The sequence below is a fragment of the Mercenaria mercenaria genome, chromosome 1 (genome assembly GCF_021730395.1).
Source record: "Mercenaria mercenaria strain notata chromosome 1, MADL_Memer_1, whole genome shotgun sequence".
Taxonomy (NCBI): Eukaryota; Metazoa; Mollusca; class Bivalvia; order Venerida; family Veneridae; genus Mercenaria; species Mercenaria mercenaria.
The window spans coordinates 102,937,973-103,082,151 of NC_069361.1; the positions used below are offsets into that span (position 1 = coordinate 102,937,973).

A 144,179-nucleotide genomic window follows, 5' to 3' on the forward strand; every position below is an offset into this window, starting at 1 on the left:
GTAAAATAAGGCACGAGAGGATCCCTGTAAGCTGTCGTTCCAATTTTGTTTAAATATATCATAAAGACGAACCTTCAAGGTTTGTAAAAATATATTGATGTCCCCAACTCCTTGGTTTAACCACACCTCATAAAAACCTAACCTTGACAATAAATTTCTAACACTATGTACCCAATTTATATGATTAGGGTGTAATGCAATATCATTTTTTAATAGAACATACATCTGTCGTGCATATTTTACCTCTTCGCACTGACACAATTTTAACCAGTATTTTAAAATGTGTAAATATCTGTGCGTAATATATGTCACTCTTCCAGTTTCACCATATACAAAAGCATTTTGACAACAAACTTTAACTCCTAACAACTTTTTACAGAAACAAAGATGGGCTCTTTCAATATGTGTACCCTTGTTAAAACCCCATATCTCTGAGGCATAATTCATAACCGGTGTAACTAATTTATCATAGAGATTCAATATATGTTTTGGCGAGATATATGTGAACTTATACAAATACTTATTAAGTTGAAAGGTGGCTTTCAGTGCTTGGCCTGCTAACATTTTGTCCATCTCGTTAAAAGCACCACCTGTCGTAAAAAGAACACCTAGGTATTTAAATTTGCTAACAATTTCTATTTGTTCATTATTATAAGTAAATGCTAAATTATCTGGCAACCGACCACCTTTTCTAAAAATCATAATTTTTGTTTTCTTCGTATTAACAGTGAGCTTCCATTTAGAACAATAATCATACAAAACATTTAAAGAGTTCTGAAGACCGTCTGCAGACTGAGAAAATAATATAATATCATCAGCATATAATAAAAGACAGAGTTTCATAGTACCAATATCAATACCTTCTATACCTTTGTTTATGAACGTGTCTTCTATGTCGTTTAAAAACATGCTAAAAAGGAAAGGAGAAAGACATTCACCTTGTCTGACCCCTAAATGACATTCAAAAATATCACTGACATTATTAGAGAGTTTAACTTTTGATTTTACATTATCATACATAGACTTAATAACATTTAAAATTTTCCCTCTTACTCCTGTTCTAATAAGTTTGTACCATAAAATGTCTCTCACAACGAAATCAAAAGCCTTCTGAAAATCAACAAATGCACAGAAAAGTTTTTCATTACTATTACACATATGAGAAATAAGGCTGTTTAACACAAAAATATTATCTATTGTTCCCATATGTTTACGAAAGCCAGCTTGCGCTTCAATATAAACATGATAGTTTTCTGCCCACTCCGTAAGTCGATTGTTTAAGATTCTGGTGAACAATTTACCTAAAACACTTAAAAGTGTTATACCTCTATAATTGCTTGGCTCTCTAATATCACCACTTTTAAAAATGGGAACAATAAAACCGTCGCTCCAAGAGTCTGGAAAATAACCTATATTTAGACATTTGTTAAATAACTGAGACAAGTATGGTAATAAAACATCTATTCCGTGTTTGAAAAATTCATTTAATAATAAATCTAGCCCTCCACTTGTGATTAGTTTTCAACTGATTAATTGCTTTCAGTATTTCTGTGTGACTAATATGTTCATCTAATTCGGTGAACATTATTTGAAGTTCCCCGTTTAAATACCTTTCGTTAAAAAATAAAACATCTTCATCTGCCTGATAAAACATATCCTCAGGGTTATTTATGGCTTTAAAATATCTAGCGAAATTATCCGGGGTGAGAGAGTTAGGATAACTACCGCTAGTTAATCCCTTCAACATTTTCCAATACTGCTTAGCATTATCTGTCCTCGCTTTAATCAGCTTATTAGTTTCTTTCTGTCTATGTTTAAAACGCTTATTTCTCAGTACATGCTTATACTGAGACCGTGCCCTGCACATATTTAGTCTGTTAATATCACTTTTACAGTTTCTAAATGAATTTAAACAGTTATAGAATAAGTCACGCTTTGAAGAACATTCATCATCGAACCATTCCTCTTTCCGCCTTTTATTAAAACTGTCAGTACTTCTTGGTACCTGCTTAAACAGAGGTGAACATACTTCATCCATGATTTTCAAAAAATCAGAAATATTTTCATCAACCTCGTTGCTGTGTGAAATATTATTGAAATTATTTGTCAAATTAATTAATTCATTTACAACAACGTCACCTGTCAATTTCTGTGTATAATCATGCATTTTATCAGAATTCCATTTATATGTATATTCAATTCTATCACAGTTATTTTCTTCCGGAATATTTAGATCCGACGTATATGCCTGTAAGCTAAAAGAAACTACACAATGATCAGATAATATATTCGGATCTAATACTTCAAAAGAATTAAACAATGCCATAATATTTTCACTTGCTAGCACATAGTCTACTAGGCTACTACCTAATGGTCCAATGTAAGTGTATTTACCAATACTGGCATCTTTTCCTATCCGTCCGTTAAGAATTCTAAGCCCCGACTGTTTGCAAAAGTCTAATTACTACTAATTAGTGCATCATCCATAGACATTGACTTTATTTTATCAAAACACTTATCAATTATCGACATGGGATAATTTCTTTTGATAAAAAAAGTTTTTAATTTCTCCAGTTCCTGTACAAAAGAATTATCATCTGAGGTAAGACGTCTGTAACGCTTTGCCTGACTTAGAGGAATACTTCTTTTACAAGACATAGGATGAGAAGAAGAAAATTCTACATACTGGTGGCTATTAGTTTGTTTTTCGTGAACTTTTGTACAAATAATACCGCCATCATTCTTATATATCTCAACATCCAAAAAGGTTACTGTTTCCCTAGAGATGCTACTGGTAAACTTTATGCTCGGATGATAACTATTTAAATTTTCTATGAACGACTGAAGCTTATCAAAACTGTGCTCCCAGATAAAGAAAATATCATCCAAAAATCTAAACCATATGAGAGGTTTATATTGACAAGTTTGTAAAAAATCTGATTCAAGCTTGCCCATAAAAACTGATGCATAACTTGGAGCCATTTTCGTACCCATAGCAGTACCATGAATTTGCAGAAAGTTTTCTCCATCAAACTGAAAATGATTTTTTGTTAAAACCAAATTTATCAAGTCACAAATAGATTCAATAGAAAGCTTGCTTTTGGTATTACCATTCTGTTGCAAGAAAAAATTACAAGCGTCAATACCATCTGCATGAGAAATATTGCTGTAAAGTGAACTTACATCAAGAGTTACTAAAAAAGCATTGTCCTTTAACTTCGGGACTGCTTTGAGTTTAGTAATAAAGTCTGCAGAGTCCCTAATGTAAGAAGGTAAATTTTCCATGTGAGGTTTTAAAATTCCATCAAGATATGCAGAAATATTTTCAGTTATTGAGTAACAACCTGATACAATAGGTCTGCCCGGAAAACCTAATGGCAATTCATTATTATGTTCTTTGTGAATTTTGGGAAGAACATAAAGTTGTGGAGTTTTTACATTGTACGGCACTCTTGATAGTTCTTCATCATTACAATCTATTGAATTCAAAGTATTAAGAATTTCTTGTTGCAAGTTTTGCTCTGGATTATAATCTAGCTTTTTATAGTACAATTCATTATTTAATTGTCTGTGGACCTCGGCACTATAGTCACTTCGGTTCATTATAACAACAGTAGAGCTTTTATCTGCTTTTTTTGATAACAATGTTATCATCCTGTGCTAATGACTTCAGTGCAGTTTGTTCATCTTGCGAAATATTTGAATGAAAATAATACCTTTTATTAGTTTTTAACAGTTCATGTATAATCGCACCAATGTAAAAATCTAATGATGTATCACGTCCTGCTGGCGGGGTAAATGTTGATTCTTTATATGTCCTCTTTTTGGGGGTAATTCTTTTCAGAAGATGTGGAATCAACACTATCTTCACAATCATCAGGTGTAGGAGCAAAAAATTCTTTAAGTCTGAGTCTTCTACTAAATTCAAAAATATTTTTTTTAAGTTCAGTTTCAACATGTGGTTTCGGTTTTAAACAAAATTTCAAACCTTTTCCTAGAAGTTGGTATTCTGTATTTGTTAAGGTCCGGCTAGACAGATTTAAAACCATCTCTTTTCCATGTTGAATTTCCTTCCGAATCTTCTTTTGCTTTCTCCATTGCCTTCTGTTCTGGATTCTTTCGAATCTTCTGTTTATAGACAGATCAAAGTTTGTTTTGAATTACGGCAGACAACTCTATATCTTCTTTTTGTTTTGTTTTAATTCATAATCTTAGTATCCAATATTTCAAACAGAAAAAATATTTTCTATTTAACGGTCCATTTTATGTGATCTTGCCTGCAAATAGACACCATTGAAACAAAACGAGATACAGATATGGTTTAATTCATGTTTTGGAAAAACTACTTCTGTTGCCAGTATCTGTCGGGGTAACTTTGAGTGATGTTTTAAGGAAATAAGTCCTTATAATTCTTCAGCTAGCATCAATAAATCCGTGAGGATTAAGTTTCTCGCTTTAATGTTTTGAATGTTTAAAACAGACAAGATCCTCCTAATTAAGTTACACTAATGTTCTGGAAACAGACAGTTTTGTCAAGTGCAGTATATGTTCATTTTATATGAGAATACCCCACACCTCCCCAAATTTAGTAAAAAGGTAGTTATTAATTACTTAAAAGCATTATTTGTAAATATGATTTGCCATGGTTTTTGACTACAATGTAATTAATACATTTTTCATTGCTTAGATGTAAAATTACTTTATGACGTGACAAAAAATACTAAAGTAGCTAAAGGAGAAATGTAACTGGATTATTTTTGAGCTCGTGGAACAATTACCCAGTATGCACTTGGATGGTGGGGCGGAATTCGTATATACATTCAAAATACGTTCCGTTTGTGAACTGATCAAATACGACTTTTCTGTACATCCGAAGTCTACAGCAGCATTTTAATGATAACATATGACGGTTTTGCTATGTCATAATACGATCATCTTGTCTCTATAATTGGCAACAGATACAGAAGACAGAAATAAAACTGTCAAATTTTGCGAAACATAGTATTGCCACTGATAACAGTAATATGGTCAGTGATACAACAATACTATAATGGTACCGTTTATCATGTACTTGACGTCTGGAAGTACATAATTTTGGTAAACCTTTAGAGTAATGAAGCTTTGATTTTGTAAGTGTAGGAGCCGTTGTTCGAATTAACTTGGTCTATAACAGGAAAGAAAGAAGACGTTTTGATGTTTCATCAAACAAGTTTACATGTGATAAAAAAATATTACATGTGTGTTTTTCCACTCGTTGAATAGAACTGACAAAATGCTGGACATAGCCTCGCATTTTATCATTTTTTTCAGTTCGTTGAAAAAATTTAATATAAAAGGACACTCGTGTTATATCCTCTGTTTAATTTATCATAGACTTTAACAAATGTAAGATCTCTTATCCTTGAGCTCTGAAAACAGCATAATTTATATATCTCAGACTATTACATGTAAAAAATAATACATATTATGGACTAAGGGTAATGAAATAGCCAAATGCGCTCACTTCCCACTCCCGCTTTAGCAGCGACGAGAGAAAAAATGCTATTAGAAAGGCAGTAAAGTAATATGTAGCAGACACGTTCTTTTATTGTAAATGAAAAAACACTCAAATATTCCCTAGCAACGGCTTTAGAAAAATCGCTATTACAAACAAGAAATTTACAGAGAAAATGTAAAATACAATTTCAACGAATCGCAATGAAAACATGTTAATATGTTCTAGTAAAGGAATTGCAATCGTAAAGCATTTTATTTATGTCTCGTTTATCTTCTTTATAGGCACTGAATAATCACTATGTTAAACATTCCGTGTTATCAAAGGATATTAATCACCTTGTCCTATCTCGTTAGATTCAGTTTCAGATTTATTATTCTATAATTGGAAACAATATGTTACATTAACTCTATACTGTTGCCTAAAAATGTCAAGGAAGGAAATTGGATAGGAAATAAATGGGCGAACGTGTCATATATAAGCCGAAGCTTTTCTCAGGAATTCCGCGTCATTTAACATTCACAGAACACGTGGACGCCAATGCCATTGTATAAAAAGATAATGAGAACCTGAAGAATGATCTTCATCAGTCAAATATATTGCCATGTATTAGATCTTACTTTTATTTCGATTGGCTTCCTTTCCAAACACGTATTGAAGTATGGTGTGGGAAATGTTTAAATTGTATATATATGGGGACACACATCATTCAAAGACCGGTATCTAATTTAATATTCAATAACATCTCCGATGTAAACAGCTTAGAAACGTAGACTATTTTGCTTTCCATTAAGGTTTTTGTCTGCCTATCTTCTGAACAAATGATTATCACGCTAGTGTTGTACATAGTAATTGATTAATATGGACTGGAGTCGATAAGTAAAAGAAAGTGACACGCGTCTTGGAAGATCTATGAATTTAGGGTAATATCGAGATAGTGTAATAGAAATTTGGTAGGCAACTTTAAATATTGGAGGCACTTGTTGAAGCTTGAAAGGGAATTACGAATATTCTAAGATATGTTGTGCTCGAAATATCAGGAAATCGAAATTCAATGTTATGTATTTCGATGTCTCATTACCAGATGTTTCATTCTTACCACATATCGTAATGTTGACTTTTTTGGGTGTGGGTGTGGGGGTGGGAGAGGGAGAGGCTTAACGTCACACCGACACAATTATAGACCATATTGTGACTTTCCAGCTTTCCACGGTGAAGGAAGACCCCAGATGCCCTTCCGTGAATGGGCCTGCGTAGAACTACCTGAGTAAGTCAGCTGTATGGCTTCCTCACATGAAGAATTCTACGTTTAAATTGAGGCTCGAAACCACATCGGCGAGGTGAAAATGATTTGAAGTCAGTCTCATGAATAAGCAAGCAAATGCAGAAATGGTAGATGAGACACTTCAGATCCTGGAGAAACATTAAACACATATAGCAACAATAACAACAGCAACAACAAAAATAAATTCTTTATCAGAAAGTTAAAAGCATTGGTTACAACATAACTTTAAAAAAAGCGAGGTTTTAACAATTTGTGGTTAGAATACGTTTGGTTTCTTTTTGTTGGATTTAACGTCACACCGACACAATTATATGTCATATGGCGATTTTCCAGGTTTTTACGGTGGTGAAAGACTTTTTGTAACAGTTGGAGAATATACATGTATATTCAAATACAGAAAAACGAAAAAATTCAATTTTATTTGTAGTCCTTAGTACGTCCATTTTGACATATAGAAGCAAAGAAAGATGTTTCTTTAATCAGACAAAAAGAACTTTGCTGCAAGATTATTGTGGTGCTAGTAGACACACTTTAAGACATAACTCATTTAGCAAGAAGGTATTTTCCAGTCTTTACAACCTTTGTCCATCTTTTCAATAGAAAGAAAACAATATTAATGAAGATGGACCGAGAGGCATACATAAGCAATTTATCTGACTGTCTATGACTCAAGATTATTCTTTCTCTAATAAAAGGGAAACTATTGGGAGTCAGAAAGTAAAAAGAAGCTCAAGAAATATTGATACATCTGTCAAAATTGACAAATTTGTCAAATGAATGTTGCGTAAAGTGAATTCATGATAACTCAAAGACAATTTTAATGCAGCATATTTGTCACTTATCAAAATACATTTATGTATACGTGACAATACATATGAGCCGTGCCATGGGAAAACCAACATAGTGGGTGTGCGACCAGCATGGATCCAGACCAGCTGCGCATCCGCGCAGTCTGGTCAGGATCCATGCTGTTCGCTTTTAAAGCCTATTGGAATTGGAGAAACTGTTAGCGAACAGCATGGAGCCTGACCAGACTGCGCGGATGCGCAGGCTGGTCTGGATCCATGCTGGTCGCAAAGCCACTATGTTGATTTTTCCCATGGCACGGCTCATATTTGTATAGCATAATAATTGTTAATGGGCAGTGGATCATTTTTATATAAAAAAGTCTTGCAAAACAGTTACATGCCAGATATTATCATAATCCCTTTCCACAATATTTGCTTTAGTCGATAATTGTATTTTATGTAAACTAAACATTTACAAACAAAATCTCAATGCCAGTATTTATGTTATTATTTTATCCGATTCAACCGTAGAAGGCAAGTGGTTTCTACCCGCAACTAAATAACAATTTTGATTCGCGGCGAAATCGATATATGTATCGGTAAAGCTTTGTTACAATGCTGATTTCTGTGCCTGTAAAACAGTTGGTCCAGGCATTAGAATTTTAACAAACCTCAGAAATGTTCATATAAGGTTGCTGCAGGCAGTTTGTCAAGATTCATTTTTATGAGAAGAAATCGTAAGGTGTATCTATTTCTAGCTCTGGTAGCCTTTTAACATAATCGGTAAATCATTTGACTAGAATTTAGAAAATTATATTACATGATGCTATAAATCAAGTTATGTGGCTTTTCCTGTTGAGTATTCAGCCTTTTTTTTTCTCTTAATTCTTCAGCATCCTCCTTTATATACATTATTTATTTTAGGTCGATTGTGAAGCAAGTTCTACAACTTATATTAATCACCCTCGGCACTTCATTCCTGATAGAATCCATCGCCACGAGGGTATGAGAGAAAAGGCCAGTTTCCCTTATAATGCTGAGCGCAAAGCAAGGGAGCTACTGGTACCATTTTTCACGTCTTTGGTATGACGCGGCCGGGAATCGAACCCACGACCTCCCGCACCCGAAGTGGATGCTCTACCACTAGGCTACCGAGCCACCTGCTTTATTTACACCATCCCAATTTTTATATCTTATAAGCAATGAAAATATACTTGCCGACGGATATTTCAAACAACTCGTCTGCTACATACTACTACCGTTTCTTGGTCTGCTTGGCGACATATGGCTCTGGGCGTATTTGCTGTGTTCTATACCTCAGGAAACCAAACCTTACCCTTTTTTGTGCAGCTTGGCCGGAAGTTTCAAAGAAGTCAATTTATTTAGTATAATTTGTGATAAAGTACAATGCATGACGGATGCCGTGTCATCAACCTGTACAGACACATCACCCTCGCCCTTGGTTTGGGTGAGCGAAAACAATGAGGCCAACATATAGTATAATTTTAGTAATTTGAAAACTGTGGCGTTTTGATGGTTTTATGCAACCTTGCAAAATATCCAAGAAATGTTTTCTTATTTTCATTTTAAAGGAAGCTGTTTAAAACATAAAATCGACAGCAAAAGCATTTGCATGGCAAATTATTCTGTTAAAACACATATCGATAAAAAGAATCAAGACTCTCTCATATGCTTTAAAATAACTCATAAATACAGTCTAGGAAACTTTCAGTTTGAAAGAAATAAAAGTGAGCATCATTTGTAAAATGGTTCCAGGTCGTTAATTTGTGTAACGTTGGAACCTATTGATCATGTATTTAGGTGATTGACTGGGAAGTGGTTTTCTTTATTTGTTTTATACTAGTACCACTATATTTTTGTTGGGTATATAAACTGGAACTGAGAACGATTTTTATAGACATATAGAACATTATATTACCCTGTCTTTGTTTAACGGACACAATAGATAGCAAAAACAAGTAATGTAGGTAGCCAATCAACAAAGAAAATAATGTAAATACTAGACAGGAAATCACGAATCTTCAACAGGAACCTACTGCATGCATGTAAAGAAAAACACAAAAAGTTATCACAAGTATTGACTGTCCCGTGTGAAAACCACGTCGTATTTTAAATGGACAAAAGAAAAGAGATAAAGAGATGAAGACAATGAGCGTTTCGTTTAAATGGTAATGTAGCATAATCAATGCATTAAACCCTATTAAAAGATATCAATCTTTTTGCCTCATCTCTGTGGATTTCATTACCTAGCAATCTGCTACATCATCTCAAAATCCTCTTCCATGAAATGTCTAGGAAAGAACTAGCACAACTAATAAACGGGCAAACATGTCAAATATTCCAAGCAAATTAGGCATAGCACTGTGTGTCATCTACTATTCTCAGGAAAAGAAGAGCTCATAAACAAATAATCACGTTAAGTGTTCATATGGCTGTTAAGATATCAACACAAATATTTCTTTTGATATTGTTATACTGCTTTATGGATGGTTTTTGTTAGAATCTTAAATAAGATTAATCCTATCTAACATGTGATCCATTCCATGACACTAAATTTCATTCTTACAATGTATAAGCATTTGATTTACAATAAATGGCCTTACACAAGAATGGCCGTATCAATTGATAGGTAGCATTGTGTACAAGATAATAATTATACACAGGATCATCTATGTCGATGTTAACAACACAGTGTAATTTGTTATTTGTTAAAGGTATGCTTACTTTGTCCAGAGGTATCTTAGTTTTCAGTAAAACCTGCACATTGACAAAAGTCGAACCCTTTATTTCAAGCAAAAGTTATAAAAAGTGTTAAACGTATTAGTGTCTGAACGTTTAGAAGTCATGAAAAATGTGACACAGTTAGACAAGTTTAACGATCAGTCGTTTTTCAAATTTTGACGCCGCTCTTTCCTCATTAATTGAGTCAGATGGAACTGGTGGAATGCTTAGTGATATAGAGGATATTTGTTTGTTTCAGTGTGTGAACACCAGATGCAAAATGTAAGACATGGTGTTCATGAGTAAAAGATATTTTGATCTTACATGTGAAACAAACAATTTTTTTTATTTCATATTTTGACTAAATTTAACCGTATAGTTGTTACGTACCAGAGAAAATTATATTTGGTATCTTTCACTGTGAAAATACCAGATAATTTCACTCTAAAATTTCGATAATTCACTGACAAACATGTGATAAAGACAGTTACTAAGTCATATGAAAGGAAGCTATTTTGATATTTGTCTTTTGTTCCGTAATGGTATTTTCTCTTGCCTTGTCACTGTGTTCATGCATTTATTTTATCATTCTGAAAACCGGACGAGAACCACATGACAAATGGACAACAGACACCGGCAAGATTTGATGTTAAATGGACGTTGCCGCCACGGCGACAGCATAACCTGTGACGCTCTAATTATTTCTGGACTGACGTCCATCCCCTTAAATATTGACGACAGATCTTTATATGAGCGAGCGGACTGACGGACAGAAGCTGATAAAGTGATACCTTTGTGTCAGAACTTGACACAACACAAAACCAAAATTCTGTAAGTTTAATAATTTATTACAGCCTTTACTAGCCAAGATAAGCTAACATTACACATTGTATAGTCATATTTATGAATACTAGTAGTAAGCTGCCATAATTATTAATAGAAGTATGGAAGAAATTGGCCACTTAACAGATGACAGGGAATGCCGAAGCAACTGTCAACTGAAGAGAAATCCTATCAGCCGAGAGAAGAACAAGCCTACAACGAATTACCGGCAATTAACTAAGCTAAAAGCGAATACTGTTGCGGATTCATTTAGCAAATGGCAATACTGTTACGAATAAGGCGACGCCTAAGTACAAAACCAAGACACGTCATTTGGCAAGCGTAACAGTACAAGCAAGCTAGGATTGCCAGCACCTTATGGGCAAAACCTAGAAACGCAACATGGAAACTGTGCAAACGCAACAGTTTACTAGATTAAATCAACCCGATTACATACAGCTACAATAAAGGAAACCAGCCGCCTTTGCTCCATGACCGACGGGAATGAAGCCGGAGCCCCAACGACGATCACTGAGCAAACACGACCGTTATGATTACTGCAAAAATACTGAATTTGAACATTAATAACGGCGTGTTTTGTAAGACTGGCTAGCTCGACCCTCGACTGACAGAATTTTCCGCCACAATAAATTTTTTAACAAATTTATCCCCCAAAATTCTGCGTAGAAACCCAAATGCAGTAAATGATTACTAAATGAACATAAGGTACTGCAACATATGGAATGATTAAACATCAGTTTTGTCGAAAAAGATGATTAGCCTATATATGTTCTTGAATGTTTACTGTAACTACATTTTTTTTTTTTAACTTAAGTTTTTTAGCAGTATATCCCTTAAGCCATCCAGATAGAACTCTAATCCTACGTCATTGAGGTGGACCCCGTCACGTAGCCAAAATTCAGTCTCTACATCAATGTCGTGTGACAGAGAGTCGTAACGACCTTTACAACTAACCAGGTATCGACCCCAGCGATTAATTCTCCTTCTCTTGAATTCAATAGTTTTCCAAGACTTAAGGGCTCCTTGCCACTTGCGCCTGGGTAATATATCAACCCAAATGATAACTGTGTCAGGGAAAGCTGCTCTAAAGTATTTTATTTCTCTCTCAATAACGTTTCTGATCTGTAAAATAGATCGAGAAGTCAAATCGTTTCCTCCAAGGTTGATTACGAGGATCTTTGGTGGAGAAGCTAATAATACTGAAGCCTCAATATAATTGCGGAGCGTTTGCCAGCGCAGGCCTCTAACCGCCCGCCAAGCAATGGTCTTACCTGGCAAGCGGAGGTTTGGCTTTCCAGTAGTTCTGGCTCTAACTCCTGCCCAGTATGGGATCGAATCCCCCAATATCCACACGTCTATAAAAAAAAAAAATTATCAAAGTACGTTGCAAAATGCTAAGGCTATTTAAACCTTGATCAAGTGTGCGGCAGGTCAGTTAGTAAGTTTATAAAAAAGAAATGTACTAAGATCTGATATAAACTTTATATGAATCAGAGGACCAGCGGCCCATTCTCCTAATTGTTTCAGCAGGAAGTCCTGAAGCCGCGAGATCAGTTGCCCTCCCCATTCTGAAACTATGAGACCTGTAGTGGCCGTACCGAAATCTAGTTCTGGCAATGCATTTAGCAAGAACCCCCGAAAACTGAGATCTTGTGACGGGTACACCATTTGCGTGAATAAATAGGGGCCCTTGGAATTTTTGCCTTATAGACAAAAAGCTGTTAAAGGCTTTTACGGGACAAAGCTGGTGATCTACCCGTGGTAACTTAATGCTAATTGGTTTTCCACGCTGATTAGTTTTGAAACAGCGAAGTTTTATTATAAGGTGTGTATTATTGTTTGTACAAAATACGTCACTCAGCTGTATTTGACTGTTTGTGCCTAGCCTTGGTGCAACTAGTTCACTAACTCTGAATAAGCCGTAATATGCAAATACGAATACAGTGGAAAATAGTATGTATTCGTAATGATTAATCGTGACGAGCGGTAATGCGGAGCATACGTCAGTTAAAACGCTCCATGTTATAGGTGCCCTATTGTCTTTAGAAGTGCGATTTCTGTGACAGCCTTCTAATACTTTCTTCACTATAAAATTGTTAGTAATGTCATAAAACCCATATAATTTGTGGTAATAGTTTAACCCAGAAATGTATGTTGAAATGCTCCTTGGTGACAAGCCCTTCTCGAAACAATGGGCCATGAAAATAATTATGTGTTTAATTGGAGCTGGCCATAACGCATTTAAGTCGTAAGACTGTCTGAATTGTTGGAAAGTTCTAAATGCGACTTGGTAAGTTGAGAGAGAATTAGAGGCTATTCCAGACCGTAATAGCTGCCCGGCTCTAAATTGAAGATATCCCAGAGGAAAGCTGGTACCCGGCGCGGAGCTGAGTCTGCCTCTGGAGCTAACTGTCTGAATTTTTCCAGCTGAAATCGAGATAATGCGTCACAAACGCTATTTAAACGACCTTCAACGTGGTTAGCCTTTATAAGAATATTGAGCTGTAAACATTTTAATGCGAGAAATCTAACCAAACACATGACAAGGTTTGACTTCGACGTTAATTTATTTAGAATGTGAACCACTGCGATATTATCACAGTTGAACTTTAATTTCTTGTTTATTAGTTCTGTACCCCAAATAAACAATGAAACAACAATAGGGAATAATTCCAAGACTGTAATGTCTGAAGTTAACCCAGCTGTGTACCATGATTCAGGCCATTTAGCGTTACACCATTGACCTCCAAAGTAAATACCGAAACCTGTGCCGCCCGCGGAATCTGTAAACAGTTGAACGTCCTCGTTTGTGACCCAGTAACGGTCATGGAAGACAGATATCCCATTAAAATGTTCAAGGAATGTTACCCACATTTCTAAATCGAGGCGGATTTCTTTCTTAATACGAATATGATGATGTGGCTTAGAAAGGCCACAAGTACTGTTTATCAGGCGGCGAACGAAAGGTCTACCAACTGCAATGGCGCGACAACAAAAGTTCAAAGAGCCAATAAGGGACTGCATCACTTTCAAGGTTGTTTTAGGATTACGTAATAAGTCTTTTATCTTACTTATAACTTCGTGCACTTTTGAGATCGGTATTCTGACCAACATTTCAGCTGAATCAAGTTCAAGGCCTAAATATACGAGGACCTCCGCCGGGCCGACAGTTTTGTCTTCAGCCAATGGAACCTGTAATTCTAACATAGTCTGTTTGAATGACTGTAAGGCCAAAGCAGAAAGTTCAGTGTTTCTTGCCCCGCCGAGGAAATCATCTAAGTAGTGTATCAAATCTGTTGATTTCATTTTTGATTTGGCCAAAAATTCCAAAAACCTAGCAAAACGTTCGAAAGTGATGCAACTTACTGAAGCTCCGAATGGCAAAGATTTATCGAAATAGAGGAAATTTTTAAAACGGAAGCCTAGCAGTTCAAAGTCAGCAGGAGAAACCGGTATTAGACGAAAAGCACTCTTTATGTCTACCTTAAATAACTTACAATGCCTACCTAGACGTTGGACTAACTTGACAGCTTCGTCGAAATTTGTATATTGAACTGAGCACAACTTAGGATCGATGAAATCATTGACACTTTGATTTTTTGGGTACGAAAGATGGTGAATCATTCTGAACTCGCCTGGGGTTTTCTTAGGCACAAGGCCGATCGGTGAAACAATAAAATTTTGAAAAGGTGGCACCTTGAAAGGACCTGCAACCCTGCCAGCTTCGATTTCGGTATTTATCTGTTTTTGTATAATATCGGATTTAGGTTTGTAGACTTAAGATTAGGCGAATCTCTAGCTTGACGAGACCGCTATATTGCAGTGAAAATCCGTTTTTGAAACCATTAATTAAAAATGCTGCCTCAGTTCGATCGTAAGTTTTTAGACCTTTCTCTAAAGCTGAAATATTAATTGGCGAAAACGCTAAACTGTACAGGTCTAAATTGTATGGCACCTGGGTAATTCTATTTTGAAGGCTGACCTCGGCCTTGACCCCTGAAAGGGCGGTCATATGGACGGGTACGAAACGGTTGGTTAAAAGTTGTTTGGCTATTCCCTTGAGGTATATTTTGTGACTGCTTCTTAGGACACGTCATCGCAGGGTGAGGCTCATTACACAGCTTACATGTATGTGCAAACCTGCAATTTGGCCACCTGCAAGAACCTTGATTGAAATCGTTGCATTTGAAACTGAAAGAGGTCGAGGGCCTAGAGCTGTTACGCACTTGTACACAACGCCACCAGAGGTCATTGTTAATAACTGACCAAGGGGAAGGCGTGAGAGCTTGGCGGAGGCGAAACTGCTCGTCATAGGTCCTCCAAGCATAACCCCCCTGACGCGTAGCACACTCACGAATCGTGAACATGTAATGAAGGAGCTCATAGATTTTGTTCGAGTGAGATGACAAATAAATGGACGCATAGATAATAAAGGCATCAGTCCATCTTTCGATTGAGTTAATTTTCTCCTTACATTCCTTTTTTGAAGATTCGATATGACCATCGGGACCGACCAATCTTAGAACATTGCCACTACAAAATTCTGATAGTTCAACGGCACCTTTCAAAAGAAGAGCCAGATTTATGTACTCTCCCCTACAAATTTGTTGTTTAATTGAGGAAGGGACGTGAACAGCCAAATCGTCCCCAGCTAAACGCATATCCGGTAAATTTGAAAAGTTATGAGAGTTACTTTGGAATAAAGGGAAGTTTGTGGAGTTACAACCTGCGTCGGCCGGAGATAAGAGCTGATTTTGCCTACGTGCAACAGAGCTCCCGCCGCCCACCTCAGGTGGCAACACCCCAGAATCCCTTATAAGAGTATCAAAATCAATTAAACGAGACCTACCCGAGTCAGGCTGCAGCAGGTCGTTACTATCCTCATCAAGGTCATCTGCAGTCCTTTTCTGGCCACGAGGGTCCTCCGGTGGTGGGTCAGTCTGGATTTCAGCGTTTTGGACAACAACTTCAGCCTCTCCATCGTTCTCCAGGGCCTCTACACGTACATTTGCAGCGGCATTTACGACGGCAGCTTGCCGGTCTCGACGACGCAGTCTGTCGTTTTCAGCGTTGTTTTGGCGTGCATTACAACCCAAATTTGCAGCATTTATGTCGGCAGCTGGCCTGTCCCGACGACGCAACCTCATATGTGCTTCTTGGTGTGCGTTTTGCCTGTTTCCTCTCCTGCGAAATCTCCCTCGACCACGTGGCATTGTGAGTAAACTTTGAAAACGAACTCCGAGTTCGTAAGCTAAATTAGTTGAGTCCAGCTAAACGGTATTGAACCAAGTGGCAGTTGCACGGATTTCGTGATATTTATATGACTTTAGGTTGGTTCCCGGCTAAGCGGTGTTAGACGATAAAGTATAGTATGCTTGATTGGAACCAGACGTTCGCCTAACGATACGTCCCGAGGATAACCAAATGCATAGCAACGCATCAGAAACGGGTTTTCCAAGAAAAATAAAAGAAATTATTTATAAATAAAATAATTTGTATTATATGGTCCTTTTTGCTTGATTAAGTTTTATGCACTTCTTAAGAGTAAAGGAGAAACTATTATAGAACAAAAGTATAACCACCATCTGGAGTTATTATGAGAAACTGATGTATGATATACTTTGCATATGCTCTTATTTCTCTTTGTTACCATAGTTACTGTTACTTTGAAATTTAATGTCATAATATGAAGCTGCATAAATATTTAAGTTTTACTTGTAACTAAATCTGTAAAAAATTCACTCTGTAATCCGTAATCAGTGATACTTTACCATCGAATCATTAATGAATGTCTGGTGCAGTGATGTAAATGTGAGTCATACTCAAAGGGATATATCCTAATTGCCTTTGTTATGAAAAAAATGATTCTGTTTAAAGTCGTTTCCTTCATTTTATCTCCATTGTGTCAGAGAAAGAAAGGTCAATTAATAATGATATATTTGTAAGTGCCTGATAGATATCTACCGGGGCCATGAGTTGTCATTCATCGTAATCACATGTAAGCACTTACTTTTCAAAACTTCATTTATTGATACATTTATTGATATTAACAAAACTTTCATGAAATAAATATTTAAGAAAAAATTTATAGCGAAATTGTGTTTTAACACTATTTATGCACGATGGGCGGTTATACGTCGGGCTCAATAATTTCACGAGGGCGCAGCCCGAGTGAAATATTATTTGTACGACGTATTACCGCCTGAGTGTATAAATAGTGTTAAAACACGGTTTTGTTATGAATTATTTCGATTCTAATATGCCCTTAATGTAAAATAGTAGATAAAAAACAGTAGCGCTCTGACGTCACCACACGTTAACGTGACGTCATTCTAGCGTAAGAGTGTTTTAACAGAGAAAAGCATATTAGAATTGAAAATAATGTTTGGTTATTAAAATGGATTTAGACACCAATTTCTAGGCTTTATTTCATGTTTTATCTGATGGGTGTGTCTCCACATTATATACTATTTATGACTTTTTGTTCATGTGTAGGCTAAATTTAATTACCCTTATTTCAACGAAGTTAAAAAATGTGCGTTGATATTTGTATGGTACAGTTTCTAATCACAGGATGTACACCACTGTATAAAACAAGAGTCGTCCATGAGACTCTGCTATTCGAAAATTTTTAAGTCGAAAAAGGGCGTTAATTTTCCTTGTAGTCAGGCAAGACTTACATAACCAAGTTATTGTATTACAAGTAAAATTTTTATTATGGCAATGATAACAACTAAACAGAAAGAATATTTGATGGATAAATTGTAATACCACTAACATTTTGAATGAATCTGAAATGTTAAGTTATGGCGTAACTCTTACTGATTCTCCCGTATTCGGTAATAGTTCCAGTTCAATAAAATACACCGAGAAATACAGATCTTTGGATCATGTTTCTTCCTATACATCGTCTGATATTACCATATTAGATAAATAAAACAGTCACTGTGGTCCAAAGCTAGTTAACGAAATGAGAAAAGTGACCAACCAGTTGATGTCCATATCGGATATTTTATCTGGCTGCGAAGCTCGTGAACTGCATATCTATTTTTCAAAATATGCATGAGCTATTACATTTATTGTACGGATTAAAGATATAATTATATCGCATTTATAGAATAAATAACATGTCCAAAAACGATATCAGGACGGTGTCGTGGGATATACTTGCCCGTATAAATCATGTTCCTCGTCACCAAGGACGTTATCTAGCCATTTCCAGCGATATTACCTCGCTGCACCCTGACGATTATTACACACAATGGGACATACGTGACGTTTATGGAACATTTGCTTATATCAAAAGTGATTTTAAATCGTCCACTTCTTATAAACGGAGAGTATGGAATTAAAAACGCGCAGACTTCCAAACATTAAATAATTTGGTATTGTCGATAGACTGGTCTTTTCTATATACTGGATCAATTGATAATGCATATAATCCTTTTCGCCAAAAATATTTAGAATTAGTCGAATCCTGTGTCCCTTCAAGTATAGTAACTATACGGACAAACGATAAACCATGGTACAATGCTGAAATTCGCCGTACCTCGAGACAACGCGGCCATCAATAACGAACCGCATTAAGATCTGGTAAAAATTCTGACTAAACAATAAGAAATAAAGTTAATAATATGATAAAACACTCAAAGGAATTATTTTTTAACAATTTAAAATTCTGGATGAAAGAAATCAGTTCTTCAAATCCTCGGCAATACTGGAAATTGGCAAGAATGTTGTTTAAAGAAAACTCGAGCAATATTGACTATATTCCGACACTATTAATTGATAATAATGACTCGGCTCGGATGAAGACAAAGCAAAACATCTAAATAACTATTTCGTCTCTATTTCAACGCTGGATGACTCACAAACTGGTCTTCTAGAATTCAGTCTTAAAACCGATAGCATTCTTAACAACATTGTAATAACAGAACAAGATATAACGGACATTTCATTAAATTTAGCTATTAATACGGCTAGCGTCCCGGATGAAATAAGCCACCAAATGCTAAGACAGACGTCAAAGTCAGTATGTTTCCTAATAAAATCTAATTCAATCGATCACTTTCTGAACAAATTTATCCGAATCCATGGAAATTAGCCAGTGTTATGCCAGTCTTTAAAAAGGGCGAAAAATCTTCGCCATCCAACTATAGACCTTTATAAGCTGCTTGGGCAAAGTAATGGAAAGAATCATGTTCAAGAATATATATAATCATCTCCATTCAAACAATCTTATATACAAACAACAGTCTGACTTCCTACCTGGTCATTCCACATTCTACCAATTTATTGATATCTATAATCAAATATGTAAATCCATTGACGAAAAACAACCGACATGTATGGTATTTTGTGACATATCTTAGGCATTTGATAGAGCTTGGCATAAGGGATTATTATTCAAACTTAGACAGTATGGTATCTCTCGCGGGCGACAAAGCGAAATAGCAAGATGTTTGATTTTGGCGCGTTGTCGCCTTTACGCTTTGTCGCGGGCGCCAGTGCGAAAAGGCGAGATTGAGAACACGATAAGCGAAAAACCACAACGCAAAAAGGCGAAATAGCGCCGGCGACAAAGCGAAAAGACGACAACGCGTCAATACCAGAACTCTTGCCTTTTCGCCCTGGTACCCGCGAGAAAGCGAAAAGACGATAACGTGCCAAAACAAAAATCTCGCCTTTTCGCTTTGCGGCGGGCGACAAAGCGTAACGGCGAAGCTGGCAGAAATCAGCCAACATAAATTCTACAGACCTACGTTTGAGGACAAATGAAATATTGGGGAACTTCTATATATACAAATTTACAAGGGTGCAAAGTAATGTCTGATAAATACCGGGTATTACATTGTAAATAGTGCCAAAGGGAAGTATAGCCAGTAAGGCCATATTAAAGTTGTAGCTCTTCTTGTATTGTTTCACTATTGTTGTTGGATACAAACCCTGTGCAAGTAAATAAAGTCTGCCGGCGTGAAAGGGCAGACGGTTTTAACGCTTGAACGTTTCTTCATTGAAAATTATTGTCCAGACTTGTGTTCCAATGTAATACGTATAATCGTAATTACACTGTCTAGCTTTTTTTCTGAAGGCATCCAGTTGCTAATAAATGAGTCTGGTTTTTAGTTATTACACTTACTTATCAAGATTTAAGACTCTTTGGGCGCATACTACTAATGCATCCGCGTTAACTAGGAAAATGTATGTATGTATATCAAAGGAATGAAATTTTTAAGAAGCTTGTCGTGAATAATTTATAACCGTTTGGTAATGTGTAGGCCTTCTTCTGTGACAAGGTTGTTTCAATATATTTACTTTCTTACATGCGAAATCCACAGGTGGACAAATATATTGGAATGCATGATATCTCAACTAGTATCCAGCAAACAAAAAACAGAATCTTCTATAGCCTGCAATAGTAAAAGTAAAACATAACATTCTAGACAACATTCTAGCATACAATGAAACAACAAAATAATTATATGGTTATGCTGTGTCTAACCGTATGCTGTTTTGTTATGTGCAACAGCCCTCACACCCCATATTAATCGCCCGTTAATTTAAAAGCGGAACAGTATCGTCCAAAATAAGAGTCTTACTAATTTACTTATTTACGTAAATATTACTACAAAATACTGACGCCCTTAACACTAGTACAATATCAGCAAATATTTTCATGTAATATACAAACTGATTTTATACTTGAGATCGAACAATTCGATATAAGCTTCATTGGACGTACTGGGCCCCTCATTTCTTTGAGTGCAAGCCTCAGAATACGGCCAATGTCACAGTGACCCTCAGAAAACTAATTATATGCTGTAAATTTATGTATTACTATCCTTGCAGCTGTGCCTTGTACTATCGAAATAAAAAGGAAACAGAAAAAAAAAAAAAAAACAAATTGAAAGGTGCTTAACAATTCAAAGGAGAAAATTATGCGTTATAACAACTAGATTTTGTACATTTCGCAGACAGCAGTTTGAAATTTCATATCGAACGTTCTCGTAAATGGATGCAATAATGAAATGCAAATACAATTATCCGTGTCTGAATTGTCTCGTGTAAATACAAAGCTAGACATATCCCACCATGCACACTTCATAAAAAATGCACAACCTAGATTCAATGGGACTTTACTGATATTTCTATTTGTAAAGGTCATAGAAATAATTGACTGCGGCTATGAACTTTTCACCGCAATTGTCTTGTGCACATAGGCATGATGCACACAGAAAGTAAGTACGTGTGTTTCCTCTTTCTTATTTCTAAACCAACATAATTATAATTTTTATCGCAGATTGTCAGTTCCATTGTGCCAATCCAACACGCCTTTACAGGAAGATAAGTTTAACTTAGCGCGATTTCGTTGCGCATTATATGGGCACTTGGGGGACAGTGATAGAAATCGGTGATTTTTTAAGCAGAACACAGATCTTGCTTTGTGTTTCATTTGCTACAATGCTCAGAAGAGAGAGTCCGTGGCCGAGTGGTTAAGGTCGCGGACTTCAAAGCACTTGTCCCTCACCGAAGAGGGATCGAGCCTCGAATTTTCCATGTAAGGAAGCCATCCAGCTGGTTTACAGAAAGTCGGTGGTTCTACCCAAGTACCACCATCACAAGCTCGAAAGTCCCCAAATAGCTATTGTACAAGCAAACAAACAAGATATAGATCTATAAGAACTAGCAAAAGATCTTCATAAATCAATCCAATTTCTATTAATGTTGCTTTGCTTTCAATGTCTTAAAATTGTTTCCTATTGAGATTTCAATATATTTGTATAATTATGTCGTGATTACGGCCTTTCTAACATAAGGAGTCGTTGATGTCGCTTATCTTTCAAATCAGAAAGTATTTTGCATTGCCGTTCCAATATACTAATATAACATTAGTCTGACATAGTAATATTTCATTAGACATGTGATGCATAATAACAATCCTAACAGATGAACCAATTAGTATGTTCAAACCCAGCCACCCCCAAAATGATACTGTGACGTTAATAGGCGGAGCAGACTTATTTTTCAAATGCCAAATTACTTTATCTGATATTTCTTAGAACTTGGCATTTAGCCGGTCTTACTGCTTTTTTTCTGAAATGGACGAAATGTAATTTTCACGAAACAAATGAGAATCACTCCAGTGCCGTAGACAGTGACTGATCAACATTGGGATAACGAGTCGAATAGACTATAATAACGTAAAGCGTCTAGGAAATCCATGAATCTAGGAAAATATTAAGATCTTGTATCCTGATACGTCTTTGCAAGATAAATGGCAAGATCGATGGATAGGTAATTTTTATTTCTGTGCAATGTTTATATATGATATTTCTTAGAACTTGGCATTTAGCCGGTCTTACTGCTTTTTTTCTGAAATGGACGAAAAGTAATTTTCACGAAACAAATGAGAGTAGACAGTGACTGATCAACATTGGGATAACGAGTCGAATAGACTATAATAACGTAAAGCGTCTAGGAAATCCATGAATCTAGGAAAATATTAAGATCTTGTATCCTAATACGTCTTTGCAAGATAAATGGCAAGATCGATGGATAGGTAATTTTTATTTCTGTGCAATGTTTATATATGACAACATAAACCATAAAAAATAGAGATACTTTGTCGCAGAGATGTAGAACAAATTTCAAACATCCAAGTATATTTGGACTTATCACTTCTTCGTTTCATTCCTCTTTACGGAAAAAGAATCTGAAAATTTCCTTGAATTAACATCGAAACCCTGCTGAGAAAAATTAAAACCTATATGACATACTACATCCGCGATTGGATAAACTCAAATAATTCTAATGTAACGGAGGGAAATATTTAGAAACCTGCAATTAAATCCTTCTTCAAACAGCACGACAGATAAAAAGTAATACTGGATTTTCGACTGTTTCAGACCGAGCATAAATTATCCTTAATTAATAGATAGTACTGACTGTGATATGAGCGGTGTGCAGGCAGTTCTAGTCCGAGAATAATTACAAATTACTTTATTACACCGTTTATCTGTGGTTTATAAAAACAAATCTTTAGCGTCTTGTTACAACATTTTTAGTCGTTTACTAGTAGTAAGGAATGTAATGCTTAACTTTGCAGGGATGCCTCAGTGAAATATCACGCCATAGACACATGATAATTATGATACCCCATCCAGTCACATTATATTGACGCCTGTATGACCAGCCTTTATACTATTCTCTGAATGCTGAGCTTTAAGCGAGCAAATATACCAGAACTATTTTTCACGTCTTTGGTATAACGCGGCCAGAGAGCGAACTCTCGACCATCCGCACCCAAAGTTGGCAAAAGGGTAAATAAAATAAGAATGACATTTACGACATGAATAAAGTAACAAAAATAAGAATGACATTTAAAAGAGGAACACAGTAACAAAGTAAGAATGATATTTACAAGAAGAGCAAAGTGGTAAGTACGAATTTATTTTGTATGTGTATTATGCAACATTATGCTATCGTTATTAGAGGATAACCCCTTGGGAGTCTGACAAGAAAAGATATATTGCAGATTAAATCAGATATAGTGTCACATCTGTCAAATGAATGTGACAGACTAACGCAAATTTATAATAACTCAAAGCCGACTTATTAAACCAGTCCTTAAATCATTCGGAAAGACACCAATATCAAAAGAGAAAATATACTGAGTAAACATGTCAATACATCTTTTACTATATCAAATATCTGTCTGTGGTCACTTAACAAATACCGCTATGAAATTACTTTGAAAATGGGCCAAAGAAACACTTTTGGGAAATTAATTCTTAATTGGGCAGGCAGTTTCTGAGAAGATTGTTTTAGTGTTTCTTCTTCGTTGCCATGTCTACCAGTATTCTGCATTGATGACCGATAGAAAACCACCCAAGGAACATTTCTGTGAAGATTGACAGGAATTCGCTGTGTGGTTTAGGAGAAGATATAAGATATTCTTTAAAGAAAGTGTTGGCGACGGACGACAGACTAATGACGGACGGACATTCAACGATCAGAAAAGCTCGCCATGAGCACTTTTTGCTCAGGAGAGCTCAAAAAGTATATATATGAACCTTTACTTTGGACCTTAACCTTTAGCCTGCTGTCGGCAAGAGGTTTTGCCTTTGCGACAAGTGCAGACCAAGATCAACCTGAACATCCGTGCAGGCTGATCATGGTTTGCACTGTTCGCTATTCAGTCAGTAAATTTTCAGTGAAACCCCCGTTGAATAAAAAGTGGTACTGCCCAAATTGAATGATGGACCAGTCCATTTTAGAAATTTAGCTGGGTAAAGGTTAAAAGGATTGCAATATCCAAAAAAGAAAAAAAAAACAGCATGAAAAATATTCTTTTTGAAATAAATTCCAAACAATAAAATCTAAAACAAACCTCATCCAGTGTAGATATTGCGTATCTAAAGGGATACAATTTACAAGGTCCAAAAACAAAACAAAACCATAATGAAGCCAGACTGATACAGTTAAGATTATTCAAATTTGTCGACTCATGGAGTTTTAATGCAAACTTGCAAAATATCTAAAACAACATTTCTCAATTTGAATTCTCCAGAGCAGAGACGCAAATGTTTTTTCCTGCTGTTTAAGACAGAACATCGATGGCAATTGCAAATTGGTCCATTAACTTTTCGATTATTTAAAAGAATTTGAAAAGTAAACAAATAAGCAAGTCATATTAGTAAAACGGAGAGCCAACAGACTTTTATTCCCACCCGCATTGATGCCTATGAGTACCACCTTGACTGTTTTGCTCTGTGATCAGTTAGCAACTGGAAAACTGAGAACAAGCCATAGCCTAAAGGAAACTATTTCTAAATAAAATTTGTTTGCTATAAATGATTAAAGACCCACCACAACCTAGTGACCTATTTTGCCCTCCCACTTTGTAAAAATCATTCTGATAATACTGGTATGATACAGCTATATTGCAAGATGACAGTGGACAATTTAGGCCCTCCCTGTATTAATGCGTTTTGACAAATTCATCCGCAAATGTATTTAGTAAATCTCTTTTCAGTATAGTTTTAAAATTATACATAAGTAACTATCTTACCCTGTAGAAATAAAGTGTGGTCTAAACCTGACTTTATATATCGAATACTGTGCATACTGTTACATACATTCAGTAAAATGTTTAGACATTAAACACAATGTCTTGGCCTAAAATATAACACTGTCAATTTGTAACTAGACACTTTTAACTATCTTTATTTGATGCAAATCATGTATAATTACCATCATGGAAATACAAAAGAATACAGTTATTCTGTGATGTTACATGTATCATATTACGTGTTTCTCCGTGGATTAAAGTAATCAGTCATTGAAAGATAAATTAAAATCTAAACTGGGCTAGATCTTTGAAAAATATCGGTAAGACGCTTGTCTTGATTTCTGTCACCAGTGTGTATAACTGTTCATGCATTTATGCATTTATTAATGTGGCCTATGAGTTTATTTATTTTATGACTGTCTATATGTGTCATTTTCCTTGTCTTTGAAGCGAATGCGGATATTTTTCAAACTTAGGCCAGAGGCACGTTTAGGCCAATCTCTGACATGCGTCAGAAAGTCAACTCTTTGGCTAAGTAGTATTTCTTCAATTTTTGTTTGTAAAAAATTTATTCTAATTTAGCCGTGTGACAAAACGTAAGGAGGTTTGCGTTATACCAATCCTTTTGGAAAATTTGAATCTTAAGACAACAAAAATACTCGAGATACTTTTACTTAACTTTTTTGGAGTTAAAAGGTAATGAGAAGAACAGAAATTCATTTTATTTCGTTTATTAGACAAACAATTATTTGCTTTGCACAGGGACAAGGCAAAAATGCACAAAAAGGCTCATGCAATGATGGGACAATACTTGATATATTTTCATGAAACCAGGTGTATTACGAAGAGGGAAATGAAGATTTTATTCTGTTATACTTCAGCTTAATTAATACTGAAGTAACACTGAGGTTACTAACCGTGCAACGGCAGCCCACTCCTCCCCAAGCCCGCCCACCAACAATAAAATGATCGCGCAAATATTACTTCCTGGATTAACGACTTCGTCATAACCGTACTATTCACAACACTTTTCAGAGGTATGCGACAGAGCATGGGTAGCTTCACAAATATTTCAGCGCTGGATGTTGTTGCAACAATGATACACAAATAAATTCCTCTATATAAAGTGCGGTCGGTGCTAACTGGTGAGACGAAAAGACATAACAAAGCAGTGATGCGAGCTTATGTTGACCTGAACGATGGACAGCTATATCCAAATTCAAAGCACCCTATTTGAGACTTAAGTTTGATTAAAATTATTCATCCTTATTTTATATTTTATCAATCTATTGAATTGTATGCACTAAATGTATATGATAATCTTTTTTTATCAATTCTAAGAAGGTTAAGCACCTTTTTTATCAACAATATTTCAGAAAATCAATGTACAGGTATCAAACTGTATGGTATTATTATTATGTAGAGATGGTAGCTACCGAAAAGGATTTAAGAGGAACAAGTCTGAACTGACCAAAGAACTTTAGCCAACATTAAAGCGGCGATCAAAAGTGAAGAAAACTAAATAGGCTCTTTTCCCAACAACTGATCAAGCAGACAAAATAATCCTATTAATGACCTACATTTGTGTAGAACTATTTGTCATTAAAATAGAACATGCACACTTCTCTCATGGCTTACACTTTATAGTTATTTTATAAGTCATCCTGAAGCCCTGACAATAATCTTAGTTGTATCAAAGTTAACAATGCATCACTTTTACGGCTTAAAATAATTGTTACTGCAAACATTTAAATTCTGTTTTTTAGCTAGATAAAACTTCATTTAAACAAAGTTTCAACTGGGGCTCAGAGGGCATGGACGGTAGCTTGCATTTCCACTACCGTCCGTGGACCGAGCTTGCACATTCTCGGGCGACCTGTGGTTTTCCATTTTGATATAAAATGTAAATATTCGGAAAGACAATCAGAAATATCAAAAAAAAAATGGATAAAACTAGTATCACATATTTGTAATGACCTATGTATAATGTTATTATATGCATAAAATTGTTTCGTTTCAGATGGTTTACTCAACTGAAGCATCTCTCTGAATCTTAAGGGGTACTTCCCTGCAAATAGGGTAACACAAAGGGCCGCTGTCATAAAATGTAGTTCTAGTAAGTTAAACAAATCTAAGATCCCGCTGTTGTTGCCATAGTATTAATAATTCAGTGTTTTAAGTAAATAGATTTTAAGGCAGCTTTTAAACTAAGATTAACAATGGTATTTTGAATTTTATCTGTTTGATATGTATATATCAAGTAGTTTCATATTGCAGCTGAAACTCTATAACTCGAAGTCGGTTGGACCAATGTAAACACTTTGACTTTAAATAGTCGTGGTTCGATTTAAACATTTTCAATTTAAACAAAGTCAGATTGGAATAAATTTAGATTGAGACTGAAAGATATGTTCGGCTTAAGCGGGAGTTCAACTTAAGCGAGTTCGGGTTATCGAGTTTGGACTGTATTTGTGTGCTATTCATTGTATTATGTAAAATGTTTTAATAATTGTCTGTTACAAATCTTTAATAGATTGGCTATGCATGTATGTTCCATGTATAATGATTGTTTTATGTATGTAAACATGTATAGAACGGACAATAAACTTTGAAAACCCCAACAATATACGCGATTAACTTTAGAAATCCACCGCAATTTACAACCTGCATAATTTTCATAACCGTTTACATTACTTTTAAAAAATATTTTCTGTGGGGGCCTCTCACTTTTAATTATGTCCAGACAATCATATGTAATGCATCTCCACTACCGTCCATGAACAGGCTCAATCAACCCGAGCTTGTAATGTTTTCATTTATGTCGTTTTGGGCGACCTCTGGTTTCCCACTTTTTCTATTTCATTTCCTTGAATTGATATAAAAAGATATAAAATATATAAAACTAACCAGAGTCTTTCTATTTAGTTTTATTAATATATTTTGTCATTTCGTGGTTTTATTTAAATGATGAAAGTTTGTTCCCAATTGTTTAGATGATTACATTTTAACTATATTAAATAAGATATCCAGGCATCAATTATTGCAAAGGATTAAAATGTTTGTGGTGGAAATCTTACTGTAAATGTTCATGGTTTGCATGCTTCTTAATTTCATAAATGTTTCAAGAAACTTTGACGTTCTTTCTCTTTAAGGACATTTTACGCATTTTAGTAACTGGGGACTAACAACGATTTGGAAAATGACGTTATAGTTTTTGTCTTAAAGATTCACTGAACATCTGTTTGCAACGCTGCTTTTTGTCAATGTCATAAAACATACAGTATAAACAGATATATATTTTGTTATGACATGTTATTTACTTTACTTTATTTTGATGACTCATTGTTTACTAATAAAACCTGTCATAGTGTTGAGACATTATGTATGTGAAGTTATTTATAGACTACAGTTTTCTAGAAGGTTCCATAAACAGGATGTTTACACTATTTTAAAGTCTGGGTTATTTTGGATTTTTCCAGACTCTTTTTTTTTTTATACATGAAAGTGCTGGAACATTCCATGTTTTAAATAGGAAGCTGTCTGGTGACAGTGGAAAACCTAAAGTAAGATCTTATTGAAAAACTTGCCTGTATTTCTTAAAAGCAAAATATTACCAGTTTGGACATTAAACATTTCATGGATAGACATTAATATTGTGGATTAAAAAAAGAGTATTTATACTCTTTGAATATAAAATATTCAGTTTGGACTGTGTGTGAAATATTTGGAATGAATACTTATTGGATTTGAATATGAAGAAGAAGAAGAAGAAGAAGAAGAAGAAGAATCTTTATTATGCAATAAATCAAACAAGATCCATCAGCATATCTTCAATATACAAACAAAGTAATAAATATAACATGTATGGCAAGATAGCAGATATGTAAATACAAGTTTAACAATTGTATCAGTAATTCATAGGCATCAGTAATAACACAGCTTTGGGAGAGACAATTTTGATAACCCCAGCATGTGTATTAGCTATTTAAACATTAGAATTTATCTATTTAGATACCTCCTTTTTTCAAAAGCTTTAAAGATATACGTTGCGAGATTACGAGTATCTTTACTATTTTCATTATTAAATAATTGCAAAAATTAAGATAACTTGGATGATGCCAGAAATACTTCCTGATATACTGTTTTCTTAAATCTACAAACTCCTGACATTCAATGACAAAATGATACTCGTCTTCTAATATGTGACAGTTAGTACAAATTCTATTTTTCATAAGGTATATTATTTGGACGGCTCCATCTACCAGTCTCAAACAGCCAATCTATGCGATGACAACCTCAGTCTTGTTAATGCTATTCGGAACTTCCTTATATTTATTACTGTTAAGTAATTACTGAAACTGAAATTAAATATATTCTTGTAAAATAGTGCTCGGCTGGAACTCATTTATAGATGTGTTCAAATCCTGTATGTAAATGTCCCTTAGACGTTGTTTTAAAATATTAAGAAAAAACCTTTGTGTCTCCTACACTCTGAGCAAGCCAAACATGATAGAATCCTAATTTTGATAACAAAAATTTCACCTTGAGACCCAGTTTATTTTGCGAGGATTTAGATCTATACAATTTTTCAAAGAAATATATACTTGTTTAGTATATTTAACCTGGTCACAATTACTAATTTTCAACCAATACTTTATAATATTATAATGTCTGTCTGTTTCTATGTTGTATCTACCTGTTTCCGCATAAATAAAACTGTTCTGTGTGGTAATTTTTACCCCTAGTAACCTTTTACAGAAGCTTAGATGTGTTCGTTCTACTTGTAAACCTTTATTGAAACCCCAAACTTCACTTGAATAATTCAAAATTGGAATGATGAGTTTGTCAAAAAGATTAATGTATGTTTTGGCCCTATATCTGTAAACTTGTAAAGATATTTATTCATTTTAAAAATTGCCTTAAGATGCCTGCCCTGAAAGCATTTTGTCAGTCTCATTAAAAGAGCCACCTGAGGTAAATAAGATACCAAGATATTTAAATTTACTCACTATTTCTAACTGAATATTCTTATATCTGAAACTGATATTTTGGCGTAGCCTTCCCCCTTTTCTAAAAATCATAACTTTTGTCTTTTCTGTATTAACAGTTAGTTTCCATCTATCACAATATTCGGCTAAAACGTTTAAAGATTCTTGCAGATCATGTGCTGTTTTCGCAAATAAAATGATATCATCTGCATATAACAATAAACAAATTTATGCTACAATGTCTATCCCTTCAATGCCTTTCAGTAAAAAGGTCTCTTCAATATCATTTAAATATATGCTAAATAGAAAGGGAGATAAACTCTCCCCTTGTCTAACTCCTAGCGAACAGGAGAAACTTTCACTTAAACGACTCCATGCTTTTTATTTTTGACTTAACATTGTTATACATAGATTTTAATAACATTAAGTATATTACCGCGTACACCATATTTGATAAGTTTTAAAACCAAAGAATATCCCTAACACAAAATCAAAGGCCTTTTTGAAATCCACAAATGCGCAAAAAAGTGTATCTCCTTTGTCAAAACAATGACTTATTAGTGAATTAAGAATAAATATATTATCTACAGTACTCATTCCTTTTCGAAAACCCGCCTGAGCTTCAATATATACGAAATATTTTTCAGCCCAGTTATTTAATCTTTCGTTTAAAATTCGTGTAAAAAAGTTTTCCCCAAAGTACTAAGTAACGTTATGCCTCTATAATTCGCAGGGTCATTGATATCACCCCCTTTATGTAAAGGAACGATAAAACCCTTTCCCTGACCAAGTTTCGGGAAAATAACCTGTACGTAAACATGTATTAAACAATCGATGAAAATACAAAGTTAATGTGTCTGTTCCGTGTATAAAAAATTCATTTAGAAAATGAATCGGGCCCACCACTAGTGTTCGATCGAAGTTGCTTTATAGCCTTACTTATTTCGCTAAGAGTAATTTCTTCATCTAATTCTGAAAACATAACCTGCATTTCTCCTTCTAGAAAACGTTCATTAAAAATATAATATATCCTCATCCGCTTGGTAAAAGTGATCCTCGGGGTTGTAAATAGATTTAAAATACTCCGCAAATTACTGACATTTATATTTGTTTTATTGTTACAGCTTACATCTTCAACAACTTCCAATACAGTTTAGCATTTTTAAACCTAGCCTCAGTCAATTTTTTTCGTGTTTTTTATTCCTATACAAAATATTTTTTTTTCTAATTATTCTTTTAAATTCCGATCTGGATTTACATAGATTTATTCTGTTATTTTCATTCCGGTTGCATCTGAATTTATTTAGATCTGCATAAAACTGCTTTCTTTTTGAATCGCAAATTTATCATCGAACCAAGGATTTTCCTCTCTTGGCCTATTTACTTCGGTATAAATGTGAGGTTTAACGTTTAAAGTTCTCTTAAACAGCGGTGAACAAATAGTGTCCATTATTTTACTGAACTGAAACAAATTTTGATTTATATCTGAAGAGCTAACGGTACCATCCAAGGTTTCTGTCAAAGCATCAATTTGGTATTTTTAATCATCGCAATTCAATTTGAGTTTGTAATCATTGACCTTACTCGCGTCCCATTTATACAAAAATTTAATCCTGTCGTGTTCATCAGACTGAGAAATTGTTTCCTGTCCTACATTTAACACATTTAGTCTGAACGACAATGCGCAATGATCCGATAATATATTAGGCTCATGTACATTAAAAGAAACAAATAAGTCAATAAGCGACTGGCTGCAAATTATATAGTCAACAAGACTGCAACCAGAGCTACCAAATAAGTGTAGCTGCCAACGCCGGCATCATGACCTATCCGTCCGTTCATAATGCGTAAGCCGCTTTCTCTACAAAAGTCGATAAGAAGCCTACCATTTCTATTTATGACTGTATCTTGAGAAGCCCTTTTAATATCAATATCTTGTATATAATCTTCCGGTAGTATATGTACATTTAAATCTAAATCATCATTTCAACAAAATCATGTAAGTTACCAACTCGACTGTTCAAATCTCCAAGTATAGGAACAACACAAGAGTTATCCGTTTCGTTAATGATTTTTAACATGTCAGTCAAAATTCTGTCATAAACAGCCGTTTTTCTACAAAAATCTCTCTACTACTACCTTCTGGGATAATATAACATAAGCAAACATACAAATCATTTTGTAAATTAAATAGGCTTTTAGCAAATTTCAGCCATAATATATCGTCACTGTCACTTTTTTATAATGATACAAATTTGGAATATGTACTTTTTATGTAACAACATAAACCACCAAGTTGCGTTTGGTATTTGGTAATTTTTCCTTGCGGTGGGAACCGAATAATATATAAACCCTGGATAGTCCATATCAATATATTCATCTGACCAAGTCTCAGTCAAAAATATGAAATGATTGTCTTTAAATATTTGCATTAGTTCATACTGTTTTAATTTGTTTACATTTTCGATATTAAACACTGAATGTTCAATAAAGTAAAACACAATGACTGTCTCTCCCCGTCTCCCTAATCATTATTCAAGCGTGAATGCTCTCGATTACCTGTGTTGACGTCACACCGGGCGTTAGGTTTTTGATTGGATGAATGAGGTAACTGTGGATAATCCTGGTCATTCAAATCAGGTGATGATACCAAGTTCGGCGAAATACCTGTCCAGCACGTGTTATTGTTGACAATACGATTTGTCGTCTGGGGCTGATTACCAGAGTTCGGCGAATCGCTTCGCTGTGACGGTGAACTGTTTTTCAACATTAGTGTCTACTGAATAGACACTTTTGTTGTGGTCTGGGCGATTAAATCTGTCTAGCCGATTTATATCGAGTATGACATGCCAATCTGGGAATTCGTCCGCTACGACTTTGCCATTTACAACCAGTTTTGCAGGTACAAAATTTGTACCTTTTCGCGACCTTTGTATTTTTCTTTTTGATAGTTCCAAAGGCTTTTTCTAGCCTGTGATATTTCTTTAGGTAATCGCGATCTATTCCGTAACGTGTTCCATATAGTTTATGCGCATTTTGCATGATTTTTTCTAGGTCACACTGATCACGGAATGTCGCGATAATTGGTCTTTTTGGCGACTGTGTATATGATCTTGCCCTAGCTATTGACCCTAACCTATGCACTCTTTGTATGCAGACATCGTCAAGATCGAGGTCAAAATAGTCCAACATAAATTCTCGCAGTAATTCATATGTATCCTCGTTTCTCACATCATGCAGTCCGTAAAAATTAAATTACAACGTCTAGACCTAGCTTCAAGATCAATGCTATGATATGCCAACTGCTTCATAAACAAATCGTTGTCACATAATGAACGTTCTACTCGATCCACCCGTGCAGTTGTATGGCTCAAATTTTAGGACAAGTGTATTATTGATCATTGCTTTTTTCAAGTTTCTCCAGTTTATCAAAAATGAGCGATAATTTGTCATCCACAGACAATGTAGAAAACGAAGTGGGGGTTGTATTATTACCTGTTGTACTGTTATTTTGAGACATACTTTGTGAAGTGCTCAACTGTCGCTTTTGGCGGTTTTCTTTATTTATTGGTGTTTGATCACATCCCACCCACTCTTGCAGAGCTGCATATCTATTATGCGTCACAAAAGTGTTATTTGGCACTCTAGGTGTGCTTGTAAACTGAACGTTCGTAGACATATCCTATTTGAATAATCACAACAATATTCAAACAATATCCGGTATTTAAATTCACCAAAGATTAAAATATCCAAAATTTGATTATCCTTTTCAAAAATTTTCACCCGCCATCTTAACCATACCACGTGACAATATGACCAGGACAGGATTTAGACTATCCTTGCATATTAGAAATGCGCTTAACGGCTATTTAATATTTTCAAGGTATTCGATTTTTTGTTTCTTTTTTAATTAAATTTATTATTGTTAATAGTTGATGGTTTATTTTTCTGTTACCTTTAGTATTAAAAGTAACAGTCAACTGATACACTTAGACGAAACAATTTAGAAAGTGCGGAACAGTTCACATCAAATAGAACATTAATCTTTAACATCCAAAAGAAAAAATCATTACTGCATGCAAGAAACAAATACACAAATAAAAACCAAAACTCTAAACTGTCTTTCAAAAATACACTGTTTTATAAAATGGACAAAGCTCATAATTCAGAGCGTTTCGTGTATTGTGTTATCTGTGTGTTGTTTGTATTCTTTTTAAGACATTGAATAATCACTGTGTTGAACCAATGCATTTATTCAGAGATATTTATCGTTTTGCTCAACCTCGGTCGATTCATTCTGTGTTACGGTATTCCATTATCAAACACCATCTCTCAAAGCTAGCCAGAGACGTCAAAAGAAGGAAATTAAATAGCGAATAAATGAGCGAACATGTCAAATATTAGACGTAGATTAGCGAAGGAATTGTGTGTCATTCAATACCCTTTTAGGACGCGATCACTGATACCTGTGTATCAAAATATTTCGGAAGAATTGCCCATAATCAAACTTTACTTATAAACCCTATAATTATATAGCTGTTTTCTATGTCTATAAAAAATTTTCTCGAACAATGTATTGTTTTTGCTCTTTTTGTGAGAAACTTGTGAATTACATAAAGTCTTCAAAACATAATTATAAGAAACTTGTTGTTAAATCTGCTTCATATATATAGGCCTACAAATTATGGGCAGTGTCATTCTCATACAATATTATTTATTGTGTCAATTAAATGTTCTGTTATTATACATTTCAGGGTTCAAATTTAGACAAGCATACAAGCTAAATGCTAGTGGAAAATTTAAAATAGCTAGTGGGCTTGAAATATACTAGCTAATTTCAGTTAGTCAATAATATAACAAGCAAATGTCTTCAGAGCTTTAATAAAGTGTGTTTTTTTCTCCATGAAAGGAATGTTATCATTTATCTTTATGATGTTTTATTGTTCAACAAAACTCATGCATGATTGTAGCTTGCAGTAAATTAACATGGAAGGCCTTGACTTCATGGTACTGACCTCCAGATTTAGCTAAAAGTAATCTTTCGTTCATATTGAAGTCATATTATGAATATTTATTTCCAGATATCGAAAAAGTGAATTTTTTTTGTTGTCAGACAATCTGGAGGCCAGTCCATTTAAGCTTGTATGTGGACAAAAATGGCACTAGCTATTTTAAGCTAATAGAAAAAAAAAATATTGTTTGCGACTGGTTTCTTACAGAGATCAATCAGTAAGTTTTTGGCCATGCAGTAAATATTAATAAAGCAATTAAATATTATTAACTTTAGCTGGTAGCTTTTCATTTTAGCTGGTGAACAAAAAGGGCAGTAGCTAATTTTAGCTAGTACAAACTTTGTTAAATTTGACCCCTGCATTTCATAATCAGTATTGAATATTTGAAAAATGAAATGAAAAGAATATAAAATACTAATAGTTTAGCTATTCTCTTTTTGTTTTTTCGTTTAGGGCATTTTCTTACAAATGTTCCAACAAAAGTCCTGTCATTCAGTTCATGCTGACAAAAACTCTGAATTAAATGAAATCGTATAAGATGTAATCTGGACAACTTTTTTCTGCTGTAAAATAACGTTATGAGGAAATTCATTCCAATTTTTAATAATGAGCCGTGCCATGAGAAAACCAACATAGTGGGTTTGCGACCAGCATGGATCCAGACCAGCCTGCGCATCCGCGCAGTCTGGTCAGGATCCATGCTGTTCGCTAACAGTTTCTTCAATTCCAGTAGGCTTTAAAAGCGAACAGCATGGAGCCTGACCAGACTGCGCGGATGCGCAGGCTGGTCTGGATCCATGCTGGTCGCAAACCCACTATGTTGGTTTTCTCATGGCACGGCTCATATGATTTCTGTAAATGATAACCGTAAAGTGTAAATTATTAGTCCGAAATCGCATCTGTCTGTTAGCACTGTAATTTGTCAGACCATAATCGGTATCTGTCAGTCATATTCTTTCATTTCAAGCTTAGGAGCCTTTCTATTAGGGAATCCTATAATATTCGTCTAATGATGTTAAAACGAAGGTTTTGAATTTCCATGATAGTTATTTTAGCGTTGACTGGTTTACAGTTATTATTTTAAAGATATCTATGGACTGGATTTAGAATTTGATTTCGACACGCATTATAAGGCTAGCTTTATGCTTCCTTCTGTGAAGTGGCCTTTTGATTGAAATGCACCACTCTTTATTGTCTACAACAAAATTATTTATGCTTTAAAGTATCCTGGCAATGCCTAAACAAAGTATGACAGTATATGTTAACGACGGTTTATTACTTTTTGAAGCAGTATGACGGGTGTAACAGGTCTACAAATTCAATTATTTTGCAATAATAATAAATTTTCAAAACATCATTCGATATTGATGTGTACTAAAGATAGCTTTCATTTTGGCACAAAACATTTTGCCACAACGCACGCTTGTCATGGTCAACTTATGTTAAATTGCACATATACGGAATAGCTACGTAATGACTGGAATACTTAGCTGTTGATACTCCCAACGAAAAACAGGCAACTGAAATGTAAATATTGCTATAATGTGTTTCGATTTTACTTCCTTTGACACAAAAGGCGGCATCATTACACAAAGAAGTGTTTCCATTGAACAAATGTGGAATAAACAGTCAGCTAATTAATGTAGCTGCTACGCAAGTCAGTTTAAAGTCCTTCTAAAAATATTTTATACCTACCTTCGTTGGAATCCATTGCCAATATATACGGTTCTGAGTGTTTTTAATTAAATTAACTAGTGAACCTTTTAAATTGGAAGGTCTAAGAAAACATCTAGATGATTAGCACTTAACAAAATTTAAAACAGTTGTCAGAGCATGCCATCAATTAAAGTGTTTAACTTATTAAAACTACATATAAAATCAAAATCTGAGACAACTATCTTTTGATGCTTGCTATTTATTTTTACATTATAGCCAATCCAGTCAAGTTACAGTCAACTTGGTGAATGCCTATTTGAAAATAATGATATGTTAGTTTAAATTATTAGAATATTATCAGAATTATTAGAAATGAATTGCTTCTTTTCAGTTAGGGAGGAATTTGTATAAGTACCATACATTTTATAAAATATGTGAATACCTAAAAAGTAATAGTCACGAGAGGTTTTGAAAGAGGTAAAAATGAGCATCTGTTATATGGCAAGTACACATGCATGAAAGTCTATATACAGTTCATATTGTGGGTATTTTGGGAGTTACATCCCAATGCGCAAGTACGACTTTAACACTGATAAGTAACTGTTGTAAATGGCGTACTTTATACCAACGGAAAATAGTTTGAATGTTTACATAACAATTTAGAATTAGCCTTTTAGTAGCTAATTAAGGTATTTCTTCAATGATTTGCAATTATAGCTAATTAAGGTATTTCTTCAATGATTTGCAATTTTTACAATACTAAACACTATATATTTGCGGACAGTATAGACACACATATTTTCAAACTATATAAAGGTATTTTTCACCCCTTTAAATTTTTTGACAGAACATCTATCATCCAAACCCCAAGTTCTAAAAAATCGAGAGGGTGTATTATTTTGTGGTATAATGGTCTAAAGAATCCATTATACCAAATAGTTTTAAGCTGTATTTATTCATTCAGTTTTTCGGTCAGCGATGTCATATTATTAGAGATTTTCGCATTTTCTTTTTCAGTTAGCTGCAGACCTGAGTCACATGCAAAACTGACAGGTTACATCTTTTCGCCCATGTTATTCATGCTTTGGCTACGTAATGATCGTTTTGTTGTCCAGTTACTAATTGTTTTGACAAGCTGACTAAATAGAAATCATGACATGTTTATTACAAAAAGACTCAATTATGTGGTGACGCAGCGTGTTTCATGTTTACTCATCTAATGGGCAGATTTCCTTAAATACCGCTATTTTGAGAAAGAACTTCAGTATCACTTTTGTACTCAGATAGGTTGTAGGTACGTATGCCTGATTCTCGCATACATTATTAAAGTTAGTTTAAGACATGGGCAATTAATGTTGAAGTATTTATGTTAAAGAATAGAAGTTCTGTTAAATAACTGCGACTATGTTAGGGAATAATAAAGAAAGACAATGATGTTTATATATTATCTTAGAACTTTTAGTACAATATTAAATAGTAGCTATTGAAGAGAACAGTTGCTGTTGTTGCTGTAGTTTAATAATTTTCACCTGTAATGATTATTCTTTTTTTAATGTTACAGACAATTAATATTCATAGATTGTTCTTTTTGATATAATAAAAACACAAAAACTTTCTATTATATGTGTTTGACTTTGTTTGTTTTTGCAGAATGAAATTTACTTTTAACAGGAAGACTATAACAGAAACACTGTGATCTCATAAAATATATTCAGAAACAGAATCTGAAGTTCACATTGTAGATTTAAAAAAAGGTATAACCAAATATTTCATACCTGTTTTTATTAAACATGATCATTATTCTTATTTGTTTGTTAAGAAAATATGTGTGTCATAACAAACATAAGAATATAAATATCGTATTTGACCGGAAAAATGCAAGCTATACGACACATAATGCGTAAAAAGAAGAGGTTCACCGTACAATTGCCTCGACAGATCATGAATCTATTAGGACTGTAACCTATTGGAAGAATTATTACATGATCACTTCGGAATTAAATGCATTAAAGCAAAATAAAGCAGATCTCATTCTTAGGAATATTGTACTGAAAATTGTTATACATGTTAGTTTGTAGCAGTGACCCTTGAGAATCAAAAGACTGTATTTGTCCGGCATTATAAAAATAACCATTTTCGCCTGCGCAAAACAGATATTTCAAACAATGGCCAGATAACAAATAAAGCACGGGCAATAATCATAAAAATAGGATATTTATTCTAGATAGTAGACAGACTATCAAAATCAGAGCTGGGGCCTAAGTGTAAGGTGGCCGACTTCGAATCACTTGCAGTACACCGATGCAGATTCGAAACCGCGCTTTGGTTGTAGAATTCTTTTATATTTGGAAGTCATTCGGTTGGTATATTTAAGGTTGGTTGTTCTATCCAGGAACCTAACATAATGTCATCTGGGATCTTTCTCCACCATAAAAAGCTGGAGAGTCCATATCTTGTCTCCGTATGACATTAAACCCAATTAAACGAATTGTGCAGCAGAGTAAGTATGGAAGTGTAGTCGGCGGAATTCTACAAATGCATAGTTAACATGGAGCAAACAAACAACAACACCAAAAAACAAACACAAAAAGAACACAACATTTCAATGGGTTCGTAAAGGAAAATGCACAGACAACGTAATACAAACAAACACCGTGAAAACGAACACATAAAGGAATACATTGGGGCACGGCTTTGAAATCCAGTAAAATGTAAAACAAACGCAAGATAATATCTTACCTTTTATTTGAAAGACAACAAGATATTCAACATTTAATTGAAAGACAACGTTAATAAGACCCATACAATGTTATGAAGCTCATCTCCATGTAACTACTATTTGAAGTTTTGTTCTCATTTAAGGTTAACTGTTTACATGTTTTAGTCTGTATGTAATTTTATATGTTTGTAAATGAATGAGACATAAATAAATAAATAAATTTTACATCTTCTTTTGTTGGAAATTTATTGTTTTTGTTTTTCACCTGACAAGTTTTCGTATCAAAAGTCATTTTGCTAACGAAACTAAAAATAAAACTAATCTATTCTTTACAAATTCATTTTTTCAAAAGTATCTCGAAAGAACGTTTAAAGTTGATTGGTTCTTTTCATCACACTATCTTTTACAAATAGTAGGAATATTTCGACCAGTCTGCGAAATAGATATATATGTCAATCGAGACTAGCGAAATGTAAATTGCTAATTAAAGCAGTGTTATGATTTTTCAGGTAAATCAAAATCAATATCACTTTGCTCGTCCGAGGAGTGATCAGTAGAATGTGCAGAACTATCTGTCAAATCACAGGTCTCCAAATCAAGTAGAGTTTCTATTTCATGTAGATCATGATCTTCCGCTTGTATATTTTCATTTTTGTAATCATCATTTCTGGTTTTACAGTTCTCGCCCGAACAATCGCCATTAGAATGACTTTTGGAGAGGTTACCGTTTCGGAAGTTGTCTTTCTGGAAATGTTCTTGGAATGTCAGAGTAGGGTCACTTCTTGATGGTTTTATGTCAAGATTACCGTGTTTTATTCTCAATATAGGTACATTTCCACCTTTGTAAACATCGGGCGTGGATGAAGAATGTCTCAAGGACCGGCATTTACAGTTATTCCCCATACTTGGAAGTGAACACACTGGCAAATGATTAACTTGCCTGTGTCTCTGTCTCGACTGAAGTTTATCAAGTGTTGACCGGCATAATATTGGAGAGGTATTTTGTGCTATGCAACATAAATGGTCATCTAATGAGTTATCCACATTACAGACACTTTTCACTGAGGTTTGGCACGTATTTGATTCACAGTCAGTATTTGACGAAATGGCTTTCCTCGACGAAGTAGGTGACTCATGGTTACATTTTATTTCTTTTGACCGAGATAACTTTCTTTTCAGAACTGAAACTTCTTTTTGTCTTTTATTGAGTTCAGTCTGAAGATTTTCATTCTGAAATACATTAATATAATTTAATCGGATAATGTTTTTAACATTAAAACGTCACTTTGTATTTATTTTATATTGATTTATTTTACTATAATAATTTCTCCTGAATTTGCATCTAATATAATTGGAAATAGCCACCAATCTATGCTCTTATGTTGAACTGAATGGAAAGATTAATCTGTTCTGAATCTCAATCATCATATTAATCAATTTCATACATTAATAATTAGACCCACCTTTTGTTGCAGGTTATGTATAATGTCTTTGGTTACCTGAAAAAGAGAAAACTTTGACTATGGTCATTTACTATATTGCTGCTATTTCCTGAAGTTACAGTCTCTATTGTCTATATGGTATTAAATTTTACAATATTATTCTGCAGCATCCTATGACATGTCATGGCATAAAATGTTATTCAATTCAGGAGTGGCATTATTATTATTATTGTAAAAAGGTATAAGTAAATCCTTTGAAAGCATAAAACACAGCCTAGTGAAGTTTGATTCAGTGTGTTCACGACAGGTAATGAAATAAGTAAACCCCCTCACGACTACTAACATTGGTCTGTCATACTAATACATTGAATGGATTCCATGAGAAATATTCTTTCATACCAATACATTGAATGACTTTTATATAAGTCTATTATACATATTTACTGTATATTTTCATGGGGAATTCTTTTATACAGATATATTAAATAGATTTCGGGGGAAATTCTGTTATACATATATACAGAATGGATTTTATGGGAAATATATACAAATATACTGAATCTATTCCATTAGAAATTCTATTATACCGATACACTGAATAGAAATTATTTTTACACCGATACACTAAATGAATAACATGAGAAATTCTATTTTACTGACACACTGAATGGAATCCATAATCTCAAACGACCAGAAAACATAACACCGTTCTGTCTAAAAACGGAGCGGCCACAGTGCACTTAAAAACTAGTAACACCAAAATGAAGGATTTTTGAACCCATAGAACGCAACTAAGTACAATGACAGTAGACCCGGATTGACTGAGCCTGTTCCTCAAACATAATTAAATATGCAACACCCCTCACCCTCAGGCCGTAACTGACACATATAGCTAAGTTACACTCTGTGATTAAGTGCAGCACGAAACCCACATTAACCCTTTTGATTTTGTAATGAAAAACATTATTCTCCGTAGCTGAATAAAACTATTCAGTGTTAGGTAATTCAATTACTGAAGAAAATAAAAACAAAGGCATAGAATCGCCCAAGTTTGAAGGATATTGTCTATTATTTGGCGGTCTCTATTTTCTTCAAAACAAGACTTTATGACGACAGTAGTGTAAAATGTGACTGAAATGAACAACTCACTTGACTATCAAACTGTCTGAGTTCGTCTACAACTTCTCTTAACTCATTCATTTCGGAATCTGAAAAGTCAAGCGTTTACATTAAAACTTATTATTAAAGAATGTATTTTGCCTTACTACGCACTGGTCAAAACTAAAGATTTCAACACTGCTTTTGTAATTTGTTTGTAAAAGTAACGAGAGGGTTATGATGGCCCTATATCGCTCACCTGTTATCATTGCACTTGAGTACAAGAAGGTCCTCAGAAAAAATATCTAAGTCCAAAGGACAGGAAGAACTAAGGGAAGAAATTAAATCAAAAAGAAAAAAAAATTCTTACAAGGTACAGATATGTCAAAATACACCTAAAAATTGGAGGTACCATCCATGTTGTATCACAGAAAAGTGGTCTCGGTTTTTCCCTACGGCCAATAATAAAAAAGTTACTAAAAACAAGCTATTTATAGTAGCGTAAAAGGGGATTGTAAGTTAACAAAAGAAGGATCTGCCAAATAAATCTGTTGACATAAATGAAATTTCAGATCAGTATCTTCATTAGTTACGGAGATATACCCATTTTAATTTGAAATGAAGGGAGGTAATTTGACATAAAATCAGTCCATAGTTATCTACCCTCATTGGCTCAGTCCAACTAATGACAATAATGAAATTTCAAATAAGTCCTATAAGTACTTACTGATAAAAATCCAGTTTGATTACAATCAGAGGAGGTAATCAGATATAAAATAACTCTGGAACCTACGAATGGATCTAATTTGTCATGGAATCCAAGATTTATTGTTGTTGAAGATATTTTGGAAGTTTGTATCAAATAAAACCATAAATGAAGTCTCTATATGGCTGCAAAAGCCAAAATAGCCAATTTTGGACCTTTAAGGGGCCATAACTCTGGAACCAATGAAGGAATCTAGCCAAGAAAGGAACCAAGATCTTGTAGTGATACAAGTTTTGTGCAAGTTTGGTTAAAATCAAATCATAAATGAAGCTGCAATTGTGCAGACAAGGTCAAATAGCTAATTTTGGCCCTTTCAGAGGCCATCACTCTGGAATCCATTATGGGAACTGGCCGGTTCAAGAAAGGAACCATGATCATATGGTGACACAAGTTGTGTGCAAGTTTGGTTAAAATAAAATCATAAATGAAGCTGCTATTGTGCAGACAAGGTCAAAATAGCTAATTCTGGCCCTTTCAGGGGCCATAACTCTAGAACCCATAATGGAATCTGACCAGTTCAAGAAAGGAACCAAGATCTTATGGTGATACAAGTTGTGTGCCAGTTTGGTAAAAATCAAATTATAAATAAAGCTGCTATTGAGAAGACAAGGTCAAAATAGCTAATGTTGGCCCTTTCAGGGGCCATAACTCTGGAACCTGTAATGGGATCTGGCCAGTTCAAGAAAGGAACCGAGCTCTTATGGTGATACAAGTTGTGTGCAAGTTTGGTTAAAATAAAATCATAAATGAAACCACTATCGTGCAGACAAGAAATTGTTGACGCACGGACGGACGGACGGACTGACGACGGACGACGGACGAAGGATGATCAGAAAAGCTCACCTTGTCTCTATGTGACAGGTGAGCTAATAAAATGTGTAAATGTAATACTATTATCAATTTTTGGATGTTAAAATGATCTACTTTATACTGCATCAATATGTGAAGGTCATTGTATCAGCTTCCCAGTCACTACCATGCACGTGCATTTACAAATTAATACACATCGTATTGCAAATATACCAGACTTTCATCTCAACAGAAAACTCCTGAACTTAAGATGCAAGAAGAGTGTCTCTGTTTGAAGTTTTGTTTTACTTGTAAGAAACACAGAAGATCGTAGAATTTTTTCTTTCTTCTTCAAGAACAGATAAAGATAAAACCATCACTTTGAAAAGATATTGTATTCTGGTGTTATTTTAGCGACATAATTCTACCAGCTTACAAAATGCATCTTCCAGACTGATATGTTTTAAATTAAGTCGGTCACGCCGGTTTCTTTGACCTTTTGGCTAGGTTTAACTATGATAATGCAAATGATAACAGTAAAGTTGTGAAACGTTAACGAGAAGTTCAATTTACCGTGACATAAAATAGATTGTATATTCTACCCATTTTTATAACGACGCACGTTTTTACAGATTACGGTAGCGTTATTCAACTTATTTCAAGACTAAGCACAACATTTTTATACCGATTGATTGATTTTACCTTTAAATGAATTTGTGAGCTATAAAGATATACAAAATTATAGCGAAATCTACCCGGTAAATAATTTGAAAATTAAATGCATTTGAAGGATGCAGTAGTAAAATCCCTGTGTCATATTACTAGGGAATGATAGTACATCAGTTAAATGAAGACATAGACGATAATCACTGGTATTGATCATATTGAAAAGATATTTTGAGGATGAACTCTTCTATTCTAATTTGACGTTTGCTATCACCAAGTTTAACCCTTACATTGTTTTTAAGAGTAAATAACTTCCATTGTAACAATATTACTTCTTTGAAGTATGGTAAAAGAAGAAATGGTGGAGAGTTTAAGATCTTTTTTTTTTAGAAAAGTAAAATAATGAATATACGTCTAGATGAGAGGAGCTTCCTAAAGTTGGACGACCGGATGACTTTGAGCAAAAGGTCTTTCTTTTTTCCCGGTGGATGATCATCCGATGGTGTGTCAACAGCCTGTGGAGATTCATCCTGTGAGCTTGCCCGTCGCATCTCCTTAGTCTTCTCAATTCTAGAAGGTAGGGTTTAAATGACATTTTGAATCCTGTTAACTAAATTCTACGACAATACATAAAATGCTTAAGTATTCTGAACTAAATTCAAGCATAATTCAATTCAATTCAATTCAATGTTTTATTAGGCATATGAACATATATACAGTTCTTCGCCTATGCATTCATTCATAAGCGGTGACAAAGAAACATGAGAAGAGTATGGACAATATACAATGAATGATGAAACATAATAATTTTCAACACTGTACAATGATAACTTTAAACGATACATGAATTCGTACGCACACAACCTTATCTGCATACGGCTAAATTTAGATTGGATCATGAATGACGGATTACTAGTAATTGAAATAATATGGTGTGTTAATTATGTCAAAATAGTGTTTACCTTTCCTTTGCCTGTTGCTCTAGAATTCTCTTTGCATTTGGGTATTCCACCAAAGCCTGTAAAATAATTGCAAGTTAGTTGTTCATGTGTTTGAATCTGTCTATAGTATACTGATAGAAAATGAAAATCTTTATTTCATATCAACTAATTAAGAATTTGTACACGAGTACGCTTGATTATAAGATAATCATACCGACATAAGGTCTTTTCTTGACAACCTCAGGAGCTCTGAGTATCCAACAGCTTTTACATCTGCTGTGCGTCTGAAATATACGTGAATATCAGGAATGTGTTTATTATTTTCTTTATGAGATAGGAACTTCTGTAGCAGATACTGTCACAGAGTATTGCTAGAGTAGGGTTTCATACAGTTCATGCAATTTTCTTGTAAAAATATTTTAAGCTTTTAAGTATGTTATTATATTCAGTGAAAGAAAATATTTTAAAAAACACGGTACAAGTTAAGTTCTAGAAATGTAAGAACTTACTATCGAATAACTAAGTGGAATTTTCCATGAAAACAAATTTCCTTGCAATGGTGAACAGTAAAGGATAAATGATTTTATAGTATGTTTTATCAAAGAAAATAGTTCCATAAAATTTGGGAAAAATTTTACGAGTATGCAGTTAATATCATAGTTTATAGACTAAACAAACCTATTTTGTCCATCATCTAACTTCAAAAGACTTATTTCTCCGAAATAGTTACCCGGCGTGAGAGTAGCTACAACAGTTCGGCGACCATTTTGTTGGCTTGGTACCAAAATCTGACGTAAACAGCAGAGATATTAAAATATACATGCAGTGAAACAAAATTGTGTGAAGTACTCCGAAGTCATGTTTATAAAATTATCATAATATTGTGTGCTATTTCTTGATACCTTAAGTTCTCTGATACGTGACAGTCCAAATTTACATATTCCTATTATAATAATGAATATAAAATAGTCATTAAATACTGAAGCATTTTCTTCTTTTGACTAAAATATTCTATTCAATATCATTCTTTGACCATATGCGTAAAGTCTCACTTACGAAATACCATAACCCGATATAATTTTCAGACCTTGGTTCCGCCTGACTGTCAGATTTTTTTTAGATTTTTTTTCAGTTTTTATTCATAGATCTTTATAGATACATTACGTTTGTAAAATAAGTGAACTATTTTGCTGCCTTACTAGCTCATTGAATGCACAATTATTTCTTACCTCTACTTTGCCGTGATTAACAATAAACATTTCCTTTCCAACCTCCCCAATTCTGCAAATGAAATCTCCCGGAGAGTAGACCTGAGGCCTTAGTTTAAGAACTAATTCCCGTAAGAGGCCTTCTTCACACTCTTCAAATATTTTAACCTATATAAATCATGCATAAAACATATATTCTAAAATATTGATTAAATAAACATCGACAGATTAATTTATCTTTAAATAATGTTGCATCAGCAACTATTCAAGAAATCATATAGATAAACTCGTGAATTCGTGAAATCATGAAAGCAAGTAACTCTTGGAATCTCCAAACCGTGACGTTGAAATCGTGAAATTGTGCAGATGAAACAAAAAAAAATCTAAAATCGTTGAAATCGTGAATTGGAAATCTTCAAATATTTAAATGACACAAACGGTCTTCCGTTCAGTTAGCTTTGTTATTACTTATTATTATACAATTATATTTGATGCTCAGATCTTAATTTTCGTATTTTATTACACTGAATTAGACAGGAGTATTTGAACATTTATCAAACCACCTGCAAAATAAAGGTACCTTTTTCAGTGTTTCTAGGTGTACGTTTATTGCGATTTCTGTACGAAGTCTGTCAGGCAGAAGTTGAAGTAAAGAAGGCTCATCTATTGACTGTGTCCTGTAATTGTTTAACTTTCAGATATTAAACTGCACTAATACAGTTTTACATTTAGAGTACATTTTTAAACCATTAAAACAACATATAAAGGAGTAAAATCGTAATGTCTCATAGTATATTTGTATATAAATTGTCAACATTATTGATTTATGTTGACGAAATACTAGAAGTATTAGCCCGGTTACTTAATGTACCTTTTCCAAGTGTACTCTGCCCATCTTTTCACTCTATTCTGTAATTTTTCATCAACATGTCTGTGTTGTAAGTATGACTTTATCTGGTCCATTCTGAAATAGTTCACATATTACCAGTTACAATATTATATTTTATGCGGCTATAGGCTAAAATTTTAAGAGCAAAATAAGAGAAAAATATCTCTATCTTTATGATGTGTTTATGTGATATTGTTTAATCCCCCTTGGATATAGTGCCTGGTTTTAAATTTTGTCATTTGGCAGTTTTTGTGATATGCTGACTCCAGTTTATGTCGTGTTAGGCAAACTGTGTTTTTTCTGTTTCTATTTTATTAAAGTATATTACTACACCTTGATTGGAATTCTGTTCTTGCAGCATTCATGTTGCTAATGACGTCACCGACATTTCCTACTACAGCAGCAAAAACAAAAACACCGATTAGGAATGTCAGGCCAGTGAACACAAATTCCTGAAAGAGAATAAAATAAATCGGAAATAAAACAAGACCAATCATTGGTTTCCAGATAATAGCGCCGACAACGTGACTATAAATCATCGAATACTACCACATTCATGACGAATAGAGGAGGAAAGGTAAATTATGCGTAAATTCCGAATAACGAATTCCATCTGAAACCCTGAACGCAACAATGTGTTACATGAGAAGCTTAAGCTTGAAAGATAAATAACTGTACAAACCAAGCCTTTTCTTTGAAAGCTCAATACAAACGAATAAAACTCTTTGTAAGTAAATAACTAAGTTAATAAATAGATGAATTATTTATGTATGGTGACGAAGTGCTCTTACAGTACAGATATATATAAACAAAAATCAAATTACAGTTCTAACAAATAGGTTGCAAAATATGAGCGTAGTTTTCATATTGCAAAGCTTTTCACGATGGAAATACTGTTGATATATATGGAAACTAGAATATGTGTACAAGTTATACATAATAACATGGTAATAGTAACAGTTGCAGAAAAGTAAAAAGGCTTACAAGGTCCGTTTCGGGAGGTGGGCGTTCACCAATTGTTGTAAGCGTCATCAGTGACCAGTACATCACTCGTATATACTTTCTGTAATGAAAAAATCTTTGTTATCTTAAAAACAAAAGAAACATTCTCCACACCCGCTGTCTTGAATCATAAAGGGAAGCCTAATTCTAGACACTGACGTCTCCGCGACCACCACTAATAATTAGTATAATAATGTTAAGCTTTTATCTGCGACATTATCAATCATTTAAAGCGTCAAGATGAAGCAAACATTTATTTAATGTGTCTGGAAAATGAACTGCATTGTTTTTTAATTAAGCCCAGACTCTGCTTTTATTAGCACATTCGAGGAATCAATAACTTGCCTCATGAACGAGCTTAACATACCCAGAGGATGTACACAACACCATTGTGTTGAAATACTAGTAGATAGATTGAATAACAATATATACCTAGTGAACGAACTATATTCCTGTCCGCTTGGATAAACCCAGCTGTTGGAACCAAGGCCCTCGTACTCGGACACCACGTAGTATGCACAGCCAATCCAGTGGATAACTACCCACAGGTTCAATGTCAGTTTAAATGCTCGGATAAGATTCGGATTCCTCGTGCGACTGTAACATATTTATACTTTTGGAAAGGGTTTGGAAGTTATCATGTTGTCACTAACTTTTTACGAAATATCCCAGATTTGGGCCATTTTCTTATGTAAATCATTTACATCCCTATTCAAAATTTTATGATGGCTCTGTTACTCTATTTTCATGTTTGAGTAAATTTGAGAAGCCCTTTTTTCCAGAAGAAGAAATACTAGTGGCTATGATCGAAGTCCTATATATCAGATATTAACAGGCTTGCTTGCTTATGATCGCTCCTTAAGTGCAGGCCAGTTTATTTATTCATTGGGAACCTAGAAGTTAAGCGTTTGTGTATTACATAACCTTTTTTTGGAGTTCATAAACAAACGAAAAATGGTAAACAAATTAATAAGAATAAAGAGTATTGCTATTTGATATAAAATCTCTCTTTTATTGAAATCCTGTACATTATGACATGTATGTTCACGAAGGGCCAAAATCTATATCCTACAAACATTCATTCATTTATTCATAAATGTACTTTAAGCTAGTTTAGAGATCTATGCTTCACGACAAATGAAATACAACATTACAAAGGACAAGGAAACAGTCAACTGAAAATGCAACGCAGCGCTCATTTGCTGCTTCATTACATAAACAACCAATGGTCTCATCAAGTATATGGTGTGGTTTTGTTCCATTTTATAAATACAAATGTATGTACAAGAGGAAACAAGGTGATGTATGCATTGAAACTTTATGTGAAAACATATCTGTAGCTATGTAGAAGGCCAACAGAGCAGAGTTAGCAGTAGAAAATATGAATGACATTGGTCGTAATGGAGGTTGTTTATGTTACATTTAAAACAAAACAAAAAACTATGAAATGAGAGCTTCTGTATGCATACCGAAATAGTTTTATAGTTTTATTTTTGTGTTCATTAGTGTATATCATTTAAAAATAATTTATGAAAGTTTAAATATATATATTTTATTTGCGTTTTGCTAATTCAGAATAAGCCGTACATGGATAGTGTTAAGTTACCTGTCTGTGATATCAAAGAATCTTGCCATAGTTGGGTATTTCAGTAGTCGTGGTAATCTAACTAGCATTATATGTATGTCTCCTAAAATGTATAAAAACAACTTATGAGACATAATATGTGAAATCGTAAGCAGTCTTAAAACTCGAAACCGTAACAAATCATACAAATACAAAATATTCTGCGAGCACTGAGTAAGAGCATAAATGCATAACGATTATAATAAATTCTACTTTCGGTATTACTTTTAACATAAACCTGAAATGTAGTTTATGTACTTACCTGACATATAAAAGAAATAGTCGAGGAAGAGAAGGCTACCAAATCCTGCAAAAAAGCACAGTCCAGTTAGGTGTCGGTAAGACTTACAAAAGTAATTTTCGACTATTAAATAGGATAAACCAATCAGCCGAACGTCTGGGTACTACTCTTAACACACGTTTCTGTTTTGATAATTGAAAGTTTTATTTAAATTGATAAGAAATGTCTGATTTGATTTAAACAGTAAGTAAAATACAAAGACATTCGGGAGAGTCTATAAATACAAATTTACAAGTGTGAAAAATGATGTCTAATACATACCGGATATTAACTTGTAGACAGTGCCAAAGGGAAGTATAGCCAGTAAGGCCATTTGGAATTTATTGCTCTTTTTGTATTTTTCCATTATTTTCGTTGGATCCAAGACCTGTGCAAGTAAACAAAAGTACTATGCCAATGGGCATAAATCAAACCATCCTAAATTACTGTCTGTCGGCGTTAAAGGGCAGACGATTTTCACTTTTGATTTTTTTTCCTCTAGGAAAATTATTGTCCGAATGTGCTCATAAGGACTTATGGTGTAATATAATAGGCATAATCGTAATTATACTGTCTATATTTTATGTCTAAAAGCAATCCAGTTGCAAATAAATGTGTCTGTGGTTTCGTCATTTAACTTAATAATGAAGATTTAAGTGCTATATGAACGCATGCTACTAATGCATCCATGTTAGTATAATAATGGTAGAATACAAATACGGTAAATAGAGGATATTACATGAGTGTCTTTTCATATTGAATTTATTCAACGAGTTTAATAAAATGACAAAATGCGAGGCTCTGCCGAGCATTTTGTCAATTTTATTCAACGAGTTTAATAAATTCAATGTGGAAAGTCACAAATGTAATATTCTTTTTATCACATGTTAGCCTTTCCTCTCGAAACATCAAAAGTTCTACTTTCTTTTACTATATAAACTAGTCAATTTGACCAACGTCTCTTATACTATAAATGACGTCGACGTCAAAGTTTTATTACACTAGTGTATTATCATTTCTATTTAATGGCTTTATTACACTGCCGCGACGTTAAACATGTGATAAATGTATGTTAATAAATTGGACGATTGAAATAAATAAGTTAGCTTATTGAGATTAATTAACAACCGTTTTGTAGTGTAGGGTTTTCTTTTGTGACAATTTTTTTCTCTCAAGGTTTATTTTCTGAAATGTATAATATAAATGTATAATATAAATGTATAATGTAAAACCGATAAGAACATCAAAACATTAAGTCAATATTCGCGTCTAAAATAATGTGTACACGCTTACCAGACATCCATCTTCGTAATGTGATATCCGCATGTGGACAAATATATCAAGAATGTATATGAGATCTCCAATAGTATCCAGCAAATAAAATACAGAATCTTCTATAGCCTGGAATGATAAAAAGTTAAACCTAACATTCTAGACAACATTGTTACAAATTGTTTTGAGAAATGAATTCTATAAAAAGGTGCTTTGGTAGCATACAATGCAACAAAGCAAAACAACACCAGATACGGTAATAATATGTCTGTCCACGAGCGGCATAGCAATGTTCAACCAACCTCACACCTCTTATGATTCACCTGTTAAAGCGGAACAGTATTTTGTCTCAATCACGTCTAAAATGAAAAGCTTACTTACTTATTTACTTAAGTAATGTTACAACAAAATTGTAAAGGCCTTAAAAGTAATTCAACATTGCAAATATTTAATGTAATACACAAAATAGGGTCACAACAAATCAAAATTGGTTACGTCGGACCTACCGGATCCCTCATTTCTTGGAATGCAAGTCTCAGTACTATTACTGCTATATTGTAGACTACAGCCAATGTCACAATGCCCTAGAAAAAAATAATAATATCCTTTTAAGTGTTGTTTTGTGATTTAGCTGTTATACTTGCAGTGGTGCCATTTCTGACTAGTTGCCATTGAAATTACCAAGGGAATATAGCAAAAAGAATCTTTTGAAAGGTACTTAACAAATCAAAGGTGAAAATTATGCATAATAACAACTACATTTGCACATTTCACAGACAGCAGTTTGAAATTTTATACCCAACGCTCTCGTTAATGGATGCAATCATCAACACAAATACAATTACCGGAGTCCTGAATTGTCTCGTGTAAATACTACATTAATTAAAAATATTCCACCAGACAGACTTTATAACATAATGCACAATTGAAATAACATTTTGGTTCTCTAGATTGCATGAGACTATATGCGAATGTATACAGCATAGATCTAGTTCATAGAAATAACTGAATACGGCTGTGAACTTTTCGCTGTAATTGTTATGATAACAACAAATAATAAGTGCGTATTTTTACTTCTTTTTTCTTATTTCTAAATCATTCTTTTCACCGAGAGTCATTTTCATGAGGTATTCCAAGGAAGACATGTGTGGAAATGGGCGACTTTTTAAAACACGGACTTGTTATTTGTTACAGTACTTAATTAATATCAGATCATTCATTGACTTCATTTGTTATAAATTTTGACAAACGCATTAACATGTATTTATTTTGTAAGATTCACCCTCTCCCTACTTCAGAAATACATTAATTTCAGTTAAATGAACAAGTTTTTTTTTTGAGACCAAAAGTAGTTCTTACCAGCCAGTAATATGTGATGTTGCCATCCGGATCCAGGATGATGTCAGATAATGTAAGATCCTCTATCCTACAGCTCTGAAAGTCACAGAAAAGTAGTTTCGTTTGTCTTCTACAAAACTTAAATATTGATAAAGTATGTTATATGTTAATACAGAACATTTCGTTTTCTCACGGCTAAAACTCATGATAAGACAATATTTTATAAAGAAAATGTAAAGTTTAATTACGAACAAGATGCAAAGACTTTTTCAGCATTTTCTTTCATGTTTTTTCATGTTCAAATACATGATAATGTACCATTTTATCCCTTTGCCGGTTTTCTTCGTTTTAAAAGCATTGAATAATTACTTTGCAATATATTTGCTATTATTAAAACTATCAATCACATTGCCTCGTCTCTTTGGGTTCAGTTTGAGTTATATTATTCCATTATTGGAAGCAAATACGTCAAGGAAAGAAACTGAATAGCGTATAGATGGTAGAACATGTCATATGAGCCGCATCATGAGAAAACCAACATAGTGGATCTGCGACCAGCATGGATCCAGACCAGCCTGTGCATCCGCGCAGTCTGGTCAGGATTCATACTGTTCGCTAACGGTTTCTCTAATTGCAATAGGGTTTGAAAGCGAACAGCAGGCTGGTATGGATCCATGCTGGTCGCAAATGCACCATGTTGGTTTTCTCATGGTGCGATTCAATTATATATTTCCAAGATTAGTTCAGAAATTCCGCCCCTGTTACAGTCACAAAATACGCGGAAGCCGGCTGCTGCTGTACGAAAAAGGATACAGATATATAAGAACTTATAAAAGGTCTTCATAAACCAAACAGACTGCTCTTAGTGATGCTTTTTACATCTGTGATTTATTTATTTTTTACGACTGCAATACATTTATAAAGATATGCTTCTACCATGTGGAGTTAAAGGCGTTGCTTATCTTTCAAAATATTTTGATTGCCGTTCCAATATCTTAAAATTAGTTTTACTCTGTCAATTTCATGAGACACATGATGCAACATATGAACTAATTAGTACGTGCAATTCTAGCCTCCCACGAATTTGCACTATGACGTAAAGAGGCTATGCATGTTTATAGTTCCGTCGTTCAGACGGGACAAAAGCAAGTGCTATATTTTAAGAGTACGTTGTTGCATTATGGAAATGTATTAAACTACAATGTATTTAAAGGCGTACGCTAGAATTCCCTGTATATGAGATGGGCGAAAATTTTCCCAATAACAGAATTTCTTTAAACTTTGGATATTGAAGGACAATCATCTAAGAAACAAAATAAAAATGCAATAAAAATCATAGGTCACCGGATTCGAAAAAGAGTTATCTACCCTTGAAAACGTCATTTTTGGGGGAAATGCCGTTTTCAAGGGCAGATAACACTTTTTCGAATCCGGTGACCTATGATTTTTATTGCATTTTTTCGTTTCTTAGATGATTGTTCTTCAATATCCAAAGTTTAAAGAAATTCTGCTATTGGGAAAATTTTCGCACCAAATTCTAGCATACGTCCTTAAAACATAAATTACTTTATTTAACATATCTTTGATCTTGGCATTAAGCGTGTCAACCTGCTGAAACCAAACATTTCTTTCCGAAAAATGCGAAAGTAATTTCCCCTCAACAAATTGTCGTGCGCAGTTACGGACTAACAATGGAATAACAGGTTGAACAGAAAATGAGTACAACGTCTCAGAAAATCCATAATTCTAGGATAATATTGAGATGCTGTATCCAGATACGTCTGTGCAAGATAAATTGACAGATAAATGTGTATGTAATTCTAACATCTGTGCAATGTTTTTATATGACATCATGAACTATAAAAGATAGAGATACAGTGTTGCCGAGACGAAGAACACTCGGATTACATGTTGGCGTATCACTTCTTCGTTTCCCACTTTCTTTACGGATAAGGAATCTGTATATTTCCGTTGAATTAGCAATGGAACGCTGCTTAGAGAAAATAAAGGCATTATGACATACGATAGACGCGATTTGATAAACGAAACAAATACTAGGAGCCTGACACTGGAAGGATAATTTGATAATTCCAATGAGTCTAATGAAGCTGGTGCAAATACTTAGAAACCGACAAATTTATTATTGTTCAAAAAGCAATACAGGTAAAGAAACAGGTTTAATAGACACTAATGCTCTTTATGTCATTTTATAAGACTTTGAATGCTACTTGTCTGGAAAGTCTTTAAGTAAAATTCAATAACCTAATTGCTAATATATGTTGTAATGCTAATGCAAATATCTGTGTGCATTGCCGTATGAGTCATCCAAAATAGAATAAGTGGCTGTTCTTTGGTTATGAAATTCCAGTTACATTTGCGTTTGAAATGATTTTATTAAAGTGCTATAGTGCCTAAATCGTCCATTTGAATTCGATTAAAGTAACATTGGATTTTTCGACTGTATCATACAATGTCACTGAGCGATTAGAATGTAGAAGTGTTCATGACAGCGTTACGCACGCAGTTCCAGTTCGACTGCTATTACAAAATTGATAATTACAAATAAATTTACATCGTTAAAAAGAAATAACACTATTATATAATTGTGATGTTTCACTAGTGTAGCAAAGCTTCAACGTTCAGTCGTTTTAAATATAGGAGACATTGCCCAGTTATGGTAAAGAAATAAGAAATTTAATGTTCAGCAGGAAACGGTAACATGTGATAAAAGAATATTACACTTGTGCCCTTTCACATTGAATATATGCAACTCGTTGAATTAAACAAAACGCTCGTCATTTTATTCACTTCGTTTTACAAATTTAGTATAACAAAACACTTATGTAACATCCTCTATTTATTACACCGTTTAGCTGTTGTTTATAAATACAAATCTGAACTGAAAAAGTAAACAAAATAAGTATAAAAGTAACAGAGTGAAAAAAGGTGGCAAATTTTTCTTTATGTTTATTACGCAACATTATCCTTTCTATATAATAGGATGTTCCCTTGGGAGTCTGACAAGGGAAGGGATATTGCAGATTTAAGAAGATATACTGACAAGTCTGTCAAATGAATGTGACAGACTAACGCAAATTCACAATAAAGTAAAGACAATTTTAAACGCGACATATTATACCAATCTTTTAAGTATTGAATTGTAATTGCAAACATACTTTGAAATGACAATACGTAATAATAAATCATGCATGGAACAGCTATTCCAAAATATCCCCTTTGGTCGATCATTGGTGTTTCGACTTACGTTTTATGCTAATTTACTGCTCAAATTTAGTAAAGTGAATAACACGGGAAACCAAGAAATAGTTGGGGGTTTTAAGTGGGTATAAGGTGGGTGAGGGGACAATGTGGGTAGCGGGTATGCTGATGTGATACTAAGAGACAATGTCAAGAAACACAAGAAACTAAAAGTAAAAAAATGTGGGGTTTGGATGAGAGTTAAACATTATAAGTTCATATTTACTATCAGCTACGAAAGACTACATACTACAGCGTTACAAATGTTCGCAATAGCAAATTATTGCTCCATAAATATTCAATGTCATTATCAAAGAACATATATAATCAACAATTGAAATTAGATTCATAAGTAAAACGGAGAGCAAACAGAATCTTATTCCAACCCGTACGTGTTTCACCATTGATTACTATGAGTATTTGAAATACTAATTCAGGCTAACTCTGTGATAAATATCGGGAAGACGATTGTTGAAGATGACTATATAGATTTAAACCACAATCGGTATAACTGTTCATGCATTTATTAATGTGGCCTATGAGTTTATTTACTTTATGACTGTCTGTATTTGTCATTTTTCCTTTGAAGCGAATGCGGATATTGTTCAAAATTAGGTCATAGACACAGATCTTAATAAAATGACAGCTGACTATGGCTGTAACAAAAACCTAACCTTGCTTCACATAGTTTATGATTTCTCTTGTGGCTACTAAACAATATGTCGGAACCAATATACATTGATCGTGTATTTGAGCAGTAAGATGCTTGGTATATTTTCTTTCAAGTATAAAATGTCAAATAACCCAATGTTTTCCACAAGTACAGTAGGAAAATGCTTGGTGAATTATGGCACCTATTGTTATGATTGATGCCCAAACCTATTTTCTATTTCTATGACAATATATCAATAACTAAACTAGAAAATGCTTTTGTAAAAGCGCATGTCTCCCCCAATGCAAAGTCCTATAGGCAAGAAGTCAATAGGGGTCAGGAGCGAAAGGCAAAGAGACACTGATGGTTGGCTGCAATAGGGATTATCTACTTGGCATGTCCAGTCATCCCGCTAAATTTCAACACTCTTGGCCTAGTGGTTCTCAAGTCACTGTTCAGGCTTCTGTGACCTTGACCTTTGATCAAGTGACCTCAAAATAAATAGGGGTCATCTACTCTGCATGTCCAATCATCCTATTAAGTTTCAACATTGTAGGTCAAGTGGTTCTCAAGTTATTTCAAAAAAAATGATTTTACATGAACAGGCCACTGTGACCTTGACCTTTAATAGACTGACCCCAAAATCAATAGGGGTCATCTACTCTGCATGTTCAATCATCCTACGAAGTTTCAACATTCTGGGTCAAGTGGTTCTCAAGTTATTGATCGGAACTTGTTATCAATGTTCAGGCCCCTGTGACCTTGACCTTTAACGGAGTGACCCCAAAAACAATAGGGGTCATTCACTCTGCATAAACAATCATCCTATGAAGTTTCAACATTCTGGGTCAAGAGGTTTTCAAGTTATTGATTGGAAATTGTTTTCCATGTTCAGGCCCCTGTGACCTTGACCTTTAACAGAGTGACCCTAAAATCGTTAGGGGTCATCTACTCTGCATGACCAATCATCCTATTAAGTTTCAACATTCTGGGTCAAGTGGTTCTCAAGTTACTGACCGGAAATGGTTTTCAATGGTCAGGCCCCTGTGACCTTGACCTTTAATGGAGTGATCCCAAAATCGATAGAGGACATTTACTTTGCATGTACAATCATCCTATGAAGTTTCAACATTCTGGGTCAAGTGGTTCTCTAGTTATTGATCAGAAATGGTTTTCCATGTTCAGGCCCCTGTGACCTTGACCTTTGATGGAGTGACCCCAAAATCAATAGAGGTCATCTACTGTTTATGACCAATCATCCTATGAAGTTTCAACATTCTTGGTCAAGTGGTTCTCTAGCTATCGATCGGAAATGGTTTTCAATGTTCAGGCCCCTGTGACCTTGACCTTTGACGGAGTGACCCCAAAATCAATAGGGGTAATGTACTCTTCATGAACAATCATCCTATGAAGTTTCAACATTCTGGGTCAAGTGGTTCTCTAGTTATTGATCGGAAATAGTTTTCAATGTTCAGGCCCCCGTGACCTTGACCTTTGACGGAGTGACCCCAAAATCAATAGGGGTCATCTACTTATCATGGCCAATCATCCTATGAAGTTTCTAAATTCTGGGTCAAGTGGTTCTCTAGTTATTGATCGGAAATGGTTTTCAATGTTCAGGCCCCTGTGACCTTGACCTATGACGGAGTGACCCCAAAAACAATAGGGGTCGTCTACTCCAGCAGCCCTATAACCCTATGAAGTTTGAAGGTTCTAGGTCAAATGGTTCTCCAGTTATTGCTCGGAAATGAAGTGTAACGTACGGACGGACGGAAGGACGGGCGGACAGACGGATGGACGGACGGACAGGGCAAAAACAATATGTCTCCTGGGGGAGACATAATTAATTTAAAGACAATGTATTTAAAGAAAATTTCATGTTGTACAACAATGAGATATTGACCAGCAGATATTGAATAGTTCATTATGTTACATGTTTCAAAGTCTCTTTACTTTTCTAAACTTTATTACTTTAATTTAGCGGTGTGATGGATTTGAGGTCAGCACCCGGAAAATTTGAATATGAAAATAATGTCACAAATTGACATACGGGCCTTATTGTATCTGTAGTGTAAATGCAGGTATTGCATCATCTTTTTGTACATTTTTGAGTTATTGAGGTAAATGTCAGATTTCACGCATAAATTACCTCTCATGTTTTTCTGTATTTCATAACTTAAATTTGCATGTAAATTTCATTAAATTCGGTTTAGTAATAAGAAAGTTGATATTTTATAAACTTCAGTAATTTATGTTTTTATCCCCAAAACCACTATAACGGGCCTTAAATTGTCAATTTCAATCCGCGCCAAAAAGTCAGATTTCCCGGCTATATCGTGAATCCCGTGAAAATACAAATAGTCGGAGCACACGAATTAGCCGTGAGTCCCATGAAATTTAGTATTTGGCGGGACATTACCCTACAAATAGACTGGACTAGATATGCCTTGCGCACACCACATTCCGACATTAGACGAATCTATGTCAGACTAATTTTTCTTGCTAGAAATTCATGCTCGATCGAGGTAAGAAGTTTATTTGTTAGATTTTTGTATGATTATTGAATTACGATTTTTATTTGGTAATTTTTTGTGCATTTTACAGAATTCTGTAACATTTACTTTTCGGCATGTGATTTTAGCTAGTTTCAGTATGTCAGGATAATTTATTAAATTTTTCAGACTTTTGTAAATTATTTCGAAAGAGGACTCTAAAATGTTTCGTTTATATGAGACGTAAGAGTTGTACTGAAATTTGTAACATGATATTTGTATAGTACTCTGTTTCAAATACATATGTCAAACATTTCGTTGTTATGGAACGCCGATACTGCATTGCACTGTAATGTATAAATCTATATGGCAAGTCTAGTACCATGTATGTAATATATTATTGTAATATGAAATTGTGTGCCAGTCTATTGCATATACATAAAACGTCCGTTTTGTTGTATGGCATTAGATATTATATGGATGCCAACTATGATATAACGTTTGATTTACATTGAATTTTGTTAATTTGTAGTTGTAAATAATGGCTGCAGTTTATCATTTCCATTACTATATTTTTTTCATCATAAACTTTTCATATCTTTTTCATACTTTAACTTTAGTCTTTTAAGTAAGTCATTTTTGTAATAATGGAAGTAATTAGTGACGTATTCTACTCAAGTGACGTATGAACTTAGTAGCATATATATTTTGTATAAGTAGCACGTATTATTTATGGGAGCCTACGGAGGTACAGTGTACCCAAAGGAGCAGTTTTATGCCCTGACTTATTTGTTTTGCTATGGTGCTTACAGTATGTTATATATTTTAGCTTCTTCCGCCAGACGATTTTACCTGGTGATGTCATAACCCGGAAGTACAATGCCCGAGGTTCACTTGTCTTCACTTGCCTGGATGTGATTTTCCCAGCGCAGAGCTTTCGTCCCATGGTTGTGCCGTAAACCGCAAAGACGCTGATTTTTGTTATCCTCTGAAGTCAACTCAGGGATGCAATCACCTACCACCATAGGGAGTCAAAACGGAATCAACGTATTCACGGTTGAAAGGGACTTGATTTGAAGATATGTTATATATTTTTGTGCTGCTTAAAGTTCGCAATTAACTGAAAGATCTGTGCCACGTCACATTAAAATGGAACTGTCAGTGATAGAACTTTGTATCTAGAGATACTGAACTTTGATTTTTTTTTCTTTCTTTCTTATAATCAGTTTCTTTTCTACATATCATTTATTCATTGTTAATACTCATTTTATGTAAATAAATTTGTAAATATTGTAAAGGGTGTTGATTTGTTCTGATAGTTATTGTCGCCGGTACGGCCAGTCTTGTCACAAACAACAACAAAAGTACTAGTAATAGTAATAGTCGGTTCAAAAGGACCTGGAGTCCTTATGTTGTTACTTATCTTGCCGACTCAAAATAAAATTTATCTTATCTTACTCGTGATGTCTTCACAAAACATTGTATGCAGCTATAAGGCAAAAAAGAGTAAAGAAAGTCATTTAAATTCGTTAATAAGACATAAAATGCATTTGCTTTGGCTAGGGACAAGGCAAAAAATGCACAAAATACGACTCTTGCAATGATAAGTAAATACTTAAGATATTGTCAGCAGGGGATAATAAGCTTGGGTTAATAAGGATATTATTTTGTTATATATAAGATAACTGTGAAGGAACTCCGGGACTACTGACCATGCAATGGCATCCCGTCCTCCCCCCACCCCACATGCCAACACGCACACACAAATGACACATAACAAATTTTGGAGAAACGGCTTTGATGTAACCTTTCTATGCACAGCACATCCCTCACTAAAAGTATGGTTAGCTTCACACATATTTCAACGCCAGATGCTGTCGTCACAAGAGTCCTGGTTAGAATTCAAACGCATACACAAATAAATATCTTTATTTCTGATCGGCTCATTACGTACGGCCGGTGCTTGTTTGAGAAACCAAAGTAAAAAAAATACCACTGAGGAGAGTTGACGTTGGAATGAACGATAGACAGCGATAACCGAATCAAATTCAAAGTACCCCATTTGCGACATATGTTACAATAAAAAGTCATCCTTACTTTTTTGTGGGCATATTCAAATTACATATAATAAATATATAATAATAATAATAATAATAACAACCCTGTTTACAATTCTCAGAAATTTGGTTTGTTTGGGTTAAGTTCCGTTTTTCAACAGCATTTCAGAAAATTAATGTACATGTGTTAAATTGTGTAGTAACATCATATTTGATTTCCTTGATTTTTTTTTATAAAGAATAATACATAAAACTGGTTAGAGTATTTCCATTTAGTTTTATTAATGTCACAGGGTGAGAAATGTGCAGCCAGACCGGAAATCGAACCCAGGGCCTCGGAATACCGTTCCGATGCTCTACCGACAGAGCTATCCGGCCGCCTACACATTTTCTCCCCGTTTTAATATTCAAGTCCTGTACCGTGACATACTCCCCCTCTATATGAAATTCGTCCTCGAATTTCTAATGGGATAGAGAACAAGGTAAACATGATCTCGGAGTATATTCAGTCACGGTCCCAAGTTGGGCGCCAAATGTTACAGGGTGAGAAAAATGTGCAGCCAGACCGGGAATCGAACCCGGGGCCTCGGAATACCGTTCCGATGCTCTACCGACTGAGCTACCCGGCCGCCTACACATTTCCTCCCCGTTTTAATATTCAAGTCCTGTACCGTGACATTAACACTTTTAAACATTTCAGGGTTTATCTAAATATGATGATAAATTCCCAACTATTTTAGATATTAATATTTTAGTTATATTAAACACTATATCTTCGAATCCATTAATGCAGAGGATTAAAACATTTCTGGTGGAAAGCTAATATTACATGTTGAGAGTTTGCATGTTTTTTTTTTCTATTTTAGAACTGTTTCATGAAAGTAGTATAAGGAAATTTTACGTATTTTAGTACATAAACCGGGACTAATAACGATTTTGTATATAGTGTTTCGCATTATGTTTCATCACTGTATTCAAGAACCAAACCTGAAGGCAAATAAGTAGACACCTAAACTCTCTCGGAAAAATACATTGTCCTATATTAAATGGCCAAGCCTCATAATTCATAGCATTTCTTATATGGTGTTGTCTACGTGTCATTTATTATCTTTTCAAGACATTGAAAAACCGCTGTGTCTAAGCAATGCATTTATTCAAAGATATTAATCGTTTTGCTTCACCTCGGTATTCCGTTATCAAATATTCTGTTACACCATCTTTCAAACCTCCCGTACAAACGTCAAAGAAGGAAATTGAGTAGCGAAAAGATGGGCGAACAAGAATCGTCTGTCATCCAATATCCTGTAAAGAGGCAATCGCTGATGTGTCTTTATCAAAAGATTCTTAAGAACCGCTCATAATAGAAACATATCAACTTTTTATAGCTTTTATTATCTATATATTGCCGTTGAAGTTCCTGTTGCCAGTGTTATATATTTTTCTACTTTTTTGTGAGAAACATGTGAATTACATATTAATGTCTTCCAAACATGTGAGAAATGTTTTGTTAAATGTATTTCATTTTTGGTCCGGGGTTCGATTCCCGACACGGTCATCATTTTTTCTTGATTTGGAATTTTAAAACTTTTTTAGAAACAAAAACTCATATTCTAACGTTTATAATATGACCAGACTTCTTAGCCAAATCTGGAGGCCAGTGCCTTTAGATGCACTTTTAAAAGCCCGCTGAGACTGACTTTCTTTAATATTTGTCTCGTGACCTGTTTAGCCTGGCCCTTGATGGTGTTACTTTTGTCTTTCTCCATTCAGCAAAGTCTGTAAAAAAAGAACTTCGTGCGTGGGTATATGATTCTAAAGGTTTTTTATTTATATATTTTAAGAGAAAGTGTTTGCGTGCAACTCAGTGGTGGGTTCTTATGCGGTGTCTGACTTTGTTCTTTTACGTGTGTGTTTTGTTCTTGTTATCTATTTGTTAAACCTTGTCTGCATATTTTTATGTAAATGTCTGTCGTCTGCATTCTCGTACATACCTTGCTGAGTTATATATATGTTCATACGCTACAAACATAGTACATTCATGAATATTATGGATGCATTATTAACGACAAGTTAGTCCTAATTTAGCCAGTTTCCATTCAACAGACCATTTAAAGTATGAAGTACCAGTGATAAGAACGTCCAGCCTATGGTTACATTACTGCATTTCAGCTCATATTTGATTTGAGGTACAAGTGTATTTGTGTCGAATTTATTAGAGTAGACTTTGGTAATACTGAAATATTTTGGCTTTCAATGTGTTACAAACATATTGTTACGAACAGTTCAGAAATATATCAATAATAAAACAATTTATAAGCGTATAAAATTGACATATTTCACTCTGAAGCCACCTTTTTATTTTACACGCAGACTCTCGTACACACTCATGAACACACTTAATCAAACTGAGTTTGCTAATATTTTTCTTGGTTCATTCTATGCTTCCAAATGAGATTCTAATAATTATATTTTATTAGTAGACAAGGTATGTTTCTTTCTTATTATCTAGATTTATAGAAAATATATCTGAGATACTCTTTTAGTGACTTTTCTTTAAAAAAAAACCTTACAACCAAACAAGAACTCACATAAGATTATGACACCTGTTTCTAAAGATAAGCCAATACAGTGACAGCTAAAACGTAAAAAAGAATCCTTGAACTTTATGATGCTAAATGGAATACAAGCTTACACTAAAACTTGTATTAAAATTTGCTAAGTTGAGGAAGTGGCACAACTTTCTGAAACAATGAAACGGAGTTATGGGACGTGTACAATATATGTCAGGTCATCAGAATTAACACGTGTGTGTCAATCCATTTCAACTAGAGGTTACTGAGATACAAGCTTGCACAAAACAATTTTCCAAATAACGTTTATCTGCAAAAGAGCCAAAACTTATGTATAAATTCTCTTCAGATCCGAGCACATGAATATATTCAGAAATAAGACAGAAAGTATTGTCTTGAAAAGAAAAAAGAAAACGTTTAAATCAATCTGTTGAGACTTGGAGATGTAATGAACTGTTTTAAGAATAACTTTGAAACATGTGATTGGCATTTTCTTTCTTTTCATGACGATATGATGTAATTTGTCAGGCACACGCTACTTCCAACGATTTTCTGTCTTAAACAGCTGAATTTAATCAGACGATTTGCTTAATAATGCATACTGCTTATCATATTTAGAATACAATTTTCGAAATATATAACCTTTTGAACGCTTTTGCTTCACCGCTGTTTTACATAATAATCAGTACTGATTTTTTTTTTTAATAACTGAAACAAAAAGAAAAAAAACAACAACAATATTTATAGTTTCCTCAGTATTTTCATAGCAAGTTTCCAAACTAACTTTCTGTCATTGAGTTCATACTGAAAACTATACATTGAGAGGTAAGTTGGCAATATTTTCTGCTGAAAAATATGAGGAAATTCATCCCAATTTGTAATATGAGTTTTGTAAATGATAACCATGTAGTGTAAATTATTAGTCCGAAATCACATTCTGTCTGTTAGAACTGTAATTCGTCAGACCGTAATCGGAATCTGTCAGTCATATTCGTTCATTTCAAGCTCAGGAGCCTTTCTATTAGGGAATCCTATAATATTCGTCTAATGGTAGTAAAACAAATCTAAAAGCATTTCGAAGACATTTATTTTTGCGTTGACTGCTTTACAATTATTATATATAATGGCTGGATTTAGAATTTAAAGTTCTGTATGCATTATGACACAACCCAGAGTTACAGCTTTACGCTCTAATGGTCATCATTGTATAAAGTGGCATTTTTCTTCAAATGTATCCATCTTTAATGTCTATAGCAATATTGTAAATGGTTTAAAGTAAAATATCCTGGCAAAGTAGTACAGAGGCGATATTTTAATAACAACTTCTTTAATTTCTATCACTTTTAGGCGCAGACGGGTGTTACTTATCTACAATTTCAATACTGTTGCAATAATAAAAGACAATTCCTTAGAGAGTGTGCTGAAAATTTATTTCTAAACATTATTCGTTATTGATGTATACTTAAAATATCTACAATAATGTTTAAGGTGAAGAACTCTATAACATTCAGAAACAAGTTTCCGTCTGGGAACAAAAACCTAAATAGATGTCATTTATATCATATGTTCCAATGTGCTTATTCGTTCATATTGTTTTAACTTGTCTGCTTTTTTTACGTTGGAAGCATTTTGCTATTTAATATTACTTCTGTTTCAAAAATAGCTTTCAAACCAAAACGGTTGTTGTTATTCCTTCTCTTGAGAAAGAATATCTTAATTCAATAAGTCACACTTGACTGAGCTACTGATGTCGAAAGCTGTTGGAATTACAAGCTGGCCAATTAAACTCCGTGACCTTAGAAATAACCTCTGGCGTTAAACTATTCTTTCTCAATTGAGGCGACTCCATGGATTACACAATACTAAACCCGAGGATGATTAATTGATTCTTTTATTTCCTCCTGAACGTAACATATGTACATTCACCAGATAGACATATATCAGCAAATTTAAATGTAAACAACCAAATATTATCGTTACCTTCAAATGCATGGTTAATATGTGAAAACAAACCCCATTGCGACCCTCTAATTATGTGCAAGGAATTCACACATCGAATCATAATAGATTGACCAGGTCAATGTCTTATTGCCGTATTTACTCTACTGAAAGAGGTAACAGATTTAATTTGTTGTTGGATTTAACAATTTATGTTAAATAACTAGCGTAAATACTTACCTGATATTTTTGGCAGTATAAAACAGACATTGCAACCAAAATTTTACAAGATGGTCATTTTATATTTATATAGATGTGCCCTAGAAGGAACTTTTGGTATGCTTTAACTTGTATAGATATCTAAATAAACTAGATCGTAACTTATAGCGGCTCATTCTAAAGCCACGCCACAAGGCATGCTTTCCATTGGCAATTTCCGGTAAAATTCAAATATACAATATGACTGCGTAACAGCTGTTGTGCCTTTGGAATGAATGATTTATGCTTTAGCTGTAATAAGTCCCATCAAAGGACATGCATTGGGCATATAGATATTGCTGTAAAGCGTTGAGATATTACTTTCTTTGATAACACAGGTTGCATCATTACACATAAAGTACTGTTTCGGCGATACATAAAAAAAACATGGACTGTATTGCTTTCAATACATGTCCGAATTAGTATATGTTACAGTATTAAACCAAACTCAAACGCATGGATCAAAACCGCGAAATTACACTGATGATTTACTTGTCCATTTTTTCAATCTGTCTCAAATCATTTTAGGCAATTCAAAATGCAATTTCAGTATTACCCATGTACCCGAGGATATTAGAGCTGTGTAAAGAGACTCTGAAATCAGTTCTCAGGATTTAAGAAATTGACCTTTTAGTTATGTTTAGTGTCTGTGTCCGTGTACGGCTAGATGTGCTACCTGACGAAACACCAAACACCATAGTGATATATACTGAAAACTGATTGTAGGCACATTTTTTGTCCTCGATTTGTCCAGCTAATGCTCTTACATTTTAGAAAAAAATCGAAATTCTGTGAGAAAATTATAGGTTACCAGATCTGTATCGAACAAAATCCGCACGAGTTCTGCAGCGGACATTTTGTGCAAGTTTAGAAGCGTACTATAATTCCGCTAAAGAACGACCGTAAGTTCTTAAACAAAATGACGTCACGAACCCTATATCCAATATATTGACGTTTCAATCCCTGCTGTAAGTCCTGCTGTAAGTAAGTGAAGATTAAAAAAACATATGTAATAAATTTTCATATATCAGTACATTGATTTTGATGATGATGCATGCCTGAAGGTGTTGCTCCCTATTGGTAGTTTTTGGAACATTTACCGAATTCCACCAATACTTTTTTTATCGTCTTTTAATCTTGCGATGTTTTATCCGAGCATATTTAACACTTTCATTATTGTTAATCTTCAAAAGTAAAAGCACTATATATTCTATAATTTGCCACCTTTTGCCGCGCGTATAACTATTATTTTTCAAATTAAAGCACATGCAGCTATAAGACATTGAAATAAAGATAACAGTACAATTCATAAGTTCGAAATGCTTGTGCATGCTTTGAAAGCGTTCACTTAAAAGAATGGACATCTCTCCTCAATTTCCTATTAGAATACGTATTTTTTCTCAGGAAGTAAATCGGTAAATGACCCAAGCATGTTTATTATTCTAAATAAAATTGGAAATGATAGAATTGTGTTTATTGAAAATGTGCCATAAAAAGCCTGCTTGATAATGTATCTGCAATATATGTGAGTTAAAAGACATTTTCAATCTGCGATGACTAAATGAACTAGTGTAAAGAACCTTTTAAATTGGGAGATCTAAGAAAAAAATCTAGATGATTAACATGGTTTCGTCTTGACATGTAATGAAAATGGAGCCGGGAATATACATAGCACAAATGAAGATCAAATTGACAGACCGAATATTATCCTGTCTCGATCGGAAGAAAATAAGTCCTTTCGATAAATTTACCGAGAAAAAGCGGATTTTAAACTAAGTAACATTTACGTTTGTTCGTATGACAGTTCACTAGAAGGCCTGCTTACCAATGGTCAAAACTACTGGCCGAGCTCACAAGGACCGAGTAAAATTTGACTATTTAGTAAGTGTTTTATTACATGACATTAAGAATAGATAAACATATTTTTCTTTACGTTTTCACTTTTTGCCCATTTAAGCTAAATGTTGACTTAAAAGTTAATCAAAAGCAACAACTATCGACCAGCGACTTCTATAACGATACACGTAATACATTTAAACATAGCAACATGCAGGTAATGTAACCACGCTATATGACACATAGTTTTCACATACCCTAGCCTGATTTGAGCGTCGTATGCCCATTTCCCATTCTGGAGGGTCTTCTTCGCTCTCTATGTCATCATCTACTTGACCAAAGCCAGACGGTCCGTCATCATCCTCGTCTTTGTCGTCGCCGTCGGCATTCTCTTCTGGAATTCTGCGGTCAAAGTTGTCGGTATTTCTGAAATAAGAATATAAAATTCAAAGCTGAGTTTACATGAAAAGCCGTATGGTGATATACATATTCATCAAGGCTTAAATTCTCTAAAGACTCGTAATGAAAAGCAAACAATATTTGATTAGTCGTTATTTTCTTTTACATTCATTGCACAATGTTTCTAAGAATATTTTGTAGCTGTTCGATGTTAAGAATACAAAATGTTACAAAATCATACCTATGATGAATACAAAAAGACATTTTAGAGTTCTTAAGGTCTTTTTTTCTTAATGATACTGTTTCCTGAATTTTGGTTTCGTTTTATGATTATTCGTATTTTTAAACATGAATAAAATGATGCTGAGCCATAGGTATTTCAGACATTGTTCAGAGTATTAAAAATTAAATGTTATCAAAATCCAACGTTATAAATCTGAACTTTGACACCAGTCTCAGACCTGTTTGCTTGCCAGTTTCTGGGCACAGGTTTAGAGGTTAAATCGCAAGCTTGCAATCTATTATTGGGCTCCAAACTAAGTATTAAAAAACTTTCAAAATTAGACTTCACAAAGAAAAATATTTTGAACTCACAAATTTCCACAAAAGTGAGAAACGTTTATTTCCAATTTTTCACCCATTTCCAATAAAGACACTGCGACAACTATGTATTATTATATATTTTATAATACCTCCAGTAAAATCACTTCGATGTAACATATGTTTCTGACAACCGATTAAGAGATTTTCATGTAAGTGACAAGTAATACGTATGAAGTACGTGTATGTATTCAATAACTCTTTCGAGTACATTTACGACATTTATGAAAAAAATGGTATTGAAAATCACACTAAGCCTTTGCAATAAACCCAGAGATGATTTTAGTAATAATGCATTATTTCTGTATAGTAATGACTTACACCCAATAAATCATTGTCAACTAATACAAAAAGCTTAACGTAGCTCTTCATCTTCAAATTTACAACACATTTCACTTTAGCTCTCAAGCTTCGATAAGAATTATAATGAACATATAAGCCGTGCCATGAGAAAACTAACATAGTGGGTGTGCGACCAGCATGGATCCAGACCAGCCTGCGCATCCGCGCAGTCTGGTCAGGATCCATGCTGTTCGCTTTTAAAGCCTACTGCAATTAGAGAAACCATTAGCGAACAGCATGGATCCTGACAAGACTGCGCGGATGCGCAGGCTGGTCTGGGTCCATGCTGGTCGCAAACCCACTATGTTGATTTTCTCATGGCACGGCTCATATAAGCCACTGCTTCTCAAGACGTAGACTTAATCTGACATATGTTCAGGTTTTGATTTCTCTATTTTCACAGTTAAAGAAGGCAGAAATATTTTGTTGCAGCCCAGAAAGTTAATACCAATTAGTGAAGTGGTAATATGCTATTTTACAAAATAATAAAGAAATTTGTTTAACCCTTATCATGCTGGACACAATTGATTCTGCCTTTGCGACCAGTGTAGATCATGATCAGCCTGCACATCCGTTCAGTCTGATCATGATCTGCACTGTTCGCCATTCAGTCATAATCTTTCTGGTAGGCACCCATTTTCACAGTTAATGGTACTGACCAAATTGAAAGATGGGCAAGTTCATTATAGAAATTTAGCAAGGTAAGGGTTAAAAACCATTATGAAGCTCCGATTTATATTCGTTAAAAAGATGCATATTTCGTTAAGTATCCATAATTGCAATGAAAATGATAAATCAATATAATTATCCTTCAAATTCACCTCAGTTCTCCCAAGGGTCATTAATCTGTAAATAATTAACAAATGTAAGGGGCACAATGTCATCATGACTTTCTTTAAGTAAATAGCCACTTAGACTATAAACACTTGATAAATGTATACATGATAAATATATATAATGTTTTTGCAAGATCGTTTTATTAAATTAAACAAGCTTTTGAATATATTCAATATGTAGTTTACGCTCAATTTCTATCAAAAGGCCATTTGATACAACCTCTTTTCACTGACTAGTCGTAAAACCGTGTTATTTCAACAAAAGTATTTTTGTTTGAATACAAATAATTGGTCAGCGACATTTTCATGGAACTACAATATAATCGTCATTTTGAAGTTAATGAAATCAGCACATGGTTTGATTTTCTGCAATTTTTTTACACACTGACGATTTATGGTTTTAAAAGAAATTATTTTTTTACTTTAAGAATAATTTATTTTTAAATTTAAAAGTTCTCAAATAGAATGCAACCTATTTACATGAAAGGAAAGAAACTCAATATTTAAGAAGAGTGTAAAAGCATAAGCAACTGTGTTTTAAACATGTATGTACTTTTGTAAACATGTTCTTTCTCGCTGACACTTTCGTTACATTTATCAAAGTTCTTGATCTGTAATAGTGTTTCTTTTTACGTCTTCGCTACCCACATACACTTTAAAACACTTTATTAAAGCACATGATATGGCTTTATTTCTTTTAGAAAATGTCATGTGTCAAGAATATTTATAGAAATAATTGATTATACGGCTAGCCTCAGGTGGCGTGTAAACTCAAATAAGAATGCGAAACACCATTAAATAAAAGGATGTTTTGTTATTTGTTGAACTGTACTTGCTTTTTTTGCTGTTGAATGTGTAGAGTTTTTATAAACAGTTTCCAATATATTCGAAGCTAAGATAAGTTTTAAATCACACTAAAATTTGTTCTTAAACTACGTTTATCCTACTTAAATAGTGAGGTTCAAACTGTAACTAGACATTATTCACAACTACAGCATTTGTTGAAAAATCATACAAGATGTATGCGGGCTCTTGTACAATAAACATATATATTTTCAGTTATATCTGCATTCAAAAGTATTATGCAAAGTGGCTATTATTTTTAAAATAGCAAATAGCAATAAAAGCCTTTTTATTCGAATTTTCATTTAGCTATCTACTAATTTGGACAAGATAAAGCACTTTATAAGCATTATACATAAAAGTCAAACCTCTTTCGCTCGTTATATTTTCTACAAAGAAAGAAATTAATCCTAGACATTTTAATCCAGGCAATGCTTTATGTCCAAATGTTCTCTTATTTTAGTATGTATGTTTTAATCTACCGCCGATTCTCATCCCGAAAAGCAATCAGAAGACAGCAGCAGCAGACGAGAAAGTAAGTATCTATAAATCAATACCATTTCATTCATCATGTTCCAAATAAAAGAAATGCTTTACTAAATTCTTAATAATGCAAATCAGTCTATATTCAGACAAAGTGATAAATGAATAACAAGGAAATGCTTTATTCATCAATCGGAAGTCTTGTATCTGGCATTGAGTAATAAAATAACCATTGCTCAGACAAAACGATGCAGTTTACTAGTTATAATTATCAGCTGACAATATATTCACTTACATAAAATAGAAAAAGTGGTAACTCCACAGGTCGCTCAACCAGACAAAAAACGAAAATGTTCCAGGCCCGGGTTGACTGAGACTGTTCATGGACGGGAGTGGAAATGCAAGCTACCGTCCACGCCCTCTAGCCCCGGGTTGAACAGAACTCAACGTTTACACATGCTACAACTACAAAAATAATTTAGAGACATCCGCAGATATATTCATACCGCGGTGCACATGGAACCTTCAATGATACACTAGCGTGTAATTCTATGAAAAGCGACGTATGGTCCCAAGTTAAAATAATGGCATGTATAAATATTGCTCTATGAGGTACATAGATTATCGTCCGTTGGACCGATTTCAAAAAGTCAGATTATATACAATTTCATAATTAGTAACTATTATGTGAAGTTGGACAATGTTTATCATTGTTTATTGAAAATGTGCATCGGCGGAGTATTTCTATATTATTTTTTCCTATTCTTCAAATGAACATTACTTGAACTCGAACTATTGGCAAAGTCGCGTAGTTACTTAAGGAAGCTTAAAACAGCATGTACTCCTTCCCGAAACATTTCATCTTCAATAATACTGAAACATAATGATATTTTGGTATCATAACATACTCTGTATAGCATATAGCATATCGTTTGAAAATACGTGGTATTGACTTGTGGAAGAATCATAAAATCTCGTTGAAATATTTATTATTGAGACTCCTAACGGTGTGGAAATGGGTATTATTTAGTGTAGGGATAAGATGATGGACCGATATCAAAATCTAATGCACCTGTAACATTAAATATTGGCCCCGTTGAAAGCTGACACCACTGATCAAAATTTAATGCTGAAATGTTGGCGGGGTCAATTCTCAACGTTGAAAAAGGACCTTTTGATCAAAATTTAATGTTGAAATGTTGACGGGGTCGATTCTCAACGTTGAAAAAGGACCTTTTGATCAAACTTTAATGTTGAAATGTTGACGGGGTCAATTCTCAACGTTGAAAAAGGACCCAAGGGGTCTATTTTCAACGGGGTGAGTATTTAATGTTACATGCAATCCAAATCATATTTCCACAGCAAATCCTCTATGTCGGTGTAGGGTTTCACATGTAACATACCGTCTTGAAACACAGTAGTCCCTCTTAGGAGATATTCACGCTAGTTTCATTAGCTGCGCATCCAGCACACTCTGTTGGAAAAGATGGAAAGGAATCCTACTGCCCTTAATTCTAAACATTGACATATATTTTAATAATACAGAAATCATGTGTCAAGTATAAGAGGGGATAAAAATCTGGCGCTTACCTGCGACAAAGTTTAAACTTGTATAACTATTAAGAATAAAATGAAATAAAAAGTTGTGTCACGAAACATATTTTAACTAGTTTCAAACTTAACTTTAGTCGTAGTCTGTGTCAAAATATGGCGACCACCTTCGTTGAAAGTACAACAGGTATTTTAGATCACAACAATACTTTTATCAGCATGAATGATGTTGACCTTTTGATCAAACAGCTTAATCCTTTTGACAGCATGGATGATGTTGCACTTCTACTCCTGTTAAAAGTACCTTGACAGGTAACTGCGAATTTACTTAGCTTGTGAAACTGAATTTAAACCCTCAATTTGATACACAAATTTCGTATAGTTTTTACCTGCAGAAGTGTGTTTTGAAATTTAATGAGATCTAAATCCATCATATCTTTAGAAATATTGATATCTAAAATTATTCAGGACAAGAAAGTTTTCGAACGCTTTGCACGAGAATATGGATCAAGAGGTTGTGTGTTCGAGTTTTGAAAGAAGCGCGAGTTCCTCTTAAAGATTTAGCAGAAGGCATTATTTCTGAAGTTGCTATTCCTAAACGACTTGTTCAAAATATAAAACACTAGTTGAATGACTTGTCGATCAATTGTCAACACTGTTCACCCGAGTTCTGAAGTGTTATATTACATGACACTAGAACTAAATTTCAAAGCTTTTCCCCCAACTTTAAACTTTGACCCTGCAACCTGTATTGTACTACTGACCAGTAAATAGCACAAACACTTGACCGGCGATTTATATAAGGAGTTACGTAATATACAGAATGGTGCCGTTACCGTAACAGAAACATTGAACAACGCCAGCGAAAGAGTGGTGAAAACAATGGTACTTTTTAAACAAAGACAAACAAAATAGTAAAAAATCCCGAGTCTGAATTCCAATAAAACTGGGAAACTATATAAGTGTATTTTTATAGACCCACTCAGAGAAAAATATTGTTTATAATATATGAGATAACTGATGTTAAAGATCACGTTGACAGTTTCTAGCATGTGCTACACATATAAGATATACAAATGACATTGGAAACTCAACTGTCGATTTTATTATTTTTTAGTTAAGATATTTCAGATAACAAAATTAAAACTAATCTCTTCTGACTCCATCTGTAACCAAAACCTCACAAAACGTCTAGATATTTAGCATCACGTTTCTTTCCTCCAGGCAAATTCGTACACAATAAAAAAACAACAATTTTCCTTTTCTGAATTTTAGATGTCTAAAAATGTTGCCATAATCATTCATTTGTGTTCATAGATTAAGAATGAATTTTATCTCCTAACGATTGCGGATCAAACACCTGCTAGTTCCAAAGCTAATTAATTAATTCTTTATAATCTCCAAGAATGCACTGCAGGAAAGTCAATATAGGATCTGGCGGTCAAGAGTGTACACCCTCTGCCTAAACATGGAAATGTAAGCATACAATAGTTCACAGACTAAAACTGACTGAATGATAATAGTAAAAGTATTAAATCAGCAGCATAAAACTTACTATTTACACATTATATTATCAAAATATTGGCTTATCACACACTATATGACAGACACTCGGCTCAACTTAAACATGTTATTATTTGATATATATCTGTTTCGTTCAACTGATAATTATTAAACAAGAGCTGTCACTGTTAGTGACAAATGCCCCCGAAACGTGCCCAAGAATGCCACAGTTGTCTGCGCAAAATATGTCAGAATAGCTTAGGTATGAATCATTTTGTGACTTTGACCTTGACCTGAGAGGCCCAGGTCATAAGCGCACACCTTCAAATTATTGTCAAAGTTATGGACCAGACAAGAAAAACAAAAACATGTTAATCTTTGACTTCTAAGTGTGACCTTGACCTTGGAGCTAGGGGTCTGTGTCTTGCGCATGACATGTTATCTCATTATAGAGAACATTTATTCCAAGTAATATCCCTTCATCGATGGCAGAGTTATGGATCGGACAAGAAACAAACTATATTAACCTTTAACCTCTACGTGTGACCTTGACCTTCGAGCTAGGGGTCTGGATCTTGGGCATTACACATTGTCTCATTATGGGGAACATTTATGCCAAGTAATTTCAAAATCCCTTGATGAATGGCAGAGTAATGAACCAGACACCTGTTATCCTTTGACTTCTAAGTGTGACCTTGACCTTGGAGCTAGGAGTCTGGGTCTTGCGCATGACACATCAACTCATTATGGTAAACATTTATGCCAAGTTCTTTCAAAATCCCTTAATGGGTGGCAGAGTTATGGACCGGACACGAAACAGACCCTGGTAACCTTTGACCTCTTAAGTGTGACCTTGACCTTGGAGCTAGGGGTCTGGGTCTTGCGTCATCTCATTATGCTGAACATTTATGCCAAGTTATATAAAAATCCTTTATGGGTTGCAGAGTTACAGCCCGGACAAGAATTTACGGACGTACGGACGGACAGTGCGATTTTAATATGCCCACTTTCTGGGACATAAAAAGAACAATTACAGAGTCTGTAATTACAAACACACATTAAATGTATTTTTCTTTAAATTATTTCGGACTTTTTTTGCATTGTTAATATTCAAAGGCATTAATGCAAGACGTTCTTATTATAATATGAAAATGTGTTTTTAAGATGGTTTGTGTTAGATTTTGCACATAATGCAATGTCGTTATTTGAGTTTGCGATAGGTATCTATTCTGAAATATATATAACTAACTGTACTCACATACTTCCATTGCGTGTGGCGCTCAAACGAAATAACGAAATAGCCGACATCCCTTAAATCCCGGTGCCGCTTTATCTATGAGAAAATGTTTCCTTATTCTACTATATATTGCACATCCTACAATTCATATATTGAAGGAAATTAATACATTATCTATCCATGCAACACCTGTTTCTCCTAGTCGGCCACTGTATGTATATTAGGAAATAAACCATGAGTAACGTAACACAATTTCTCATACTTGTAAACTAGATATATCTGTACTCATATATATATATATATATATATATATATATATATATATATATATATATATATAACCTCACATATTGACAAAAAGATTATGTATATTAAGTCAATGTCATTTTTCATCATTTACCAATACATGTAGCCGTAGCTACGTATATATTGATCAATGTAATTCCGATTTCAGTAAACGAATTTATTGTAAAATAATCGCAAAGAATAAACTGCTAAAAGTGCTTCCAGCCATCCTCAATAACTTGTGATTTCACTACCGTTGTACTGTCTCCAACCGATTTATCACGTTTAACTCGTTCACGCCCAGTTGTTGATTTACTATTTGTAACAAAGCAAATCAAACAAATCGCGGCAGCGTTGATGTTGTCAGTTTGTTTTCAAATGCGTAAAATATCATTTAATGCAACATCAGATTTTTTAAATCCATTACTTTAAAAGAAATCCTCTTAATAGAACTATTCCTTTTTTTATTTGTGTCTAGAAAGCAAATAATCCAAAGTTGACTGAAATATGTCGGATAAAAGCAGACATTCTTTAAATTACAGATGACATAGGATATAAATTACAAAGCCCTTACACACGTTGTTTTAATTAAAAGAACCAGTAATAATACGTAATATAAGGTAATACATATCATTGTAAAAAGTTTATGAAACATATATAACAATTTATAGTTACTAATATTCAACCCTTGTAGCTGTCAGTTATTTTGGTGGGTTGAGAAAAAAAAAATACACCGACACAATTCTTTTTTTGCACATCCAATTCAACTTGTTTGAATCCTCCAGTCGCCTAGAAATGGCCATGATGACGACCCTCGCTACAAATGGTGCGGCTACAAATGACAACTTAGTCAGTGGCCAAAACTCATATAAATAAAGACAATAAGGTACAGTGGGGTAATAGTTATATATACCATTAAAGTTCATGTTAGTGATACATAAACATACCTGTTACTTCATTAAATATTTGCGTGTCTTTTAAATCAAATGTAATCTAAAACGAAATGAAATTACAACTATCATATTCTCGTATATTGTGCTGCGAAAAAAATGTAAACATAGTACGGTATCTCTTGTTCTAAGGAACAGGTTACCTTTCTGATTTTCTAAAACCGAAGCTGTAAATAATCAGTATATGTAGATCTATTTGCTTTAGTTAGTATCCAATAAAACATACTTCAATGTACCGTCATGAATTAAATTCAAATGATTTTCTAAACAGCTTTACAGAAATGAACATTTTTGCACACGCGACACTATAAAATAAGCATGGGAACTTTCAGGTATTTCTTCGTGTACACACGCAATGCATTTTTGAAGATGGGTTTTAAAAATACTGATAAAGCAATAAAGAAGGCTAAAATGACCAAAAGGTAACGATTGGAACAATATTGAAAGATCTTCCTATATAGAAGCTTCACAGCCAATTTTGTGAAAAGTGGTCATGTAGTTTCAATGAATTTGAATATTACCAACAGACAACAAACAATGATCGCCGTAGACGGAACTATCACAACAGCTCATACGTGAGCCGTCTTCTCAGATCCTCCACAAAATCACCCGAAAATCCCTATATTTCCATTTACAAACAATAAAAATGTAATGCAAAAATCCGCATACATACATGTCAAGAGCCTTTATCATTGTTTTATTGATGAGATGAATAGGCTTATAATATCACCAATTTATCGACTCTAGTAATTGATCACTTAATAGAACAGCATGTAGAAACTGAAGCAACTAACAGTAGGGATAATCCTGTGAACACTTGCGCACACATATGCCGATGTATAAGCAAATGATTTGATGTAAACACTCTGTTTTGCCTCGAAGTTCTTAATATAATAGAACATAAAACAATTATTTGATACATTCTCATAGTAACAAATAACATGCTTAATGCCAAACTTTGATCGCTCAAATGTTAAGCAATACTTCGGTGTAACAACTGTGAAAATGAAGTATTTATGAGTTAATTGTTTGATGTAACTGTAACTATAGTCATTAGAATGCTTTCAAGAATGATGTTGAATCTTTTTTTCACTCGTATAGTGCATGTTCTTTTAACTATTTGCTACAGATTTAGGACTTTTGCAAGGCAGACAATCTAGAATGCATTAACACAAATTTGGCATTTTATTTAAGGTGTATTTGTTTGGCTTTAAATCTTACACAATATTTGTTAAAATTGTAGTTATTACACACGTATTCGAGTGTTATCTCGAACATCTCGTATTAAAACATATACTAACCTAACAAACTTCATCATCAGAAATGAAAGAAACCTAAATATGACTAAATGCATTGTACCAGTGTATCAAATGCACTAACAGTTTTCTATTGCTTTCACTGCATTCTTTATATATATTGCCACATGACACTAGATTCATATACCTTTCTATCAGATCCACAAGTTTCATGTTATACATGTTAAACATGTACTCATACCATTATATGAAATGAATATAAACATACCGCGGATTTAATTAAATATTTCCGTGTCTATCTATCATGAAATGACAAATGACACCAGAACTAACATATGTTTGTGTATATTGTCTTGATGAGACTACATAAAGTATACGTTTTCTTCTTTTATTTCTGATGCCTAGTATAACAGAACATCATATTGTCCTCATATAGTTTCAAATCAAATAGATCCGGTGTCAAAATATATCGTGTCGAAATTTGGCTGTCGGTCTTATCTTAAACAAATTCGTCTCAATCCATAACTTTTTTGTTGTAATTGTACATGCAGAATACTAGTAAAAGTGAACCATTAAAATATTTTGATTTCGGTGATGAAATAAAAATCTTTTTGTTCGAGTTTCAAAGTTGTTATTAATACGTATTACACACATATATGTATTACACTGTATATCTAATGTTTATGGGAGCTACTTGGTTGTATCAACCAAAGAAATTACATCGCAAGGAACAAATTAAAGTACAATTTACTTTATCTTCGAAAATTGAAATCTACGAATTTGTATTACAAAGTAATAGCTGTTTTTGGGAGAAAAAAAAGATATTCCATGCCCAAGAAATTTAATGTAAATGAAATTAAATGATTCAATGGTAACTATGTTAAGCCCGTTTCTAATATTGTGGTCAATAATGAGTTAGCCTCGTACATTTTATTGTATTTAAATACTTGGAAAATTCGGATTTAACTGAGCCTTTTATTCTAAATTTTATCGAAACAACCCGAAATAATTCGAAATATATTGAGCTGCGTATTTTGTGTCTATATTAAGGTTATTTAAAACATTTATGTATTAAACACCCACTGTATTCAATACAAGGTGCTTAAATAATTATACAATTCTCAAAAAATGCTCGAGATACTCACAACGAAGTTATTTAGTCTTAATTGCACCCGTAGCCTTAAATAGAGAAACTCTGTCAGTTGCTCGTCGGGTTGTTTTGTCAATGAAATCTCAACTTTGAGATATTGGAAACATAGCTGAAAGTCGAAATTCAGGTCCAATTAACTAACATTTCTCTATTCACTATATGATTTAGCATTACTCTTTAAATGATGTAAAGTTATTACACACGTATTCGAGTGTTTTCTCGAACATCTCGTATGAAAACATATACTAACCTAACAAACTTCATCATCAAAAATGAAAGAAACCTAAATAGGACTAAAAACAATTGTTTTTTCCAAAGCTTTTCGCGCCTTTTCTGTTTATTACAAAACATTGTACCAGTGTATCAAATGCACTAACAGTTTTCTATTGCTTTCACTACATTCTTTATATATATTGCCACATGACATTAGATTCATATACCTTTCTATCAGCTCCACAAGTTTCATGTTATACATGTTAAACATGTACTCATACCATTATATGAAATGAATATAAACATACCGCGGATTTAATTAAATATTTCCGGATCTATCTATTATGAGAAATCTGACAAGAAATGACAAATGACACCAGAACTAACATATGTTTGTGTATATTGTCTTGATGAGACTACATAAAGTATACGTTTTCTTCTTTTATTTCTGATGCCTAGTATAACAGAACATCATATTGTCCTCATATAACTTTAAATCAATTAGATCCGGTGTCAAAATATATTGTGTGGAAATTTGGCTGTCGGTCTTATCTTAAACAAATTCGTCTCAATTCATAACTTTTTTGTTGTAATTGTACATGCAGCATACTTATAAAAGTGAACCATTAAAATGTTTTGATTTCGATGATGAAATAAAATCTTTTTGTTAGAGTTTCAACGTTGTTATTAATATGTATTACGCATATATATGTATTACACTGTATATCTAATGTTTATGGGAGCTACTTGGTTGTATCAGCCAAAGAAATAACATCGCAACGAACAAATTAAAGTACAATTTACTTTATCTTCGAAAGTTGAAATCTACGAATTTGTATTACAAAGGAATAGCTGTTTTTGGGAGAGAAAAAAAGATATTCCATGCCCAAGAAATTTAATGTAAATGAAATCAAATGATTCAATGGTAACTATGTTAAGCCTGTTTCTAATATTGTGGTCAATAATGAGTTAGCCTCGTACACTTTTATTGTATTTAAATACTTGGAAAATTCGGATTTAACTGAGCCTTTTGTTCTAAATTTTATCGAAACAACACGAAATAATTCGAAATATATTGAGCTGCGTATTTTGTGTCTATATTAAGGTTATTTAAAACATTTATGTATTAAACTCCCACTGTATTCAATACCAGGTGCTTAAATAATTATACAATTCTCAAAAAATGCTTGAGATACACATACCGAAGTTATTTTGTCTTAAATGCACCCGTAGCCTTAAATAGAGAAACTCTGTCAGTTGCTCGTCGGGTTGTTTTGTCAATGAAATCTCAACTTTGAGATATTGGAAACATAGCTGAAAGTCGAAATTCGGGTCTAATTAACTAACATTTCTCTATTCACTATATCATTTAGCATTACTCTATAAATGATTCTGATATTGCCCCATGCAAAGCTTCTAGGCATTGTGCGGATAACAAGATATGACAGTACCATTGTGTAGAATCAGTAGTCCCTGTATCATTTTAGTTTCATTTTGTTTAAGAATCAGCTGGTATCATACTATTTTGAAGCACAATATAATTTCAAACTAGCATTTTGTACTCACATATTTCCTTTGCGTTTTGCCCTAAAATGGAGTAACGAAGCAGCCGGCATCCCTGCAAATATTGATGTTTGAGTAACACGCTTCCTAAAACAAAATTTTACGATTACTTGTAACACTTCCTAAACTCCATGTATAGCAGAACACTTTCACGTCTTCCTTTGAAACATCTGCTTCCCCCAGTAAGTCATTGATTTGGCGTATTAGAAAGACTAACCATGTATAATTGTAAACCTATTTCACAGATCAGTTCACTAATTATATCTGCACCATTACTAGCCATTTCACATTATATACCAATACATGTTGCCATATACCGATATATGTTGCCATTTCCATGTTTACCTGATCAGTGCAATTCCAATCTTAAGTGTAAAACATACTGCGCTGAATAAACAGACTGAAAATTCACCAAGCGAGCTTTAATTGCCTGTGATTTTACAACTTTTATTGATATTTCTAACAGATGCATCTCTAACACATCCACACCCAACTATTTATTCTCAAAAACAAAGTGCGAAAATATTTATTCGTCTTTAATATATGAAATTATACTACTGATGTCCCTCGCTATTTTTGAACTCATGCGTGTTGTTAAATAATCCCGGAAATTTCGAAATGCGTAAAGCATCAATAAATGCGACATCGGTGTTATTATATCCAGATATTCAGAATTACATTTTTTTCTTTCAGGAATTTGAATTTATGATCCCTTAATGTTTTTAATTTTAGCTCTCACACAAACTTCTTTTGTTCCTTTCCTCTAGAAACTAAGTACCCCAGTATTGGCTGAACATGTCTGACTGACAAGTTAAGACTTTTATTAAAGTTATATATAGTAACAATATATATAGTTACTATTTGCTAAAGGGTAAAATGTAGGTGCAAGTTATTTTTCAGACAAACTCACCACATCGGTATAAAAACGAATACTGGCCTAGCACAATTCAATTTCAGAAACATAATGGACGGTACAAGCGGTACATAAACATATTGTACGGTTAATTAAATAGTTCAGTGGAAAATTAAAATGAAATGAAATTTGAAATATTTCATACTTGTATAAATTAAAAGAAAGAACCTCTTCTTGCAGAAGAAATAATCTTCAGAATATGATTCATATTTGTTTTCAAAGAAAGAAATACATTTCAGAAGAATAAAATTGCTTTTTGAAAATTTGTAGTTCATTTTTATGAAGATATATCACTAAATAAATTTGATTTTAAATAGTTTCTCGACAGCTGCAAATAAATTGTAGCCATGTATACTTATTTCATGTAAATATAGTGACGCTGTAAAATGAGTAACCTGTTGCACGATATAACGAAATAGTCTTTAATGTATGTTTCTCTAAAACCAAATACGTCTCTTGGCTAAGGATAAGAGACAATATTAAAACAGTCTACAATTTAGTAAAATTTAGTTAAAGAATAAAAATTTAAAAACTCAGTTTAGATTATTGAATAATACTTTGATGAAACAACATTTCTTTTAAAACGTTCGTGAACAAAAAGGTTTAATATTACCGCTCCCCAAAGTTATCCAATTCATTATGTTGCCTATACATGTAAAAAATTAGAAAACGACTAACGACCAGCCTCTACCGGAAAATTGGGATATATTATTACATCTGGGAATAAATGTGTCTGGAAACACAAGATAATTTGGTTATTTGTCTTTCGAAGAAAAAAACAAACATGTTCCTTAATCTGAAAATCAATGTGTGTTGTTTGTCGCCGTTATATTGTTCGAGTATCACATATTATGAAAATAAGTTAGGGGTGTAAAGAAGTTTCATTCCAGTTAATCAGACAGATATATCATTTTATTGTTGTTCAAGATCAGTTAATATACGACATTCTGTTAAAGTCTGTACGCTTTTTCGCATAACGTTTTAAAAGTGTCAATTTTCACAAAACATTACCTAGTGAGGTTGGGCCGTTTGAGTTTGCATTGCATGTTCATTTATGAAAGATTCGACTAAATTGTCAGTGTTAAATCAACGAATAAAGTGGAGCTTGCTTATTTTTTAAAAGGTGATCTTTTCTTAATTCAGTGCAGCGTTTATTCCAATAAGAACATTGTACACTGGCCAAATGTCTTTATCAGCAATAAGTCGACACATCAGTGTATTTCATGACTGAAGTTAGTTTCCACGTTTTTACTTACTATGCTGCATTTTTACTCCCAGTAAAAACGCTGTATCCTAACACCTTTCATAATGACAGCTTTATAAAGTGATTGTCAACCTTACTAATTTCACTATCCATAAGCAACGGCTATATTTAAAGAAATTAGACAATTATTATTTTTTCTTCTATAGTTATTTTAGTAATATCAGACGCTGTTTGATTACGTCTGTTCAATGTTCAATACCACACGCCCTCCCTAGCACCGCCTGTAGTGTATTCTATACTCCATATTTTATTGAAATAAGCTGAATTCTGTTATACAGAAACATGACACAAAAGGATAAGAAAATATAACGGCATTGCGCTTTTTCTCCCTCCATAATTTCTCTGTATTACAGGTTATTTACAAAAATCATCTGTATTATATTAAAGCTATAAATTCTCGTTATGTCACCAAATGTATATTTCACATTTAAATTACTTCACTCATATACCCTGAGGGTACTTAAAAGGTTCTGTGCTACTTTTCAGTCATTTTTTCTCTCAATCAAATATAGCTGAAAGCATATTAGAAATAGAGAATATTAGGTTACTGGCTTATAAATTGAAGTTTATTAAGTAAGTCGAAGAAAATAGAATAGAAGCGTACTTTTAGCTTTTCCTAAGAAATTTGACATTATATAGAGAGTAACCTAATTGCGGTGACAGGATAATACGGCACAAGAAAGTCAAAGTTAAAAAAATATGGTAGGGTAGTGTGGGTGGGGTAATGTGGACAGTAAGGAGGAGTGGGGTAATGTGGACAGTAAGGAGGGGCGGGGTTAAGGGCTGCTGGTAATAATATGGGTTGCTGCACTTTGCACAGTGTCTCATTACCACCTATCTATATTCCAAGTTTAAAGTCAATACCTTGAATAGTTTTCAGGTTATTCTCCGTAAATGAAACGACAGACGTATTTGACTTTTACGTTGTGGCCTTAACCTTTGACTTACTGACTTGGTTTATGCGCTCTGCGTATTATCTTATTGCTACCTACCTATACATTAGTTTAAAGTCAATAACTTGAATGCTTTAAGGTATATTCCAGACATGAAATTTGACGGACAGACAGATGACGGAGATACACGGACATACGCTCCGCATAATCTGTCCGTTTTGCTGCTTCTTTCATTAGGTAATCGCATTATTGCGTATTACTGACTACCTGAAAAGAATAATAAATTTCTAATCAAAACAAATTTAAGTTTCTTTTCGATTTTACATCAGTATCATAATATTGTATGAGTAAAGCGAATAATTATAATAATTATAGTTCACGACTGCTTCCTGTGAAGATATTGGAGCAGACATATACACAATGAATTAGAGAACAACCGGCCACAGGGACTTATATGTCACCTTATTAACAGTGTAAAATTTAAACGCAAATGTAAACAAATGGACAAACTAGAGCGCTCTCTTTATACAAACACATAACTTAAACGAGAATCCATATAAAGTTCTTTTATATTGTAAGTTAATATCAAAGTATTTTACAGATACAACATAATGGCTACATAAAGGTAACAAGAGGGTCATGATGACCCTGGATCGCTCACCTGAGTAATATGAGCTACATGTTTCAAATGTCAAACTGATGATAAAATACTAAGAAAGTCAGTAGGTCAAATTCATGGTCAATGAAATTCAGTTTTACGATTTGTGCGCAAAACTGTGTATGTCATCAAAATTTCAAGGCTGTATCTTAAAAAGCAAGAAAGTAGGTCAGTAGGTCAAGGTCACAGTCAAGTGACATCATATCACTTGGGGTCATCAGGTAATTATAATTGAACAGTCTTGGAAATAGGATCAGATGATTCTTTTAAGTATTTTTCCTATATAACTCACATAATAACTAAGTGACCCCGGGGCGGGGCCTTTTAACCTCAGGGGCATAATTTGAACAATTTTGGTAGAGGACTACTAGACAATGCATCATACCAAATATCAAAAGCCTAGGTCGTATGGTTTCAGACAAGAAGATTTTTAAAGCTTTTTCCTATATAAGTCTATGTAAAACTTGGGACCCCCGGGGCGGGGCCATTTTTGACCCTAGGGGGATAATTTGAACAATCTTGTTAGAGGACCACTAGATGATGATACATACCAAATATCAAAGCCCTAGGCCATGTGGTTTTGTACAAGAAGATTTTCAAAGTTTTCCCTATATAAGTCTATATAAATCATGTGACCCCCAGGGCGTGGCCATATTTGACCCAAGTGGGATAATTTGAATAATCTTGGCAGAGGACCACTAGATGATGCTACATACCAAATATCAAAACGCTAGGCCATGTGGTTTTGTACAAGAAGATTTTCAAAGTTTTCCTTATATAAGTCTATATAAACCATGTGACCCCCGGGTCGGGGCCATATTTGACCCTTGGGGGATAATTTGAATAATTTTGGTAGAGGACCACTAGATGATGCTACACACCAGATATCAAAGCCCTAGGCCCTGTGGTTTTGGACAAGAAGATTTTTAAAGTTTTTCCTTTCGGTTGCCATGGCAACCAGAGTTCTGCATGGAATTCAATTCTTTGAACAATTTTGAAAGGGGGCCACCCATGGATCATTCCTGTGAAGTTTGGTGTAATTCTGCCCAGTGGTTTTTAAGAAGAAGACTTTTTTAGAAATTGTTGACGGACGACGGACTACGCACTACGCACTACGCACGATGGACGACGCACGACGGACATCAAGCGGTCACAATAGCTCACCTTGTCACTTCGTGACAGGTGAGCTAAAAAGCGCATATTAACTTAACATTCTGTATTTTTAAGAAAAAAAGTGTACTAATTAAACTATTCATGTTGATTCAAGTTTTACCGGGTTGTAATGAACAATATCAGTTTAAATGAAAATGATGAATGACACATGTAGTTTCAGACCTGTAAGTTTACATCACATGTATTTTACTACCATTTTAAAAAGATTGAACCAGATGTTAACGTTCTCGTATGTTAAAGCATTACCATATCGAATTTTAGGCCAACAGTACTCCTTTTTCATTAGATGCAGTCATCCAAAAAAAATCTAAAATTAGTGAAATCATCACTTATGTTTAGCCCGCAGTTCATATTAGCACTCTTGCCATCTTTTCACAAGTTTTGAGAAACTTTGAAAGAAAATGTTCCTATTATAACATCATTCATTGAAGTTTTCATGTACGTAATCTATCGGCCTACGAGTGTACTTTTTAAACACAACCGGTGTACTTAATTTCGTGACAAGTGGTCCATATTCTTTATATTTCCTAGGCATAGGAAATAGAGATCAATATAATTGCACCTTTACTAATCCTACCAGGTGTTCTGTATTACAAAAGTGGATCTATTGTGACATTTTGATACAAGCAAAACTGTATTATCTGCACTATTATTTACCTACTGGTACTTCGTTTTATTATTGGCTTGTTAAAAGTTAATTTTTTACCATATGTAAGTTGACAGAATCATAGGGACCATGTCTTGAGGGGTAAATCAAACACAAATGAATAAATCCTTAATGATTTTGTTGTGCAAAAAAGTATGATATTGTGTCTTAAACAGTTTTCATTTTCCACTCAATTGTGTAATTGCAAGGGAAGTAAACTAATAGATCTCTACTTATAAGTACTAGCCCAAGGCAAGAGTTGTCATTCTTTGTGGATCACAACTTTAAATTAAAAAATAAAACTTCTGTTATTGATATTAACAAAACTATCATAAACTTCACATTTGTGAAATCATTTTTGGTTATTTCAAGGACTTGGAAATTAATTTCTAGACTTTATTTAATGTAATTCTATCACTGAAAATTTTAAGGCCTATCTCTATATAATTTCCTTGACAAAGAATATCCGTGTAACTGTACCCAGCGTTGCCTGCTTTTGAAGTTGTACCCGCTTAATAGTGGATTTAAATAGTTTTGAGCAAATATTTCAAAATAAATGAAAATACAACAGTACGAACTGAAAATAGTTAAAATCTTGACAGCCAAGAGTTCGATCACTTACACTTCTAATTTTACTTTTGCATTAAAAGGAAAATATGATGAAAATGCATTTGTAACGGCAAAATTCCAAAGGACGTGATGTTGCAGGAATTCAATGTCTGCTAACGATTCATTTAATATCTATCATTATGACAGAGTCTATAGCACGAGGTATTACGTCTACTTTTAAAAGCGATTGTAGTTTTGTATATTGCAGATGTTTCACATGGGCATTTTCAGAAAACTTACGCAATATAATGTATTGGGTATATACAAGTAAAACAAAGAAGCAGTTAAAAATCGGTGTTTTTCTTGAAGTAGTTGCAACAATATTAAAACATTTACAGTTAATCTTAAGTTAAGCTGTTTGATTACAGTGTGATATAACCCTTAGATCAATTATAATTTTATACTCCAGAATCCTCTCGAAAACAAATTAACACAACATCCATCAGTAAATAAGATGCTGTCGGAAATATTATTGTAACTTCAATTTTGGATGCAGTTCATCCCCATGTTGTAATATGTTTACCTTGGGAGAAAATAAAGACATCTGTCTGTCTGTCTGTCCTTAACATCCCATGCTTTTTATTGTCTGCACATATTCCTTGACACATGTTAACTCTAAAACATATTCATAACAGCTTGTTTTATTATATTTAATAAATTTTAAAACTAACTGATCTTCAACTCTTTTGCCGTATACTTTATGTTTTGAGAACCATTGTACTCTCACTACCTGAAAGGCATTGTTGCTCTTGTATGTATAAAGAACTACTTTTTTATACTCATTCACTCATAACCTTTTACTTTCCATATATCCGTTACTATGTGTATATAACACAGAGATGGCAATAGTGAGGATGGTGGTAATATTAGAAGCAACAATAATAGAGGTACTTGCAACATAAGCAGTAACAGTTTGTAATGATAATGATATGCAAGGGGTAATTCGTTTAAATCGAGACACTGTCTACCCTAAGTCGTAAGGTGTGACTAAAAAAAAAGTGCAACTGTATTCTTCTGTAAGATAACTGGTCTGGACAAAATGCATTAGTTTATCAATCATAAAACAAACTACTATGCTTTGAAACAAACATTTACTCACATACATCCTTTACGTTTTGCTTTCAAACGCAGAAATGAAATAATCGGCATCCTGGTTATGAAGCAGCTACGAAATATGACAAGCACGTTTTTTACACGATATATTTAGTAGCAAGATGTATTTCCGAAGTAATATCCGTATGTAGAAGAAACACAACATGAACACTGACCGCCAGCAATTGTTTAACTATGTACATGTATATGCAATATCTGTATGTGGCGGTCATTGATTTATAGATTAAGGAAAAACTAATCATATATAAATGCAATATAATTTCATACACCAATACACTAATTATATCTGTATCAATATGACATATCGGTGAATCGATCTTAAATGAGTCGATATCATTTTGCCTCATATAACGCTCCGTGGCAAGATGTCTACATATGTACTGATCGGTGTATTCCAAACTCAACCAAAACTGCAAAAATAAACACAATTACACGCGTTTCCAGTAAATTTAACTAAGATATAATAGTATCATTAAAATGCTGTTCAGTGTGTGTGTGTGTGTGTGTGTGTGTGTGTTCGGGTTTAACGTCTTTCTCAATAATTTTTCAGTCATATGAACGACGGTGTATACTTGTAGCAGTGAGCACAATGCCCAACTTTATAGTGCTGCCTCACTGGAATATCAAAACGTAGACTCATGACATGATACCCCACCCAGTCACATTATACTGACACCGGACTGACCAGTCCTAGTACTATCCTCTTAATGCTGAATGCCAAGCGAGGAAGCTACTAGTAGCATTTTTACGTCCTTGGTATGACGCGGCCAGGTATCGAAACCTCGACCTCCCGCACTCGAAGCTAAAATGCTGTTCAGTTTCTCTTTTAAGTGTATTCACATTTATGTATGCACATTCACATCTGCGTGCACACATACGTAGGCGCACGCACACAGACTCACACACACACACGCACGCGCGTGACAAATATAATGACAAGGACAACCGTAAGCTAATTAGCGTTCTGTCCAATTCCCTTATCACATTTGCTGTATATTATTCATGTAATGACTTGAACAATTAAAATATAACAAGAGCCATGTCAGACATGGCTAATCCCCCCACCGGGCATATCATAATTGAAGGATGTGGTCCGCATCAGGGGTTTTAAGATGTGGAAGAAAGAATAAGTCAGTAGTGAGGTGGTTTACTGCTAAATTTTATTAAGTTTCATGAAGAGTATAGCTATGATGTTTTTCTATATGGCTACTGTAAAAAGAAGGAATGGAAAGCTAACAGGGAACAAGAGTGCCAGAATGTCACAATATATGCCCGTCAAAGCAAATTTCTTTACTCTAGCAGCTGTATTTGCAAATGGAATGTTAATTTGTGGTTGTTTAGTAATCATTGTAAGTCTTTTGTTTTTTAAAGTCCACAAAAAAACTCTTACTAGGTAGAGATACCTTATATATAATAAAATTAATAAAACACACCTAAAACTGGAGAGTAACATCTATGCTGTACCACAGAAAAGTGGTCTTATTTTTTCCCTAGGGTCAATTATAAAAATGTTACAATATAAGTTATTTATAGTAACAACTAAGGGAAGTTAATCTTTAAAAAAAAAAAAAAAAAAAAAAAAAAAACAAATTGCAAGTCCACACAAAAATCTTTATCAGGAAGAGACTGGTCAAAATACACCTCAAAATTGGATTTAGCATGTTTGTTGTACTACAGAAAAATGGTCTCGCCTTTTCCCTACGACTAGTAATGAAAAAGTTACAATAAAAGCTATTTAAAGTAACAACAAAGGGAAGTAATTCTAAAGAAGGGAACTGCGCATGACACTTCGTCTCATGATGGTGTATAATTGTGCCAAGTTACATCAAAATCCCTCCATGCATGAAGAAGAAATGCTTCGGACAAAGTCATTCTTGTATCTGACCTTTGGCCTCTAAGTGTGACCTTGACCTTAGGCCTAGTGACCTGGATCTTGCGCATGACACTCCGTCTCGTGGTGGTGAACATTTGTGCCAAGTTATATCAAAATCCCTCAATGCATGAAGAAGAAATGCTCCGGACAAGGTTTTTATTCTTGTATCCTTTGACCTCTAAGTGTGACCTTGACCTTAGACCTAGGGACCTGGTTCTTGCGTACGACACTCCGCCTCGTGGTGGTAAACATTTGTGCCAAGATATATCAAAATCCCTCCATGCATGAAGAAGATATGCTCCGGACAAATTTTTTAAAGGAAAATATGATAAAGGGGAATAACTCAAAAAATAGGCAAGGTAGAGTTATTGTTCTTGCACACTGCACTTCCTCCCAATGTGTTCTATCAGTGTATGAAGTTTGAAGAAAATCCCTCCAGTACTTTTGGGGTTATGCTCCGGACAAAATGTTTTAAGAAAATATGATAAAAGGGAATAACTCAAAAAATAGGCAAGGTAGAGTTATTGTTCTTGCACACTGCACTTCCTCCCAATGTGTTCTATCAGTGTATGAAGTTTGAAGAAAATCCCTCCAGTACTTTTGGAGTTATGCTCCGGACAAAATTTTTTAAGAAAATAAGATAAAGGGGAATAACTCAAAAAATAGGCAAGGTAGAGTTATTGTTCTTGCACACTGCACTTCCTCCCAATGTGTTCTATCAGTGTATGAAGTTTGAAGAAAGTCCCTCAAGTACTTTTGGAGTTATGCTCCGGACAAAGATCGTTGCGGACGCACGGACGGACGGACGCACGGACGGAGAGCATTTCTAATATCCCCTTCACCTTTGGTGGGGGGATAAATGACAAGCTAGCCTCCCTCCATGTAAGAGAAAAACTTTTATTAAAAATAGATATAATCAACTGTTCTGAAAAAAAGAAAAAGAAATACTTTTAAAGGGAATCGCCGGATAAAAGGCCAGAAAAAGTGAATATTGCATCAATATATTATTTCAAGCAGCTAAATTCATTTCCTAATGAAACAATTAAGTCCTACAGCTCTAGACAGTTTCTGATTAACTTTCCTAGACACGGTTGATAAGTAAATGTTAAGCTGTACACGTTTTGCGACCTTATACACCAAGTAGCATTAAATACTTACAAAAACTATTCTTGTTAATGAGCACTACAACGTTAAAATAAAAAAAAAGTAATTTCAAAACAAAGAGAATGAGAAATCCTTTATTAATGATGTGATATAATACATCTATTACGTACGTATAACTCAACAAAAATATAATATTGTAATATATTCAATTCTGTACAATTAAACCACTGTTATCAAGACCTTATATTAAATTCTAATACGACTAGCAATGCTTAAATCATCGTATTAAGGAGAAGTCTATAAGACTATGATAATGAGTCTTTCATTCTTATCCTTTCCTGTTTATCTTGTTCAAACTATGATGTATGTATTTAATTTGTACATGTATTACAGGGAATAAAGTATGTTCAAACTAAATTAACGCAACAATATTATGTTGCCGTCACATCGACGTGATATTTAGCGCCATGCATGCATCGAAAAATAGAACATTCAAATTTGATCAAATATTTTAATCAAAAACATGTTTAAAACGCAATGTCACATATTAAATCTGTCTTGGTTAATTTATACACACGAGTTGGTTATTCGCTATGCAGAATAATTCGCCATCATTTTGTGCCCTAATAGAACTATTCTGCAAGATGTATTACCATTTCTACAGTAGTTAGTTAATACAGAATAAATGAAAAATACATTCCGCCTTAACATTTACATTTTACATTAGCTTACTATAAAATATGAGGTTGTTCCCATAAATAAGAAAATCATGTAATATATACTGACTAACGTTGTCTAATTTAAACCAAGAAAACAGCCAAAAGGACCCGCCTACGTTAAATCGTAATTTGTCTTCCAATAAAAATACTATTTCCTTTAACAAGAAACAGACGGGACGTGACATTTCCTAAGAAGTTTATGTGTGTAAATAATCCATTAATAATGAACATAAATCCGATTTTAGTAAGAGATAATAACTGGTTGCTCAAACGTGTAATTTTGAATCATACCTAAAGCAAAAATACTTTAATATATACTAAACATTTTCAGTAAATCATGAAATTCCCGAATTTAGTCACAGGAAAATACCACTTAATCAATTTGAACTATTCCAAAGAAAAGTTTACATACATTTGTATAATTATGATCATATCATAAATACTTACCGAGATCTGAAGTGTCGGAGGTACACATCAATGATGGGTATTGTTGGCATTGTGTATATAATCTATCCAGACTTGAATGAGAATCTGATTAAACTCCGACTAAATCCTTGTCTTTCATAATATCCTAACCGATAGTAATTTCACTTCTCTTTATATGCACTGTAACTCCTTATACTACCAAATCCTTGTCTTTCATAATTTTATAACTGGTAACAATCAGCACTATTGGAACTCTTTATTCCATCCGTCATGGGAATATCTACGAAATATGCTGACGTTTTTATGCCATTAATAAGTTTTAAAACACACCTGAGGCAAAACAGTGAAATACAATCTTTTTTTTACACTGTAAACTGTCACGTACTTTTCATCTTAAACTATATAAAGATCTTTCTTGAATTGTTATTTTGTAATGTAATATGTTATTTCCAACATAATTTTAATAGAATCAAACTTCTGAATAAACTGCCTTGGAATGAGAACCGTACCTCGAGAGCTGGACAAAAGAATGGAAGTTTAATCAAAGCAATGATGTCAAAATATATTCTGCTCGATTGGTTAATATACCACGGTGAAATTGGCACACGCTATTTTGCTAGGAAAAAGGAGATGATAAAAGAAAAACATTGACCAAATTGTATTTTCATGATATTTTAGTGATATAGCTAGGTTAAATGTAACTGCATCTATTAAGAATTTGAGCTACCGACACAAGGCATCTAGTTTTATATAAACAAAGAAATTTCAAGATTGTGTATAACAAAATCATGTCATTGTATCAAGTGCATATGTACGGCAATGTTTACAATAACAATTATACAAGTGTCGTTCGATAAATATAAAGACTGACGCATGCATTATGTTTTAGCTATGATCATTTGTTTAAGAAGGCGTATGCTGTGCGGCCCGCGTCAGTGACGTCTTCATGACGTCAAGTATACGTAAACGTTTGGCCAAAATAAACTTTCACTCGTACCTGCCTTAAACATGCAAACTGTATTCTTTCAAAATCATCATGACTACCTTGTAACAAGTTTTAGCATTTATATATGAGCAAACGAATGAGATATGAGACATAAAATTATAACGTTTTATATGTATGTGTTAATACTTTTCATTTTTAAGAATATGACTATTGGAGTAACAAATTCTCAAATTCTCTTTTCGTGCTCTTTCACTATACTACAGTTATGTACATATTCCTTGCAAGTTCTATGATTAAAAATTCATCATTTTATTTACGTCTGTCCGAAATGTCTCATGCAAATCTAAATAATCAAAACGGTCAAATTATATAATTTGCATAACAACTTACAGTTTTTATATACTGAAACTTCCTTCCGTTGTACACATTCAAAATCATTTGTAAAGCCCAACAACGAACAATATATATCTCAATGATTTAGTGTGTTGAAAAAAAATCCAACACTTTTCTTATTATATGTACTAAACGTTAACGTTACTTTATTAAGTTACAAAATATGAGCCGTGCCATGGGAAAACCAACATAGTTGCGCAGGCTGGTCTGGATCCATGCTGTTCGCTAACAGTTTCTCTAATAGCAATAGGCTTTGAAAGCGAACAGCATGGATCCTGACCAGACTGCGCGGATGCGCAGGCTGGTCTGGATCCATGCTGGTCGCAAATCCACTATGTTGGTTTTTCCATGGCACGGCTCATACGTAAGTTACTTCCCTTTATCAGATCATCTCAAATGTTCTTCCTTTATTTGTCAAGTATCTCAATGAAACGGAAAACAAATATCGTGTAGATCAGATGTTATCTTTACTAAAGTATTGCTTATATAAGTAGTACTGCATATTACTATAGCGTTAGTATGTAAAAAAAAACAACAATAGCATTTAAGTATAAAATACGAGGCCGGATCAATTGATGGCTTATTGATACAGGGAATGAGGGGAACGAAATGTGATGTTTTTATAGCTAACCATGCCTACTGGGGTATGAAGAAAGTGGTTAATCAGCTCGGTTATAACATTTCATTTAGCTTACTACTAAATATTTGCCGTAAGAATAGAAATAGTTTAGGTGGATTTCAAGAAACGACCTAAAACCGACCCTGCAGTTATTAAACATATCGCTTTTAGGATCACTAAAAACTGATAGCTAGGCTGCACCCAGGTAACGACTTGTTTCCATCGAAACTTTTAACTGAGTTTGCCTTTATGCAAATGTTTGACAATCAAGGGCCATATCTCTGGTCTAACCTACAGGAATCCCAAATATTACCCCATGTACACAACTTCACATGCTGAATAATATTCTTATCATGTTTCATGACCCTAGGTCAAATATGTTTCAAGATACGTGCGACACAAACTTTATGCCCTTTATGCATATTTTTGAGTCTACGGCCATTGCTCTGGTCTGGCTGAGTGTTATCTCTAACAAAACCCATTGTGCTTCACATATTGAATAATATTCCTGCATGTTTTATAATCGGTCATTCATGTGGCACAAGCTTTTCGGCCATTTATTTGCATATTTTTGACTAACTTAGTCAAAGCTTATCACTCTGGTCTGGCTGCGTAAAATTCCAATTAAAACACCAGATGTATAACTTCACAATCGAGAAGTTGGCACTGACATCGAAGATCGAAAATCGAAATTAAATATCTAGCCAGCTTTAAATTTCGAGCCAGCTCGAAGATCGAAATTCAACATTAAATATCAATTTCGTGCTAGCTTTTAACTTCTAGCCAGCTCGAAGATCGAAATTCAAAATAGAATTTCGAGCTGGAATTGAATTTCGAGCCAGCTCGAAGATCGAAAATCAGATTTTCTAAAACTTGAATATCGAGCTGGGGTTGAATTTCGAGCCAGCTCGAAGATCGAAATTCAGATTTAAAAAAATGTTGAATTTCGAGCTGGGGTTGAATTTCGAGCCAGCTCGAAGATCGAAATTCAGATTTTGAAAAAGTTCAATTTCGAGCTTGGGATGAATTTCGAGTCAGCTTGAAGATCGAAATTCAGATTTTGAAACAGTTCAATTACGAGCTGGGGTTGAATTTCGAGCCAGCTCGAAGATCGAAATTCAAATTATCAAAAAGTTGAATTTCGAGCTGGGGTTGAATTTCGAGCCAGCTCAAAGATCGAAATTCAGACTTTGAAAAAGTTGAATTTCGAGCTGGGGTTGAATTTCGAGCCAGCTCGAAGATCGAAATTCAGATTTTGAAAAAAGTTGAATTTCGAGCTGGGGTTGAATTTCGAGCCAGCTCGAAGATCGAAATTCAGATTTCGAAATTCAACCCAAGCTTGAAATTCAACATTTTGGTAAGTTGAATTTCAATCTTCGAGCTCACTCGAAGATCGAAATTCAGATTTTGAAAAAGTTGAATTTTGAGCTGGGGTTGAATTTCGAGCTTCCCAGCTCGAAATTCAACTTTTTCAAAATCTGAATATTGATCTTCGAGCTGGCTCGAAATTCAACCCCAGCTCGAAATTCAACTTTTTCAAAATCTGAATATCGATCTTCGAGCTGGCTCGAAATTCAACCCCAGCTCGAAATTCAACTTTTTTCAAAATCTGAATTTCGATCTTCGAGCTGGCTCGAAATTCAACCCCAGCTCGAAATTCAACTTTTTTCAAAATCTGAATTTCGATCTCCGAGCTGGCTCGAAATTCAACACTAAACCGAAAATCAACTTTTTCAAAATCTGAATTTCGATCTTCGACTGGCTCGAATTTCAACCCAAGCTCGAAATTCAACATTTTGATAAGTTGAATTTCGATCTTCGAGCTGGCTCGAAATTCAACCCGAGCTCGAAATTCAACTTTTTGATAATTTGAATTTCGATCTTCGAGCTGGCTCGAAATTCAACTCCAGCTCGAAATGCAACTTATTGATAATTTAAATTTCAATCTTCGAGCTGGCTCAAAATTCAACCCCAGCTCGAAATTCAACTTTTTGATAATTTAAATTTCGATCTTCGAGCTGGCTCGAAATTCAACCCCAGCTCGAAATTCAGCTTTTTTCAAAATCTGAATTTCGATCTTCGAGCTGGCTAGAAATTCAATGATGAATTTCGATCTTCGAGCTGGCTAGAAGTTCAAAGCTAGCACGAAATTGATATTTGATGTTGAATTTCGATCTTCGAGCTGGCTCGAAGTTTAAAGCTGGCTAGAAGTTTAATTTCGATTTTCGATCTTCGATGTCAGTGCCAACTTCTCGACGCTAACTTAGCATGCTGAATAACAATCCTGTGAGATTTGATGACTCCAGATCAAACACTTTTTGAGATATGCATGGCATTAATTCGGACGGACTGACAGAAAGTCGGACAAGGGTAACTCTTAAATGTTCCCAAAACAATTTCACGGGCACAAAAAGTACAACTGATAACAGCTGACTACAAAAGAAGTTCATATGCACTTTACAAGCAATAGCCTTTAGTATTTATTTATTTATTTATTCAAGTCTCAATTACATACATGACATATCAATATAAAATACACAGATGATATATGGCTATGATACATGTATGCAACCACTCTTAAGAGAGTTATTAGAGACCATATGTATCAAGTTCTATACATCTATTTACATCATAAAAAATAGATTACCATTGCTAATCTTGTTTTAAAAACTGCCATAAAATAAACTAATTTTTACAAAACTGAAAATTGTAAACACATTGCACTAGTGCGCCTTATAAAAAACATCTTAAAATATCATATATCCCCTCTGATCAGATCAGAAAAGACCTGATTAGCAATGGTTATCTACACACAACTACAGCACCAATCATTATATTAGCGCTAAAACATATATAATAAACTCCAGAGCTACAGACAAGCTTTTAATGTAGTTGGATATATTCCCCTTGACATTTTATATGATTGCATTTACAAATACTTTCATGGCCTAAAGCAAAATAAGCTTATGGTTTTCATTCATATTCCAATTAGATAAACGAGAGAGCTTATACTTATAAATATCTTCTTTTTTTTTATATTTTTTTTTAATTCTCAAAACTATTGCTGTACTATAAATTTAATTGCTTATTTAAAGAAATAAACAGCTTATCTGTAGCCCTGAAAACCATTCTGTACATCTAGCTATTTGTGTGTGAAACAGAGTGACATCTTTTTTCTAGAATTTGATAGCAGGTCTTGGCAGTAACATTTACAATTGTTTCCTCATGTAACAAAATCTTTAGTTTATCTATACATGTCAAACTTTCAAAGTCGTTAAATAGGTTTTCAACTTTAGTCAAAAGTGGATTTCTTATTTCTGTGTACAAAGGACATTCTAGCAAAACATGCTTCTCATCCTCAACAATATTTGGAATTCCGATACTTTTGCAATAAACACAATGTCTTTTATCAAATGGTACATTGTTATATCGACCAATTTCAATATTAATTGGTGCTGTTCCACTCCTAAATTTAGCAATTGCACCCCTATGGGCTCTATTCAATACTACTTTACAATATGGCTCAGGTTCAAAAGTTTCTTTAAAACATCTATAAAATCTGAGCTTATTTCTACCATTGCCTCTGTGTGCATTCACTCTATCGATTTCAGATCTCCATGAAGCAACATACTGTTCATGTAGTTTTGGTAGAAGAGATTGACAAATAACAGATTTACTTGAATACTGACCAATATCACATTGTTCAATCAAATTATATTTTCTAAACAGCAGAATATGAACCTGGCAAAAGTAAAATAAATCTCGATTATCCGCTAAATTTCTCCCAAACAGACATGACGCAAAAGAAACATATTAGCGGTACGAAATGACGCAGATATCTGCTAACAACATAAACGTCGAAAACTGATGAAATCATAAAAGTACATATTAAATAATTTACATTATAATTATCAGTACATTTACGACTTACAATTGCGTTAAAAGTCAGTACTTTTTGACACAAATTCTCCAAACGCGAATCCTGTCATTCATTGCTGTCTGGTACAGCTTTAAGCAAATAATTTCAGATATAAAATCGTATAAGGGATTCGAAAAGTACAAAACATTTCACTGAAACCCAGAAACATTTATATTTTATTAAAAGAAAATACTGTTGACTATTTAAATCTACCATTTTATGAAAATAAAATTTTAGATTTGATTCAGTTATTTTGTCCGTGTATTCTAAGACATTCGAAAACTAAAAACTGGTGTTGACTGGGCTTGATTCAGTGCCATATACATTTTTCTGATGCTGATATTAGGCAACTTGTCAATCACAAGTTCTGTAAGGTTGTGTTTTATTGGTTTAGATTTGGAAGAGTGTTTTTTGTTCAAAGCTGAAGATATGATTCGGATGATAGATGGAGCTAATCATCAGTTTGGGTGCATGTATACTAATCAAGTAAGAGAATATTAAGTTTCGCAAACAATTCATCTTAAATTTTTTTGACACTTGAATTTTTATTTAGCTTTTAATTTAATACAAGAATGGCATTTCTTAATAGTTACTGCAGCATTTGCATTTGTGTTTTCATCGAACCTGAATGTGTTCAAATCCATTATCTCACTAAAAAGATGAACAGCTGCTAAGAGTGTTTGCATTTCTTTCGAATATCCGTCGTAAATCCTTAACAAAATTTTGAGCATACATCAGTCGGTGGCAATAGGTTTGAAGTCAGCGACCGTGACCCACTCGGCCACGGAGGACTCTTTGTCAGCTGTATCTAAGTGATTGTTCATATAACTTCATAGACTGTTGCAAAAATTTAAACATGACGGTAATACAGAGATTATACACACTAAAATAAGACACACTTTCTAGTTTAAACTTCATACATGTGAACACCTGTGTATCCATACGGGAATTACAACTGATATGTACACTCAGTTCCAAAAGAAAACCAAAATTTAAATCAGTTCGTAAACAAATTGGTGTGCATTTTAGATTTTGATTTATACCTGAGAGTTAGTGTATGAAAAAAAAATGAAACAAAAACGTCGGGGATTTTTTGAAATATTTAAACTTAAAAAGTGCATACTTTCTTTTGGAACTGAGTATAGGAACTCTGTGGTGGATATAATGTGATTGTATCTACAATGATCTCCTTGACCTACATCATATGGGAAGTTTACTTTATTGATATACGTTTACTTCTTCGTGTTTGCAGAATATATTTATATGTGGGAGATCATTTCAGACAATATTATGAAAAAAAAGAACTGTACTTGGTTAATTCGTCACATGAATATATTATCCCTGGTCTAGGAGGAGTTATAACACTTAGAACCTTTACATATTCTATTATCATGAAGGGACCTTGTGAAGGGTGAGGGGCATAGATACCGCCTTCTGTCCGTCTGTGTAAATTAAAGATAAATAAAATGCAAAAGCAATCTGGAAACCTCAGAGAACTATTTTACATTTTAATATACGTGTCTCTTACGCTAGAATGACGTCACGTTAACGTGCGGTGACGTCAATGATTTTGTTGCGACCAAGAAAGAGCGCTACTATTTGTTATCTACTGTTTTAGATTGCGACCAAGAAAGAGCGCTACTATTTGGTATCTACTGTTTTAGATTAAGGGCATATTTGAATCGAAATAATTTATATCAAAACCGTGTTTTAACACTATTTATACACTCAGTTTAAGAGTATTTTATTGCAAATGTTACACAAGATACAATCATACATATACATACAGACATAACAACACAAGCAATAGGATATTGACGGAAGTATTGGAATACTTATCGAGTCAACCTCCGGAAAGTTAATATTTGCAATACTTTTGGATGGCTGTTAAACACATGCTTAGTTATTCATGAAAAGTAAAAATCAAAAAGAAAAACAAAAAAAAAAAGGAAGAAGAACACAACAAAATGCACAAAAATCGAAGGAAAAGATGAAATGAAAGTACTAGTATATTGCTTTATTAGAATTTAAAATATTTTAGCAAAATTAGGTAACCATAAAGGTGACGGTATAAAATATTGTATAAGAAACTATATTTAATAGAATAAAAGTGAAGGGAGAAGAAATGTAGAGAAAAAGCTCAGCTGCCCCACACCACTCCTAGCAGTATATACTTAACAGTCTTGTTGTCTGGAGAGAGAGACTTGTCAGAACAGTGGTCAGAGCGCAAGTCGAATAAACCTATGGCTCCCAAGGATAAATTGTTGGACAGCTGTGAAGATTTGTCTGTATCAGACAGAGAAGCATCACCATAAAATAAGGAGTTAACATTGATAGACTGGGTGAAATTACCAACAGAAGTTAACATAACATGCCGAAGAAGGTAATACAGTTTACATTCAAGCAAAAAATGTGAGCTGGTCTCGGGTTGTCCGCATTGACAAAGCGGAGAGTTCACTCGGGCGGTAATACGTCGTACAAATAATTTATAAATTATCATGCCCGACGTGTAACCACCAATCGTGCATAAATAGTGTTAAAACACTCTTTTGCTATTAGCTTATATAAATTATTTCAATTCTAATATGTCCTTCATCTAAATCAGTAGATAAAATATAGACTAAGCGTTCTTTCTTGGTCGCACGTTAACGTGACGTCATTCTAGCGTAAGAGACAGGAATATTAAAATGTAAAATAGTTCTCTGATTGCGTTTGCATTTTATTATAGCTGAGCATTATATCTGTATGCTCGTATAGGTATTTATATACATCTATAAAATAATTCAAATTATTTCGGATTCAAGTGTAGTTCCGTAACAGCGAAATATGAAAATGATATTTAGCTGCTTTGATCAGTGAAATATCAATTTTATTTCACTGATATATAGAGGATATTTGTTTGTTTTGAGTGAATATGGAATATATCTCACTGAGAAGTGAGAAAATTTAAAATATTTTCACGAGCGCTGAGAAAATTGAAAATGTAAAAATTTTCTCTCTTCGAGGTGAGATATATTCCATATTCACTCAAAACAAACAAATTTTCTTTTTATTTTATGCTCAATTACGTTGAGAAATGCATATTGCAACTGTTTTAATCTCAGCGCGGGAAACAGACGCGCATAAATAGACATGACGTCAGACGTGCTGTGACGTTATAAAGACGCATGGAACATAAAGTTCCGTTTTGTTTTATATTTTGCTGCATAACGCTATGAAATTCTCTTTAAGTAAAATAATTTGAATCGAGAAATATATTATAAAGAACAAAGTACGACTATAATTTTCATCCTGTTTTAAGCAAATAATTTAAAATTCATACACAATGTATGAGGGGGCGGAGCTCATATCTCTCACAGTGTGAAAATATAGATTTCATATTTTCACAGTGTGAGCGATGAGATATGAAAATATTTAATTGATAGAATACAGTATTTCATTAGTTAGCATAAAATGAATTCCAGTACTTCACTGAAAAGCATAAAATACATAGTGATAAAGGTTTCGTCATTATCGATTAGCATTTATATGTCCTTTATTACAATAAAATTCCACTAGCAGGTGCTTATTACCTTTAATGAACAGGAACAGTCAAACCCGGTCTGCTATTATTTTGTTTAGTTTTGGGCTATGTTCCACGGGATCTGCTTATATATGTTATTAATTTAAGAAATGGAAAGTAAATACATTGCATTATGCATAAAATTAAGAAACAATATAAGTACTTACGTTATTTCAAACCGCCTAATGCATAAATGTAATCTGCATCTTCTTGTTTATCAACTTTTACAAGTTAAGACAAGTATAATAAATTTTGGCTGTTTTTAGACGTAATTAAAATAAAACTCTTGCTTTCCTTAAACTGTGTTTAAATAAACAGACATTTTATCCATTACATAGGGTCACTGTAACTGGTTTTTACGACAGGCCTCCACAGCATTTCTCATTGGATATTGGGTATCATTAGCACAAGTCCTTATACAAATCACCGGGCAATATTTTGTGCTTATATGACAGATCTGTATTTATTTCACATTACAAATAATTAATCTAGAAAGTTAAAATTTAGAAGAAATAAAACTGTGAACATTATTTTGAAATGTTATAAAACATTTACTGAATGCGTCGGTTAGGATAAAAACATCAAAATAAGAACTGTATTTATGGATGGAGCTACAATTGTAATCCCAGAATATTACTACCATGAAAGATAAAATAGTTTTTACTCACACCTGTCCAAAATGTTCCTTACACATTCGAATAAAGGAAATAGTTGGCATATCGACTGGATAAAAAAAAATTCTATATATTGAAATTACGATTCTATCGTGTTATATCTTATCTCCACTGAACATAATCGTTGCAACTTAAATAAAATTCTTGTAAAATATTTCCAAGTTATTTTGCGTGTTGGTAAAATCCCATTATTTTCTGATGGTAACATTACTATAACCAATTACAAAAAGACATAGTTTACACCCTTTTATCAGATCAACCTAATTGTTCTTCCGTTACTTGACAAGTATCTCAATATAACGGAAAAGGCGATATAGTACCGCAGTTAAAAGCATGCAAGATCGACTGCGTTTGTTACGAATTAAATATCTCATACAAATTCATAGCGTTTAACTACTTTCAACATCCTATCACTGGTAACCTATCCACTACACTTTCAAGGGGAATAAGTATGACTGACGAAAAGGTACTTTAAAAGAAATATCTTTAAAAATGATAGTCGGCGAAATGTAATAAGGAAAGAAGTTTATGAATTTTTCATCTAACATTCATCTTTCATCTAACATTTTTCAAATTGCAAAACTAAACACCGCACTTTAACAATTTAAATGGTTCTCTTTTAATTTTTCGCAAAGGTTTCGTAGGGTTGCAATTTTGTTTCGTTTATCCTTAGACGAATAATTACAGCAGTAGTTTGATGAAGATTCATGACGCGGTTCATGAGAAGAGGTCATTAAACGTGTTTATATTTTTAGCTAAATTAGTCCCTATCCCCATTTGTAACAAAATAGCAGGAGACCTTACGATATTGTTACACATCGAGTTTGATAAAAATCCATTACATTTTAGTGGTTAATGCGAAGAAAGGCATATCTACTTTTAGCTATAGTGGTCCCTAATAGGGCCCAAGTTCCTATATAAATAAATTTGGAAGAGGACCTTATAATGATGCTCCAGACCAAGTATGACAAAGATCCACCAAGCTGTTCATGAGACGCTGTATAAATAAAATCTGGAAAGTAGATCCCTCGGAAGCACCAAAAACAAGGCAAACAGTCAAAATTGCAGACTCGGTTTGATTGAGTCTGTTCATAAGCAGTAATGGAAAATGCAACACTGCCCACGCCCACTAGCACCGGCTTAAGCGGTATTTAATCTTCAAATCTAAAGGAATTGAAATCAATGATCCCGAAGAACCAGAAAATATTACAACACTGAGATGAAGTCAAAGGCATTTCTAGTTTTAGCTCTAGCAGCCCCTAAAAGGGGTCAAATGTCCCAGCTGAACAAAGTTGGCTGCGGGCCTAATAAAGATGCTACAAATCAAGTTTGATTAGAATACATGAGAAAAAATCAATTAAAGGATTTTTTTATTTATTATTTTTATTTATTTCTAAAATAGGCCAACTGATCCCGCTTTAACAAATGCATATTCGCTATTCATGAATCTTTGGACAATGACGTCACACCTATAAAAAAGTGAAGGTCAAGCAAAACATACAATTGTAATTATTTCAATATTTCTGTTTCATAAGCAAACTTTGACCGTAGTCATATCACATAGATTAACTGTATGCAGCGTACCTTCATTTCAGTGTTATGAGATTCAGTCATTATACAGCATATATATAATGAAACAGATTTCAACTGAGTTCAATATTTGCATACCATACTAAAGAAAAATATTCATATATTTATAACAAATATATCAAAGCAAACAAGTACTCATTTTAATATGCAATCTGAGTAAGTCACAAAAGCAAGAAACCTTTTCATATACAGACGGCAATTGTAACAAGGAAAATCTTTTAAAAAGCACTTCTCTATATACGCAGACCGTATTCAGCTCTTTCTTTAATTTGATATATGTTGGTATTTGAACAGGTTTTTATCATATTTATTAAACTTACTTATCATTTTGAGATATATCAATATTCTTGCTAAATATACTGAGCCAAAGTTAGCTTTAAAACTGTGAACAGCGTCGTTTAGGATAAACGCTTTGTCTACATTTCACTCAGCGTAGCACAATCAACAGAGTGAAAGAAATTGACACTCTCGTCCAATCAGGCAGAGTGTTGCATAAATCTTCCATTTTGATAAATTATCTATAATGCGTTATCAAGCAGTTTGATTTGCAAACTGAAGTCACGTGGCATAGGTAACGAAAACGAATTTAGACGGCGTCGCCGAAAAATTACATACATTAGTATTTAATACAGCAAGAAGAAAAAAGAGAAAAAGGTCGAGTCTTTGAATCATACGCAAATATTAAACGCGCTTATTGTCATACAAAAGCTGTTAACAATGTCAACAGAGAAAAAAATGGGGGAAAAACAACATAAAAACACAAAACTTTCGATAATTGTAAGTACTCAGCTAGATAGATGATACGCACTTTTATATACAAAAACTTCATTCACATAAATCTTTCGTCAGAAAATTCCTTAATAAACTGAAGAATCCTTGATTTTCATTACCAGATAAGGCAACTGAATATGAATGAAAGAGCTTTCTTGGTATCATTATGGCAATACATTAAAAGGAAATGGCAACATTTTTTTCTTGGAACAATTTTACTAGATAAACTAGAGCTATCACTAAAGGTGATGAATGTACCCCCCGCATGCACTGACACAGTACATTGCAATTTGACGCACACAAGATTGCATAATTATGTGGACTGTATGTATATAGACTGTATGTATACAGTATAGTAACAAAAAACAAAGTCCCATAACTATGCAGAATATTTATCTAAAAGAACGTAACATGCACCATGCACAACTAGGGTTGGTACTGATCACTTGTGTGAAGTTTCATTAAATTGTGTCAAGGGGATGAGGAGAGATGGTGCGCACAAGATTGTGTCTATGTATATAGCATAGTAACAAAAAACAAAGTCCCATAACTCTGCAATTTTTTTTTCTGAAAGAACCTAACATGCCCCATGCACAACTACTGTTGTTACTGACTGATCACTTGTGTGAAGTTTCATTAAATTGTGTCAAGGGGATGAGGAGAGATGGTACGCACAAGATTGTGTCTACGGACAGACAGACAGACAGACAGACCTGAAACCAGTATAGCCCCCTTACAACTTTGTTGTCGGGGGGTACAAAAACTGCAGAAACTTACAAACGACACAACTTGATATTGGATATATCATGGCTGCATATTTATCTCTATTCATGTAAAAATGAAACTACAGAAATATAAGGCCTCGCCATTTGTAAATAGAGGGTTGAGTGCAAGAATATTTAAGTACGGAAAAAAGCACCTAATTCAAACAAGAAGAAATTTTATGGATGGTTTCCCTATCTTTGACTGTTTATAAAGTTTTACATATGTTACATTGCTATTGAATTACATTAAACCAACTCGCTTTTCTCGGCTGACAGCGGTTTTGTGAAAACCATATTTTAACATTAGAATCACATTTTTGCAGCCTACACTGACTTTAAAAAAGCGTTTGATTTTATTGACAGGAACATTTTACTCTACATTTACAATTCAGTTTAGTCGATTTTCACAAATTCTGGTTAGGGTGTTAGCTCCATACCATGTATAAGCATAAATAAATAAAAATCGCTCTGGTTTGGCTGTTATTACGGCGTTACACAAGTTATTGTTTTTCACCTACCTTATTTTTGTATTCGGTGACTACTGCTAAGTGAAGATCAGCGACACTGAGGATAAACTTCAGGCAATGTTAACTATTATCTATATTCTATTTAAGAAATGGCAAGTTTAATTAACATACAAAAATCAAAATGTATACATTCGAGACAGCGGCGCGCAACATAATCTGCATTTTAGTCAACATTGTTGAAGAAGTCTAACAATACAAATATACAGGCGTAACCTTTCATTAAAAACACTAACACTATACATTGTAAACAAGTGAATGAAGTATTGCCATGTATTACAAAGTCCCCTACTGGAAGGCACCTAATTTTCTCTACTGCAGTATAACATAATGAACTGATATCTGTCAATGTTGTATAAACAATATTGTACTATATATACAATATGCTATAACAAAACACTTGGATTAAAATTTATATATATAAAAACCTATAGTTGTTTTCATATTGAATTTTTTTGGCTGATTATAAAAATGCTATCATGTAAGTTATTTATAGTAACAACAAAGGGAAATTAATCTTTAAAAAAAAAAAAAAAAAAAAAAAAAATCTATATAATATAAGTCCACAAGAAACTCTTTACCAGGTAGAGATAGGTCAAAATACACCTAAAAATTGGATGTAACATGCATGCTGTACCACAGAAAAGTGGTCTCGATTTTTCTCTACCGCCAGTAATAAAAAAGTTACAATAAAATCTATTTATAATAACAACAATAATTAATTCTAAAAACAAGGGTGCCTCATGGTGGTGAACATTTGGTCCAAGTTACATCAAAATCCCTCCATGCATGAAGAAGAAATGTTCCGTACAAAGTCATTCTTGAATTTGACCTTTGACCTCTAAATATGACCTTGACCTTAGACCTAGGGACCTGGTTCTTGCACATGACATGTTGTCTCATCCAGGGGAATATTTGTGCCAACTGATATCTAAATCCTGCTTTGCATGACAAAGTTATAGACCGGACAGGAAAAAAATCCTCTTGACCTTTGATCTCAAAGTGTGACCTTGACCTTTAAGCTAGGGTACTGGGTGTTGCGCATGACACGTCGTCTCATCATGGGAAACATTTATGCCAAGTAATATTGTAATCCCTTGATGGATGACAGAGTTCTGGATCGGACAGGGAAAAAACCTTATTGACCTTTGACCCCCAATTGTGACCTTGACCTTTGAGCTAGGGGTCTGGGATTTGCGCACGACACGTCATCTCATCATGGGGAACACTTGTGCTAAGTGATATTAAAATTCCTTAATGAATGTCAGAGTTATGGACCGACAGACCCTGTTCATGCTATGTTTACATTTGACTGCTAAGTGTGACCTTGACCTTTGAGCTAGGGGTTTGAAAGTTGTGCATGACACATCGTCTTATTATGAGGTACATTTGTGCCAAGTAATATTAAAATCCCTTCATAGATGGGAGAGTTATGGACCGGACAGGAAAAAAGCCTTGTTGACCTTTGACCTCAAATTGTGACCTTGACCTTTAAGCTAGGTGTCTAGGTTTTGCGCATGACACGTTGTCTTCTTATGGGGAACATTTGTGCCAAGTAATATTAAAATCTCTTCATGGATGGGAGAGTTATGGACCAGACAGGAAAAAAGCCCTGTTGACCTTTGACCTCCAACTGTGACCTTGACCTTTGAGCTAGGGATCTGGATTTTGGCACGACACGTCGTCTCATCATGGGGAACATTTATGCCAAGTAATATTAAAATCCCTTCATGGATGGGAGAGTTATGGACCGGACAGGAAAAAAGCCCTGTTGACCTTTGACCTCAAATTGTGACCTTGACCTTTGAGCTAGGGGTCCGGGTTTTGCGCATGACACGTCGTCTCATCATGGGGAACATTTGTGCCAAGTAATATTAAAATCCCTTCATGGATGACAGAGTTATGGACCGGACACGAAATTGCGGACGGACGGACAGACGGACAGACGGACGGACGGACAGACGGACGGACGGAATGACGGAAAAGCGCATTCCTATAGTCCCCGAAACTGGTTTTCAACCAGTAGGGGACTAATAAATAAAACAATGTATATATAAATTATACATGCCTTATCCAGAGGTGCTGGTAGAGCTCCTGGTAGCAAAACATCAAAAATTCGCTTATTCAAATTGTTGGGAATTTTTAAAATTTTTACAAACTGTATTTTATCTGTGTTAAACCTATCTGAAATTATTGCGCTTCTGTACGGCCAAGTACTAGATAATGCTCAAAACAAAGCCACGAGATATTATTTAGGGATCAGCGAGTTTGCACCAACCTAAGATGCTATTAGTGACATGGGATGGCTTCAAAGTGTATATAGACGATGACTCCACATGATTCGTCTTTGGTAGAAACTTGACTGTGTCTTTTGATAACAACAGACTTACAAAAGACTGGTACGGAAATAGATGCTCTGACATCAAATAAGTTCTGTCAGATAATAGACTAAAAACCTGTTTCGCTATAACTTGCTGGTAGATATTAAAGTAGCTGAAGCCAGTCTTGCTCAGTATTACAAACAGCAAGTACAGAATGTCGCAATACTGAGAAGTTACCGAATTATGATAACAGAGTCTGGGACTGAATACTTTATGCTTTTAAATATGACTAGAAGCGAACATACTATATTGCTACAATTTAGACACATTTTTTACCAATCCGTTTTTGAAACATTTACTAATTTAGTAATGAAAAAGAGAAAACTTTGTGCTCTGTAATATGAATCAAAGCTAACGTTCTTTATTGTAACAATTTAAACAGTATATTTTTCTGCGGTACTATGAAGACTGCAGTTACTTAAGAGAAGCTCCCGACGCCAGACTGTGTAAATTTTGTACTGAAAACTGAGTAGAAAATGAGATGCACTGTCTTTTACAATGTTCACGCGATTTTGATATCTGTAGTTTAATATTTAAGAAATAATAAATCTGTTCCTATATTTTATCAGTTAATAAAATATGGGCAGGAGTTTGGATGCGTAATAATTAAATCACAAGTGCGTAGCACGAGTGATTTAATCATTCGCATCCAAACGACTGCCCATGTTTTATTAATTGATAAAATTATTGGAACATATTTATTATTTCGATTCTAACAACGCAAATATTTCGCATTTTACAGTACTACATTTTCAGCGTAATACGTCATATGCGGGTCATATGCTGTTACAATTTACCCCCTATGGTTAGAAAGAGTTGCATAGTCGATGGAACGTATAGATATTTGTTTCTTTTTATCAGAATTTGTAGAAGTATTTATAATTTACTAATCTAAACAGCACGCAAACTAATTATGAAGAGAATTATCAAATTAGGCGAGTTGACCCTGTGTTACAAGTTACGAGCTTAACTTTATATGACGTCACATCATTATGACGTCATACTTTATGTCATACATTTATGACGTCACTGTTGAATCTTAATTAAGCTAATTGAATTCGCTCGTAGACTGTAGAGATCGAAACGTGTTTTACGGTCCTACGCATAAGTCAGTATGACTTTTTATCATATTTTTGTTTTTGAAATGCTGTTTTCAACCGTTTGGCCCTGAAATAATTGGTATGTAATGAAAATGAAGTAGAATGAAGTAGAATCTCTTATGCCACAATCATAGGGGGTGAAATGTAACAGCCAACCATATTTTATCGTAGATTCATGTATAGGCGATTTCGCTATATGTTTATATAGCAATTGCTGCAGATCGTGTTAGAATTATTGATATTCTGCTGGAAAGTTACCTTACATACTTTTCTCTTCTAGTCAGCGATTTGCACTTGTACCAAGCGAACATGCAATATATTTTCTGTACTGGATACGATATATTCCGCAATTATATCTCTACGTTAAATTAACAATAAAAACCATCAGCTGATAAATGTAAACACAAGCGTAAAATAAAAAAAAAATAAACAATACGGAATATATTTCGACACGTACCAATCCTAAAACATCCTATTGGAGTCGCCTTTTGGTTGGTCGAATATTATTTTTTGATTGCTATTCGTCTATATATTTCGCCGTTATGTGCAGAGCAAAGTTAAATGTTGCACATATTTACTAAATTAGGTCTCATTACTAGTTACAATTTTAAAAAAGAAAAATGGATTTCAACTGTATAAGGACAATGCATATATTAAGTTAGGCCAGAGTTTTTTTATTTTTTGTTACTCGGAATTTTGGCAGAAAAATGTTGACAGGAGGAGGGGAAAAAAATAAAAATAAAAAGGCAGTAAAATTACTAAAACAACAAACGATAAGTGATCACTTCAAATGTGTTGCCTGAAAGGATTTTAACACTACTTTAATACGCATTTAACATGTAATACAAAGAAAATTACCATTCTGTGTTTAACTTTTTTATTATCTTGAACATAAAATTGATGATTTCAGAAACTTTAACAAAATCACTCTTTGGGCATGGGAACTATTTGCCCTTGGTCATAACATCTCCGGCGAGTATTAAATTGATGATTGAATAGCAGTTTTCAACGGCCTGATCGGCTGGTTTCATTTTTAGCATGTGCATACTTTTATTTTTAATTCATAAACTTTTCTGACCAAGATCTTTATTTAATACATTTTAATATTTATTTGTTGTGTTATACGTCACACTGACAATTTTATAGGTCATATGGTGACTTTCCAGACTTAAATGGTGCAGGAAGACCCCAGGTACTCCTCTGGGCATCATCTCAGGCAAGAATTGGCATCTGAGTAGAATGGCCTACCTTCCGTCAGCCAGCTGGATATCTTATTCACATGATGACCTGAGTTGGGCTCGATCCCACAGTGGTCAGGGGCAAGTGATTCAAAGTCGGGCCACTCTTTATTTTATATTCGATGACCAGAAAATGACTGAAAGCATAAGTAGCTAGATAAGTCCCTGAAAAGGATTTGTATGCAATGGAATATATAGATATATCTTCCATCTAGGAAGTGGCTATTCCTACAGTCCCGTAAGAATAGCCTCACAGGCTATTCCTATGAGGTTATGAGGCTATTCTTACGGGACCGTATGAATAGCCACTTCTGGTATATACCTCCAACCAGGCAACTTGTAATATATATATATGTCTTCATAAGCATATCACAGGGTTTTATCCCCTTCATAATAGGGTCCTTCCCTCAGAAAATATCTTTTAAATTATGCAGTTTTCCCCAAAAACGGACTTTACATCAGGTTTTTTATTCCCCTTTGCCCAAACACCGAGCTGTTTTTGCTCCAAATCACAGGCCTGGGCCCCTTTCCCTCCTGGTTAAAAAAACCCAAAATCTGAAACGGATGACTCCTTTGGCAGCACTTTGTTGCTCCTATACCTCATCCTCATGTAAATATATAACTGCCAAAGGCATGTCAAATTCACATTCAGTGTTGCCGTTGTTATTTACGTCTGGTAAATCTGTTTTTCTAACATTTTGAGACACCGTTACTGACCGTAACCTTTACTGAACTTGTTTTTCGTTGTTTTATTGTCTATATACTAGGTCACAAACCAAATATTCCGTTTTTCCATCGCGCATAAATCGTTCAAAGACAATCTTAAATTTCACTCAAGTTTTTGTTTACGTACGGGAGACGCTTCCATCTGAGCGGAAATTGCGCCTATATGACACTGACGGATAATGCGCTGACGAATATCGACGTTGTCGTCGTCAGAATGCAGCAAAACATCGATCGTCGCCCGAAAAAATAATTTTGAAATTTCAATTTTTATTTTTTTTTGAAAATGACGGAAAATAGGGTCGGCGGGTCTGAGTAACGAAAAATCAAAGAACTCTGGCCTTATTTCATTAGTTAGATATCGTAGTAAGATTGACAGAAATACGAGTTGACAAAATGGATCGAATATTGAGTCATTATGCGAGTCACATGGGAAATCTTATCAATAATATGTTCATTACAATTCTGAGAGAATTTCATTATTGAGAGTTTTTTTCAGAAGATCAGAAGGAAGCAAATGTATTGATAAACAAATAGTATAAAATTCTACAAAGACGATCCATTTTTAACCTTTACCTTGCTAAATTTTCGAAATAGACTGATCCGTCATTCAATTTGGGCAGTACCATTTATTATTCGAAGGGGTATTCACATAAAATTTACTGACTGAATAGCGAACAGTGCAGACCATGATCAGCCTGCATGGATGTGCAGGCTGATCTTGGTCTGCACTGGTCGCAAAGGCAGAATCATTTGCTGCCAGCAGGCTAAAGGTTAAAGCTTACTGCAAATAATTTTTCTCCACTGCAGTACCTAAATGAGTTTTTTTCCATTAACCTCTTACGACAAATAAATCAAAACTTTTTTTCCAGATTTAAGACACCACAACTAGTAAATACTTGAGTAATATGTATACATTTCCGATTGCTTCAGGAAACAGCATGCATATTATATTACTACCGCTTACCGTTTCCAATCTCTAATTGTCTCGTAATGGTCTGAAGCAGAAAAGACATAAAAAGGCTTTTTGCATTTAAATTATAGCAAATACGGCGATAGAAAAGGAACAAAGACACATTTACGGATATTTCATTTTCAAGCACGCAACATCTAAAACAAAATTAAAGGGATTCTATTGAGGATATGTGCGTAATATGGAAATATCTTTCACCGATATTGTCACGAGCAGCGCACTTAAATGCCGGTGTCCTTGAATGAAAGATGTTTTGATCTTAAATGTAAAATTGACATATTTTCCTTTTACTTTATGTTTTTTCAATGGATGTTACCAAATTATACAGTTTTAAAGCACAGCTTCGTGCACAATCGGCAACGTCTCATGCAACGTTCCAACTTCATAGTATTAATACTATTAAATAATTCTTTGTGGTTTTTAGACTGTATTTACATTTCAATACGGTGGGGGCAAAACTTTTCATGTTTTGAAGATTTATATATGTATACTTTTATATCTTGATGATCTATATTTTGGCCAATGACACGTCCAACCAAGAAAACTGTTGGGTTATTTTGTTGTTGTTGTTGGGTTTAACATCGCACTGATACAATTTAGGTCATATGGCTACTTCCCTGCTTTGATGGCGGAGGAAGACCCCAGGCGCCCCTCCGTGCCTTATTTTATCAGAAGCGGGGATCTTGGTAGAACCATCGACCTTTCGTAAGCCAGCTGAATGGCCTTTACATTTTTCCAGATTTACCACTCGGCCACGGAGGCCCCTAAGAAATCTGTACCGTTACTGTTGAAAACAGTGCAAGTATTTGCACAATGTCTTAAAAGCTCACATATCTACATATAGAGAACCCTAATTACGCCTTTAAGAGTGGAATTTTACAAACGCAGATAAGATTAATTTCAATTACTATGCAATTTTGAGAAAAGAAAACTTTAAATTTCGAAGTTTTATCACCGCAATTTGCATAACTTCCTTTATGGTAACTTTATGCGAAACATGTTGATTATAATGATTATGCTAACCATTAAGCAATACTGCCTTTACCAAACGCTGCTGAAATCGTAATCTATGGTGGCTAATGTTGGGCATTTTGTAATGTCGTGTTAGCCTTCAAATAATGACAACACTTGTTCACATTTTCTTTCATCCGGAAAAAATTCTGGAAACGTACAGCTAAATGTCTGGCGTAAAGTCATATTCATAAAAACTTACTTGAGAGATTCATGTTGTGTTGGCCTTTTTATCAAAATCAACTCATGTTATTACATTTAGTTCTAATACCAGGAATTGCAATGGATTAATAAAGTGCTTCCTTGTTATAAATCGAGAATGCGCCGGTTAAGCAATTAATTGAAATAACCTTCCATTTTAAAATCGAAATTTATTTATACTCTTCTTTTTTTTATTTGATCAAGCCACTATTTTTAAACCTGTGTATGCGCAGTTTTATCTACAATGAAACAAAACGGCCGTAATCGGAAGCATAACTCAATCGTTATGACTTTTAGTTCCAGACAAGATTATTAACTGAGCAAATGCAAAATGCTTACGCAAACTGAAATTAATCCTGTTGAAGTCAAATTTGAAGCTTAACTACAGTGACCAAAAACTGGTCTGCGTCCCGAGTTTAAAGAAACGATTCTACAAAAATGTTAAATACACACTATGATTAATTTTAGTGCGGATGGCCCTATATCGCACTTGTGTTACGCTGGCATGAACAGTTTTGGTAGATGGTTATGCAAGGAAAATGTCTGTGAAATTATATTGAAATAGTGCCAGTGTTTTCTGGCAAGAATAGTTTAAAAGCCTCTACTATATAAAGATACAGGCAAGTAATGTGTATGTGTGTCGGATAGGGGCGGGAAGGTGGGGTAAGAAGTTGGGGGAATGATGTGATATGACAATTTCAAACAAGAAGATTTTTCCACTACATATCAAACAAGAAGGTTTTGTACAACATACATGTCATATAGGGAAAAGTGACCACACACCCCAGCGGCCGTTTTTTGACGAAACAATAATTTGTAAAATCTTCGTAAAAGGTCACCTAATAACTCTCCTTGATGGCCATGTTTTATGACAAATCAAAATAATCCGAACAATCTTGATAGAAGGTCACATAAGAACCACTTGTGTGAAATTATTTAAAACTCGGGCCACCAGTTTAATTTTTTTAAAAGTTTCCACTATATACAGATAGGGAAAAGTAACCACACCCTCTGGCGGCCATATTTTTGACGAATCAGAATAGTCTGGAAAATCCTTGCAGAAGGTCACACAAGAACAATTTGTGCAAAATTATTTTAAAATCGGGTCAGCAGTTCACACAAGAAGATTATTAAAGTGTCCATCATATACTCGTACATAAAGGGAACGTGACTACGCCCTCCGACGGCCATGCTTTTAAAAGAATCGGAATGATTTAAACAATCTTGGTAGATGGTCATATAAGGACAATTTATGTAAAATTACCAAAGATTTAAAGTTTCCACTATATACGAATAGGGAAAATTGACCACGCCCCATGGCGGCCATGTTTTTCAACGAATCAGAAAAATTTGAATAATGCTGGTAGAAGGTTACATAAAGATCATTTGTGTGAGTGAGAATATTTCAAAATCGGACCAGCGGTTTAGGAGGAGATGTCGTTTGAAGATGTTTCTATTTTTAGCTCTGGCGTCCTTTATGTTCAACCAAGCAAAACTATTTGAACATTTTTGGTAGAGGAACACCCAAGAAACATCGAAACCAAGTTTCAGCAATGTCTATTCCATAAATGTCGTTTAAAGAAATTGTTCACAACGGATGCACGCACGCACGCACGCACGCACGACGGACGACGGACACAGCGTGATCACAATAGCTTGATATGAGCACTTCGTGCTAAGGTGAACTAAAAATTAGCAAAACTAGGTAAAAGAATAGCACGTTACAATGGAAATATTTCACTCACATATACCACAGCTATGATCACTTGGGCTACACCCTCGTGAAATTATTCCGCATCGTATCGTTTCGATATGTTTAAACATGGTTCTGCTATAAATTGTTTCTTAAGTGATGACAGTCCAAAGCTTTTCAGTGAAAACCTCCATAAAAATAATATTTACCTGTCTAAAGGAAATACATCTATAATGCACAAAAGTTTATTATAATGTGAGTACTTACATCATTCTAAACCGCCTAAGGTACACATCAAATTCTATCTGTATAATGTAACTGAAGTTATAAACTCCCGTTTTTCTACTAATATGTTACAACAAAGAAACATGTCAAACGTCTGTTGTCTCAATTTTAAATGTCGATGTAACAGATAGAGGAGTAATGAATTGATATATCACAGAAACATGATAACGGCATCCATCTACTGACATTTACAGTCGTAGATATTGGGCAGTGTTCTCTTTCCAGAAAAACAACACATTTTTAAAATGAAAATAAAGAAGATATAGAACAAATATTTACACTATAATTATGCCATTTAAGATTTTCCGCTTTATTATCACAAATACTGAGTGCACGTGTCCATATATAAATAGAACTGCATTTAAGGATAACGCTTTACAGTTCCGAGAAACATAAATTACCGCTGAAAAAACTGATCGATATAATCTTGTGATGAACGCGATCATTTAGCTACAGTTAAACTGATAGAATTTAAGTGCATTACTTAAATATTGTTCCGTGTTTGCTACATGTTTTATATATCAAATTTGTAACGTTTTAGGTTTGAATACAATTTTAAACATTACAAATGTTACCATGGTTAAAATTAGCATATTAGAATTTCTATAATTATTTAATGAATATCACTAAACATTAAAAACTAACACGAGAACAAGATAGTGGTTTATTAATAATATTACGATAACTTAAAAACTAAACTTTGAAACAAACTTTGTCGAATGTATTGTGTGGGTAGTAATAGAGATACTCTTTTAAGTATTGTGTTTAATTTACGTTTCATTGTGTCGTGTCTTATATAGTCATAATAATAGGCTGACATTTTCCTTTTCATTCAAGATGGTTGCATAATTTTCAATATTCATTTTTGTTCGTAACGTGATTATTATTATTATCAGGGTTGTGTTTGCAAGCCCGGGATGTAACACCTACCCGAACATTTCTGTTAATTTTACCAACAGAAATATTCATGACGCTTCTGTCAATAAGAGGTTCAACTAAGAAATGTAGCGTACACAACACGACACAACACGAGTCTATACATTTTTGATGTTTATTTGCACAATGGAATATTTCGTACATACTTTCATAATTTATTTCGTAACTTCTTAAGCCTTAACAAATGTCATATCTAAAGCCTAACTTAATATCCGCGAGACCCATTACTAGGTCTCGCCTGGTCTCTCTAGACCCTTCTGCCCCAGACCCTTCTCCACGAAATATCTAAAAACATCATTATATATGGTAATTTTCTAACCATCATACATATGTACTGTCTGACAATTTGACGTATAAAACGTGTGGGTTTGATATAATAAACAATTACAAACATGCATCATATATCAACTTGACAGGTGTGTAGCTGGTGTACTGTCTAACCCAACTGATTATTTTACACTCGTTACCCACCGAAAGAAAAAATTTGGATTGCAAATTTAAATTTTTTTAGACTTGAAGTACTATAATTTAATTTTTTCAGACTTGAAGTACTATCTCTCGCCTTACGATATGACATGTAGAATGATATTTAATATGATCAAGAACATTAGAATACAATCTGAAGAATGATATTAAAGAAACAGCGTTAAAGAAAAAATCTTAAGTCATTTATGCAATTAATGTAAACAAGAACAAAGGAGAATAGAATTTTAAACTAAACAATTTTCACAATTCATAGAAAGTCTTTTTTTTTATTTTATATCGGCCTTTGTAGTGGCACTTCTCCTTTCTTCCTCCAAGACTTTTTCTTTAACCCGTGTTACATTCATATTTCACAAAACCAATAGCTGTAAAATAAAGCAAAACACAGGTGAGTATCTTTTAGAATATATGCTATATAAGAGTTAGGAAAAAGATAACAATTTCGTTTAATAACATTGATAAATTGCCTGTAATTATTGTCGCGTGTATAGAAATTTATCATGATATTTAAATTTCACTTATTTATACAAAGATTTTATTCAGCATATTTATTTTACTTTTGAAATATTTTGATATTTGACTACAGATCTTAAATAAACAGTAAAATCGATATGTAATGACCAAAATGTATGAATTATGTATTGATAAGTAGAAAGAGAGAGAAGATAATTAGTTTTTTTAGTGTTCTGTAATTTCCCAACTGGACGATTTTCTTCGCCAAACTTCACAGGCTCACAGCTTGCAGTCCACTTTCGCCACTGTCGCTTGGTTTCGCCATTTTTCTACACATTTGTCCTTTGGTTCCGACATTCTTATACAGCGTAACGCATCACCGTCAGTCTCAGTAGCTAAAAATCTCCCGTCATAGGCCGTAACGTTGTACCGCACTATCCAAGTTTATGATGTTCATCCATCTAATTTCATTTGCTAACTTCTGGAATTATCTAGAGTTCTCCAAGATATAATATTACTGTTTTATTAAAGTCATGTCCAATATTCCGATGACCTCCGAAAATACTTTGTTATTCATTGTTCCCATTTGTCATAAATGACAGTTTATGACAGATAAAATCAAGTCTGCATGTTTACAAATTGTCATAATACACAAATGCAAATGTCATCATTTTGTTTTGACAGGTACTTCCCAATATGTAACCGTTAGGTATAATTAGTTTCCCTTTGGCTATTACATAATGACAGTCCACAATATGACAAGACTTATAATGTTGACTTGGAATACACTTTTTCCCATGTTAATTTGACAGTTTGTTGGTATTTTATTTCGGACAGTTCGTATTTTATTCAAGGCAGTTCGTTCGTACTTTCTTTTCATAAGTGGTATCTGACTTCGAATAAACCGTTATGTTACCGAAAACCTTACTTCTTTGTACTTTGTTTTGCAAGCTATGTCCTAGGTTTTACATTATTCGAAAAATAAAGATATCAGCCAAAATATGTTTCTAACAAAAAGCAAAACATGTTCTCAACATAAAAATATACTTTTTAAAAAATGTATAAGATAGCTATAAAATTCTACAAAATAAAGCATTTAGTCATTTCCAAATACAAACAGACAAACATACAAAACCAACACCAATATATAAACAGAATAACTGGTAATAATTTCTTCCATGATTATATTTACACAATATAACCTTTCTAGATGATTCAACAGAAATATTATGTCGTCCGCGAGAAAAATATAAATTTTCCGACAGAATACCCTGCTTAAAAACCATGAAAGGTAACCTAAAAGTAACAGCACGTTCGACTGTTTTTGCAACTCTTTGACGAAAATACTACATCAGGTCTCATAAAACAAAATTAAAAGCTGTTGAACTTGAAATAACCGGTCCACACCCGTACCTCATAATGCAATATATGCATCTATTTCACGCTATGATAGTAAGACTCCGATTAAATATTTCGGAAGACAGTATCTGTGTCTGTATAATAGTATACATCTTACAAAACAACTGGGATAACAACTTCCAGTCTCACAAACACAATATCAAGTAACACCTAGTATCTCACAATATATATAAATTCGACCTTACTGGAAACCACATGTTCCATCGACAATATCAAGTCATTTTTGCATAATAAGCATATTCCTGTGCCATATCAGGCTTCAAAATATTTCCAGCACAACAGACCAGACCAACCTTTAATTTACTGAGACCCGAAGTAACCATATTTTTGAAAAATAACAATGTAAACATAACCCAACCATGCATTTTCATGCATGAATCATCTTAAACACGTATTTTCACATATATTCGTGATGAAATATTACCAATAACCTCAACAGAAACTATTTACAACTCATTTTGCGCATATTTATGACTATACACAAGTTTCATAGGACAATCCATCTTCCTTCATTTAAACAATTTGTCAATGCAGGAATGCTAAAAACTGTTTAAATGTGGCCATAAGGGAAACAAATATCATATGGAACAAGTAAAATAAACATAATATGACAAGTAAAATTTTCGAAAAACAGATCTTTTTCACATTTGCATTTCTTAATTCAGTCTCTTGAGTATTTTCCTCAATGCATTGTTTCTTATTTTTCACGCTTTCTTTTTTCTATTTTTTTACCTTTTTTTTTTAGAATTTTGTATATAATGATTTAGGTTTTATCCTTTATAATTTTGTATTTTCTTTTCATGTCTAACAATTAATCAAAAATAAATTTACCTTGAAATTTTGTTCAAAAATAGAAACAAAAATTTAATAAAAGAAAAGACTAGCTTGCAAAATTGCACTAGAAGATAGGTAAAATGGCAACTCACAGTTTCTCTTCTTTTGTCTTGGCAGCGTGTCGTCGTTGGCAGTAGTACTTCGCTTCGTAATGTCGCAACAACCCATCTTGAAATTCGACATCCTGGTCACGGCACCAAAAATTGAATAAAGTTGTGTAGCGTACACAACACGACACAACACGAGTCTATACATTTTTGATGTTTATTTGCACAATGGAATATTTCGTACATACTTTCATAATTTATTTCGTAACTTCTTAAGCCATAACAAATGTCATATCTAAAGCCTAACTTAATATCCGCGAGACCCATTACTAGGTCTCGCCTGGTCTCTCTAGACCCTTCTGCCCCAGACCCTTCTCCACGAGATATCTAAAAACATCATTATATATGGTAATTTTCTAACCATCATACATATGTACTGTCTGACAATTTGACGTATAAAACGTGTGGGTTTGATATAATAAACAATTACAAACATGCATCATATATCAACTTGACAGGTGTGTAGCTGGTGTACTGTCTAACCCAACTGATTATTTTACAGAAATCCGGTCCCTTAATTGTTGGGAAAAGAGGAGATTTTATTAAAAAGAAAAAGAACTAGATGCAAAAAGACAAAAACACAAAACACACATAATTTCTCTTAAGACTGAAATTATCAGATTTCTGTTGTTTTTTTTTTTTTCAATGACTGATCTGAGGAGAAACAAAAATTGATCAACTTCCAGACAATAACCTTACAATTTTTACAACCTCATCTTAGGGTTATTTTTAGCTAAAACTGTAGATTATAGTTTTACAAGTTACGATGTCCAGGTTATTGTATTACGTGATACTGCTTTTTACGTATCATGGTTTGTGAACACAAACGAAAATACAGTGGTGTTACTCACCAAAATAATCGTATAATGTAATACAATAAAGTACATGAAGATAAGAGAGAATCGGGAGGAAATCCGAATGGCAGTAAAAACCGCTTATGGGAATTGAAACTGGTTATATTGATGTCAGTCTGTGATTACTTTTCTATTAAATGCCAGACACATGATACTTGTAAGACAGAATGTAGACTATTTTACCAATAGAAAGGCTACAAAACAAATGAACTGAAAGTACAACATGGTATAGATAATTCTGAACATCGTTCTTGTTACAATTTAGAAATTAAAGTAAGCTAGCCGGATGGAAAATAATATTTCGCCCAATGTCGGCCGAGAAGCAAGTGTGCGAGGTAAAATAGTTTAGAATTATGAACAATTGTAATTGCAAAGTCTGTAATGTATGTGGTACTGTTTTTTTCTATTTATTTACATTTTGTGATATCCTAAATTCATTTATGGATATTCTTAATTGAATTTAAGGATATTCTTAACTAATTTATAGATATCATAAATTCTTTCTGATATCGTTACAGTTATTTTTTGAATATCACTAATTAATTTGACGATATCAATTCTTATTTTTGGGTATCATTAAATGCATTTCTGTATATCATAAACTGATTATGGATATCTATAATTCGATTATTGACTATCTTAAAATCAGTTTTCTTTTATAATATTCTAAATTGTAGAATGATCTGTGTATCCGGAAGTTTTCAATGAACCTGTGGTCAGTGTTTGTCCATCCTGACGGATTTAAAGGACAAAGTCGAAATGCCTTCGAAAGATATTGTCCAAATATTCCTGCAAACGGTTTTAGTTACTTTTTTAAACAACGGATCCTCAAAGCGGTGCAATATACAACCGAAATCTTAGATAAGAGGAAGAGGGAAAATGAGTTTGTGGAGGCGGATTATGCCTCTTTCAACTAATTCCGAGCCTTCTCATTGAACCGAGCCTTTTCATTGATCCGAGCCTTATTAAAATATGCACTTCCAGCTGTTTCCTGATTCCGAATTATATGTATATTGTGGCAAAGAATATCACCGATAAATAAGAGTAAAAAGAAAGTAGTATTATTCATATTAAAAGTGAAATTTCGCTGAACTGGAAAATTGGCATATATTTTCTTATCTTAAATCAGCTACCCTTTTATAGGAAAAAGTAACTACTTATTTGCAAGCACACTTATATATCTTTTCTTAAATCTAAAAGAGACCTTTTTCAGAAAACGCTTTTAAAAACTGGTACAAATGATTAACAGTCTTGGTTAAATGAGAAAGCATTTTGCTCTTTAACTGAGTGACGGTCATCATGTGAATACTTGGACTGTTCAATGTTACAATTCTTAGAATTTTTCCTCTTGGGGAATTTTCAAGTTTAAATGTTGAAGTATTAAAATATAGCAAAAATTCATTTGCAACTAGTATTTATGAATGACAAGAGCGAGCTGAAGCTCCTATTAAGGTACCGCCACAATCACAACTCAATAGCAGTTCATATTTTCAGGCCGAGTATTTTTCTCTTGAATATTGCACTAAAGTCAATAATTTTGTCATAAATTCTGTTCTGAAAATCTATTTGAACATATGCACGTAACAGGATTTGCATTTCACTACCTGTATTATGCTTTTATTAGATATTTTTCTCTGGCTAAAATGACAAAATTATGCAATTTTACATTTAGTCAAATTCAATATATATTTAATCATGTAAAAAAAAATTACAACAAGTTGTAAAGCAGACCGTAAAGAACACAGTCTTAGAGAATTTATTTTGAAATTTTACCTGGTTACTGGATTATACACAAAAATCCAAACACCATCAATTTATCCAATTTGTAAATCTGACCACACATAACAGGTGATATATAAGTTGACTGTACAATGAAAAACTATCTTCCAATATAAATCAATAGAGTTAGTGTAGTGTTGCATTCAACAATCGATGTGTACTGGTTTACCTAGCTAGCTATGGTCAGTAATGCATGTACAAACAACTTTTTATGCCCCCCTTCAAAGAAGGAGGGGTATATTGTTTTGCAGATGTCGGTCGGTCGGTCGGTCGGAATGTAGACCAATCCGTTTCCGGATGATAACTCGAGAACTCTTGGGCCTAGGATCATGAAAGTTGATGGGGAGGTTGGCCATCACCAGCAGATAACCCCTATTGATTTTGAGGTCTGTATGTCAAAGGTCAAGGTCACAGTGACCCTGAATAGTAAAACGGTTTCCGGGTGATAACTCAAGAACGCTTAGGCCTAGGGTCACAAAAGTTGATAGAGAGATTAGTCATGACCAGCAGATGATTTCTATTGATTTTGAGGTCAGTAGGTCAAAGGTTAAGGTCACAGTGACCAGGAACAGTTAAATGGTTTCCGGGCAATAACTCAAGAACGCTTGGGCCTAGTGTCAGGAAAATTGTTAGTTAGGTTGGCCATGACCAGCAAATTATCCCTATTGATTTTGAGGTCATTAGGCCAAAGGTCAAGGTCACATTGGCCAGGAACAGTTAAACGGTTCCTAATCTTCTTGTCCAAAACCATAGGGCCTAGAGCTTTGGTATTTGGTATTTAGCACAATCTAGTGGTCCACTACCAAGATTGTTCAGATTATTTCCCTGGGGTCAAATATGGCCCCACCCCGGGGGTCACATGGTTTATATAGACTTATATAGGAAAAGAAAGTGAAAAGCCTCTTGTCCAAAACCACAGGGCCTAGGGCTTTGATATTTTGTATATGACATCATCTAGTGGTCCTCTACTAAGATTGTTCAAATTATTCCCCTAGGGTCAAATATGGCTCCGCCCTTGGGGGTCACATGGTTTGCATACACTTATATAGGGAAAAACTTTAAAAATCTTCTTGTCCAAACCACAAAGACTATGGCTTTGATATTTTGTAATGTAGTATCATCTAGTGGTTCTTTACCAAGTTTGTTCAAATTATCCCTGTAGGGTCAAATATGGCTCCGACCCAGGGGTCACATGGTTCATATAGACTTATATAGGGAAAAACTTAGAATCTTCATGTCCATAACTTACATCATTCAAATTTGGACCACATGTATAGTTTTTAGTGGCAAGATGAACCTTGACATGAGTTGACCTTGATATTGACCTAGTGACCTACTTTCACATTTCTGTAGCTACAGCTTTCAAATTTGGACCACATGCATAGGATTGTGTACCGAAACAAACGTTGACCTTGTTATTGACCTAGTGACCTACTTTCACATTTTTGAAGGTACAGGCTTCAAATTTGGACCACGTGCATATTTTTTTGTTCCAAAATAAAATTTGACCTTGATTTTGACCTAGTGACCTAATTTCACATTTGTCAAGCTACAGCCTTCAAATTTGAATCACAAGCATAGTTTTGTGTACTGAAATGAACTTTGATCTTGAGATTGACCTAGTGACCTACTTTCACAGTTCTGAATGTACAGGCTTCAAATTTGGACCACATGCATAGTTTTGTGTTCCGAAATAAAATTTGACCTTGATTTGACCTAATGACCTACTTTCACATTTCTCAAGCTACAGCCTTCAAATTTGAACCACATGCAGTTTTGTGTACCGAAATGAAGTTTGATATTGAGATTGACCTAGTGACCTACTTTCACATTTCTGAAGCTACAGGCTTCAAATTTGGACCGCATGCATATTTTTGCATTCTGAATTGAAATTTGACATTGATTTTTACCTAGTACCTACTTTCACAATTCTCTAGCTACAGCCTCCATATTTGAAGCACATGCATAGTTCTGTCTACCGAAATGAACTTTGACCTTGAAATTGATCTAGTGACCTACTTTCTATTTTCTCAAGCCACAGCTTTTAAATTTGGACCACATACACATCGTTTTGTACCGAAATGAAATTTGACCTTGAATTTGACCTTGAGCTAGTCTTGAAATTTGGAACATTCAAAAATGGCTCAGTGGATGACGCCAAGATCACTCTGTAATCTCATGTTAGGTTAATAGTTTAAAGGTCAAGGTCAGATTAAACCAGAATGGTAGAACTTTTGTTTACAGTGAGCATATAATTTCTGTTCCTTGTGCAATTACTGAATGCATCAAGGGGGCATTTCGTGTTCGACGAGCTCTTGTTAAATTAAATTTACACGGAGTTGTATTTTTGTGTCAAATGCAACAACCAGGAACAATTTTGACAAACATTCCATAAGATTTTGCAGTATACATATTGTAATTTAAAAAGAACTAAATTTTGTCTTTTGTAAATATGTGTTTAATGGAGTTTGAATGCCCGTAAGATTTCAATATTTTTGGGTAAGCTTTCGGTCTAAACGAGACTCAAACATTTCCCAAGCGGCGTATGTACTATAAATCACCGTGTGCTTCCATGTTGATGTGAACTGCTATTGAATTGTGATTGTGGCGGCACCTTAAGAGGCTCAGTGTATACTATTGCTATGGTGGATAGGTTGGGGTTTAGGTTGGTGGCGGTGACAAAATACTAAGGCACAAGAAAGTTAAGTGATTTTCCTACCTGTATTCCATTAGGTAGTTTTAAACTGTGTTCTGGAAAAGTAAATATGACCTTTGTGATCAAATTTTTATCTAAGCCTTTGACCTGCCTCCTGAGGCATGAGGTTATTATTATTATAACATTAAAAATAATGGAGGAATGAAAAGAAACCGAATTTATCAGGTGAGATGCAGTGATGCGACTTAAGAACTAGCTGATGGCATGGGATATATGAACGCTTGCAACAACTGCTTAAAACAAAGAACGCTCAAAATTTAAAACAAAGAACGCTCTTGTCTTTAAATTACAGGTGTTTGAAACAAAACCAAAAACGCCCATGCCTTACAGTTACAAAGTTTATATCAAAGAACACTAGTGCCTAAAGAGAGCTGAATCCTATACAGCACAAAAATGTAACTGTTCAAAAGTAACTGAGCATGTTTAACAGAACACAGCAATATTACTCTCTTAGTGATGAGTACTAAATTCCTTTTTGTTTAGGCTTAGAAATATGAAAGACATATTTTTAACATTTGCAGCCTACGATGTGTTTCCCCACTAACATCACTGATTCGTCATTCGCTTAGCTGCAAGATGTTAGGTTAAGTTTTCAACCCTTCAGAAGAGTGTTTGATTAAGTAATTCTTCAAGAAAACTATATCTAAGGACAAAGAAACTGATTAAAATATAATCAGAGCAGAAAAAGATAAATCGCCTGTGAAAGATCGATTAATATGTTCTAGACTCTAGAGCTACAGTGGAAAAGTATTTTATCCGTCCATAAACATAATGGAACTTAAGGCATCCATACACGACACTAATTAATGACTGAACTCTTTGTCATTTTCGTGTTTTAGGGGCGTGTTATAAGAGTTGACTACAGCAAATTATAAGGACTTCAGGAATTTGAAACAATATATCCCTTATGTTTGAGAAAAAAATACAAAAATAGTTAGCTCTTAGTTTGTGATACAATGGGAACCAATGTATGTCATTTAAGCTCTCTCTGATTACTGCTCTCCTGCTGGAACCAAATATTGTACAAGTTAAAGCATAGCAAAAGTTCCTTCTAGGGCATATCTATATAAATATAAAATTATCATCTTGTAAAATTTTAGTTGCAATGTCTTTTATACTGCCAAAAATTTCAAGTAAGTATTTACGCTAGTTATTTAACATAAATTGTTAAATCCAACAACCAATTAAATCTGTTACCACTTTCAGTAGAGTAAATACGGCAATAAGACATTGACCCGGTTAATCATTTACGATTCGATGCGTGAATTTGTTGCGCATAATTAGAGGGTCGCAATGGGGTTTGTTTTCATATATTAACTATGCATTTCAAGGTAACGATAATATTTAGTTGTTTACATTTAAATTTGCTGATATATGTCTATCTGGTCGACTGAATGTATGTTATGTTCCTCAAGAATGGAGAAAATAACATCCTCGGGTTTACTAATATGTAATTCACGGAACGCGTTCAGTCAGAGAGTCGCCTCAATTAGGAAAGAATAGTCTAACGTCAGAGGTTATTTCTAAGGTCACGGAGCTTTATTGGCCAGCTTGTAATGACAACAGCTTTCGGTATCAGTAGCTCAGTCAAGTGTGACTTATTGAACTATAATGTTCCTTCTCAAAGAAGGAACAATAAAATTGTTATAAAAATAGGTTAGAAATAAAACGATAACACATAGACATACGTTGCTGCATTCTGTCGGATTGCAAACACAGGAATACAAATTTTGATATATAACGGAATGCTTGCGACTCCGTAATAGATTCAAAAATGAGTCCATTAACACATCTGTATCAAATACTAAGTAATGGCTTAAGTTAAAAAACGAATTGTTTCTAACTTGCTTTTAACAGATTTAGATAGTGCTGCAAATATTTTAATGAAACATCAACAATCAAACGAATGAAGTTTCTATCTATAAAAACACTTAATATTTCTGCGAAGTACATTCATCAGTACAAAAAGCATTAAACCAAGTGCACCACCAGAAAGATTAACTGTCTGTTTAATGTGCTTTGTTTGAAAAGTTCCTTGTATTTCACCAAATTAGAGATCTTATCACATTATTCTTCCTAAAATATGACCAAAAACATTGTTTTAATTTTCATCAATGCCATTACACTATGAATTTGCCTTTAATGTTATTCGTTTTTTGCAAAATGTAAAGGGAAATATCAGATTCAATATGGTGATGAAACTAAAATAGTAGTACTCCGGAAATAATAATCGTTTTAAAATGGTCTCCCCAAAGCAAGCTACTGATCGTTCCAAATCGTACATTATACTATTTACGTTAACATGATATACAGTTAATAAAGAACGCAATAGAAAACTAGAGCTATCACTAAATATGATTCATATAACTACTAAAAGCCTTGTTTGAAAAGTTACAATGGTAATACATAATACTCACTGTATCTTTGTCAATACCACCTGCACCTTTAAAAATATTCAGTCCGGGAGATAATTTTATCTATATTCAAAAAAGAGTTACGTTTCTTGTGCTTTTCAGTTTACTTCATTTTTTATCCATAATTGTGTCTAGTGAAAATGAATCACCTTCATTGACTTTACAGGTATTGCCTTAAATCATACACTACAAAAAGTTTCTTGTACGTCACACAACAATAATGTAATAAATTGTCATGTATTATATTCTTCCTTTCACGTCATATACATCATTTACTGTATAAAGTCACATTAAATTCCCTTTAGCTGAGTCATAATTATTGCCTTAAAATTATTGCTTTGAGAGACGAAAAATATTTAATATCCGAAAACAAACTAGCCCGAATATATGCTTCATGAGCGGTAGTCACGTTTCGTTTAGCACAGAAAAAAATACTACCTGAATACAATTATTTATTACGCATATTGCATAAAGACAATTTTGTATTGCGAAACTATTCTTGAATGCAAAGACTGGGTGATTTTAAAATCTTTGGGTGTACATAAATGGAAATGGCGTCATTATGCGAACAGGAGCATCAGCCGCGTGGAATATCATACAATCTCAGGTTTATTACTATTTTGCTATATTCTCACGATGTGATGGATATTTAATAATAACGGGCGAATTTACTGCGAACAAAAAGTTAAAGCAAATGAATTTAAAAAAAGTTCTGTATCAAATAATAACAAAGAGGGACATTGTCTTCAGATTGAAATATAACTTCTTTGCATTTCACCTTCAGTTGTATGTTTGACTGCAAACTATGTAAATAAGTATTTACGAGAAATTTAAAAAATATATACGGATACACGACAAATATTACTGATGAAGCGGTATGAATACATTCAACTGCCTTAGATAACACAGTACAATGTCACTGACAATCAGTTAACATAACAAATTTCCTGTTGTCTCGTACAAATGAGAAAAATTACAAAATACGTGTTTTTTTAGTAAAATCATACAAAATACTTTGAAAGTATATTATCACTGACCTTTTAATGGATACTCAATGTTTAGCGCATAATCACAGGGATTAGTATTTCAAAAAAATATTTCACCTTTAACTTATCAAATCGTATAATTGGTTTCAAAGAGGTAATACTTTTAAGTAATATTCTATTTGATATTCAGCAGATTTTATGAATATTATTAATTTATTATTATTAATTTTATTAAGTTTGAAATTGTTATGCTTGAACAGAGCGGACCCAAGTGTACCATAATAGAGGTGATCTTTACATGTCTTAATTAAGGATATAGATCTACAATTCACAAAAAAATATTACAATATGTGTACTTAAACATTCTAAATTACTTTAGGTATATATATATATATATATATATATATATATATATATATAGAGAGAGAGAGAGAGAGAGAGAGAGAGAGAGAGAGAGAGAGAGAGAGAGAGATGTTCAAACAGTGTCAAAAGTTTAATTATAAACCCGAGCGCTTTCGGCTTTTTAAAACAGCCTTTTTAAAGTGTAGCATAAATCAAAACAACACAATGACGGCGTAAATACCGCCTGTATAGTTCGATATATAAATGCATAATGAAACAAATACAAGAACCAGAAAGGTATATATATGTATCAAATTCTAACTGCATAATATAACTCCTTTGGGCTGTACTGCATTTCAACAAACAGACATGTCAAAAGTCCATTGTATCCCCTTTTAAAAAGCACTGTAACTGATATTGAAGTATTGAATTTTAATATCACAATATACTTACAACATGATTCATCTATTTACATTTACAACTGTAGATATTGGGTATTTTTATTCACCATCCAGATGAAAAACAAATCTTCAAAATGATAATAAAGATATGAAACCAATATCTACAATATATGCCATTTAAGATGGTCCACCTGAAAAACACTAACACTAAGTGCACATGTCCATTTATAAACAGAACTGCATTTAAGGACGAAGCTTCGCTAACAACCCAAGAACTAAAATGAAATCAGTTCCAAGAAAAATACATTACCACTGAAAGACTGGTCGATATAGTCTTGTGATGAATCAGACCATTTGCTGGAGTTAAACTTATAGAACTGTTTGAACTATTCTTTTATGAAAATCAACAAACATAATGAAACAAATACAAGAACCAGAAAGGACATAGTTAATAACATTACGAGAATTTAAATTAGATATGGCCCCTTCAATAGTAACAAACTTTGCGAAATTATTGTAAGTACTTTTATAGTATTAAAAAGGATAAATATCCAACAGGGAAAGCAACATTCCAAAAGCGCTTTGTCGTTTATTAAAGTATGTGGTAAAGTTGTGTACAAATTTTAATTTACGTTTCACTGTGTCACATTATATATAGTCATAGTAATATGGTGAGGTTTCCCATTTTCATTCAATATAGTAATTTTATTTTATAAATTAGTCACTTACCTGATATATGTACACATAGATTTTCTTCTCTCAAGGGACGTAACTCGCTCTAATAGTAAATCCGGTACAGTCCGTTTTAAACGGATTTTAGCCTACCGGAAGAAGACAAACATGTGCAAAATAAAGGAATAAGGTCAGTAATTCGGTCGAAAATGTGCTTCCGTGGTGTAGTCGAAAGAAGTCCATAATAAATAGATCCTAATTTTCCCATTTTCTGCGCAAATTCGTGTAGAACGAGTGCTTTAATCACACTTTTTCGCTACTAGAATACATTCTGCATGAAATGAGACGGTTTTCATGTTCATACAACCCATATGGCAAGTTTTGCAGATCGAAACCGGAAGTAGGTGTTTATTGCGCGGAGGAGAGCAAAACCGGAAGTAGGTGTTTATTGCGCGGAGGAGAGCAAATATGCGCCATTTTTAGGGTAGCAGACCACAACTGACTGGCATTTCACTAGGAACTATTCAACCCCCTATTTTCTTTTCATTTTTTCGTTAATTTGTGATAGAACTTTCATGAAAAATTGGTGCAGGAAAAGGTGATGTTCTCTAAAGATACGTAAAGACGACATGAAGTTGTCGTTTTTTATATGAAACAAAGAAGAATTTGAATTACTGACCTTTAACCTATAAGAGCTGAAATAAGACTATTCTCGAAACACATCGTAATTAGTCTTTATAGCCATAAATCGGTTGTATATGATATAAAAGAGTGTTTCCAATGCAAAATAATAATGAAATTTGAAAAACTTTGAATTTTGACCTTATTTTATGTACATGCGTCTATTTCAGCAGCGATTTCTGGGAATTAAAAGCCAATACTTTGTCTCCAGAATGTCAGAAAATGCACAAAATGCATCCTTCTGGGTCTTATTCATGACGGAATGAATGATATTTCAGAATCCCAGTGAAAAATGATGCAAAAAAGTGAAACTTTTACCAAAATATACAATAAAAGGTCCATAAGGCCAAAAATTAGCCCTGTAAAAGGGTAGGGGGTGGCGTCTATTAAATGTCTATATTTCTCCAAAATCTCGAAATTTCACAATGAAACTTGGCAATATGTTTGGTATTACATCTTTCTTGGAAATAGAGATGAAAATGGTGTGAAATTTGATAAGAAACATTTCTTATAGGAATAAGGTCAGTAATTCGGTCGAAAATGTGCTTCCGTGGTGTAGTCGAAAGAAGTCCATAATAAATAGATCCTAATTTTCCCATTTTCTGCGCAAATTCGTGTAGAACGAATGCTTTAATCACACTTTTTCGCTACTATAATACATTCTGCATGAAATGAGACGGTTTTCATGTTCATACAACCCACATGGCAAGTTTTGCAGATCGAAACCGGAAGTAGGTGTTTATTGCGCGGAGGAGAGCAAATATGCGCCATTTTTAGGGTAGCAGACCACAACTGGCATTTCACTAGGAACTATTCAAACAATTGAAAACAATTGAAACAAAGAAGGATTTGAATTATTGACATTTAACCTTTAAAGTGAAAGCAGTGATGTTTGACATTCAGTTTTCTTCTCGGCGCCACACAAGGCGGACGTATTGTTTATATTTGCTCTATTGGATCTTATGGTGTCTTAGTATGGCTCAGGCTACGTTGAAAGACGCTTCTATGTCCGAATTAGAGGACGGAGAATTGTCTGGGAAAGATATCCAAGCTCCGAAAGTGACGCCTAAAAGACGGTCGCGTATAGGCGAGCTAGAACAGATAGTAAACTCTAACTACACGAAATTAAATGCAAAATTTGATTCTATGATGGAATTATTACAACAAAAGCTAACACAAAGTCAACCTTGCGCTCAAATAGGTTTGACAAATGACACTTCACAGACACAGGGGAATGGTAAAGCCCTAGAAATGACGATACAATTTCTTTGGCTGTGACTAAATACAGAGTTGGTGCGCCCGTGATATATTACAGACTCCGGTATATACCGGATTAACTAAATTTGAACAAAAAACACCTTAAATAAATATATTTTGTAACCATGGTGATTCTAACCCTAACCTTTAGTCAGTATATTATGCACATTATACACTAAATGCGTGCGGACATGCAAAAAAAATGAGTATTTTTGCCGTGCGTTCCATCTGATAATAATTCCGCGCATGCGCAGAACGGCTGCACCAACTCTGCAATGAGAAACATTCAATTTCTTTACATCCGCAAGACAGTGAAAAATTTTCGGATGATAATTTTTCGGATAATGAGTGTGATATTCAACCACGATCCGATGAAACAAAATGTTGTTTATTGGAAATGTTTGGTGAAGATGCGTTAGTTAAAATGCCTCGGAAAAAGGAGGGAATTAAAATTGAAGACTCTCCGAAGGAAATTCTGCAGCAAAGCTATAGAACTGAAAATCCAAACATTGTGACAGCTTTTTCAGAGGAATACAAAGAGTTATTTCCTGTAGATGAAGATACAGAATTTTTTTTTGAAAGTTCCGACTTTCAACAAGATGGTTGAAAAAACGGCTTTTCGAGGTCAACAGTCTGCATATATGGGAATTGTCATGAACATTTATATTCAGCAAGCTTTGGGCATGTTGTTAAATATGTTGGATGATGATAATTCTGAGGCTGTTACACAGAAAGTGAGAGACATTTTTGCCTTATGTACCAAGAGTTTGGATCAGTGGGGTCGTGCAGGTGCATTTTTTCACATTATCAGACGACAAGTGACAATGAATGATACATCTTTGTTTGAGTTAGACTCAGCTAGATCAATTTCAAGCATGCCTTTAACAAGTGATGGTGTACTAGGTAAGGAGCTTGAAAACATGCTCAAATCAAAGAAAGACAAAAAGAAAACTTTAGATGACTTGTTGCCAGAAAACAAATCTAAGGGAACAATGTTTTTGAAACGTAAAAGTTCAAGTGCAAGTGAGGCAGCTCCTGCTAAGAAGCCTTACGATAGACAGTCAACATCAGAAAGTTCTTTTCGGATCCCCAAATTGCCAAACAGGGATACATACTCCAGATCTAGTTTCACTGCGCCAAGCAGAGATACATATTCCAGATCAGGTTTCACGGCAAGAAAAGCTGGTGACAAACAGTCCTTCAAAACAGCCGGTAAACCTACAGGGGGTAGAGGGAAATCTACCAGGGCTGGTACACAATGACAAAATTCAGGTGAGTGTGTTGACTTTACGTCCGGAGATACCTGCTGGAGGTCGTTTATCACATTTCATAAACAAATGGAAAGAAATAACGAAAGATTCTTGGGTTCTGTCTGTAATAGAACACGGTTACAAACTGGAATTCGAACAAATTCCCCCTTTTCTAGGTGTCAAACATACACGTACAAATACAAAAAAAATATGGTCATTTTGGAAAAAGAGGTAAATTCACTTTTAGAAAAAAATGCTATAGAAATAGTATCAAAACAGGATTGGAACAAAGGTTTCTACAGTACGCTATTTTTAGTAACAAACAAGACAGGGGATTTACGTCCTGTCATAAATCTGAAACCCTTGAACAGGTATCTCCGGAAGAGGCATTTCAAGATTGATACACTAGCAAAAGTACTGAGTATTGTAAAAAAAGGGGGGATTGGGCGTTCTCTATAGACCTAAAGGATCCATATTCCAATTCACAAAAAAAACATCGCAAATTCCTTCGTTTTGCTCTAAACAACAAGGTTCACCAATTTCGAGCACTGTGTTTCGGCCCTACAATCTCACCAAGGGTTTTTACAAAAATAGTGTCTATTGTGGCAGCATATCTGAGATCAAAAGCAATTCGTCTTGCAGTTTACCTAGACGACTGGTTACAACTGAACCAGAGTCTTTTACAAATTCTGAAAGACAAGGAATTTACGCTCAATCTCCTGTTAGAACTAGGCTTTATGATCAATACTCAGAAATCACAATTAGTGCCTGTACAGAAAATAACCTACATAGGGGCCCTTTTCAATCTTGTACAAGGATTATTATTTCCAACTCCAGAAAGGTTTCAGAAACTAAAGAGGGAAATTCTAGAACTGTGTCAGAGAAAATTATCAGCAAGACAATTTTTGATAGTTCTGGGGATCATAGCTTCAGTCATCGAGCTAGTACCAAATGCACGTCTCTTTCTAAGACCGATACAATTACACTTACTCAATCACTGGAGACCAGTTTCTATGAATTTAGAGGTCCAAATTCCTTGTACAGCTACAATATCATCTGAAATGGTGGTTACAACAGAAAAATTTCCTCAAAGGCAGGCCCTTAGACAATTTTCAGATGGACGTGAAACTGGTGACGGAATCGTCCAAAACTGGTTGGGGGGCTCATATGAAGAATCAGTTTGTACAGGGGACTTGGAATCCGAGTTATGCTATACTGCATATAAACTTCCTGGAGTTGGAATCAGTTTATCAGGCTATGAAACATTTTCTCCCAGCATTGAAGGGCAAACAAGTTTTGATTCGCTCGGACAACATGACAGTTGTTCACTACCTGAACAAGCAGGGAGGTACTCGTTCAGTGAGCCTGTGCAATCGCACAAGGGATATTTGGTTACTAGCTATTCAGAATCAAATAATCCTGAAAGCTGCACATCTGCACGGAAAATTGAATATAATAGCAGATTTCCTGAGCAGGAAAACATTGCACTCAACAGAATGGTCACTGAATCCAGTGATATGTCAAAGACTTTTTCAGGTTTGGGGTCAGCCAGTAATAGACTTGTTTGCAACAGCAGAGAACCGTCAATGTCTAGTGTTCTGTGCTTGGCAACCTCATCCAAAAGCATTTGCACAAGATGCCCTATCAATTCACTGGGAGAGAATGTTTGCTTATGCCTATCCACCATTTTGCATGATTCCAAGAGTTCTAAATCACATGAGCAATTTTTAGTGCGAACTGATCTTAATTGCACCAATGTGGCCAAGACAACATTGGTACTCTTTACTTCTGCAAATGTTGATAGATTACCCGATATATCTGTCTGATCAATCGAACCTCCTATGTCAGAACTGAGTAATTCACCAGAACCCCCAGTTTCTAAAACTGGCTGCTTGGAGGTTATCAACCAACAGTACAAAGCAAAGGCTTTTTCAAACCTCACTAGAAAATTGCTCACGGCTTCTTGGAGAGCAGGCACACAAAAAGACTATTCTTCCAAGTTCAGAAAATTCAATAGCTGGTGTAATTCACAAGAAATTGATCCTTTTCAGGCATCTTTAACAGATTGTGCAAATTTCTTAGCCATTTCGTATTATCAAGGACTTAAATACAGAACAATAGCTGGATACAGGTCTATGCTTTCGGCTGTTTTACCACCAGTCGAAAAATTCCCGGTAGGACAACATCCTAGTATTATTAGGTTGCTAAAAGGGGTTTTTAACTCAAGACCACCACTACATAAGTTGATACCTGAATGGGATTTGCCTCTAGTTTTAAAAATGTTACAACAGCCTCCTTTTGAGCCCATTGATAAAACTAGTCTCAAATATCTTACTTGAAAGACTGTTTTTCTGATTGCCATTACAACTTTCAGGAGATGCAGTGATTTGCAAGCTTTGCGTATTGGTAACAGTTCTGTGAACATTCAAAAGAAAGGTATTACCTTTCTCAGACATGGTTTAGCTAAGCAAGATAGACAAAACCATCAGAGTAAAACTGTTTTTGTTCCTTTTTTTCAGAGAAAACAAGCTTCTAGACCCAAAAAGGGCACTGACTTGGTATCTGAAAAGAACTGAAGAATTCAGAACAGAATCTGAAGAACTGAAACTTTTTCTCACAACTATCAAACCACATCGTCCAGCTTCAGCACAGACAATTTCAACATGGATCGTAAAAACAATCAAGAGAGCTTACAGAGTAAATCAATTAATGGACCCAAAAGTTAAAGGGCATTCTACTAGGTCAATTGCTCCATCCCGAGCTCTGTTTAAAGGAGCTTCTATGAATGATGTACTCAACAGTGCGGATTGGAGTCGCTCAACAACTTTCACTAAATTTTACCTAAGAGATGTCAGTGTTGATGTTTTGAAATTCTTAGGTCATAAGTGATCTAATTAATCTATAATAAATAGGTCAGTATGAGTTTTCACTTCCCGGCGAGATTCAGTGAAGACAGTGTCCATTTTCTTGGTATCAGAAGCTACTGTAAATAGTGTACACAGTAATATGTTGGGGTTAAGTTACTGTCCGATTATATTTGTTCAAGATGGATCATCTAATTGTACTGTATATTAACTGTAAATGATTGATTCAAGAAGATAGACTTAGTTCCTGGGAGGAGTTATGTGTATATACATGTATAAATTTCTGATTGTGTGGAAGACCCACCACCTGTAAAGATATTGCTATGGGAATCAGGAATAATCCATATGTACATATGTCAGGTAAGTGACTAATTTATAAAATAAAATTTGATAATTTGTATTCAAATTGTAATTTTATGAATAAATTATACTTACCTGACATATGTAACAACCCTCCCTCCTCCCTACTTTAAAAATTAGGTCGCCTTGTATGGCACCTCTGAAAACTAAATGTCAAACATCACTGCTTCTTTTATTTTGCACATGTTTGACTACTTCCGGTAGGCTAAAATCCGTTTAAAACGGACCGTACCGGATTTACTATTAGAGCGATTTACGTCCCTTGAGAGAAGAAAATCCATATGTACATATGTCAGGTAAGTATAATTTATTCATAAAATTACAATTTGAATACAAATTATCAAAATTTATTTTTCAATTTTCGTTGTTGTCCGAAACATTATCGCTATTGTGTTCGTATTTCGTTGAGTAACACCCATCCAAATATTCACCTAAACATCATCATAATATATCATTTTATTATATCATTAATCTTGAATTATTATAGAACTTTTTTATTAATGTGTATCATTTACGGATTGCTCGAAGTGCAGTATCTGGCTCTAGTTACTTTAATCCTTTGTAAGTTCAAAGAGATTTTGGAAGGGTTAAATGTGTATGCTTTAATAAGTATAAAACATATAAATGAGGCAATGTACTCAATAATGTATCTTAAGTAAAAAAACAAAGGCATTCCTTTTAAGGATTCGACTATGTAAATGAACTCCCTACTTTATCAAACACTAATTAACCGCTCAAATACGAAAACAATCACAATGATTTTATAGCTTATTTAGCTGATGAAGATATGGGCAGTACAACAAATTAGTCTATGTAATATCAGTGGGAATTGAAATTGGTCATATTGATGTCAGTCTGTGATTACTTTTCCAATGAATGCCAGACACATGATACTTGCAAGACAGAACGTAGACTATTTAACCAAATAGAAAAGCTATAAAAACAAATGGACTGAAAGTATAACAAGGCATAGATCAGATAATGCACCACATCGTTCTTTTTACAATTTCTTAATCAACGAAAGCCTGGGGGAAAATAGTATTTTCCCCAGGGTGGCTGAGCAGTAGCTGTCTAATGTAAAATAGTTTAAAGTCAATAGTTTGAAATGTTATTAAGGGACGCTCCGGACACAAAATATGCTGGACAGACAGACACGCGCCATCACATAATACGTTCCATAAAAAGGCAACCAGAAAAGCTAAAACATGGAGAAATGATAATTTCCAACCATTTCGAGTGCTAGATAACAGACCGTTCAGTATATATTCAGGCTTGGATAACACTAGCTTTCGAAGAAGCACTGTATCTTTATAATATCTAAAGTGTTTTTCTGACTTAGAAATATATACAGTACATGATAAATACTTTATGAATATTAATATCGACCACATGCCAAATAATTAATTTTACACGTGTAATCAATATACATGAAATATAATGTACGTGTAACATATGTATACTTAGGAGACAAAATGCAAACTATCTTTGTTGGAAAGGGACATAGGTATAGCTGACACCTTCAGTACAAAACAAATCCAAAATTTTGTATCAATTTTATCTCTGAGGGTGATTTAGAAGTTAAAGATATATAGACAATATTGTCTACAACCCAATAAATCAGTCTGAACTGTCTAGATTGAAAACCAAGTCACATTAGAAGACGAATCGCAGCTACAAATGGATATAATAATTCACTTCTATGTACAGAACCGGTCCATTCAGCTGTATGCTTGCCATCTAAAAGAATTTCATTATTGGAAGAATAGTAATTGTGAACATCAAAGGAGAGCAGATATATCGAATTCTGGCAATAAAAAGCATACTTATTTTATTGATGGTATTAAGATTTTGTTTTATATAAATGTCTGTTTGACTGTACATTTATTTTAGAAATACTTTCATTGGCATTGTTTTAAATGGTTGTCACAAAGGTTTTTTTTTCAGAAATGCACCTTCAATATTCATACCAAAACATTCCGTAATGGTAAAAATACCGTTTGTTGTTTTTTTATTGTTTTATTTCCTTAAATACAAAAAAAAACTAAATAGATGTAAAACGCATAGATAATAATTTTTAATCTGAAAAGTTGAATAGTAAAAATGAAAATAAATAGAAATGTAAATCACGGAGAATATTATGTCACTTTATAACATCAAAAATAACGGAGGAATGATAAGGAACTAAATGAGCCGCACCATGAGAAAACCATCATAGTGCATTTGCGACTAGCATGGATCCAGACCAGCCTGCGCATCCGCGCAATCTGGTCAGGATCCATGCTGTTCGCTAACGGTTTATCTAACTGCAGTAGGCTTTGAAAGCGAACACCATGGATCCTGACCAGACTGCGTGGATTCGCAGGCTGGTCTGGATCCATGCTGGTCTCAAATGCACTATGTTGGTTTTCTCATAGTGCGGCTCAAATTAATTAGCTCAGATGCAGCGATGAGACTTATGCACCAAGGAAATGAATAATTGCATGGGGCATAGGAACGCTTGCAATAAGGTCCAGGTTGTGTCCTGTAATTATTTGTTGGTAAATATTCAAATAAAACGTATATCATGTTTTAACTTGTAAAGCAGAAGCATGACCGGTAGATTTGTTCTTTTAAAAAGAAAACAGTTATCAATTTTCTGAATCGTGCAATAACCTTTTGATAAATTATGAAGCATGGCATTTGTTTGGAAGTGCTTTTCAAATTTTTAGAATGACTGCCTAAGAAAACAAATACGCACATAAAACTTTTATCTCTAAATATGGATATCAAACAAGGAGTATGTCATATATCACATATGGTAAATATTCTTACCAATTACAGAATCTAAAACTACGAACGCTAATGACTCACAATTACAGAATTTAGATATAAGAATGCTCGAAGTTAATAAGGAACCAAAATGCCTAACAATTACAGATTTTAAACAATGAATGTAAATGCTTCACAATTATAGATTTTCAAAAAAGCTTACACCTAAACTTTACTCAGATGCAAGCGAATTACTATGATAGTAAATGTATACTTACACCAATAGTAAATGTATACTTACACTAATAGTAAATGTATACTTACACCACTCTAAATCGTCTAATGCACATATCCATAAACGAAATTGTCGGCATTCTGAATTCACATATGATTTCAGGCACCACCAATGAATTAGAGTTTTGTGAAATTCATAACTCTAATAAACATCCCGATTTATTGTCAATGATATTTAACCAATAACAAAATAATCAGTGTAATCCTTTCAGCACATGTATGCAACTTTTTAAAAGATTACAACGAGTTTTCAGCAGCATCGCTCTCAAATGACATGATGAGTACTAAATTTCTTTTTGTTAAGGCCTGAAAAACGTATTTTCAACCTTTGTTACCTTTGAAGTGAGCCTCATTTAATATCCCTAATTCCACTTTTACACTTATGATAAAAAAAGCCATTCGTCTAGCTGCAAGAAGTTTGATTCAGTTTAAAAATCCTTCAGAAGGGATTTTGGTTAAGTATATAATTCTTAACATATTCACTAGGAAGACAACTATAGTTACGGACAGAGAAAAAGATTAAAATAAAATTAGCGCGGAGAAAGATCGATCAATATGTTCTGGATACTGAAACAGATAGTTACAAGTGTCTTTCCCGTTCTTAAAACTGATGGAACTAAAGGCATCAATATTTGACGCTAATTAATGACTAAACTGCCAGTCCTTTCCGTGTTTTGTGGGCGTGTGAAAAAGAATCGGCTTCTCGAAATTATAAGCACTTCAGAACTGCAATAAAATGTATCCTTAGTACTTGAGAAAGTTATACGAGTGATAATTAGTTGTACCTTTGTGAAATTATGGGAATTAATGTCAGTTTCTTTATAAACTTGATAATGCTCATCTGAGGTCAAAAAATAAAATATTTTGATAATACATCATCCTTTTCTGTATTCTATCGGATTTTATATAAGGAAAGTTAGGACTCTGTAGATTTAATACGGATGTCAACATATCTTTTACATGTTCCATACCAGACCTTGGTCTAATGCAAACTTATAACTTAATGAATTGGTTATACATTGCTGTATCATTTGATTTAGATAATGCAGCAAGTAATTTAATAAAACATCAACAATCAAACGAAAAAACTTTGAATAATATGTCTCAAAAGTACAATCTGCAGTACGAAAAGCATTAACCACAGATAAAGTGTCTATTAACCGTATTTGTGTACAATGTTCCTTGTATTACAACAAATTAGATATTTTATCAGATTACTCTGCTATTAATATTCTATTGTTCTACAAATGTTTTCGTTTCATTTTTTCAATATTGTCGATTCATCGTTTTAAAATCCTGTACACAAAAAAAATGCAAATCAAAAATATATGATTACAAACAAAATTGCTGCATTTGTCAGTTATGTGCTTCCTATATTATGTTAAAATGAATTTACCATATAAACATAGGTCTGCATTATCAAAATTTAGGTGTGGGGTGACCCCGATAAGACTGGAAACAGGTAGATTTGAAAGGCTTGAGGTTAGCCAGAGTATGTCCGGTGTGTGGAGTAGGAGTTGAAGATGAAAAACATGTCTTGTTAGTTTGTGACAACTATGATTCTATCAGGAATTATTTATTTAATAAAGCATTATCGATTGATGAACAGTTTCGGAACCTATCAGATGACAAAAAGTTGAATTTTATTCCTTCTAGCCCAGATATGGTACAATTGACAGCAAAATCCTGTTCTCTTATTCTCAAAAGAGAGAATAAACTTTTATTAAAGATGCACAAAACATTCGACTGTTTGCTTCATTTTGTGGTTCCAAATATTCATTACCAGGGCACATGCAGACAAAATTACTATTACTGACTACGTAGGCATAATGCAGGCTAATTGCCTTTACAGATCAAACTATTGGAATTAATTCAGGTATTTTCTAATTTAGTTTACCTACGTATTAGAAGCATCATCTTTCAATCAGCGTAATAGTGTGCATCACAACCACTTTATATACCAATTTATTTATTATTCAAATCCTAAATTTTGTCATTTTTTTTCGAAACTTGTACAATATGTTTGCACTTAAATCACGCCGCTACACAATACAACAGAATTTAGAATATAGAACGCTGAAACTATCTACGAAATAGTCTCAACTATATATGGGTAAATGATACTATTCATTTTATTACATTTTTAATACTTATCCTATTTTAAGCCATCTAATGCATGTAAGAAATTGTCGGCATTCTGAATCATATGTAGAATAACATCATCAATTAAAGTTATTGTGATACTTCGAGCTTTGTTAAATTGTACCGGTTTCAGAAATTACGATATTCTTGTCAAATCATTTAATAAATAATAAATGGCGAATGAATCCATTCCAGAATAAATGAAACACAAGAAAGTTGTTGACAGTACTATATACACCTTGAATGTTTAGCAAAATGAAGAAATAAACATGCTTCACCAACATCATATATATATTACTCACCGATTTAGAAGAAGAAAATGTGCTTACAATACCGGTTTAAGTTAACGGTAAAACAAATGTTTTACATCTTCAGCCATGATGCTTGAATCCACTTCTAGTTTTATTATCCAAGAAAAGTGCTTCGTTTAGGTGTGTGATAAAGCTTTGAAATTCTTTGGAAGACAGTTTAGTAAATATAACAATTATTCAAAATAGTTCTTAGCAGTGCAATAAGGGCATAGAAACAGTTTAGTCTACGAATTACTGCGGAATTAGTAATTAGGAAGTTCAATCACCAGGGAAAGATCGTTTGATCCAATTTCAATGTGTCAGTTCAAGAAAACTTAAATCAATCTGTGGATGATAGTATATTGAAACGTTAATGGAACAGAAACTATACACTAGACACAACTAACAGATCAGCTTTAGTGTGGAACATAGTGCGTTTTCAATGGAATGTGTTTTTTGTGATGTTTGTTTGTTTTTCCTCAACAAAAGAGTATTGCAAAGACAATTTCATCCATTGCAATACATATGTCCAGTGTCGTTTACGCTGAATGACATTCAAAGTTTTTCTAATGTCCTATGTTTAACCAACTTCCGGCAGCTTATTCCACTAAGTCTATTTAATATCAGTCTTATTTTGTATAGCTTCCGACGTTAAACTCTAAACCAACTTCATTCTAAGTTCTTTCTACACTCACAGTAAACGTAAAATAGTCGAGGAGCTTTTGATGCGATTATACAGGGTGGTCCATGATATCAGATATCAATATCCTATGTCTATGTTTTTTCTAATCAATTGCGTTTTATTGTATGTATATTTATTAAAGCAAACATATCGCAAAATCAAAGTTAAAGATATATGATTTCTGTTACTAAAGCAATACAAATATATCACTACAGTTTTATATGAAATAATCACATTGATGGCAAAACAAGTTCTTCAAGCTTACAGCTGTTTGTAGTAAAAACTGTTTTCTTTATGTGGGCCGTAACTGTTTTATGCTGTACATTAGGTAAACTGCCATAATTGTTTTCAGTGACACTAGAGAAACAAAACAAAAATACTGAAAGGCGATGGAGAGTTGTGATACCATTGACCTTCTCAGTTTCTAAATAATGTTCTTGTGCAAACAATTACAAAATGAAGTTATCACAGTTTTCAGTTAATTTGACCGTTGGTGGTTTAACCTTGGAAGTCTTTTAGAGTATTTTATTGAGTCATATTCTTGCAAAGCAATGTTGATAAATCAAACTGTTTTCCATCCATTAATTTACTGAAATATGTTTATTTGTGAGCAAATTCTAAATCAAACAGAAAAATATTTTGTACTTTTACCTTTCTAAATCACTATAACACTTTTGAACAGAATAAAGTGTTGGCATTATGAATATATATTATAACTCATGATTATTTCAATTGAATAAATATCCATAGAATTATTCCTGAGCATTTGAGATTTAACAGTATAAGATGACTTTGATTTTTCTTATTTTTTTAATGGTAATGTACGTAGCATATCTTTGGAAAAACTGGTAATTTAAAGAAAAAATATTATTCACCATGGCCGTGTCATTTACAATACTCACAAAGATTGAAAACTAGACTGAAAGGCGAAACACATGAAAAAAAAAAAAAAAGAAGTTGATCAATATGTCATGACCCTGCCTTCTCAACAAAATTCTCCTTACATTTGCTGGCAATCATAATTTTATTATAAGTTTTCAAAATCATTCGGAAACAATTTCAATCAATTATATTATTCCCTGAAGAATTTTCCCAAACAACATGATGATATAACAGAACTAATAGCTATCATTATATCATATTGAACACAGGCATTCATAAAACAATATAACTGTACTTCCTTACAAAGTGATTTGTTTTGCAGAGAAATTCCATTAGAAATTAACTTGATAATTAAATTATTCCCTTTTGTCTTCAAGAGCTAGAGCATTT

At 33.9% G+C, this 144,179-nt stretch overlaps 1 protein-coding gene, 1 long non-coding RNA gene and 1 other non-coding gene across 11 annotated transcripts; 1 reads left to right on the forward strand and 2 right to left on the reverse strand.

The window, feature by feature from the left end:
- The first annotated feature begins 28,491 nt into the window (after window positions 1-28,491).
- On the forward strand, window positions 28,492-38,502 carry LOC123528398 (uncharacterized). 2 transcript variants are annotated; one of them, XR_006681973.2, is made up of 2 exons: window positions 28,492-29,069; window positions 37,897-38,502. It is a non-coding gene; the product is annotated as an uncharacterized LOC123528398 (long non-coding RNA). The 2 variants fall into 2 exon arrangements; XR_006681972.2 differs by lacking the exon at window positions 28,492-29,069 and adding an exon at window positions 34,021-34,094.
- Window positions 38,503-39,607: 1,105 nt separating this feature from the next.
- On the reverse strand, window positions 39,608-102,962 carry LOC123528340 (cyclic nucleotide-gated channel rod photoreceptor subunit alpha-like). 8 transcript variants are annotated; one of them, XM_053519139.1, is made up of 23 exons: window positions 102,684-102,962; window positions 92,598-93,093; window positions 81,189-81,272; window positions 68,232-68,400; window positions 52,935-53,009; window positions 52,082-52,159; window positions 51,597-51,704; window positions 50,586-50,691; window positions 50,286-50,330; window positions 50,006-50,087; window positions 48,832-48,996; window positions 48,382-48,460; window positions 47,731-47,849; window positions 47,380-47,472; window positions 47,089-47,185; window positions 46,530-46,676; window positions 45,979-46,088; window positions 45,515-45,584; window positions 45,322-45,377; window positions 44,772-44,929; window positions 42,190-42,248; window positions 41,062-41,097; window positions 39,608-40,828 (listed from the first exon to the last, which is right to left on the reverse strand). In XM_053519139.1, the coding sequence occupies exons 2-23, from the start codon at window positions 92,645-92,647 to the stop codon at window positions 40,094-40,096; spliced, it is 2,721 nt and encodes a 906-aa protein (XP_053375114.1). In that variant the 5' UTR covers window positions 92,648-93,093; window positions 102,684-102,962; the 3' UTR covers window positions 39,608-40,093. The 8 variants fall into 8 exon arrangements, with proteins under 8 accessions (XP_053375114.1, XP_053375110.1, XP_045164022.2 ...); XM_053519135.1 differs by lacking the exon at window positions 102,684-102,962 and adding an exon at window positions 93,913-94,080; XM_045308087.2 differs by lacking the exons at window positions 81,189-81,272; window positions 102,684-102,962 and adding an exon at window positions 93,913-94,079.
- Window positions 61,930-62,001, reverse strand: Trnat-agu (transfer RNA threonine (anticodon AGU)). Its single transcript has one exon. It is a non-coding gene; the product is annotated as a tRNA-Thr (tRNA).
- Window positions 102,963-144,179: the final 41,217 nt, after the last annotated feature.

Excerpts from the sequence above, each read along its gene's own strand:
- LOC123528340 (XM_053519139.1), bottom strand. The coding sequence starts at position 92,647 with ATGCCAACAATACCCATCATTGATGTGTACCTCCGACACTTCAGATCT. Across the intron at positions 68,401-81,188 it reads GCAAAACGCAAAGGAAATAT|AAATACCGACAACTTTGACC; the intron begins GTGAGTACAAAA and ends TTCTTATTTCAG. Across the intron at positions 50,692-51,596 it reads ATTACGAAGATGGATGTCTG|GTCTTGGATCCAACGAAAAT; the intron begins GTAAGCGTGTAC and ends TTACTTGCACAG.